General features: G+C 52.0%; 4 protein-coding genes and 1 non-coding gene across 8 annotated transcripts; 3 read left to right on the top strand and 2 right to left on the bottom strand.

The window, feature by feature from the left end:
- Positions 1 to 210: 210 nt before the first annotated feature.
- On the bottom strand, positions 211 to 22212 carry Spatc1 (spermatogenesis and centriole associated 1). The gene is made up of 6 exons (XM_038343302.1): positions 22008 to 22212; positions 7081 to 7272; positions 6645 to 6972; positions 6000 to 6562; positions 5732 to 5871; positions 211 to 540 (listed from the first exon to the last, which is right to left on the bottom strand). Exons 1-6 carry the CDS (start codon positions 22210 to 22212, stop codon positions 211 to 213), a joined length of 1758 nt encoding a protein of 585 aa, XP_038199230.1.
- A 19990-nt stretch (positions 22213 to 42202) lies between these two features.
- On the bottom strand, positions 42203 to 45376 carry Grina (glutamate ionotropic receptor NMDA type subunit associated protein 1). Its single transcript, XM_038343381.2, has 7 exons — positions 45222 to 45376; positions 43919 to 44269; positions 43730 to 43839; positions 43449 to 43649; positions 43201 to 43329; positions 42977 to 43120; positions 42203 to 42891 (listed from the first exon to the last, which is right to left on the bottom strand). The coding sequence occupies exons 2-7, from the start codon at positions 44244 to 44246 to the stop codon at positions 42742 to 42744; spliced, it is 1062 nt and encodes a 353-aa protein (XP_038199309.1). The 5' UTR covers positions 44247 to 44269; positions 45222 to 45376; the 3' UTR covers positions 42203 to 42741.
- Positions 45377 to 48868: 3492 nt separating this feature from the next.
- On the top strand, positions 48869 to 57739 carry Parp10 (poly(ADP-ribose) polymerase family member 10). Its single transcript, XM_038343378.2, has 11 exons — positions 48869 to 48911; positions 49014 to 49192; positions 49268 to 49522; positions 49601 to 49837; positions 49919 to 50643; positions 50743 to 50964; positions 51047 to 51119; positions 51360 to 52001; positions 52098 to 52231; positions 56877 to 57051; positions 57135 to 57739. The coding sequence occupies exons 2-11, from the start codon at positions 49021 to 49023 to the stop codon at positions 57437 to 57439; spliced, it is 2940 nt and encodes a 979-aa protein (XP_038199306.1). The 5' UTR covers positions 48869 to 48911; positions 49014 to 49020; the 3' UTR covers positions 57440 to 57739.
- Positions 57740 to 59358: 1619 nt separating this feature from the next.
- On the top strand, positions 59359 to 118478 carry Plec (plectin). 4 transcript variants are annotated; one of them, XM_038342989.1, is made up of 32 exons: positions 59359 to 59563; positions 94688 to 94749; positions 95072 to 95161; positions 95954 to 96031; positions 96135 to 96227; positions 97182 to 97348; positions 97998 to 98113; positions 98189 to 98295; positions 98385 to 98504; positions 98578 to 98673; positions 98800 to 98927; positions 99204 to 99297; positions 99980 to 100134; positions 100215 to 100524; positions 100605 to 100682; positions 100758 to 100919; positions 101107 to 101211; positions 101303 to 101398; positions 101596 to 101721; positions 102541 to 102693; positions 102791 to 102945; positions 103035 to 103161; positions 103265 to 103448; positions 103533 to 103690; positions 103813 to 103991; positions 105389 to 105527; positions 105617 to 105973; positions 106055 to 106138; positions 106329 to 106433; positions 106528 to 106626; positions 107598 to 110978; positions 111103 to 118478. In XM_038342989.1, the coding sequence occupies exons 1-32, from the start codon at positions 59365 to 59367 to the stop codon at positions 117319 to 117321; spliced, it is 13722 nt and encodes a 4573-aa protein (XP_038198917.1). In that variant the 5' UTR covers positions 59359 to 59364; the 3' UTR covers positions 117322 to 118478. The 4 variants fall into 4 exon arrangements, with proteins under 4 accessions (XP_038198917.1, XP_038198921.1, XP_038198919.1 ...); XM_038342993.1 differs by lacking the exon at positions 59359 to 59563 and adding an exon at positions 61328 to 61461; XM_038342991.1 differs by lacking the exon at positions 59359 to 59563 and adding an exon at positions 89310 to 89539.
- Positions 75975 to 76078, top strand: LOC119824091. Its single transcript, XR_005287027.1, has one exon. It is a non-coding gene; the product is annotated as a U6 spliceosomal RNA (small nuclear RNA).
- Positions 118479 to 120457: the final 1979 nt, after the last annotated feature.

The raw sequence follows: 120457 nt of genomic DNA, 5'->3' as shown, positions 1-120457 counted from the left end.
CAGCATCTGAGCCTTGATCTGAGCAATCTCTCCAGGTGCCTGTAATGTGAAAGTGGCCCTCCAGGACCGACAAAACTGAATGTACTTAGGTACCCCACAGGAGCAGGTAGGTGTGGCATGGGCCCAGTGACTTGTGTCTGTGGGAAACTTTAATGGCCATGCACGACGGCCTGCAGGGCCAAGTGAGCCTGGGCCAGCCGGGCACCAGTGTTACCAGATGAACATGGGTTTGCCGTCGTCATGGGCCAGCTGGTTAAGGCAGGAGAGCAGCAGGAGCGCATCGGTGAGCATGCTGGGGTGCACGGTTTCCACCAGTACACGCTGCAAGAAGTCCACAGTGTAGGAGCCACCTTCAGACGCTGCCAGCTCAGGCCGCTCGCGCAAGATGCCATACGCATTCACCAGCTGCTCTGTCAGCGCTGGATGCACCCGTCCATTGTAGCCCAGGCTCTGCAGCCTATTCATGATGCTCACATAACGCTGTGTGAGGGTCTGGCAGAGGTCCTCATCCAGCTTGTGGTTACTGGGGTTTAGGGAGGCCTGTTGGGAGAGTGGCCATCAGGAACCTCCCACAGCACTCTGGATCACAGGCAGGCAGGAAGAACAGGGATGCCAAGGGAGGAGAGAGAAGCTGTGGCACCCAAAACCCAGCTCAGGCAGGCCCAGCGACTTCCCAAAGCTTCCAGAGATGCCCATCCCATTGTCTATTCCTTACCAGATATATGAGACTAGGGGAAAGCCACCAGGGATGGGGGACAGGGAGTATGACCTCCAATATGGAGGTATAGTGAGTGTTTCATATTCCCAGTCTGCCTGACCCCAGAGTTTGTAGGCCTTCCCAAGAGTTAATGGAAAGCTCTTAACCTGGAGTGACAGACACTGTTCTAAGGGCACAGGAAGGTCTTCCTGAACACCGCCTTTCCCGACACCCCCTGCAGTCAAGGTACCTATGTTTTTATCAACCAAGTGGATGCAGACAGACAGGTGGGACTCCATGTGGGAAGAGGTGCTTTGCATGGAAAGGACTGGCCTCCAAGGGAGTACCATGGATATGGGACTGGTTCTCCAGGGACAGCTGGGCTCAACTGGGGACACCTGGCTAGGTATCTATATGCTATCTTGGGACTGGTGCCCATGGTGTGTCCACTAGGAAAGTCCCTTGGTATGTTAGCATTTTTTCTGTGCGGTATAGCAAACAAACCCAATTGTGTGTCCTCCCTGTAGCTGAGGACCTTAATATTTCAATAAATCCATATCTGCTTGCATCAGTTGTTGCTTGTAACCGAGACCACTGGGTGGTTTGTCTAAGAAAGAGAATCTTTCAGGTAGGCAGGAGTTCACTGAGGAGACTGGTATTTCTGTCGGATAGATCAAGGAAAGGCTGCTTGTGTGATCTACTGCTTTATATAATTTGAAAAAGATGTAGCCAATGTAATCCATGATAAGGAGAGAATTGAGATTTGGTAGAATGTTGGCCTTCACACAAGACCCTGGGTTTGACATGAAGCGCACGCGCACTGCGCGCACACACACAGAGGAAAAAATGAACCTGAGTTTGGTTCCCAGCACTCATGTCAGGGTGACTCATAACATCCAATTCTATCTAGCTCTCAGGGAATCTGACACCTCTGATCTTAAGGGTGCCTGCACAAACACACACACACACACACACACACACACACACACACACACACACACACTGAGAGAGAGAGAGGAAAGAAAGAAAGAAGCTATACATAATTGAAAATACAAAAAATCTTTAACAAAAGAAAACTGAAAAATCTGAGTAGCGGTAGGTGTGTAACCTGATTCCACAGCGTGTGTGCACGTGCGCCATCATATGGCATCCCATTAAGAGTGATGAGTTCATGTTTTGTTCTTGATTTTTCTCTTTATCTTTTTCTTCATTTTGAGATAGATTCTTGTGTGGCCTAGGCTGACCTTGATCTTGTCAGGTAGTTAAGTATGACCCTGAGTTCCTGATCCTCCTGTTTCTGCATCCCATGTTCTGGGAGTGAAGGCATGTAACAACCACATCTGGTCTAGGTAGCAGGGCTAGGCAAGCACCCTACCAGATGAGCTGCCTGTAAAGTCCTGTTTTCATGTCTTTATGTATCAGTTTTGTATGTTAATATTGAATTTTTATTTACTTAAAAATTAATAAAAACATGTTCATTATTTTTAATTATATGTATGTGTCAGTATGTGAGTAGGTGCACATGAATGAAGGGGCCCACACAGGCCAAGGGTTTTGAAAGCCCTAGGAGCTGGAGTTATATAGGTGGTTGTGAGTCATCAGACATGGATTCTGGGATTTGAACTTAGGTCCTCTGGAAGAGCAGTACATGTGCTTGACTATGGAGCCATCTCTCCAACCCAACATTTTAAGAGTTAAAGGAATAGATGGGCCTGGTGGTTCATGCCTGTAACTATAGCACTCTAGAGACTGAGACAGGGACACTGACTCAGGCTCAAGGTTGGTCTGAGCTACACAGTGTGAGCACAACTAGGGATACACACACATCAAGGCTTTGTCTCAACAAGTAAATAAGTAAATAAATATTCATGCACTCATTGTCTGGGCACAATGGCTCATACTTCTCATCCGACCTCTCAGGTGGAAGAGGAAGGAGTAGCACAGCAAGGTTTGTGGTCCAGGCCAGCTGGGCTACTTAACAAGGCCTGTCTCAACAATCCAAATACACAAAATTAAATAACATAGTATCTGGGCATTCTCAGGAGGTTGAGGTAGGAGGAGTAGGAGGACCATAGGTTTGAAGCCTACTTGGGTTACATGTCAAGATATATATCACATACATACATATATATACACACATATATATACACACATATACACACACATATATATACATACATACATATATATACACATATATACACACATATACATATATACACACATATACAATATACATACATACATATATATACATATATACACACACACATATATATGCGCCTAGAGAAACAATATGATTGTTACCAAGTAAAATCCAGATGTTATACAGGTTATTAGAACACCTAGGAGGGCTTGGATACTTAAGGTGGTTTGGATACCAAATCAGTATGTGAAAATGAGATCATTCTTGGGAGACCAAGGGTTAGTCAAGGTGCCACTTGCACCCTTGAATGGCCCTAGTCACTCTCACATGGACACTGTCAGACTCAGGGTCCCTAGGATAAGGGTGCCAAGAGGAAAGATACTTCAAACATCTTCCACAAAGTTCTTCACAACTGGAGGAAGGCAAAAAGGTGACTCTTTGTAACCACTTTTGGGTGGGTTAAAAAGACAGCGTAACTGGGCTGGAGAGATGGCTCAGCCATCAAAACCTGCGCTGTTCTAGCTGAGGACCAGTTCGACTGCCGGCACCCACGTCGGGCAGTGGTTCACGACCACCTGTAACTCCAGCTCAAGGGGACCAAATACCTCTGGTACATACATAGATCGTGCGGTGGTGGCACATGCCTTTAATCCCAGCACTTGGGAGGCAGAAGCAGGCAGATCTCTGTGAGTTCGAGACCAGCCTGGTCTACAAAGAGCTAGTTCCAGGACAGGCACCAAAGCAACAGAGAAACCTTGTCTCAAAAAACAAAAAACAAAACAAAAAGGGAAAGAAAAGAAAAGAAGTCCAGTATCTCATAATCATATCAGATATGGTGGAACACACCTCTAATCCCAGGATTTGGAAGTAGAGGCAGGAATCTCAGAAGTTTAAGGTCATCCTTGGCTATAAAATGAATTCAAGGCCAGCCTGGGCTACACGAGACCCTGTTTCAAAAAAAAAAAGTGTAATCTAGAAATTATCTGTTTAATCCATCCATAAACTAACTCAAAATTTGGGCCAGTTTTCTGGAACTTGACGAACAGATTCTAAAACAAGCAGAAAAGAAAAGAGCTAAGATAATGAGAGAACAAGGAGGAGCCTGGCTCAGGGCTGGAATAAAATCCAGGGCTTAAGTCCTTGCTAGATCTTTCCACATGCTAGCCAAGCACTCCTCCTCCGCCGGAGCAATCTCCCAAGCCCCTCGTTTCTGGCTGATGACCGTCCACCGGCATCCAGGAACACTGCTGTCCTGCCATAGTATTAATGAACAGGGAACCTGGTGCCCAGACAGAGCAGAGAACCCTCGTGGATGCAAAGCTGAGAGGGATACTGACAGGCACTGGGCATCCTTCCTCCCTGGCAGCTTTGAGAGTCCTCACTGACTGCCCCTTTGGTGAACTCCTGTGAGACAGATCTCCACAGAGAGGCTCCCTCCAAAGAAAAGTGATCATTTTCTGCCGCCATCGTGGCCACACGGCCCTCTGTCCCCCTGTTATTTTTCTCTCTTCCTTCAGTCCCAAGGCCTGCCCTCCAGTCCTGAAGTCATCCTAATGCTTTGGCACTCTTTGTCTTGGTGTTCTTTGGAGTTAGTCAGGGGTTCTCACGCTTGGGAGAGGACGTGCCCTACCTCATTCTTCTACCATGATCACTTATGGAAGAGCCAAAGATTCAAAGCAAACACACACACACACACACACACACACACACACACACACGAACAACCCCAAACTTTAGGGGCGAGAGAGATGGTTCTGCCTTTGCCTCCTGAGTGCTGGGATTAAAGTCGTGCACCACCACTGCCCCTCTAGGGAAAGATTTCTTAGCTGAGACAGTGCAAACAACACTGACAGTTCTGAGCATATTAAAATTAAGCATCTAAAAACAATTAAGCATCTAAACCAGGCAAAACAGCGCATGTCTTTAATCCCAGCACTCAGGAAGCAGAGGTAGGCAGAGTTCCGTGAGTTCAAGGCCAACTTGGCCTACAGAGTTACAAAGTTAGTTCCAGACCGTTCATGGTTGCACACTGAGACCCTGTTTCAATCTCTCCAACCACCCCCTCCCCCAATAAAGCATCTAAATCAAAGGACACTTTAGCCAAGGAAAAGTTCAGAATCAGCCTGTGCAATCGTGGACTCAAAAGTCATCCCTACCCAGAGGGCAGGTGCTTACACAAAGGTAGTAAGAGAGCAAGCAACTGGCAACACGGGAAGCCAGGGATAGGGATCCCACCATCGTTGTCTCCCATGGCACAAACTTCTCCTGGGTATCCAGCCAAGTGCAAACTGACATCCCTAGTCTTACCCACTTGCCAGTGCCATCTACGCCTGTAAGACACAGGGGTACAAAAGTTTTTTGTTTCTTAGTTTTTTGTTTGTTTGTTTTGGTTGGGGGGTTGTTTTTTGTTTGTTGTTTGTTTTTAAACATCTATCTACTTTTTTCAATGGGAGGAGGCTTTGCGGCCATTTCTGAGGACACATTAGCATGAGAATCAGCCCTTCTGGCAACATTGCTGGCCACCTACTCAGTGGACTCTAAACTCTGTCTTCCTAGTGATCCCCAGAGAGCATTGGGGATGCTGAAGGAGAAGGCCGTAGAATTCTTTAGGTTACTGGCTTAGTCCCTGTGGTTAGAGCTGCCTGCCCAACCAAAGGTCATTTTGGAGGCACTAGAGGAATGCTACCTGCCCATCTGAGGAAACTTCCCCTGCCCTTTCCTCATGGATTCCTATGACCAGATGCTTTGGACCCTTGCCAGCTTTTTGTACTGAGCCCTGGATTCCCTCCATTTCAGAGTCCCCTTAAATGCCAGGCCCCTCAGTACTGAGCTCACTTCCACATCTGTAAAGGCCCTTCTGGCAATGTAGGAGATGGATAGCCACACACCTGAATGATTTTCTCGGGAATGTTGGAGACAGTGAAGCCGTAGAGACGCACACGCTCTGGGAAGATGCTGGATAGGATTCTTCGATCTAATTGGAAGGCGATCTCCCCCACTAGCCTCTCCCAGGCTAGTTGCTTTGAGTCTGGGGATGGCAAAGGGTCTCAGCTGAGCAATAAGCGAAGGGAGTGGCAGGGCCATTGGTTAGCAGTCCAGGTGTGTGATAGGGGAGTTGGCATGAGACTCATGTTGAGCCCCTGTGGTGTTACTGACCTCGGGGAGTGTCAAGGAGCTTGCTAGACTTGCGATGGGACATCTTCCTCTCCATCTCCACCACACTCTTCCGAGACTGTTCCACGGTGCGTGTACCCCGGGTGTCATTGACTGAAGCCGGAGAAGATGAGGTGCGGGGCGGGGAGTGGGGGTTGCGTGGAGGAGAATGGGGATTGGGCACAGGCCGGGTAGGAGATTGGTGCACCCTGGTGGTGGAGTTGGAGTGGGAGTTTCTTGAAGGGGAATAGTTTCCAGTACCTTGGGGGGCAGGTGTCAGGATAGAACTGGGGACTGTGCAAGTAGGAGAGCCTGTTGGGGAGTTTGGGAGAGAAGCAAGGGTCATTTGTCCCTGGAGAACACCCGTCTGGGTCCGAGTATCCGAGGTGGCATAAAAATTTGTTGTGGTACTGGATGTGGCCATGGTGCTCATGGGGGTGGAGGTCTGGAGGGGCGCACCCACAAACATCATGTTGAGGGGCTCTGAATCCTGGGTCGGCTGGGGGTGCTCACTGGTGACTGGTGATGTGGAAATGAGAGGGGGGGTTAGAGTGAGGCAGGATGGGAGCAGGAATCGGATTATCCAGGGTGCCCTGCTGCCCCACCCTGTACCAATTACCTTTGGAGATGGTGGCTGGTCCTGCACCGGCTGAGGCTCCTGAGAGGCTTCCTCGAGTTGGCTCCGCCAACCGCACCCTTGGGGCCTCTGACAGCCCTAGGTTGTTTATGGGGTTGGGCAGTATGTTCTGAGAAACACCTAGAGGGGCAGTGGTGGGGGAGAGCAGGGGGCTGCTCAAAGAAACTGCCACTGTGCCTGCCAGGGGAGCCATGAGGGGGCTGCTCTGAGATACAGCCAGTGGGCCTGCCAGCCGGCTGCTAGTTGTCAGGGAGCCAGTTGAAGTCAGACCCAGCGAGCTGGCCAGAGTGGTCCCAGGGGGTACAGCCATGGGACTGGTCAAGTGACCGCTCAAAGGTCCTGTCGTGGGTAAACCCAGAGAATTGGTCAAGGTGGCCCCTGGGGAAACTGCAATGGGATTGGTCAGGTGGCTGCCCAGGGGGCATGGCACAAGACTGGCAAACTGACTGTTCGGGGCCAGGGGCATTTGGCCGGAGAGCAGGGGGTTAATGGGGGCCCCCAGGGGGCTTATAAGGGAGCCTGCTGCAGGACTGAGCTGTGGGCTGTTCAGCATATCAGTCAGAGGGCCCAGGGCCACCATTCCCATGTCTTCCATGCCTGGCTCCTTTGCTGCTGCTGGGGATGGGGGCAGGAAAACACCTGTGGATACAGAGAGAGCAGGTAAGCCCCTCTAGAAGAAAGTGGGAGACACTCGTGGGAATACCTGGCCAAAACTGTCTGTCTCTGCTGAGTTGGTGGGTTTGACCTGCCTTCATGGAGCATGGTTCTTTAGGTGGGCTGGATGACGTCCTTGCCTGAGGAGATGTGTGGGATGCCAGAGGGCATTCTGCGCCACCTTAAGAAAGTCTTGGATGTGGGTCTGATCTCTTTTCTCTCAGTCCCCGAGGCTTGATATTCAGCCCCAACTCTCCAGTCAGAACTACTAGGCTCTTAACAGACCAACTGCCCTTCAAGCCACAGAACATTCTAGTGTCTCCTTCACCAGCACCCACTGCACAGAGCTTCAACCCCACACACAGAGGACAGCGACTCCTAGTGTTTGGCCTCCCAGGCAGCTAACCTGGCCCTCTGCTCTGCTTGTGCCTGGGAGGAGTGAGTCTGATCTCAACTTTGTAGAGAGACGTGCGCCCACTGGATAGGACCTCCAACGGCCACAGTGTTCATCAGAGCCTCATGTAGCCTAGGGCCACATATAGTCTAGGCGCGTAGGGGTGCGGGCTCTCGATGGCCAGCTGGACACAGCCGCGAGCTGGAGAGGCCCAGAATAGTTGCGGGCTGTCCTTGCACTCCTGGAGGGGGTGGTGCTGAGATCTTATTCTTCTAGACTTCTGGAGTTGTTTTCCCTTAATGACAACTTTTGGGAGGGAAATCCCCTGGGGACATAGTTGTTACAAGGGGCAGCAGGCAGGAGAGTTTTTGTAGCTGTGCAATGTAATTAAAAAAAAAAAACTTTGATTTTCCCAGGCTGAAGAGGTGGCTCAGTGGTTAAGACCACTGCTCTTCCAGAGGACCTGGGTTCAATTCCCAGCTCACAACTGCCTGTAACTCCAGTTCCTGGGGATACTATGTCTCCTTCTGGATTCTGTGGGCATTAAGTACATGTGATGCACAGACATACATGTAGGCAGAGCACTCATACATATAAAAAATAAATAAACCTTTAAAAAAAACCCTGACTCATAAAAAAAAGCTACTTTAGAATCTACTCCTTTAGACACGGTCAACAAGACAAAACGACAACCTACAAAATGGGAAAAGATCTTCACTAACCCCACATCAGATAGAGGTTTGGTCTCCAAAATATACAAAGAATTAAAGAAATTGGACACCAAAAGATCACATAATCCAATAAAAAAATGTAGCACAGACCTAAACAGAGAACTCTCAACAGAGGAATCTAAAATAGCTGAAAGACACTTAAGGAAATGTTCAACATCCTTAGTCATCAGAGAAATGCAAATCAAAACAACTCCCGAGATTCCATCTTACACCTGTAAGAGTGGCCAAGATCAAAAACACTGATGACAACTTATGCTGGAGAGGTTGTGGGGAAAAGGGAACACTTCTGCATTGCTGATGGGAATGCAAGCTGGTACAACCCATTTGAATGTCAGTGTGGCGATTTCTCAGAAAATTAGGAAACAACCTTCCTCAAGACCCAATAATACCACTTTTGGGTATCTATCCAAAGGATGCGCAATCGTGCCACAAGGACATGTGTTCAACTATGTTCATAGCAGCTTTGTTTGTCATACCCAGAACCTGGAAACAACCTAAATGCCCCTCGACCGAAGAATGGATAAGAAAAATGTGATACATTTACACAATGGAGTACTACACAGCAGAAAAAAATAAGGACAGCTTGAATTTTGCAGGAAAATGGATGGAGCTAGAAAACATTATTTTGAGTGAGATAATCCAGACACAGAAAGACAATTATCACATGTACTCACTTATGGGTGGTTTTCAAACATAAAGCAAAGAAAGCCAGCCTACAAATCACAATCCCAGAGAATTTAGACAACATTGTGGACACTAAGAGAGACTTACATAGATCTAATCTACATGGGAAGTAGAAAGTAGAAAAAGACAAGATCTCCTGAGTAAATTGGGAGCATGGGGACCTTGGGGGAGGATTGAAGGGAGGAGGGGAGCAGAGAGAGAGAAAAAAAGAATCTATTCCTTTAAAAAGATTTTCAGCTGGATGTGGTGGTGCATGCCTTTGATCCCAGCACTCTGGAGGCAGAGGCAGGTGGATCTCTGTGAGTTCGAGGCCAGCCTGGTCTACAGAGTGAGTTCTAGGACAGCCAGGGCTACCCAGAGAAACCCTGTCTCAAAAAAACCAACAAAAATTTTATTTTTATTCTTTTTCATACTTTTAAAAAAATCTATTTTATGTGCATTGGTGTTTTGCCTGCATGTGTGTCTGTCTGTGGGAGGCTGTCAGATCTTGGAATCACAGGCAACTGTTAGATGCCGTGTGAGTTCTGAGAATTGAAGCTGAGTCCTCTGGAAGAGTGGTCAGTGCCCTTAACCACTGAGCAGTATCTCCAGCCCTTTATTTTTATTCTTTCATGTGTGTGTGAGAGAGAGTGTTTGTGTGCACATGTGCACAGGTGTCCATGGATACCAGAGGCTTCAGATCCCCGGAGCTGGAATTACAGGTGGTTGTCAGTTGCTTGATGTGGGTGCTAAGAGCCAAACTTACATTCTCTGCCAGAGCAGTAGCAGATCGTAACCTCTGAGCCATCTTTTTATCCTTGAATATGCCCTTAAATCTTTTTTTTTTATGGTTCTGGGGATTGAACTCAAGATGTCATGCTGTATGGTAAATATTCTATTACTGAGCTACACAGCCAGCTTTTGAGAAACTCCATTTTATTATTATTATAAAGCAGTACATGATTATTATTGTCAGGAAAGAAAGATACAGAGAAGTAAAAAGTATGAGCGGCTAGTAATCTAGTCTCATGGTCTAAAGCGCTCACTACCGTGGAGGCAGTCTCTGTCTGTGTCGAGTCATGGCTTGGCAAGAACTTCTTGAAAGGGGCCAAACCACGTGGCCCCTGTCGTGTTAGTGCAAAAGCAACCAAGAAACACTCAGAAGCTAGGCTGTCTCTGTGGCTAAACTGGAGGTCCCAGCAGAGGCAGCCTCACTGGGCAGAACGGCTGCCAAGCGGCAGAGGTGAGCGTGAGAAGTGTTTGGGAAAGCGGCCGGAATAGAACCGTGCCCCCAACAAAACCTGAGCACGTATTACTGCTGTACCACACCAGGTCATGAGCACATGGTCAGACTGCTATAAGGTCTCGGGGTCTCTATGAAGGCTATTTAAAAGACACTGTGGTGGTTTCAGTGAGAACGGCCTCTGTAGGCTCACATATTTGAACATTTGGTTTCCAGTTGGTGTAAGTTTTGGGAGGGATTGGGTATGGCCTTGTTGGAGGAGGGGCGTCACTGGGGACAAAGACTTGCATAGCCTTTCCCAGTGAGCTCTCTGCTCCTGCTTGCTGTTTGCTGCCATGCCCGTGCTTTTGCTCCACCATCAAGGACTTTCTAACCCTCTTTTTAAAAAATATTTATTGATTGATTATGTATACAATATTCTGTCTGTGTGTGTCTGCAGACCAGCAGAGGGCACCAGACCTCATTACAAATGGTTGTGAGCCACCATGTGGTTGCCAGGAATTGAACTCAGGACCTTTGGAAGAACAGGCAATGCTCTTAACCACTGAGCCATCTCTCCAGCCCTCTAATCCTCTTGATCTGCAAGACCAATTAAACAATTTCTTTTCTTTCTTTTTTTTCTTTCTTCTTCTTTCTTTCTTTTCTTCTTTTTCTTTTTCTCTTTGGCTTTTCGAGACAGGGCTTCTCTGTGTACCTTTGGAGCCTGTCCTGGAACTCCCTTTGTAGACCAGGCTGGTCTCAGGCTCCGCCTACCTCTGCCTCCCAAGTGCTGGGATCAAAGGTGTGCGCCACCAATGCCTTTTTTTTTTTTTTTAAGACAAGATCTATATATAGTTCTGGCTATCCTGGAACTTACTATGTGGACCAGACTGGTCTTGAATTCACATAGATCTGCCTACGTCTGCCTCCCGAGTGCTGGTTCTAAAGACGTGAGCTAAAATTCAAGGGCTCTTTGATAATCACTTTCTATGTAGACTTCCTAAAAGAACAGCTGACAGAGAAAGCAGAAGAAGGTATCAATACCTATTCAAACAAGGAGAAGAATGGGAAAGGATGCAATGGATGGCAAAAATAAAATAAAATAATGAATAAAACTGGACTTTGATGAAATAAGTGAATTAGCAATACATATTATCTGCACTTTTTGTGTGTATTCTCACTGTTTTCTTTTTTTAATTCTTGTTTATAAGTGCATTGGTGGTTTGCATGCATGTTTATCTCTTTGATGGTGTCAGCTATCCTGGAAATGGAGTTACAGACAGCTGTAATCCTGCTCACTATATTCAATACACAAATTTTAATTTATCTTTCCCTCATAATTATTATGACATGAATAAAACAGCTTAAGAATTCATCTCTTGGGTTGGAGAGATGGCTCAGTGGCTAAGAGCACTGACTGCTCTTCCAGAGGACCCAGGTTCAATTCCCAGCACCCACATAGCAGGTAACAACTGTCTGTAACTCCAAGATCTGACACTCTCACACAGAGATACATGCTGGCAAAATATCATTGTACATAAAATAAAAACAAATTATTTTTAAAAAAGAATTCATCTCTTAGGGCTAGAGAGATGGCTCAGTGGTTAAGAGCAGGTAAGGCTCTTAGCCATCCTACTCTTCCAGAGGATCTGGGTTCAATTCCCAGCACCCACATGACAGCTTCAGCTTCAGGGGATCCAACACCCTCACATGATAGACATGCAGGCAAAATGCTAATGCACATAAAACAAAACTAAATCAGTAAACAACAATCTGCAGGCTAGCCTGGGCTACTAGAGACCTTGCTTTAAAACAACGAAACAAAAATTCACCTCTTAGCTTGGCAGTGGTGGCACACACCTTTAATTCCAGCACTCAGGAGGCAGAGACAGGCGGGTCTCTGTGAGTTCGAGGCCAGTCTGGTCTACAGAACAAGTTCCAGGATACACAGGGCTACACCAAGAAACATTGTCTTGAAAAACAAAACAAAACAAAACAAACAAACAAACAAAAAAAAAAACAAAAAAAAATCTAAAAACCCCAACAACCAAAAAAAAAAAAAGCTTTTCTTTGTAGACTGGCAAGATAGTTCAGCTAGTGAAGGTGGCTGCTACCAAGCTAGGTAAACTGAGTTTGTTCTCTGGGACCCATGTGGTAGGAGAGAACCAACTCCTGCAAGCTGTGCTCTAACCTCCATGTGCATGCCATGGCAGTGTGTGCCCTCTCCTGAACTAACACTTAAAAAAAAAAAAGAAAAAAGGAATATAACTAATAAAGAGTAACGGAGATAAAATTATATTTAAAAAATAGTTGGTCTTTTTGCATTTAAACAAGAAAAGGTTAATTAATACACTCTCTGGGAACAAAATGCCTGATGCTCCCATCTGAGTTCCAAGAAATAAAGTCTCAAGGCTGGAGAGATGGTTCAGCGATTGGAAGCATTCGCTGCTCTTGCAGATTCCAAGCACCCGCATGGTGGCTCACAGCCACGTCGGGGATCTGACGCCCTCTTCTGATTTCCAAGGGCACCAGGGATGCCTGTGGTAAACATACGTGCATGTAGACAAGACATTCATACACATAAATAAATAGATAAATACAATTAAGAAATAGTCTCTAGTTGGGTGGTGATGGCACACGCCTTTAATCCCAGCACTTGGGAGGCAGAGGCAGGCGGATCTCTGTGAGTTCGAGGCCAGCCTGGTCTACAAGAGCTAGTTCCAGGACAGTCAGGGCTGTTACACAGAGAGACTCTGTTTCAAAAAAAAAGTCTCAAGAGACTCCAGAGCAAAATAAAGTACATAAAGGGGTTGGAGATGTTTGTTAGCTATTTATTTCAAAATGCCCACTAGAGAAATTTATTTTCAGGGCCAACAAGATGGCTCAGGTCGATTTCCAGTCGAGCACTCTGATCTGAGTTCAGTCCCTGGAGCTCACGAGAGGTGCGAGAAGTGACGTTCACAATCGTTCCCTGTCCTGGAACTCGCTCTGTAGCCCAGGCTGGCCTCGAACTCACAGAGATCCGCCTGTCTCTGTCTCCCCAGTGCTGGGATTAAAGGCATGCGCCACCACCACCCGGTAAGAAATCTGTTTTTAAATGCATTTTATACATGGAGCCAGGGATATAACTTGCCTATTATGCTTGATACCCTGGATTCAATTTCCAGTGCTCCCCTCCACCACACCCCCCCAACATGTATACAAATGCTGTGGAAGCATTATTTACAAAAGCTTAAAAGAAGAAGTAACTCCAAATATATCTGCAAACTGGAGAATAAGCAAAATATCAGTCATTAACCCCATAACGCGGACAAGCCTTGAAAACGCTACTGAGTGAAAGGAGCCAGCTGTGGACACCACAGAGGGACATACGATCCGTTTATACAGAATGTCTAGAGTAGGTGACCTCACCAAACAGATGGTAGATTCATGAGCACTCAGGAAGGGCATGAAAGGCAGTGTGCCCTGGCTAAAGGGCCCAAGTTGCTTTTTAGGGATGAGAGTGTTCTAAAATGTTTGTGCTGGTGTTTGTACATATATATGAATATACTTAAAGTTATTAAATTGTGTACTTTAAAGGGGTGAACTGGGTGGTTAGTGAAATATCTACCTCTATCGATCATCTATCTATCTATCTATCTATCTATCTATCTATCTATCTATCTATCAATCTTTTATTTTTCAAGACAGGGGAGGAGAATCCCAAGGGGAAGAGAGACCTCAGGCAAGGAGGGACCTGAGGGGAAGAGACACCTGGGGGGAGAAGAGACCTGAGGGGAGGATGGTCAAGAAAAGGGGAGTCTCTGAGTGAGAGAAGAGTCCTGAGGGGGAGGTTATTCCTAGAGGAGGATTCTGAGGCATAGTCTTGAGGGAGAAGGGTCTTTGGGGAGAGTCTTAAAGGGCAGAAGTCTTGAGGACAGTAGGGTCTCTAGAGTTGGGTCCTGGGTCAGGGGTAATATGTGGGAACGTGTTTTGTGTGGGACGTCTAAGTACTGAGAGAGCAGAGTGAGGAGGAGGGACTGGTTTGTGATCCGAGAACAGGCTCCTAAAAATGCGTCTCAGGGCAGAGACAGGTCTCGTGACTAGGTTAAAGTTCTGAGATGGTGAAGGAAGTGCTTGGTTGGGTGGTGGTGCCAAGTGGGCACTCTGTAGGTTCTCTCCTGGGTGAAAAAAAAGGTGGGGGCAGTGTTCGGCTGCCCCCTGCTGGAGGAAACATCCACTAGCGTAGGCAGCTGAGGAAGTTGGCACAAAGGTAAGCTTGGAAAGGCAGAGAAGAGCATGAAGTAGCGGGGAGCAGTGCTGGGTGACAGTAACAGCACAGACTTCTTAGCCATTCTATGCTACCGTCTGTCCCATGCTGGCCATTGTTTGTGCTTCCCAGCCTATGCCACTTTGGACACCTGTCATTTTTTTTTTTTTTTTTTTTTTTTTTTTTGGCTTCTGTCTCTTTGAAAGCGAATCTTGCTGTGTAGCCCAATCTGGTCTAGCATTTGTGATCTTCCGGCCTCCCTGTTATTTTGTGTTGGGAATAGGCCACTACCATCATGCTAGGCCCTGTGTCTTTTCTTCTGTGTGGAGAGGCTAGATCTGACCTCTGGGAAAAGGGGCCACTATCAGTCCCTGTTTCTGAGTCTTGGACTCAGCGCTCTTTTTCCCCTCTCTCCTCTGCTACTCCCACAGCCCTGCACCCATTTGTCTCCGTCTCCCAATGATGTCCCAGTGCAAGCATCTGAGCAAATCCTGGAGTTCTCAGGAGAAAGAGGGCCCTCAGACTGAACGCTGTCCTGGTCCTATTTCCATTCCCTATGGCTGAGCTAAGGTCTGTAAGCTCTTGGCAGCTGTCTTCCTGGGAAAGCTGTTTTCTCTCTGGTAGTCTTCCTAGTTGACCCCTTCTCCCAGCCAGTACAGTCAGTCTATCATGAGACTCCACTTTTGCTTCTAAACCACCGCAGTGGAATACGGGCCTGCCCTCGGGGTTACAGAATACGGCAAGAAGAGGTGTAAGGTTTATGCACCAGGAGACCTTACAGATGGCTGGTACCACTTAGCTCACTATGTGGTCAAACGGAATCTCCAGGTTCCTTTCTCAGTTCCTACTCAGGTCTTTATTTCGGGGCTCCTCTTCCCCACCCTTGTTCTTGAGACAGTGTCTTACTGTGCAGTCTTGGTTGGCGTGGCAGTCCCTCTGTAGCTTGAGAATCTACAGAGACCCTCCTGCACCTGCCTCCAGAGTGCTGGGATTAAAGGTGTGTACCGCCATGCCTGACTCTACCCTTGCTCTTGAAAATCTTTTGCAGAGGAAATTGAGTCCCCACACTCAGCTTCACGGTTACCATGCTCCCCCTCCTTCCCTTCAGCCGAAGACACTTCCCAGAAAGGTCCTTTTTCACTCTGGGCAGTTTCAGTCTCCCCTAGATCCTTCCAAATGTAAACAAATTCAGGTCGTTGTCATCTTGAAAAGAAACTCTGGACTCTTGCCTCTCCCCAGTTACCGCACTGTCTGCCCAGCTACCGCACTGCCTACCTAGCTCCCACACCCTCCGTGAGGTTAATTTCTGTGGTCAACTTGATAGGATTAAGAAACACCTAGGGCATCCTAGAGGACATGGTGTCTCATATCAGTAACCCTAGCACTTGGGAAGTGGGGGCAGGGTGTCAGAAGTTAAACCATCCTCAGCTAGCCAGCAAATCTGACACCGGCTTGGAATACACGAGTAACTGTCTCAATACAACACAAAACAGACAACAAAAGACAACTTAACTTTCAGTTTGTCTGTGAGGGCCTTTCCAAAGGTGATTAACTGAATATATAAACCCTGACTTGACTGTGGGTCGCACTATCCCAGACGGAACCCAAAGGAGAAAGCTAGTTCCGCATCAGCGTTCTTCTCGCTGTGCAGATACAGGAGATGGACCTACCCACACCCTCACCCTGCCATGACAGGCGAGGCTCTCAGGCTGTAAATGGAACTTGATTGGTCCTTTCCTCAGGTTGGTCTTGCCAGAGCAGCGAGAAAAGTGATGGAATCTCGAAGTCAAGCTTCTCGAACTAAGATTCCATGGCTGTCTGTTCTTTCCATTTTCTTTTGAAAGTGTTTTTACACTTACTTACATGCGTGTACACACGCATGCACTCACACCACAGCATGTGTGGAAGTCAAAGGACAGCTTGTGGGAGTCAGTTCTCTCCTTTCACAGTGTGGCACCTGGGGATTGAACTCAGGTCGTCAGGCTTGGCAGCAAGCCCCCTTTCCCACAGAGGCACCCCACCAGCCCTGTTCTTGCCGTCTCCTTATTTGATGCTCCACCTCACTCTGGTCAGCCTTTCTCAGTGAGGCAGAAATCACTTTTATTAAAGCCATGGATACAACGTCACTGTTCAGTAAAGGCTGTGAAATGTCGGGCACTTTCCTTGCTCAACCGCTGGGCAAGTCTTTACCTTGCTGGTGCCCTTTCCTTTGCGATTGTCTCCTGGCCTCCAAGACATTAAACTTTTGACATTTCCTTTGTGCCTTGGGATGCTCCTCTGCCAACTTCTCTACCTGTTCTTACTCGGCACTCGCCACTCAGCCTCTTCCCGCTGCGCACTCTCCCCACCGGGTGCTTTTCGTTTGTTTGTTTTCTTGAAGCAGGGTTTCTCTTTAGCTTTGGAGCCTGTCCTGGAACTAGTTCTTGTAGACCAGGCTGACCTCAAACTCACATAGATCTGCCTGCCTCTGCCGCATGAGTGCTGGGATTAAAGGGGTGCGCCACCTCTGCCCGGCCCCCCCAGATGTTCTTAACCCCCCCCCCTTCGTGGCTTCAATTATCAATGGCTTTCAAATCTTTTTCTATCTAGCTCTGACCTCCTCCTCTGAGCTTTGGGATTTGTGTGGCCACTCTCTCCAGAGCCCTCTCTGTGGCTACCTTACAGTTTATCCAAATTTCAACTCTTTGCCTGTTTTCTTTATCCACGCTCACCTCTAACATTCACAGGGCTGTAGGCAGGAACACAAATGGAAGCCCACACACTTTGTGTCAGAGAGGTTGAAAACTATTATTCAAGCCAACTCTTAGATAATGCTGTTCTTTCTCACTCTGACAAACCTTTGTAAATGACCCAGAATAGTAAATTTAAATTTAGGATTATTGTACTTGCTGGAGTGCTGGCCTGGGATGTGGTCCCCGTGGTAGAACTGCTGACCCCTTGGTCCGAGCGCCATCCATCCAACACCCATTCTTTCACCATTTGGCCTTGTCTGCACTGCAGTGGGCATGGGATACATGATTTTGAGTACCTACAGCCAATGTGTTCAAGATCTGTTCATCTCTCCCCAGCTATCTTTCCTTCTGTGTTCCTCCTGAATTTGGTTGTACCAGAGCCCTGAACCAGAGCTTAAAGGAACAAGGTGGTCCTAGGGAGAGAAATTAAAGCCTGTGTTCATGAGCGCAAATAAAGAGCCTGACCTCACGGAGGAGGCCATTCACAGAGTTAGACTGTAGAGTCCAGAGCCTGACCTCACGGAGGAGGCCATTCACAGAGTTAGACTGTAGAGTCTAGGTGCGGTGGCCCAGTCCTGTTATTCCAGTACTGGGAGGCAGAGGCGGGGGATCAGGAACTCAAAGTTAGCCTGGTCTACATGAAACTCTCTACCCAAAGCCAAAAATTAAAAAAGGAAGAGAAATAGGTTGTTGTCACAAGCAAGGAGAGAGGGCAGTGAGCAGAGTCACTGAGGTCACTAAAGGGTCCTTGACTGGGCCTGATGATGGCAAACTGCGCAGGAAGTGGCACCATCGGCCAGCTGCTGAGTCCCTTCAGTCAGACATACTCTGGGTGCTCCATTATCAACTCCTTATTTTATTTATCTTTGCTTTTTTCAAGACAGGGTTTCTCCTGTGTAACAGTCTTGGCTGTCCTGGAACTCACTCTGTAGACCAGGCAGGCTGGTCTTGAACTCAAGAGATCTGCCTGCCTCTGCCTCCCGAGTGCTGGGATTAAAGGAGTGAGCCACCACTGCTGACTACTTCTCACCTCTTACATCTGACAGTTAGGATTTCCCTTTCTTACTAAACTTGATGGATTCCTGTCCACTTGTAGTTCCTGCTGTGGTTTCCCATCTGAGTGCCTGAAAGCTTCTTCGTAACCCCTCTCCCCGCCTCGCTCATGCTTCCCCCTGCAGTTGTTCTGGGCACAGCTATGACTACTTCCTGTTTCTGCTCATTGCTTTTGGGAACAAGTCCTTAGCATGTCATTTGCTCTTCCCAGTCAGTTGTGATCTGACCCTTACTGAACTCTCTAGCTGACTGTTCACTTCTCACTGGCCCCTAGCAAGAGCATCCACAAACAGTGCCGTACACACACAAACAACATACATAATCAGGGATGTAGTATAAATACAAACTCCCACACCACACACGTTCATGCATAACACAGCAACTCACTTATTCTAACAGTCATATGGAAATAACTACTCACACACGACATATCCTCAAAGCACACGCGTTCCATACGTTCTCACATGCCTATGCATTACTTGATGTACTTCAGTTTCACACGCCAACACCATGTACTCCACACCCGCTCATCACTTCACAGACTTACGTACCACACACTCTCTTACACACATCATGTTCATCTACTCCACACTCCTGTAACACTAGGAGCAGGTCTTTGTCCACACTGTATTTTCTCCTAGAATGTTGCTCTCTGCCTTCATCACCAGCTGTTTGGACTCCTCCATAAAGATCTATCTGTGAACTCTGGGATTCGAACTCAGGTCCTCTGCAAGAGCGCAATGCTCTTAACTATTGAGACATTTCTCCAGCCCCAAGTGTTGTGGGATATTTAATCACACTGCAAACCCATTAAGAGAGTCATAGGTGTCTGCAAGATGATAGGTGTACAGGTGGTAGTAGGGAGGGGCTTAGTATAGCATAGGTTCTTTTGTTTTGGCAGAGTGGAAGGACTTTTTTTCAGAGATGTCAGCAAAGGGAGAAGGTCAGCTAATTGCTACTCAACTTCTCTGAGCTAGCAAGTTTTCACCCCAGCCTTGGGCTCCCGAGTCTCATTGATAAACAGAAGGATAGAGAGTTAATTAGAAGCTATATTAGATGGCAGCAATAAAGCCAATGCCTGTGGGAACAGAATTCCCACCAGGCCACAGTCTGAGTGATTGGGCTGCAGCCAGAGAAGGAGGCCAGTAACTATGGAGCCACATGTGCTGACTAATATAACAGTAGATTAAAGTTCAGCCTCTGTGCTGCTGGAAAAACAACACCCATGGATTTAAGATTTAAACCTAAAAGCTAGGTATGGTTGTGTGCACCTGTAATACCAGCACTCTAGGGGCTGAAGTAGGGAGATAACCACTTTGAGGCCAACCTGGGCTGCATATTGAGTTCAAGACCAGCCTAGACTATAGAGCGAGATCTTGTACCAAAATCACAAGGGCCAGGGAGTTGGCTCCATAGATAAAAGCATGAAGACACAATTTGGATCACCAGAACCTGTGTAAAAGCTGGACATGGTGGACATATGTCCACTGTACAGATTCCCATGATGAGACCAGAGGCAGAAACTGGAGAATCCCCCATAAGCTCATGGGCTGGGTGGCCTAGAGTATACACTACAGTGGCAGAAATAAGAGGAACCCTGACTCAAAGAAGATGAAAGATGAGAACCAGCGCCTGTCTCTGACCTCCACACATGTGCCATGGCATGCGCATGCACGTCCTCACATACAAGCCCATACACAAAGACATGTTTAAAAGATGACTTTAGAAAGCAATAAAACCTAAGGCTTGAAGTAGGAAGCCTGAATCCAGCTTCTTAGACTGTGGAACTTCTTAAACTTTGTCCTTCCTCTATGCATACTTTTGTCATTTTGCCTGTTATCTCAGTATTAAGTGACAGGACATTTAAAACTGGAGGTGTGTGTGTGCTTGTGACCACTACCAAGGAAATAAAGAGTGTCCACTACAGCCAGGCTCGATGGTAAGAAGCCCAGGGGGTAAGGAGCTGGGGAGGAAGACCTAAGGGAATTGAGTACAGTCCAAAAGACTTCAACCGTTTAGTATGAAGGTCTGAGTTCTATACCAGAACTTTCTTTCTGAGACAGTGTCATGTGTAATCCAGGCTGGCCTCGACATCACTGTGTAGCTGAGAATGACTTTCAACTTCTGGTTTTCTGGTTACTGGCCTGTGTCGTCATACCTAGTTCCGGGCAGGGAGCAAACCCAGGGCTCCAGGCATGCTCAGTAGGCATTCTACCACCTGCGCTACATCCCCACCCCCTGGTGAGACTATTTCCAGGGATTAATTAGGCCTTCAGGAACCTCTGAAGCTAGCTTCCCTTGTAGTTGGGTGCTGTAGGTGGATTGGCTGAGGGTGGAGGGGCAGGGCTTGAAGCCTGAGCCTGGGAGTTGTAGCGATTAACGTGAGTCAGGATGTAGATAACTGACTTGGCTTGGGAACTCAGGAAGAGAGACTCAGCAAAGGGTTATTATTCCCAAATGCCGTGCAGAGGTGGAGAAGGCACTTGGGTGGCACTTAGGATGTTACTCATAACCTTTCCAGAACAGCCTTGTTGGCGTCCATTGCCAGGCTGTAGAGGTCCAAACAGGCAGAGCAAAGCCCTGCTCCCTCAACGAGAGAGGATTCATGCTTGATCATGACCAGAGGAAGCAGGGGCGGTAAGATGAAGGCCTGTGACAGAGAGCAGCTCACCGTGGGGTGGGGGTGGGGTAAACTGTAAGCACACACCTAAAATCATGGGCAGAAAATCACAAAGCCTAGGAAGGACTGTGTAGGGAGGGAGATGGATAATAACTACCAGTGTTTCCTTGGCAACCTGTATCAGCCATGGCGTCTATAGCGTCTGAATGCCACCTCCCTCTAGCCCCCATCCCTAAACCTGGGCTTAGCATGGGCCATTGGTTCGACTGCATTTCCGTGAATACTCGTTACTTCTTGGCTTTCTCCTCTCTCACCCTGCTCTGGATATGTCTAGCCCCACAGCTTTGATCACGCACTAAGAAATCCCGAATCTCAACTTTCAGGCCTGGTTTCTCTCCTCAGCTTCTGGATATGAGTCTCCTTCTGGCTATCTCTAACTGGAGAGAAATACAGAAATAGATTGTGGGCTAATGGTGAGGGTTGGGAAAAGTTGAAGGCAAGAGAAGACAGGGATCTAGAGGAAGAGGGTTGGTAGCATATTGGACTCCATAGGGAAGAACATTTGGGTCCCAGAACTGGGCAGTTCCTTGGAAGTTAGGTTGAGAGGAAGAATGCGGTGAAGGATTCCGAACAGGGGGCTGGAGAGATGGCTCAGAGGTTAAGAGCACTGCCTGCTCTTCCAAAGGTCCTGAGTTCAATTCCCAGCAACCACCTGGTGGCTCACAACCATCTGTAATGGGGTCTGGTGCCCTCTTCTGGCCTCCAGGCATACATGCAGACAGAATATTGTATACATAATAAATAAATAAATTTAAAAAAATAATAAAAAAGAATTCCGATCAGGTGAGCAGGAAATGGGGCCTGGTTTTGTCCTTTCTTCCTGGGGTCCTATGCATTCATCCAGCCTCCATCTGCTGAGGCCGAAGTCCTCTGTGCTTGCTACTATCTAAACCCTCCCTCCTCAGTTTCATCAGACCAGGGAACACTAGCTCTTCCTCCCTCCGCACAGTCCCCTCACCTCCCCATTGTCCTTCTACCCAGGCCTCTTATAGTTACCCTGGTGTTGGGAAGGGCCTGTGGCTGCCTCACCAAGCCCGCTGGTGAACCCGTTGATGCAGAGGCCACCTGCCTGAGTCTTGATCGCAGACTTGAGCTCGTGATTCTCCCGAATGAGCCGTACCAGCTTCTTCAGTTCCTCGTTTTCCCGCACCAACCTCTCTATCTGATGCCGAAGCCCCTCATAATTTGTAAGTAGAGACATGCCCTAGGGCAGTAGAGAGGGTGCGGCCCAAAGGAGGGCACTGCACGTGGAGGCTGCCCAGGGCCCCGGGCCTTGCCCGGGTTGGAAAAGGGCGTCAGAGTCTGCAAAGCTAGCCCAGTGGGCACTGGGTATTATGAGGTCAGAGACTGTATCCTCCTCCTTGCCCTCTACTTTCACAGGTTCAGCTCTCTGTGCCTCCAGACCTGAGCCTTGCCTTCCTTCAGACTGAAATGTCCTGGCCAGGTCTGGCCAATTTTGATTTCAAGTTTGCCTCTTTTGCAAGGTTTCTTTGCTTCAAGCTAATTGCTGGCCCTGGCTTCCCTGGCAGATGTGTCCTGTGTCATGTCACTTACCTTGTGCCTGGGAGATGAACCCTCACTGCTTTCCGCTGGATACACAGTGCCAGTGCTGTACTTCCTGAGGGTGCTCAGAACACCTCAGGGGGCGCATCTTGGTACAGGCATTTGTTGACTATTGGTTTTTGTTTGTTTGTTTGTTTTTTTCGAGATAGGGTTTCACTGTAGTTTTGGAGCCTGTCCTGGAACTAACTCTCACAGACCAGGCTGGCCTCGAACTCACAGAGATCCGCCTGCCTCTGCCTCCCCAAGTGCTGGGATTAAAGGTGTGCACCACCACCGCCCAACCTTGTTGACTATTTGTTGATGAATGCTCATTATTCTGCCTTCCTAGGCAGGGTGCCCTTTCCTTTTGATATAGGGCATGCTTGGGTTTTGTCTGTCAGCTAGCTCCTGAGGAATCTCTGTCTTGGATGCCAGGACATTGACCCATAATTTCTTCTGGCCACAAGTGCTCCATTCCTTCCCTGGCTCTTGGCCCAGGGTCTCTTTTATCCAAGCAGAGGCTCCCCACAGCTTAAGGGTTTCCATTCCTGACACGGGTCCCCTCACTCCCACCTGTCATGGTGCTTCTTTTGCACCCAGATTTCTGTTTCTCAGGTCCTTAAATCTTCCCAAGTTTCATTCCTTCAAGAATCTAAAATAAGATGTGATGGTGGCCCGGCAGTACACTTTGTTACTCCATGATCGCCAGGGTTGACACGGCTGACGTGGCTGGTAGTCCAGTAGGATGCTCTATTACTCCATGATTGCCAGGGTTGATGTGGCTGACGTGGCTGGCGGTCCAGCAGTACCCTCTGTTATTTCATGATCACCAGGGTTGACGTGGCTGACGTGGCTGGCTAGGTGAGTATCTCATTCCTCCCTCACTGCTCCACGTGTGCCCCGCCAGAAGCTGTCCACTTGGTTGAAGCCAACTTTCTCTTAGGGGAGAACCAGTTTTCTGTCAAAGATATACAAGTAGCCACACTCCTCTGCTAGGACTTCCAAACAAGAACCCAAGACAGTCTTCCTCGACCGGTCTCAAGAGACTGAGTCCTCTTGGCACTCCCTTCTCTTCGTGCTTTCTGTAAAGAACTCCATGGACCTAATCTTGGAAGTCAACGGAGGCTGATCCTCAGGACCTCCACTGGCTCTGTGATCATCTTCTCCCAATCCTCTCTATGGGTTAGGTCAGGAAGAGGAGGGTAAAGTCCAGTTCTGGTCCAGATTCCAGTGGGCAAACTCTGGTAGAGAGTAAAGATGGGGAAGAGGAGATGAGCTAGGGCTGGGATCAGCATGAGTTGAGTATTCCATCTGGACCTCACAATGGGGGGGCCTGCCCCCCGGCCTCTGACACTCCATGCTGTAATCCTGAGTCACTCTGGCCTCAAGGACAAGAGAGCCTGAGGACCACGGATGAGTTCTCTTTGCTATTCCTTCTAACTTTATAGATGACGTCTGCTGGACGTCCCTCCGGCGTGTGACAATAAGCTCATCATGGTCTTGTCTTTGAGCTGATGTCATCTGTGACAGTTACATTTGATGCGTCGGTTTGAGTGTGGTGCTCGTGTCTCCGGCCAGAAGCTGGTAGAGACATCGCTGTCAGGTGTTTTGTAGGTATGGCTAACATTTACAAACTGTTCGCTTTAAGGAGATCACCTCCAATCCTAGCAGTGGGCCTCATCCAGTCAGCTGATGGACTTGCTAGCCAAAAACTGCATCATTAAAAAAAAAGGCAAAGACCATCCTTACTTCTTTCTGTCCCAGTGCCTCTTTCCTCCATCTGGGCAGGCATTGTGTTAGGAACTGGAGATGCAGTGCCAGTCATAAGCAGCCACTATGAACTGAAGGATCATAAGGAACACATAAAAATATTGAGTTATCCCTGTGATAAATGCTAGGAGGTGGTGTCGTGGGTGGGTTAGGTACAATTGGATCAGGGCAGCCTTCCCTGAGGAAGTGACACTTGGACTAATGAATATCAAATGTGGGAAGAGATTTCTAGTAGAAGGGACAGCCCATGGGAGAGTACCCTATGAGGAAGGCAGACCTACGGATGAGAAGAGAGGGCTTATGTGTGCTAGAGAAGGCTAGAGGGCCCAGGCCATGATGGACTGATGTGGACTTGGAAGAGCTTTCAAACAGGGAGTGTGGAAGGCACCAAAGGGGAAAGAACAGCTGGGTGGGGTGCAGGAAGGAGGTCACGTCAGCCATCCAAACGAACAATGAGGGTAGTTTGGAGGTGGGGGTAAAGAAAGTGGTCAGGGCTGGAGACAGAAGTATCAAAGGGAGTGGGCTTAGGGATGGTGGCAAGGTTGGGGGCAGGGATGGCCTTGGAGCTTCTGGCATGGGTGGTGGAATAGTTACTGGTTATACAACCCAACAGAGAGGAAGGTCAAGTTTAGAGAGGAAATTCCAGGTTGAGTGTAGATGGGCTACAAGATCCTAAGGATGTGTTGAGAGAGGTGGGAGTCTCTGTTTTGAATCTCAGAGTAGAACATGCTGCATGGGCTGGAAAGATAGATTTTAGAGTCGTCAGCTTCTGGAGTGGCGAGCGCAGGCGTGTGAGGGGATGAGCTCAGCTAGGAATTGGTAATGAATGGGAGGCCCACTGTGCCTCAAAGAACTAGGGCAAGTCTGCAAAGACAGAGGGGTGAAACCGTAGGGGTGGGTGGAATACTCAAGGAGGCAGGGATGGATGGATAAGCCACATCACAAGGGGACATCTCAAGGCCATGGAGCAGCAACATTATCTAAGGCTTCTGGGAGGTCAGATGAGACAAGATGGGAAAGTGTATCAGTTCTGACACGGAAGCCATTATGCAGAAGGCTGCTTGCTTGGGTGGAGCTGTTTGCCTCACTCCAGATTCACGAGTCTGGCAAGGGAGTGGAAAGAGCAAAGAGATGGGAGAACTTGTAGCTTTCCTCAGGCTTTGGCTGCATGAAGGAGCCTGGGTAGAGCGGACTTCCTCCTCTTTGCTGCTGTGTGTCAGGATCGACTGTGGCCCTTTGCTCTTAGGCTCCAGCCTCTCAGCAGAGCTGGAGCTGAGATGCAGGGAGGGAATTGTCCTCAAAGGACACCCAGACTTTCCTAGGGCATGGATCTACTTCCTCCACTTCATTTTCTACTTATGCCTACCTGCTTTTTTCTATTCTTTTTTGGGGGAGGGGGCTCAAGGCAGGGTTTCTCTGCATGGCTTTGGAGCCTGTTCTGGAACTCGCTCTGTAAACTAAACTAGCCTCGAACTCACAGAGATCTGCCTGCCTCTGTCTCCTGAGTGCTGGGATTAAAGGCGAGTGTCATCACCACCAATTTATTCTTTTTTTAAAAGATTTTTAAAATCATGCATGTGTGTTCATGTGCATGCATGCGTGTGCGCATGCGTGTGCACATGTGTGTGCACATGTGAGTGCAGGCAGAGTTGGTGCCCGAAGACATTGGAGGCAGCTCACCTGGAGCTGGAGTCACAAGCAGTTGTGCTGGAATGCAAACTCAGATGCTCTGCAAGAGTTGAGTTCTCTCTCTAGCCCTGCCCTGCTCTTTCTGTTCTTATCCTCTTCATTACAGTTTTCTCTTTTCTATTTACTTATTTTTATTATATGTACATTGGTGTTTTGCCTGCATGTATATCTGTGTGAGGGTGTTGAATCCCCTGGAACTGGAACTACAGACAGTTGCGAGCTGCCGTGTGGGTGCTGGGAATTGAACCCTGGTCCTCCAGAAGAGCAGTCAGTGCTCTTCCCACGGAGCCATCTTTCCAGCCCCTCATTTCATTGTTCTGATCATTAGCTTTATTCTGTAGTGTTTACAAAGTGTCCTTTGGTATACCTATTAGTCAGGTTGGAAGTCTGGAGAATAGGATTTATCTAAAATCTACTTCCATCCACTTGGCTCTTATATTCAGGAAGTGAGGTCTGGGGAGCAGGGGTGATGATTGTCCCTGTGCTATCTTTGGTCTAGCCTGGCTGGGCTCCTGGGCAGTGCCATCTGCAAACAGGTCGGGGTTGTTGGCTGCAGGCAGCTGGAGATCCAGCAGGAATCTTCCAACATCCACTCAAATATTTCATTCCTCGCAGGCTTCTTAGGAGCTCCCTGGGAACAAATCTTAGGGTTGTCCCTTCTTGAACGCTGAGTCATATCCCCTCACTCTGGTTTCCGGTCACTGGGTTTGCACAGTTTGTCCCCATTGAATTTTGTCTTGTTAGATTCAGTTCAGCGTTCCAGCTTGGCGATCCTTCAGGGAGCTCTGCACCCTGCCTTGGCTTGGAATTTTTGCAGCTTCATCAAGCTTGGTAAACCGATTTTCTTTTTCTTTCTTTCAAAATACAAAGTTGCTAATGACCTGGGGTCTGTCTTGGAGGCTGTCCATACCCCTCTTACCTTTGGCTTCCCCTTTTCCCCACACGGATGGACTATGATATGCTGAGAGGCCTCCCCTGGGAAGCTGCCATATACTGCACATGGTCAACACAACACTAGCAATGCTGGCCGTGTGACCACTTTGATCCTGAAGTAATTGCTTTTAAATCTGCGGTCTGCCAGCCTGTGTTCGCATCCCGTGGATAGAAGTCGTTCCTGGGAGGAATTCGCCTGTTCTCCACTCAGTTTGCCTACCACCTCCACGTTTCGGTTTTGGTTGTTTTTTGAAACAGGGTCTCATTTTGAAGCCTTGGCTGACCTGGAACTCAATCTGTAAACCAGGCTGACCACAAGCTCACAGATATCCACCCACCTCTGTCCCCACAGTGCTGGGATCAAAGCCGTGCGCCACCATGCCCTGCTTTCAGGTGGCCTTTGCCGCTGTGCTCCTCAATGTTGTAGGTACCCGTATCTTATGCTTCAGATGATGAAGGGGCTATGGGGTGGCAGTTATTGAGTGCTACACGCATGCCAGGCCCAGTTGTGGCAGTTGGTGAGGCTGGGTGCCCCATGAGCTGGGTGCGCAGAGTGCTGGGGCTCACCCAGTTCTCTACTCTTCAGCATCTTCGCAGCTGTCTGGGTCAGGGCTTGCTGCAAGCACCGCCCCTAGTCTCTGGCCTGCTGGAAGTTTCACCTCCAGCACCCTCTTCCACTGCAGCTTTTCTTTGTACAGCTGCCAACAGGGGGCACCCTGATAGCCCCATCAGAACCAGGCCAGAGGAGAGGTTTAGAAAGACATTCCAGAAGAAAAGAATCACACCGTCCCTGTGCTTTGTGTTCCAGAGCCCAGCAAAGGCCTTGCTGGCACATAGAAGGGGCTAAAAAAAAAGTATGAATAAATTGTTATTCTTTTTTTCCCTAAGAGAACACTATCATAAAGAACTAAAACTCTCTCTCTCTCTCTCTCTCTCTCTCTCTCTCTCTCTCTCTCTCTCTCTCTCTCTCTCTTTCTCTGCAATCAATAGGAACTTTATGTTTAAAAAACCCAAATGTTAGTTGGGTGTGGTGGTGCATACCTTTAATTCCAGCACTTAAGAGTCAGAGACAGATGGATCTCTGGGAGTTTGAGACCAGCCTGGTCTACAGAGTGAGCAGTAGAAAAATCCAACAGGCACAACGGCAGCATGCGTTTAATCCCAGTACTTGGGAGGCAAAGGCATGCAGATCTTTCTGAGTTCAAGACTAGCCAGGCGGCGTCTCCATTGGGAGGGGAGCAAAGCCTCACACTGGCCTGGAATTTGCCAAGTAGGCAGGGCAGAACTGACCGGAAAGTCCTAGGGATCTGCCTGTGCCAACCTTTTCAGCTCCGGGATTGTAAATTTGTGCCACCACGTCTGGTTTCTTTTTTAAAAAGTCTGGGTTTTGTCAGCATGTGGTGGCACACACATTTAACCCCAGCACTCGGGAGGCAGAGGCAGATGGATATCTGTAAGTTCGAGGCCAGCCTGGTCTACAAGAGCTAGTTCCAGGACAGGCTCCAAAGCTACCAAAAACCAAAAACCAACCAAACAAACAAAAAAACTGTGTTTTCGGGATTCAACTCAGGTTCCTATGCCTGCAAAGCAAACACTTTTGTACCAGGCCTTTTCTTTTGGGCCACCAACCAGCTCCCAAATCATGACCCAGAGACTTAATATTAATTATGAATGCTCGGCCTAGCTTAGGCTCATTTCTGACTAGCTCTTTTAAATTAATCTGTTTCTCTTCATCTACCTTTTGCCTTGGGGCTTTTTATCTTACTTTCTGTATGTCTGCTTTCACTGTTACTCCTGTCTGGCTGGCTGGTGGCTGCCTGACTTCTTGCCACAGGCATGTCCCTGTCTTTCTCCTCATTCTTGTCTCTCTCCTTCTCCTTTGATTTTTCTTCCTTTCTTCCTTTCTTTCTCTTCCTCTCTTTCTCTTTCTTTCTTTCTTTCTTTCTTTCTTTCTTTCTTTCTTTCTTTCTTTCTTTCTTTTTTTGAGACAGGGTTTCTCTATAGCTTTGGAGCCTGTCCTGGAACTCGCTCTGTAGACCAGGCTGGCTTCAAACTCACGGAGATCCGCCTGCCTCTGCCTCTGCCTCTGCCTCCTGGGTGCTGGGATTAAAGGCGGGTGCCACCACCGCCCAGCAGCCATCGTCTGTCTAGCTGGAGGATTCAATGTTTTTAGTCCTCCCACCACGCAATGATGGGATTAAAGGTGTGCGCCACCATCTCCCACCCAGCCTCCTCCTTCCTTTAGAGCCTAGATTTTTTTCCTACTTATTCTCTCTGCCCACCAGTCTGGCCTATCCTTTCTCTGCCTAACTATTGACCGTTCAGCTCATTATTAGACCAATCAGGTGTCTTAGGCAGGCAAGGTGAAACAAATGCAACACATCTTTACATCATTAAACAAATGCAGCATAAACAAAGGTAACACACTTTTACACTGTTGAAGTAATATTCTGCAGCATAAGCAAATGTAACACATCTTTGCTCAGTTAAGATAATATTTCACAACACACTTTCTTGACTTAGAGCACTTTGTCCCCAGCCTTTGCTTTGTTTGTTTGTTTGACACAGGCTCTCATGCAGCCCCAGACTAGTCTCAAGTTTACTGTGTAGCCAAGGAAGACTTTTAACTCCTGATCTTCCTCCTCCATCTCCCAAGTTCTAGGATTACAGGAGTGTGCCACCATAACCCCGCCTTACTGGACTCTATACCACATTCTCTACATGCGTGGTGTGCTGCCTGGGTGGAGCTCTTATGGCATAATTGCTTTACATTGGCATGGATACCGTACAGGTTGGTTATTTTTAAAAACACCAGCCAGAACAGCCTCACTTGCCACCTGCAAAATATCAGTAGCCACGCTCTGGAAAGCACAGATCTCTTTTGAAGTCCTGACCAGTTTTCCTACATGAGATACTGACGGGGAAGTTGGCAGCTCAGATGTTCAGGGGACTTCTGGCATGGAGTGCCACAGTACCAGGTCTGTAACAAAGCGGGTTCTTCACCTCTCTAGGACACATTCTTGCCAGTAGCTTCGCTTGCTGTTGTTGTTGTTTTATTTTATTTTCCTGACATAGGGTTTCTCTCTGAAGTCCTGGCCTGAACTTATTCTGTGCATTAAGCTGGCCTCAAACTCCCAGAGATCCCTCTGCTTCTGCCTCCCAAAAGCGGGCTCTGTGCCAGTGGCTTTGTAACCGGTTGTTTCCTGAGTGCTTTACAACAGGGGATATGCTCTGTATGAGCCGTGCTCCAGAGACTTCCTTACTTACCCTCTTTGGCTGGAGGTTGGCAAGCTAGAGGAGAGACTGGCATGCAAGAATGACAGCAGCTGCTGGGGAGGACCGTGTGTCGACTGGCAGAATAAACAAAGCTTTAACTAAATGTTCTTCTCCTTTTTATTTTTTAACAGCAGTGCCTTTTCCTGTAGCCCTGGCTGGCTTGGAACTCACTATGTAGTCCAGAATGGCAACAGACCCAAAGCAATCCTCCTGCCTCAGCCTCCTGAGTGCTGGCGTGGTAAGTGTGTGTCATCAAGCCCAGCTTTAGTGTCCTTTTATAAAGACATAGTCCTTACATTAGGTCTGTGTCTCAAGACTTAATTGCCTCCCTATATCATTACTTTGGGGGCTCGGATTTTAACATATGAGTTTTGAGGGTACACGAACTGTTGGTCCATAGCAAACTCCAGGGTGCCAGCCTCAGACCCACACTGTCCTCCTCTGTCTTTCTGTAACTACTCCTTCACAGCTCAGCCTGTGTACTGCTTCTCTAAATCGGTTGGTTTCCATCAGACCAGTTCCTCTCCCTTCAGCGTCAGTGCTCGGAGCTGCATGCGATTCCTGTCTATGTGCTGTGGGTCTGGGCAGGTCCCCAACCTCTCTAGGCCTCCAACTCTTCACGTTAGTGTAGGGATAATAACGTCCTTCCTCTTGTTGTCCTTGGGCACACTAGATAAGGTAATGGGAGGGAAGCAGGAAGCACTCTCTGCTGTAAACACATTTTCTCATTAAACTGTAGATCTGGAACCTGCCAGCTGCCAGGCCCATGGTGTGTCAGTGAGCAGCCAGGCCTGTGAAGAGCCTCGTTCTCCCTCTGATTCTGTTTGTATTGCAGGAACAGATTAGGGAGCCACACCGGAAGCTGATGGGGGTGTTTGAACATTCCCTGTCTGTCTGGGCAGGAGCGACAGAAAAGCACAGACAGACAGGCCTGATGTCTTTTCTATTTAACTCGTGTGTGTGTGTGTGTGTGTGTGTGTGTGCGCGCGCACGCGCGCGCATGTGCTCATGTAGAGAAGAGAGAAGGCTGAAGAACAGAGTAAGATTTTGAGTGTGCTTCTCTCTCCCTTAGTCACTTGAGACAGGGTGTCTCACCGTGTCACCTATTTTCATAACTTAACACAAGCTATAATCACTTGGGAAAAGAGAACATCAGTTGAGAGAATATTCCTACCAGATTTGCTAGTGGGCAGCCCTGGGGTACGTTTTACTGATTAGTGATCAATGGGGAGGTGCCACCCCAGGGTAAATGGTCCCAGGGGAATATAACAAAGCAGTCTGAGCAAGTCATGAAGATCAAGCCAGTAAGCAGCACTCCTTCATGGCTTCTGCATCAATTCCTAGATCCAAGATGTTTAGGTGGAAGCTCTGCCTCAGTACCCACCCCTCCCTCTCTAAGCCCCACTCCTCAGAAACCAAGGGGTGGCTCCTCCCCCTGAGATGCTCAAGATCATGGCTACAGGGTGTTTAAGATCCAGATCTGCCATGTGATTTCTCTCCTGTTTTTCCAAGAGTCACCCAGGAGTTGCTTTGCTCTGTTAATTACAACCTGAAATTGGGAGCTGGAGAGATGGCTCAGTGGTTAAGAACACTGTCTGCTCTTCCAGGGGATTCTGGGTTCAATTCCCAGCACCCACATAGCAGCTCATAACTATCTCATGACTCCAGTTTCAGCGGTACTGCCACCCGCACACAGACATACATATAGCCAAAACACAAATGCACATGAAATAAAAATTATTATTATTATTTTTTTAAAAAAATAACTGGCCTTATTAATTCAGCTTATTGCATTGATGGAGAAACCCACAACTGGAGATTTTCAAAATACTTACCACAGGTTCCTGTGTTGAGTTCCTGCCCTGACTTCCCTGGACGTGGACTACGAAGTAGGAGCTAAGACAAACCCTTTCCTCTCCAAGTTGCCTTTTTGTTTGTAGTGCTTTATCACAGCAATGGAAACCCTAGCGAGACACTCACTGCCCCTGCGCCCCAGCGATCCTCCTGGCTCTGCTCCAAACAGACCTGTGTGGAACCATGTCTTGCTTTCTGTGTGGATTCTCAGAATTTGAACTCAGGTCCCCAAGCTTGCATGGCAAGCTTTCTACCCATGGGGCCTCCTCTCCAGTCCATGGTCTGAGATCTAAAAGCTACTTATGGCTGAGTAACTGTGACCGATGTGACCCTGTCCATGCCACAGCGTATTCCTCTAAAGCAGGCAGTAGTGCTGTTCTGTAGCTATGGAGAGGATGATCCTTAGGTGACTCTCCACAGCAGGCTTCGGGAGCCATCTCCTTCAGTACAGTGAGCACAGCAGAGCCTCTGTGCTGCACGGAGGCAGTCTTCTAACAGAAGGAAGGATGACGGTCAGAACAAGGGGTGACTAGCCGGGCAGTGGTGGCGCACGCCTTTAACCTCAGCACTTGGGAGGCAGAGGCAGGTGGATCCAGGACAGGCCTCAAAGCTCCACAGAGAAACCTTGTCTTGAAAAACAAAACAAAAAGAAGGAGAAGGAGAAGGAGAGGAGGAGGAGGAGGAGGAAGGAGGGAGGAGGAGGGAGAAGGAAGAGGAGGGAGAAGGAAGAGGAGAAAGGAATAAGGGATTGTAGGGATTGTTCTGTTGGAAGTTCCACCCCAGCCCCTGGCATCCATATACCCAGAGTCTGGAATAGTCTGGTAAAAGCTCTACCTCAATCTCCCCTCCCCATCCCTTCCTTCCCCAAACCCTGCCTCATCTCCAAAAGCCCACCGAATGATGACCTGTCCCCCAGAGAAGCTCAAGACACTCCCTCAGGAGTTTTCTGCCCACCAGAAAACAGACACATAGTTTTCGGGTCTCTTCTTTTTCCCTTTCCTCTCTGGGGGGCTGGGAAATCATCTGGGAACGTTGTATCCATTAAACCTGGGCTTTTTCTAATTTGGTTTGATTTGGTCTGATTTGGATTGCTGCGTCGGTGGGGAGGCTGTCGGGGTACAGAAACTTTTCAGAAATAACTGTGTATATGTGGCAGGTGGGATGATGTTTCACAAGTAGAGAGGAAACCAGATAAAGGGATCCCAGGACAGATGGCTACTGGGACAGAGCTTAGGGAAAGGCTTCTCTAAGAATGGAGTGCGTGACTGGAGACCTGGAGGTAGGAACTGAGAAAAGACAAAGCTGCCTCGGTGAGATGGAAGTCTCAGTCAGTCACAGCGCCTCCCACCATGCCTGACTATCTGCATTAGCTCTCAGGACTCACATGGTGAAAAGAGAGGACCCATTCCTGCAGACGTCCTCTGACATCCACGTGTGTGCCGTGGCACCCATGGATTACCCCAAATAGAAAATACGTGAAATGAGATTTTTTAAAAAAGAGGCTGGGTGTGGTGGTGGCACACCTTTGATTCCAGCACTCTGGAAGCAGAAACAGAAGAACTCTGTGAGTTTGAGGCCAGCCTGGTCTACATAGAGAGTTCCAGCCTAGCCAGGGTTACACAATGAGAACCAGCCTATATATAACAACTCTGTAAACACAGTATACATATAAACAAATAACATTTAAAAATAGACAAAAACATTTCACACTAAGGGAGTAACAGTGCAAGGCCCTGGGGTTGGCGTGTGGTTGAGTTCTTCAAGGACACCCGTGAGAGGAAGTAGGAGTAGCCTCAGGAAGAGGGAAAGCAATTCCGGGAAGCGGATCACGGGATTACGTGTCTGTGGCTGAGATAAGAACTTTGTATTTTACACACAGGTGTAAGGGCCAGAGAATTTGGAGCACTCTATGACTGGAGGCATCGGGGTGCACAAGAGTCACTTGGTTGGGTCTTGAATTAATTACTGTCCCTTCCGAAAGTTCTTGGTGAGTCCATGGAGTATCAAATGGACGTTGCCTTGCCTAAGCACTGTCTTTGCTCCTAGCTCCAGAGTGAAGTCCAGAACTCTGGAAATTTCACCTTTGGGTGCTAGTCCCTTCCCTGAATGTCCTCACTGCTCCTCACCCTGTTCCTTTGACTGGGGTAGTGTGTCCTCCCCAAATCACACGATCTTTCCTCCCCTAAGTTTGCTCCTCCCCAACTCTGGGACATTTGGCTGGGTCTGGCATCTCAGACACACCTCTCTGAACCCATGATGCCTAGACAGATGTGCAGGGTGCTTTTGGGATAAGCTGCTCCTGAGGGAACTGACCCTACCCCTAACTCTCAGCTCAGCCCAGTTGTAACGAATCCTTCAAAAGCAGCTTTCACCAGGAACCTCTGTAAACACAAAAGGGGATTGGCAGGTGACTGTGGTGGTTTGACTAAAAATGGCCCCATAGGCTTTTATATTTGAATGCTTAGTCATCAAGGAGTGGCACTACTTGAAAAGGATTAGGAGGTGTGGCCTTGTTGGAGGAAGCATCATTGGGGTGGGCTTTGAGGTTTTCAAAAGCCTAAGCCAGGCCCAGCGGCTCTCTTCCTGCTGTCAGTGAATCTGAATGTAGAACTCTCAGCTTCTTCTCCAGCACCGTGTTTGCCTGCATGCTGCCATGTTCCCCACCATGAAGATAATGGACTAGACCTCTGAAACTGTAGGCCAGTCCCGATTAAATGTTTTAAGAGTTGCAGCGGTCTCGGTGTCCCCTCACAGCAATAGAACACTGATGAAGAGAGATAGTCTGAGGAGTGGTGTCCATACAGCCCAGCATTTTCCTGGCCATGTAGATATGGGAGTGTGAGGTTACCTCAAACTGGTTCCCTCTCTGAGAGTGGAATTCATAGCACCTACACTTGGCTATCTAAAGCCCAGCTAAAAATGGTGAGTGTAAATAAGCCCCAGTAATGAATATGGACTCCTGAGACTCAGCTTCTTCACCCGCCTCCCTGGGGTGGTGGGGCAGGACTGCTGAGATGCTCTGAAAATGCAGAATCCATGCTAGTTTATTCCCATCCAGGCCAGTGAAGACAGGCACAGGGTCGGAGTCCACCCTGTGGGTACAGCCAACCTGCTCTGCACCCTATGGGTACTGCCCAGCTTACTCTGCACCCTGTGAGTACTGCCCAGCTTACTCTGCACCCTGTGGGTACTGCCCAGCTTACTCTGCACCCTGTGGGTACAGCCAGCCTGCTCTGCACCCTGTGGGCACTGCCAGCCTGCTCTGCCCATGATCTTAGGCTGGAGGCAGCCTTTCCAGGTCATGTGTCCCTAGCTGGGCTGCAGCCAGGTCCCAGCGGCAGATGTTGCCCTGAAGAAGCCTGGCTTCTTGCAGGACTCTTGGGCCAGCCTGGCCTGGCAATGAATCCCAGCTGGGTTTCAGCAAGGTCAAAAAGACCTTCCCAGAACCACTGCCTAGAACTCTGGGAGGAGCTTGGGACTCTGACAAACACTTTAAGCTCTTTGGTAGGTAATGTTGGATATCTGCTTTAACCAGTCAGTTCCCAAACTGTGCTCTGGTCCCTTCTTGGCCCCTCCCGCTAAGGGTAGCTGGCCTTCTACCACTCAGATAAGGGTTGAAACCTCAGTCTGTCTGTTAGTTCCTTGGAGCAGTTTTGCTACACTTTTATGGCAAGGATGAATACAAGTGTCCTTGACTGGTACATTTGGAACTGTTGAGTTTTTGGAAAAGCTGATTAAAGGAATAAGTAACAGTAAATGATGTTGCTGTTATGCTTGAAATGCAAACCAGTTTCAGCCCTATTGATTTCTTTGGGAACAAATGGAGCTTGAAGTAAATTTTGTGTTTAAGTTTTCCCACCAGAAGAAACATTATGTGAAGGACTGTAGCAACAGCTGGGCAGTTAAGAGCCCTGTCTGCTTTTGCCGAACCCCAGTTCAGCATCTGCATGCTGGCTTACAACGGTCTGTAACTCCAGTTCCAGAGGATCTGACATCCTCTTCTGACCTCCATGGGTACCACACACATGTGGTGTACACACACACACATGTAGGTGCAACATTCATATACATAAAATACAAATAAATCCTTTAAAAATTATGTGACAACAGAAAGCATCTTGTGAGCAAACCACAGCCCCAGAGGGACACACAGAACGGATACACCCCGGGTGTCTACCAGATGCCTAGGTCTGCTGAGACTTCCACACCTAGTTTGATCTTTCCACCTGACTTCCGGTAACTCACTTCACAAAAGCCCACTTCCTCAATCAAACTTCAGGTTTTTTTCTATGGTTATAATTGTTAAAATGTTATAATTTTAGTACCGTTTATGTATTTCTTTACCATTTAACATATAAAATAGCTCCCAGTTGTGTTAGGTTCTTACCACTTGACACTTTGTTATTATAGTCTGTAACTAGGTCATATGGTCATCCTGGTTTTAGTTATTCTAGAAACTGCTATCCTGTTTTCTCCAGCACTGTACCTTTTTTTTGTTTGGTTGTTTTTTTTTTTTTTTTTTTTTTTGAGACAGGCTTTCTCTGTGCAGCAACTCTAGCTGTCCTGGAACTAGCTCTGTAGACCAGGCTGGCCTTGAACTCACAGAAATCTGTCTGCCTCTGCCTCCCGAGTGCTGAGATCTAAGGTGTGTGGCACCACCACCCCACTGTACCATTTTTAGGTTTTGTGCACAAGGACTCCAGTTTCTCCACATCCTCACCAAATCATTAGTTTCTGTTTTCTCATTTTTTACTTTGTGTGCACAGGGTCTCACACCCAGGGCCTGAAACACACTAAGCAAGAGTTTTACTATTGCCCTGTACTCCAAGCCCCTTTTTGGTTTCTTTAAAAAATTTTATTTTATGTGTATGAGTGTTTTGTCTGACTGTATGTGTATGTATATTCGCATACCTGGTGCTTGTGGATACCAGAGGAGGGCATTGATTTCCCGGAGCTGGAGTTACTGATGGGTGTGAGCTGTTGTGGGGGTGCTGGGAACTGAACACAGGTCCTCTGCAAGAGCAACAAATACTCTTAGCCTCTGAGCCTGTTGTCCCATCCCCCTGAGACTGTACCTTAAAAAAATTTAAAGCTAAATTTGGTTCTTGTTATTGTTTTTTTTCTTGTTTTGTTTTTTGAGAAGGGGTTTCTCTGTGTAACCAGGCTGGACTCAAGCTCACATAGGTCCACTTACCTCTGCTGCCTGAGTGCTGGGTTTAAAAGCGTGGGCCACCACACTCACCTGATTCTTGTTATTGTTATATAATCTAATTCTTGATGGAATTTTTCATATTCGTTCTACTCTCTTCTGCTTCCACTTGTGTTTTTCCTTAATAATCATGTCTGAACTAAAGACCTTGTTGTTTTCTCTCCATTTCTGAAATGAAATCACCTTGAGGTCTGTTTCTTTTGTTTGACTTTCTCTTTTGGTTGTTAGACAGTCTTATATTTTGAAATACTTAGTAACTTTAACAAAATTACAGATAATGTGTTCTAGGCGTTATCTTCTTTTAGAAGGAATTCACTTTACCCATTGCCAGACACAGGGTGAGAACTGACTTCCAATAAGCACTGGAGCAGAGATGGGTAGAGCCTGGGTTGTGGTTTTGGCTACTTCACACCTGCTTCTAGTAGGAACCCTCCAGGTTTCTAGATAAGAGCCTATGTCTTACTAGGGCTTTCTTCCCCTGAGATTCCCAAGTGGGAATTCTTGTCAACTCAGGCAACTTCTGACAATCATACAGATGCACCTGTTCCCTCCCAGCTGAGAGGTCTCTCTTTGCATGTGCTTTGTGCATTCTTGCTGCACCATGCATGTTTACATGGTTACAGCTGTTTTACAGCATTTGGAGTGGCAGTTGGGCTCAGATCAGTTTATTCTCCATATTTGTGAGGGCGCTGAAGGGATTTAAGTGGGTAATAATTATCTGGCCATTCTTCAGATTTCTCAGCCGTGTAAGGATAGACTGGAGGCTGCCGTGGTGACAATCACATGACGTGAGAGAAGGGCCATCTCAGAGACATATTCAAAAGACAGAACTTAACTCCCCCGAAGTCCTGGTGACAGTTGGGATCAAGAAGCGGGTTTGACCCTGATGTTAGAGTTATCTCAGGAAGTTGCTGGATGAGAGTGAACAGCTAGCCAGAGTGGGTTGAGAGAGAACAGATGCCCAAGAGCCTTGAGGTTAGACGTGGCAGTGGTGAGGATGGAGATGTGGCTGATGAAGCAGATCCAGAGGGAATGATGCCTTCAGGGAGAAGCATCATTCTGATTTTGAAGAGATGGGGGTTGAGAAGTTGGAGTTGGGGGAAGGTTCTGTGCATTTGGGCCATTCAGAAAGGTCTCAATGTCCTGTGAAGCCTGCAGCACCTGTGGAGTGACTGGGTGCCTGAACAGGCACCTGGGACCTAGGAAAGTAGCATCTGGACCCCAGTAGAGAAGGGGCCAATTTGGGAGCCTGCAGGGCCGATGCCTTATTTCCACCAAGTCTCTTTACTTCTAATCTGCTCCTGTCCCTGAGTGCAAGTCCTCCTCGCCCACATCACTTCTTGGTCCTTACCAGTTTTTCTGCCTCTGCTCAAACCATTTTAGAGCCATTGCTGCTTGCACAATATACTTCAGACTTTGGGGCTTCCGGTCTACGGTAGGTTACCTCAACTTTGACTCCCTTGCTCAATCTGTTCCTCTCCCGCACATCCTCTCCTTGCTCCACGTGCTTTCTACATACGTGACTCTGTGCAACTCACCATGGCCTTTGGTATTACTCCCCTCACTCCTGAGACACCACCCACTGATGCTGATGGTCGGTCACTTGTCCCATGGCAGGCTAATGCTGTGTTAACTTACTCATTCAATCCATGGTTGACACTGTGGTGTACTAGGTTCTATACTACATGCTGGGTTATGTGTAAAATTCAGACCTGCTCTGAAGGTGCTTCCAACCAAGAGATGCAGAGCAGTAGCCCTGGTGGGCCAGAGGCAGTGCATGGGAGACCTGAGCTGGCCTCAAGGAGCTGGAGTTTAGAGCTAAGCCCTTACTGTGTTTTGCAACTGGTACCAATGATAATGTTGCTCTGAGGGTCAGGCATAGAATGAAGAGATGAACATTTTTCCCCCACAAATGCTGGTGTTGTTTAATCTTAAAAACAAGAAGATTTAATTATTACTTATGAAATTAAGTATTTTTGATTGAAAGTTACTTCCTTTGGCCCTAGTACAGTTAACCTTGTCATGCTTTCCCATATAATCCCCTTGGGCACATATATGGGCTGATCAAGTTGGATTACTCTCTATGGGGGCATGGGCAATTCTTGGAGACACAGAGAAGAGCATGACTTGGTCCTTCTTATAGCTTGAACAATGCCTGTGTTTTTCCTGTGTTTAAATAAGAGGGGTCTTGGTTTTTCTTGACCCATTATGGTGACAGACTGGCCTGGTCTGCTGCCAGTGTTTTGTGAAATTGTTTAAGCAGAACATCAAGGCTTCTATCTGTGAGGGCCAGACCGGCTCCTAGCAACCCCCATGTCTCTATCTGGGAGTGCCAGGACAGCTCCTAGTGGCACTGAAACCTTGCAGATAGGACAGGCCAGATCCCAGGTGTTGGAAAATGCTTCTCTTTTTCAACCATGGTGATCTCACAGTTACGATCCCACTTAACTACATGTACCAACTTGAGAACTTTCTAAAAAATATTTCATGTGCTGTGTGTGTTTATGTGCAGGCATGTCCATGCCATGTTGTGTGTATGAAGGTCAAGGGACAAACTTGGGTGTCAGTCTTTATCTTGGGTCTCTTTGTTAGCTGCTCCGCACTCCAGGCTAGCTGGCCCGCAAGCTTATACAGATTCTCATCTCTGTTTCCTATCTCAGTGTAGCGGGACTAGAAATACAGATGCACGCTACCATGCCCAACTTTACTCAGGTCCCGGGGCATGTACCATGCATAGCAAGCCTTTTCCCTACTGAGCTATCTTTACAGCCCAATATGAACACTTCTGCTTGCTCAAGTGCGTAGGTTACCATCAGGAGCTCGGTTCTGTTTTGCTTTCATTTCCCTGTGGGTAGAAACCTCTGCTCTTCTGGCCCTTACACTCAGCCCCATACGTTTGAGACACTATTTGCTCATAGTACCTCAATAGCTCCCTTGTGCTCTTGCTGAGCCCCTCCCCTCTCTCTGTGGGGCGGGGTTTGAGACAAAGAGTCTGGAACTTGTTTGTAGACCTGGCCTCATAATTGCACCTCACAAGAGCTGAGATTAAAGGCATTTGCCATCACTGCCCAGTGAGTACCCTCAACTACAGGACACTTTTAAACCTGCGTTTGGCCTTTACCCCCAGGCCGTAGCTGTTCCCAGAAAGCTCCTTCCCCAACTAAGTTTTCCTGGGATTTTGAGGCAACACTGCCCTTGCTTTGCTTGTGATGATCCCTGGGGCTACTCTCATCTTGCTGGATGTTTTAACAATGTGAATGGTCTCTTTTCTCTGGATCTGTGAGCTGGTATCAAGAGTAGGGCTTTGTTATTGTGGTGCTGGGGATCCAAGCCCTTGTACCCATTAAGCAAGTTCTTACTGGGCAAGTTCTCAGCCATTAAGTGATAACCCCAGGGCTTCCGTTGGTTCCCTCTAGCCAGCATGTTTACAGGACTTGCCACGGTGCTCTAGATGAGGAACTGGGTCTGCTCGAAGGAATGGCAGAAGTGGTCTTGTCACTTTGGTGTGTACCAAATGACTAAGGTTAAGAGTTAAAGTAAGGGGGCTGGAGAGATGGCTCAGAGGTTAAGAGCATTGCCTGCTCTTCCAAAGGTCCTGAGTTCAATTCCCAGCAACCACATGGTGGCTCACAACCATCTGTAATGGGGTCTGGTGCCCTCTTCTGGCCTGCAGGCATACACACAGACAGAATACTGTATACGTAATAAACAAATACTTTAAAAAAAAAGTTAAAGGCAGACTTCAGGACGGGTTCTTAGCAGCAACGTCTCTACCCCCAGCAGAAGGGCTATAAAAACTGCCCATTGAGGAGAAAGTTCAGTTTGTCTGAGGTCAGGGCTAGCAGTAAGAGTAGCAAGGCAGCTGGGACAGCCAGTGGCAGTTGGCAGAGCCTGGGTGCCAGGATGAGGAATACTGGCTTCACCCTGATGGGACCAGGTAGAGGGGTCTTAGGTAGGTGGGCTGTGGGATCCACGGCTCACATCTAGCAGTCTGGTTTGTAGACATAATAAGGTCTAGATGATGCCAAGGAGGCTGGGTGGGGGAAGAATGAGACAGAACAGAAGAGAGGATAGCCACTTCTGGCCTGAGGAGATAATACAGAAGCCTCATGTTTTGGGGAGGGTGCTTGTGGCTTGGCATAGGCCACAGCCGAGGTACCTGTGGGCCCTGGGTGGCATGTGGAATACTAGTCCCCACATACACATGAGGAATAATGCCAGTTAACTAAGCACATCCATAAACTACCAGGAAGCACTGGCCCAGGCTGGCTCTCGTGCCAATCAGGATGCAGACTCCTAGGAAAGGTACTTAGAAGGATCAAAGCTGCCCTGACCTTGGGGTTTCAGGAGGCCAGGGGCTTGGACTGAGTTGACAGCTAGTTGTCAGGGAGCCTTCTGTGGGGAGAGAGGGCTCATTCTGCTTGTGTACAGCCGGATTCCAGGGACTTGGATAGATGAGAGCTCCAAAGATAAGTGGCAAGAAGAGCAAGGGAGGGAAGAACAGGCAGGCCCGAGGAACCGGCACCAAAAGGCAGTGCCATGGTACCAGAGGCCAAGGAGTGACCTAGGCTGCTGGCGCTGGGACAGAGACATAAGGTGCTCACAGAGCCACTGCTGCAGTGTGCCATCCTCAGACAGTAGAGTGGCATGCACAGCCAGTGCACTCCAAATCCTGTGACCTGGCACTATCCTGCATGCCTCAGGAACCCTGTCCTCAGCTCAGATTCCAGTACACCTTAAAATGAGGCTGGCGAGATGGCAGGGGGAGGAAGGGTGATGTATCAAGGGTTAGGTCCTGTCATTACCCTCTGTGGTCAGTGCCTGCATCAAACTCATCACCAGTCAGGGCGGGGCAGTGCTGAAGCCCCTCTATAGCCCACAAAAGAAGCGGCAGAGAGAAGAGACAAGGAGAAGCAGAGAGGAGGAGGTACCCTTTATTGGATTTTAATGATGGCAGCTTGAGAGAAGGGCTCCTCCCTGAAACATGCCATCCTTTCTGCTCCCAGGGCTCAGCACGAGAATGAAACCCCACCCTGCATGGCCCTCAGAAGGCAAGGTGTGGAGGGTATGGGGGTACTCTATGCCAGGGGAGCTGGGACAGGAGGAAAGACGTGCACCCTCACCTCTTAGAGTGATCCTTCTCCCCTGGGACCTGGTATTGATCCCAGACCCTAGGATGGACTGGCAGACAGGGCTCATGCAACAATGAATGGACAGAAGGTGGCACAGAAACGCAGCCCCGTCACCCCTTGATAAGGGTAAGAGGGCTAAAAAGGGCCATGCTGTGGCCACACAGGGTCCGTACGTTAAGTATTTGCAGTGTACATACACGAGGGTGAGGGGGGCTCCCTCTGCTTCAGGCTGTGCCTGGGGAATCAGAGAGAGGGAAGCACAGATGGCGTTATCATGCCAGGGGCATGGGTCTCAGCCAACCATGCCACTTGAGCTGGGCTTCTACTACTCCTTGGCACGGCCAATGATGGTGAGAATGTATAGGAAGATGTTGATGATGTCCGTGTACAGGTTCAGAGCCGCAAACACATACTCCTCTGGGCTCAGTGAAAGCTGCTTGTTCCCCAGGAGCAGTTGAGTGTCCACTGCCAAGAACTAGGGGGTAAAGACATAGTTGGTATTAAACCGCATAATTACTCACTCAGTAGCCCCGTGAAAGCCTCCCAGCACCCCCACTTACGCAGGTGAAGAGCAGAGCACCCAGAGAGGCATACACAATCTCCAGGATGCGGTTCCGGATGAAGATGCAGAGTATGGCAAAGATGAAGAGCACCACCACACTTACCAGGAGCACACCCATGCACGAGGTAAAGTCATAGCGGGTCTAGAAGGGAGGGCAGGAGGTGAGAGACTGTGGGTGCGGAGGGCCCCCGAGGCTACAGTCCTGTCTTAGGTGCCCCTTACCTGCATGGAGAAGATGACCACCGTGAAGCAGACAGCCGTGGTGATGCCCACTGCCATGATGACTGCCTCTGTGTTGTAAAAGCTGGCTATCATGCCCACCATGTAGGACAAGCTGACGGTCAGGATTGACTGCAGAAGAGGGTCACAGGGGGTGGTGGGTGTGTGGAGATGTTCCTGGTCCAACCCCTGTGCACCTCCCTTTCCTGTTCCACAGGCCTAGGGGTACTGGGCTCAGGTGTGGGAGTTACCAGAGCAACAAGATTCCAGGGATGCTTTCGCCGGAAGTCCCCACAACAGCTGAGGACAATGAGGGAGATGAAGAAGATGGCGTAGGAGACATAATAGGTCCAGACATTCTCTCGGACAAAGCCCTTCACCTCCCCAACAAAAGTGAAAACGGCCACGGTCGACAGGGTCACGGACAGCTGCAGGGTCAGCACCAGAAACACCTGTGGAGGGAGCAAGTCAGAGCCCTACCTCAGCAGCCTCCCCGTGACGCCTCCCAGCCCACACACCGGCCAGGCGCAACCTTTCTGATGAAGGCCTGCCGAATGTTCTTGTCCCAGTTGACAGCGGAGAAGTCCTGGTTGTCATAGTAGGATGGAGGTCCTTCTTCCTGATAGTTCCCGTGCTGTGGAGCTAGGGGCACAGAGGCTGGGTCAGAGTCCCACGAGGGTAGCTGAGTTCCCGCCCCTGCCCCACTTTTCCCTACACTTACAGGCAGGGTCCTGGAAGGGTGGTGGCTGTCCATAGGGGTTAGGGGGGAAGGGGCTCTGTGGGTATGGCCCCTGTGGGTATGGCCCCTGTGGGTAGCCTCCTTGAGGGTAGGGTCCCTGAGGGTAGCCACCTTGTGGGTAGGGACTGGGCCCATGGGGATACCCTGGCTGACCATAGGGAGAGGGCTGGAAAGGAGGCTGTGGGTATGGGGCCCCAGGGTAGGGAGGCTGAACATAGGGAGACATAGGGGGTTGGGGCCCCACAGGATATCCAGGGTTTGGGGGAGGATAGCTGTCCCCAGATACCAAGAAACTCTTTTCATGGGACATGGCCTCGGGTTCTGCGGCTGCCCCTAGAGGAGAAAAAAGGAACAGTTACCTCTGGGAGACTGGAACCACTGACAGCCCCACCTGCTCAAAACCCAGGAAGAAAAAAAAAAGAAGCTGGACCATGACCTTTGTACGAGGCTTTAGGAAGCCTCAGAACAAGGAGGCGGGGAGCGTTGGGTGGGGCTTGGGGGAGACCGATGTGGACCCTGTAGAAGGGGCTGCTCTAGACCGATCTAGGGGTGGGGGATGGGAGAAAGAGTGATGGCTGTCAGCCTCGGCTTGGAGCTTGGGAGATGCCTTCTGACCGCTGCGAGTCTTTCGGGTTAGAGCTCAGCAACTAAGGGTCTGGGGTGCGGCGCAGTGGCTAGAGAGGCGTGGGGGTGTGCCCTGGCCCTCCCTCTCCTATCCCGCCTATTAAGCAGCTTGAAGGGGCCAGCGCAAGCGGCTATTTCTATCCCAGGAAATCCCCAGGCCATCTGTGACCAGCCGGAACCCTGACCCTCCTCCTAAGCACAGGGCCGAATGTCCCTAGCTCCCGGAGCTCAGTGCAGGCCTGTATAGGCTGCTAAGGTGTCTGCTAGTAGGGTACGCCAGGAACAGCGGGGTGCGGGGGTGTGTGGGGGATGGAAGCGACCAGAGGGCGTTCAAGGGAACAAAGCGGGGAATGGGGACGACGGGGGAGGGGGCGGTGGCCACAGAACGCGTCCGGAGGGCCGGTGGGCCCTCCCACTGGGTTGGGGGGGTCGCTGGCCCTCGAGTCTGGGCGGCTGCAGAGTGCCACCCCCTCCCTCCTGCTCAGGGCCGCCGTAGCTCCCCACCCCCAATGATGCCACCAGTCTGGGCAAGCGGGCAGCGAGTCCTGGCCGAACCAACTGACCCGAGGCGGCCGCACTCAGTAACAACGCAGGGAGGGGATGGCCGACTGGCAGGGGGCTACGGCGGTGACAAGCTCTTGGGTTTGGTTGGGGGACTCACCGCTGCCGGGGAGCCAGAGGCCGGTGCTTACGGTGCCCGCTGCGCAGTCGCGCGCGGTGATGGCCGGTGCGTCCGCACCTGCACCCGCTGGGCGGCCGGATTACTTGGGCCTGCGCCTGCGGCTGGGGAGACGCAGAGGAGCCTTGTGACTGGGCGGGCCTTGTGATGGGGCGGGGCCTTGTGACGGGGAGGGGCGGGGCCTTGTGATAGGGCGGATGTTGTGACCGGTCAGGGTGCATTTACGCCCACCTAAACTGCTCTGCCCAGCCTGACTAGCAGTTTACCGTTGTCCATAGTCCAGGTCAGAGCCCTGCACCCTGCGCTTTCTGACCGGGGTTGGAGTCTGGTGTGGGGAACTAACGACTTCCAGAGGCATGGTTCTGCTATGGCATATGTGGTTCTCTGTTCAGGGAGTTAATTCCCAAACGCAGGATTTACTGAAGCTTCCAAGGACTCCGGCGATCCCTTCTTGGCTTTGCTGTTTTGAGACAAGGTCTCTGTAACCACAGCTGGCTTTGAACTCACTATGTAACAGGCTGGCCTCAAACTTGTGGCAATCCTCCTGCCTCAGCCTTCCTACTAGTGTGATTACAGGCATGATTCACTACACCCAGACCATTATTCGCTTTAAAACACAGAATTCACTTTCCCTTTCAGTCCACACCTATTCCAGACTAAGAGACATAACCATTTAATTGTTCCATTCTTTCCATACCCAGCCTCTGGTCACTTGTCTCATATCCTCAAAAGGAGCTTGTCAGGCCAGGAGGTGGTGGCACATGCCTGTAAACCCGGCTTTCTGGAAACAGAGGCAGAGGATCTCTGTGAGTTTGAGGCCAGCCTGGTCTATGGAGTGAGCTGCAGGACAGCCAGGGCTACACAGAAAAACCCAGTCTTGAAAAAAACCAGAAAATAATAAACTTATCCAGGGGCTGGAGAGATGGCTCAGAGGTTAAAAGCATTGACTGCTCTTCCAGAGGTCATGAGTTCAACTCCCAGCAACCACATGGTGCCTCACAACCATCTGTAATGAGATCTGGTGCCCTCTTCTGGCATTCAGGCAAACATGTAGACAGAACACTATATATAATAAATTAAATTAAAAAAATAACTTATCAGAACTCTGGTGCGTGGGGGGGGGGTTCTGAAAAAAAATCCCACTAGGTGGCCCCCTGGTCCTCTGTGGCTTAGGACATTCTATGCTTCTTTGGTTCTTATTTTCTGGTCTTTCTGAGGCTTTTCGGTGAGATTGGGGATGGGTTCTCCCCTGTGTCCAGAGAGCACTAACAGCTGGATCTAGTGAAGATAAGCCCTGTGCTTTTTCACATCCTCCAGATAAACACGCTCACCGTTGTTGATTACAAATTCTAGTTGCATTCCGTTGCTGTGAACACCGGGACAGAAAGTGGCACAGGGGAGGAATGGCTCATCAGGCTCACAATTGCAGGTCACAGCCCATCATTTCGCCTAAGTCAACACAGGAATGGAAGCTACAAGTCTCTTCATGTGTACAGCCAAGAGCAGAAAACTATGCTGCTTGCTTGCTTGCTCTCGGTTAACTTTCTTATACTGTTCAGAGAAATGGTGGTTGTTTTACCCTCAATTAACAAGAAAATCCCTCATAGACATACCCACTGGCCAACCCATTCTAGATAATTCCACTCCAAGCCTTTCTTCCCAGATCTTTCTAGATTAGATTAAGTTGGCAGTTAACAGTAACCAGCACACGAGACATTATCATTTTACCATCCAATTCCCAGACATTCCTGAAGATTTAACAATGGCAGTAATATGAGCTGTTTGAGGGCGCCCTGCCTGACAGGCCTTCTGTAGCCGGCATTTATCTACAGTGTGCTGGGAGGTGGTGAAGACCCATAATAAGAGAGCACAGAGTAGGCGGGACAGGCTTTTATAGAAATAGAATCTCATATAATTTGCAGGACCTCAGAGGAAAATAAAATGACAAACACAAAATTGACTCTAGGGACGCAGAGGAGCCTGGACCACTCAGAGGCCCTTTGAGTTTTTAGCTCCAAGTTTTATCTGCCACTAAGGGCTGGGTAAGGGAAATCATGGAGAAGGGATGGCCACGAGGCTCTGTGAGGGAAGTTTAGGTCACGCAGAGGAAAGCCAGCCCAGGGGTACTGGTTTGGTAAGAGTTGAGGGTAGGGAGGGTCACAGAGCCCACTAAGCATCAGCGTGTCCAGGTATGGGAAGGAATTAGAGGAACAGGAACTGGGGCCAATTGGACTTTAGTTTTTACTGTCATTGGCCTTGGGGTTTGTAGCTGTCATCAGTACCTGCCAGTTTCATGGGGGAACCACAGTGGGAGTGGCAGAGAAGAAGAGAGGGTAGCGTGGTCCTTTGAGAAGTTCTGAAGGGTCTTAATTGTGGGGAGAAGAAGGTAGTGGAGAGGCAAGGACTACAGGTTCGATGCATAGATTGGGCAAAAACCATGATCTTCCAGAAGAATGGCAGAGCTAGGGCTGGCATGACTAGAAGGAGTGGGTAGAGAGTAACAGTAGTCACAGCTTTGGGGTCAATAGAGCAAATGGGATACGAGGGTGGGCACGGTTGGTGGTGGGTAGGATCTGGGCATGGTTGTACATGCCTACAGCTCCAGCTTTCAGAAGAGTGAGACAGAGAATCACTTCTAGTTCAAGACAAACCTGGCTTGCATAGTGAGTTCCTGACAGTCTGGGCTACAAAGGGATAGTCTGTTTCAAAAATAAACAATAAAGGCATGTCTTCGGTGGGAGGCCTGGCCCTCTGGATCCTATCTGTACCTCCAGTTCCCCTTCTGTGGTAAGGATCCATGGCTGAAAGACTGTCAGCATAGTGTCCACATCTGGGGTGATGGTGATGGCCGAGATGGTGCAGACGGAAGGACTAGGCAGATGTGGGTTCAAGGGCACAGGCAAGGAGCTGTGCTGTGAGCTTTACATTTTTAAAATACTTATTTTGTGTGTATACATATATATGTACTGCATATATATATGTGTGTGTGTGTGTGTGTGAGAGAGAGAGAGAGAGAGAGAGAGAGAGAGAGTTGTGGTGTGGCACACATGTGGAAGTCAGGCAATATGCAAGAATCAGCCCTCTCCCTCCATCTTGTGGGACCCAGGAATCAGAACTCAGTTTGACAGGCTTGGCAGCAAGGGCTTTTGCTTGCCTCAGGGTATGTACTTTTAGGGGGCCAAGGGCGGAATTGCTCACCTCCAGCACTTAGAAGCAAGGCTAATTACCCTCTGGGAATGAAAGACCTGTTTGGGAAGGTTTCTAAGAGCCAGCTTCAGACAGGGGTTCCGCCTACAGAATGGGTGCTGCTCAGGTCTAGGACACAGAGATCAGAAGCCGGGAGACTCTTAGGGGGGTGTACCATGAGGGGCAGACAGCAACCCAGGTATCCTGTGGCGAGGGTGATTAGTCACAAAGGGAAGCCAAGAAAGTGGAGAAAGTCTAGGAGACATGTGTTCCACTCTGCCGGTCAGAGGCTAGCGGACGTGCTGCGGAAGGGCCCTTAGAAGTTCTTTGGGGACTGAGGCTAGGGCTTCACCAGGACAGGAAGCGCCTGAGCGACAGCCACTGGCCTAGCTCCTCCCTCCTTTCTTTCTCCCCTTGGTTTCACTTTTGCTTTGCTATTTCAGGCCTTCTGCCCCGCAAGGACTTCAGGCCTGACTGCCCGGCAGGGTGAGTGTAAATAATGAAGCTCTTGGGGAACAGCTAGAGGCCTGGGAGAGAGAACCAAACAGGTGGAGCGGGCCTCTTCCCTTCCCACGTATTGCATCCCAGGATTCTGATGGCAGAGGTGGAGGCCGGGGCAGCCGTGGAGCTCCGGGGACTGTCCCCTGAAGTGCCCGATGAACTGCTCACCCTCTACTTTGAGAACTACCGTCGCTCAGGTGGAGGGCCTCTGTTGAGCTGGCAGAGACTGGGCTGTGGGGGCATCCTCATCTTTCAAGATCCCGCAGGTGAGGAGGCTGAGTCCAGGGGCTGCCTAGGTGCCCTGAACTTTGAGGTCTCTGACACCTTGCCTCTGCTTACAGACGCGAAGAGAGTCTTAACCCGGGTGGAGCACCAGCTAGCTGGTGCGAGGCTGAGCCTGAGGCCAGCACCCCCACGGGCCCCTGAACGTGTGCTTCTGCACCAACTGCCGCCGGGCACTTCACCCCTGAGCCTGGAGCAACATGTTCAGGCCCTGCTGCGTGCCATGGGGCACCCAGCACAGGCTTGCCATGTTCTCGCCAGTCCTCGGCAGGACTGTGCTCTGGTCCAGTTATCCATGCCCCTTTCTGAGGCAGGTAAGAGAGGCAGGAGGGTTGGGCATAGCTTCTGAAAGTTAAGGAAGGTGCCTGAGCCGACTTCCATACTGCCCACAGATGTCTGTGCCCTGGAGGAGCAGGCCCGGAATCTGCCTCTGAATGGGGTCACAGTATCCTTGGCCTGGGTGCCCCAGACCCGAGCAGTACGCGTGATAGACAGTGCCACCCCAGTGGACCCGTTGCTACTGGAACTCTACCTGGAGAATGAGCGTCGCAGTGGTGGAGGACCCTTGGAGGGTCTGCGGAGTCTGCCCAGGCAACTGGGCACTGTCGTCAACTTTCAGCAGTGGCAGGGTGCGTGAGGTTATGAAACTACATTAAGGGGACACTCACTCTGTGCTAGAAACCTAATGGGCTTTCTCTCTTCTCCTCCAGTGGCTGAACGGGTACTGGAGCGGAAACACTGGCTGCAGGGCTCTGAGTTGAGCCTTGTCCCCCACTACGATGTATTGGAGCCAGAGGAGCTCGCTGACGGTGCCAGTGGAGGGGATCACCTAAGCGTGCCAGAATCTGGAGCCACTGAGCATGCTCTCTTAGATCCTGGAGGGCTGGCTGAGACCCTGACTATGACTGTGGGCTCTGGGGAGGCACCAGGACAATTAGGAGCCTCTCTAAGGACAGGTCCTGTGGGGACTGCAGAACAAGCCATGCCAGTTGATTCAGGGCCTGTGAGGTCTCTGGAGCAAGAGGAGCCTATAAACCAGGGAGCTATGGGATCTCCAGAGCAAGCTGGTTTCACAAGCGAGGAGATCATGGAGTCTGCAAGCCCAGTATATCCAGTAGGAGGCTTTATAGGGCTCTCAGGGCACGGAGGATCTATGGCCTCATACTCTGTGGGAGTTCAGAGGCCGGAGGGCCTGGGGGAAGTGGCCACTGGCTCATCAGAGCAGGAGGGACTAATGGCCACAGAGTCTCCAGAGAGCGAGCTGGAGAGCCCTGGGTGTGAGGAGCTGCAGAGGCAAGAGGGACCGGTGGAGATAGTAATGTCAATGGATCCAGGGGCCGTGCGCTTCCTGCAGCTGTACCATGAGGACCTTCTTGCCAGCCTGGAAGATGTCGCCCTTTTCCCACTTGAAGGAGTAGATGTGACTGGCTTTCGGGTGAGTGACCCTCAGAATCTCCTCGCTTTGCCTCTTCTTTTAGGTCCAGGTGTCTTTCCTGTACTCTAACCTGTAGGCTGTCCTCTTACGGTCTCGCAGCTTTGTGGACCTAGGGCCCCATGCCAGGCAGCCCAAGAGTTGCTGCAGAGTCTGCTGGGCAGCATTAGCTGCCACACGCTGAACATGAAGCACCCAGGCAGTGCCCGGTTCCTGCTGACTCTGGAGGGGCAGTACCTTCTTCACGGATTGGAGGCTCAGTTCCAGTGTGTCTTTGGGACAGAACATCTGGCCAGCGCCACCCTGGACCTAGATCCTGAAAGGGTAAGATGGAGTTCTGTTCTTTTTCTCACAGCCCAGACCTAGATACCTCCTCTGCTTTGACTCTGACATCCTCCTCCCACAGACGGATCCCACTGAGACCCTCCAAGACCTCTATGGCCACAATACAGGCAGCCATCAGGAGACCATGAGACTGGGTAGGGCATGCTCTCCTAGACACTGGAGGGCTTCCCAAGAGCCCTACGATGTCCTGTGGTCTTTTCTTGACCACCCTCTCCCTTCTCTGCACTATCACTGGTTTAGTGACCATTTTGTGGTATACTCTGTACCCACAGATACAATCTCTATCTTTTAGCCATTACGACTCATCCTATTGTTTATTATCAGCCCCTTGGCTGGACTTGACTCCTGACCTAGTGGTCTCTTTCTGCTCTTAGAGGAAGTCAAAGAGCTGCTGGCTACCCTGGAAGACCTTCATGGGGAGAACTGGCTGCCTATGGAGATGCGGAGGGAGAAACCTGGAGAGCAGCCAGAGGAGACCACCCTTGAGCAGGAGGAGGAAAAGTCCACACTTGAGGCTAGGAAAGAGCCTGTGGCCCTCAGCACTGGGACACCTGGACAGTTAGAAGAAGAGGCCACCCTGCAGCTGGCTATCCACCGGTCCTTGGAGTCTCAAGGCCAAGTGGTTGAGCAGCAGGAGGCTAGCGCACTAAGGCGAGCCATGGCCCTCTCCCTGTTAGAAGCAGAAGAGCCCCTGGGTGAGGGCAGTGGAAGCAGGGCGCAGCTGGTGGTACACACTTCCTTTGAGCAGGATGTGGATGAATTGGATCGGGCATTGTCTGCTGCCTTGGAGGTGCACCTTCAGGAGGAGACAGTGAGTCTTCAGGGCTATGTGCTGCCCTCAGAGCTCGGGGCTCGCCTGGAGAGGTGCCATGATGTGAGTGTTACCCTGCATGGAGACCGTGTCATCATCCGTGGTTTTGGGGTTCAGCCTGCCCGTGCAGCTCGCCATTTGGCTGCTCTGCTTGTTAGACCCTACGACCAGAATTCGACCTTTCCCTTGGAGGCATCAAACAACTGTGAGTCTGTACCTTGGACTTGGGAGGGTGGAACTGAATTGCTTCTGGCCTAGTGCTTGAGATAAGAGACTAATGTGCTTTCTTCCCGTGTGTCAGTGTCAGAGCAGAGCCTGAAAGAACCGTTGGGCAGGCTGGAGGCCCTGGAGGAGAATTCCAAGGAGTTCCAGGATGTGGTGCAGGCCTTTTATGACTCCTTGGATGTTGCCCACAGCAGGATCAGAATTGTTCGAGTGAGTTCATGTCCTGTGCTGCTGGCCTTGTGTGTACACTTCTCTGTGTGTTAGGGTCAGTTAATCAAAGCTGCTCAAAATGGATATGCTGAAGGCTGATAGAATGGCTGGCTGCATCTGTGCATGGCTCCAGGGACTTGGATCTGACTGAGGGCATTGAGGGAATGAAGAAAAGACAAACACACAGACACATAGAAAGTTGGGATGGGCTCTGGGCTCTTAGATGGGGAAATTGCAGCACTGCAGATGCTGGTTGTCTTTATTTTATGGAGTTGAGCAGGAGGAGGAATTAAGTTACTGCATACAGCTGGGCAAGGAGCAGTCTCTGTTGGGAGCAGTCTTCAGGCAGTACATATCCCGGGGGAGAAAGCTATGATGGACATTTTCTGTGCACACCATCAGTACCCATATTTGGACCAGAAGAAGGCTTTGCCAAGGTTCTGCGGTCCTTGACATGACTGGCTTATGTCACCAACATACATTCACTTGGGACTTCACTCACTCAGGCTTTCTCTGCTCCCTAACAATAGATAAATATCCCTTCTTTTCACAGAGAACATTTAGAGTCTGAGGAAGATACCCAGAAGGGCACAGGGGTTAGGGATCTGCCAGGCCTCCGAGTGATGCTTTCTACCAGGGCTAGATGGGGAAACTAGATGACTATGTCACAATTCCTTTGTCTGGAGCGTGGAGTGGCGATACCATCTGGTGGCCAATGTGAGGATCACTCTTCCTGGTCCGTTGTGGTAGCTGGGGGTGTTCTGTCTCTGACAGAGAGAGGCCTGTTGTTAGTCTTACCTTCTTTATGTGTAAATAAAACAATATACGTTTTTTTATGGGGCTGGGGATATAGGTTAGTGGAAGAAAAAATGCATAGATATATGTATTGTATACATTTAAAAATAGAGGCTGCTCATTGCTCAATTTGGCAGCTATGAGCATGGACAAGAAATAAGCTAGTACCAAGTAGTAGGGGGTCAGAATGAAGCCCCGGGACTAGAACTAGGTACTGTCCAAGCAGATGAGAAAAGAAGAACAGAGGCAGGGGGATCTCTGTGAGTTTAAGGCCATTCTGGTCTACCAAGCGAGTTCCAGTCCAGTCAGAATTATATTGTGAGACTCAGTCTCAAAAACACAAATAAGGAACTAAATGAAGGAGTGAGGGGGAGGGACTGCCAGGCTAGTTCGCTACACGCCATGAGGGAACAGAGAGTATGCAGGCAGTAACGAGAGGGACCACTCTGGAAATGCGCTAAGGAGATGGAGAGTGAGCCAGAAGAGAATGTGCGACGAACCACAGCTTTCTTGCCCGGAAGACTGAATGTACTCATGGATAAGGCCAGAGAGGGACAGCGGTCAATCATTAGAAAGGACAGATGAGTTGCCACCTTGTGGTAATACTGGGCAAGGTGCTTTCCAGTCTTGGTGCTAAAAGTTATGGGTAGGGCTGGCAGCTTCTGTCTTCATATAGATCATTTACTTGATTTTCGAGGGTTTATAACTTATAATGGCACAGGTTTTTTTCCCTGTTATTAGAAATACCTTTTTATTTGCTTGTCTAGCTATACAAAGAAGAATAGAATGGCTCTTCTTTCTTTTTCTGCCACCTCTTCTTTGCCCCATCTAGTAATTCAGTCATTTCCAGTGTTTATGCTATGTAGTTAGGGTGCATAAATATATTGTAGTCTGCATGCTTTGGCTCTATGTTGATAATAAAAAAAAAACCTACCCTTGCATCACAACCAGGTATATGTAACCAGACTTGTTAAAATGTGGGAGCTAGCCGGGCAGTAGTGGCACACACTTTTTGTCCCAGCACACAGGAGTCAGAGGCAGGCAGATTTCCATGAGTTTGAGGCCAGCCTGGTCTACAGAATGAGTCCAAGGACATCCAGAGCTACACAAAGAAATCCTGTCTCAAAAAAACCAAGAAAACAAAACAAACTAACTAACAAATCTGCAGGACCTGGGTTCCTAGCAACCACATGGTGGCTCAGAACCATCAGTAGCTCCATTTCCAGGGAACCTGGTGCCCTCTTCTAAACTCTGCTGGCACTAGCATGTATGTCGTGCACAGACATACATGCAGGCAAAACACACACATTAACACAATATATTTGTAGCACATATTTTTTTTCAATTTTTATTTATTTTATTTTATGTACACGAGTGTTTTGCCTGCATCTGTGTCTGTACCATGTGTGTGCCTGGTACCCAGGGATGCCAGAAGAGTGCCCCATGTGGGTGATGGATACTGAACCCATGTTCTTCAGAAGACCAACCAGTGCTTTTGACTACAGAGCCGTCTCTCCAGCCCCTAAAAATAATCTATTTTTTTAAGGAAAAAATAAAAACAGTGTGGAGGCTGGAGAGATGACTCAGTGCTTAAGACTGCTTGCTGCACTTTCAGAGGGCCGTAATTTAAGTTTCCGTACCCGTGTTAGGCAGCTCATAACTGCCTGTCACTCCAACTCGAGGAGACCACTGAGGCCTTTTGGCCCCTGAGTGAATGTACAAACACATATACAGAAACAAACAAACAAATTTTAGCCAGGCTTTGGTGGTGCATTCCTTTAATACCAGCAGTTGGAAGGCAGAGGCAGGCGAATCTCTGAGTTTGAGGCCAGCCTGGTCTACAGAGTGAGTTTCAGGACAGCCAAGGCTATAAAGAGAAACCCAATCTTGATAAACCGAGTATGTGAATTAAAGGCATGATCCACTACACTTGGCTCTAATTTGATATAGATGTAAACTTTCCATGGTCTTTCATTTGCTAATATGTCCTTATTTGTCTTCATTATTATCTTGATCGAGATATAGTGTTTAGACTAAAAATATTTTTTTCTCAGATATTTGAAGACATTGCTCTCCTTCCATCTTTGTGTGGGTGAGTTCTGGAGCCTGAATTCAAGTTCTAGGCTCACACAGCAAGGGCCTTTACCTATTGGCTCATATCCACCCTCCTCAAAGCTAGTACAATTGATTTCTTTTTTTAATTTATTTATATTTTATGTATGCGTGCTCTGCATGTATACCTACATGCCAGAAGAGGACATCAGATCCTATTATAGATGAAGATGATTGTGGTTACTGAGATTTGAACTCAGGACCTCTGGAAGAGCAGTCAGTGCTCTAAACCACTGAGCCATCTCTCAGCCTGATTTATTTTTGAAAGATTAAAAAGAATTGTGTTGTGTGGTGGAGGTATACAAGAGTGGGAGATTATGTGTACATGAGTGCAGGTGATCTCTCTGGAGCTGGAACTATGGGTGGTTATGAGCCATCTGACATGGGTGCTGGGAATCACACTTGGGTCCTCTGCAAGAGCATTATACACTCTCCAGCCCCATGCTGGACGATTTACTAACGTCCAATATTAGTGTTGAGAAACCCAGTGTGGGATTTTTTTTCCATTTGTATTTGTATACTGACCTTGGTGTGTATGTATATTCTTGCAAAGTTTTCTTCAAATGCTATGGTTTTCTGTTAGGTGCCGGGGGCATGTCTTTCCCAGTGTCCTTGGCATTTCACGGTTCTCTCCATCTGGTGACATGGCCTCCAGCTCAGGGAATCATCTTCCACTGTGTCCCCAGGTGCACCACCTGCATCTCTCAGCCGTATGGAGTTCCTTTGAAGCAGAGCTCAGACCCCCTGCTGCTTCATGCTCTTGCCTGCCCTCTCATGGTTCCTTTCTCCTTTCAGCTCTGTTCTCAGAACCAGTTCCTTAAATCCATCTGGAGTACCATGTAGTTGAATCTTTAGCTTTAACCATTTCATTTTCTAGCGCATTCACAGAGTTAGCTCTGGAGCCCTTTTCTCCTCCTTCTCCTCCTCCTCTTCTCCCACCCTCCATTCCTCCTCCTTTCCCCTCCCTTTCCTTTTTATCCTGGGGAATCTAACCCGCTTGCTAAGCAAGCAGTCTGCTCTGGCACTGCATCCCCAGCCTTGCAATCCCATCCTAAACGTCCTGTTTCTGATGTGCAGACTCTTTCAGAGAGGCTAGTTTTGTTTCATGGATGATGTGCTAGTCTGCGTTCTTCTCCCAAAGGCCAATTAGAATTTCTTTAAAAGTGCTGCGAATCGCTGAGTTGACTTGGTTAGCTGAGGCCTCCTCTACAGTCTGAGTCTTTTTTTTTCTTTCTTTTTCGAGACAGGGTTTCTCTATGTAGTCCTGGCTGTCCTGGAACTCACTCTGTAGGCCAGGCTGGCCTCAAACTCAGAGAGGTCTGCTTGCTACTGCCTTCCAAGTGCTGGCATGAAAAGCATGGGCTACCACCACCTGGCTACTGTTTCAGTCTTAACAGCACTGAGAGGCAATATAGGCTCCTGTCTGGGATTTTGACTGCTGAACCTGATTGTTGGTCCTAAGTGAATGGGTGGGGTCTACCCACCTGCAGGGCTCCCTGGAGGAGACAGACTTCCCTGGAGGGGCTTTCCTGGAAGTCAGTTTTCCAATACCACTTGTCCCATAGAAGTGGTTAGTGTATTCCTCTGGACAGAGTATGATGGGAGACTTAAAGTTTTCATTCAAATCCTAAATTCTTCCTTCCCCCAGAGAGCTGGTGATTGCTGAGTTCAACTCTTTTCTGGCCAATGTAGGGATAGATACCAAATAACTTCACCCCAACTACCATGCATTTGGCAGGTGGAACGTGTGTCACACCCACTGCTGCAGCAACAGTACCAACTGCATCGGGAACGCCTGATGCAATGCTGCCAGCAACGCCCCGTGGAGCAGGTCCTCTACCACGGCACATCGGAGTCTGCGGTGCTTGACATCTGTGCCCACGGTTTCAACCGCAGCTTTTGTGGCCGAAACGGTAAGGCCTGTGTAGGGCAGGGACACGGGCCATGCTGACTCTGATGACCCTCACCTTGGTGGCTCACCTGTCTTGTCCTGTAGGCACACTCTACGGACAGGGCGTCTACTTCGCCAAGCGTGCCTCCATGTCGGTACTGGATCGCTACTCACCTCCCAACAGTGAAGGCCACAAGGCAGTGTTTGTGGCACGGGTGCTGACCGGTGACTATGGACAGGGCTCCCGCGGTCTGAAGGCGCCTCCTTTGAGGGCCTCGGATCAGGTCCTTCGCTACGACAGCGCGGTGGACTGCCTCCAACAGCCCAATATCTTTGTCATCTTTCACGACACTCAAGCCCTGCCTACTCATCTAATCACCTGCAAGAACATACTCCGGAGTACCCCCTGATAACTCCCTTGGTCTTTTGAATCTCTTTCGTGGACATTTGACCTAAGAAGCTAGTGTCTGGTTCCCTGCCTAAGCGACAGAGCTTTCCCCTGGGGGTGCTTCTGCCTCTGGCTGGAAAGCCAAGATTACAGTGGACTAGGGAGGGCAGACCTAACCGGTTCCTTGTCCTGCACGACCGCCAGGGGTCAGCAGAACACGGCAGGAGGGTGCACTGCCAGGCACGCCCGTCTTGGTTGGACCGCGCCCTAGTCCAGCTCTGTCTTTGAATAAACCTGTACTTGAAAACCAGTTAGATATAAAGACTGGCTGGAACTCCGAATCCGACCCATGTTTGGGGCGTGGGGGCCACCCACGTGGCTAGGGGCCAGGTCAGCTGTTCACGGAGGGGTGGGGGCGGCTGTGGGCCCTCGACCCAGGCGTTTGGACGCGGTGCACTCCTACGACCTCACGCTCGCTAGCAGCATCTTGCTCTCCTCGCGCACCGTCCGCCAAGGTGTGCGCACTTGGTGGGTTCCGCATGATCTAATCTTATCGTGGGCTCTGGTTCTGCCATCCCCCGGACCAGGACTCCTGGCACGTAGCTGGGTCACGCGTAAAACGTTTGCTAGCTCTCGGAGGTGCCCAGGCTGCGCAGCTCTCGGTGGGACCGGGGCGGGGCTCTGGGTACGCCCCGCCTGCGCTGCCTCCGCGGTTCTCCTGGCCCCAGGAGTCCGGCTGCAGCGGCTGAGAGGAGGCAAGCGGAACCACCAGGAGCGTAGAACTGGGAGGGTATGGAGAGGCTCGAGATGTCCGGGAGTTTGGGGAGCGGATGGGGGGAGTGGAATGGTCTCAGACCACCCGGAACTAGGTGCTGCCTCGCAGCCCCTCTCGCTCTATGCAGAGAACAACACCTCCCTGGGATCAGGAAATTGCGGAACTGGACAGGAGGTGCTTGAGTGTGGGTAGAAAATGCAGCGGTGAAGGCAGGCTCAGTCGGGGGCTGGAGCAGAGCAACCCACCAAGGGGCCCCGCGGTGGAGCGGGGTCGGGAGAGGCACTAGCTCAAGGACGGTTGACTCTTTCCCAGCCCTTGGCCTGAGGGCGGAGGCACAGAGCCCACATTGTGCCCCCACGCTACACCACCCCCGCCGAGACAGAGCCCCATTCACCTCTTCGCACGCCAGTGCTCTTGGGGAAAGGAGCTGGGGAGTGTGCACGCGTGGGTATGCGTGCGCTTTAGCTGCTCCTGCAGTAAGCTGGTGGTGGGTTGCTAGAGCGGCTGCTGGGCTCCTCCGGGCCTTGCCGCATCCGAGTTCCCGCAACCCACGCCGCTGCGGCTCCAGCTATTTATAGGCCTTTGCTGCAGAGATCACATCGATGGAGGTGGGACTGTGCGGACTGGAGGTGGGGTTGAGTGATGGGGAATTCTGAAGGCTGAGGCTGGAGGTAGAAGGTAGTGACCGCGGACTGGGGTTGGGGTCCTTTTCTGAAGAGTGGGACATTAGGGACACAGGCAGTGTTTGTTGATGGCCTCATTGCCAGTCTATAGGAGGGTCAGAGGAGAGGGAATCCAAGATTGAAACACAGGCGGTAGCTCTAGTTGTCACAGTGACAGGGTCCTATCAATGTGTACTTGATGGTACTGCCCTCTTCCCCTCCGGTTTGACAGGTGGAGGGTGGAGTCAGAGTCCTGTGTTGGGAATGGGGAGGGGACTAGTCAGCGTTTGGGTAACTAAGAGACTGTGCGTGCTGGAGGAGGTGAGGATAGATGGTAACTGGGGAGAGCATGTCAATTCTGGGCTGAGCACCGGAGGGTCAGTGTATGGGCAAGATAGGGCCTAGGAGGAGTGTCAATGTTTAGGTTAAGGAGGTGGTGGGTCGATGTACTGTATCAACTTCACCGGCAGGTGAGAATGTAAATCCCTCTTACTCTTCCTCCAGGAGGCCATGTCAGGGGAGGACTCCGAGGTACGGCCGGTGGCAGTGCCTGAAGGTAGTTCCAATGGAAGCAGTGGCTCACCCAGCCCCGGGGACACACTGCCCTGGAATCTTGGGAAAACACAGAGAAGCCGGCGGAGCGGAGGTGGTTCTGTGGGCAATGGGAGCGTCCTGGATCCTGCAGAGCGGGCAGTCATCCGCATCGCAGGTAATGGGGAAGGGTCTGGTCTGCTCGCCCTCATTAGCACAGGCGTTGAACCTGTTTTATGTGCTGCGTGTAGAAAGATGTTGGACTGGATGGGAGGCTGGCGACAGTCAGCTATGAGGGCAGGCTTACCCTGTCCTGGCACGGACAGGCAGCATAGCTCCACCTGCTGGCTCTACGTTGGTAGCTGCAAAAGGTTGGAGGTCTTGAGGTCTGGCTTCCTGCTGCAGCTGCTAATCTGTGATCTCATGGAAAACGGTCAGGATGCCCATTTCCAATGGGAATAATTTCTTGGGCTCTTAAGGTCAAACTGCTTCTCCTAGTCTTGACTGCCACCTGAGGGTTGGGAGCACCTTGCCGCCTAAAAGCTGAAGGGGTTTGATCTGCGAGAGTCCTAGACCCAAGAGCCAGGGTCCAGCTGTGCATTTCCAGAGCCGGCCAGAATGAGGATGGCAAAGGCCTTGGTGAAAGTCACTATGGGAAGCAGCGGGCAGTTGGAGGGTAGTTAGCTGGAAGTCAGCCTATTCCTTTGGGAAATGGGTCACCTAAGGCTGGAGGCCATTGGGTGGGATGTCCTGGGAAAGGGAGTACTGACCCCATTCCACCAGCAGGGCCCCCTAGGGGATGATGAGGCCTTTGAAATGCAGAATGGGACCTTGTGGGAGGTGGGAAGGGTCAGACGGTGGTGCTACATCCAGGAACTTGGTTGGTGAAAACATAGCAGCAGCTTGTGGAGATGGGAAGGCACAGATAATGGACCTGCTCCCCACCCTGCCTCGAGGACTATTCATGATCCACACGCGCGCATGCGCGCATGCACACACACACACACACACACACACACGCACACACACGCGCACACACACATGCACACACACGCACACACACACACACTGCCATAAGGAGTTTATAAAAGGGGTTATTTTCCCACTTGGATTTATGAATACCTTTCTTCACCTCAGACCCTTAAAGACAGGCATATGGGTAGAGATGGGGACCCTAGTAGCCCTTTTGCTGATTGGCTGGTTTCTGTGTTCACTGTCCTTCAGGCCGTAGGCAGTCCCACCTGTTACCGTCTTTCACTTCTCTGGTAATTTTCTAAGGACTGATTTCTAGAAGCAGAACTTCTCGTGGTATGTGCAGTGTTTAAGGTTTCTAGGAACAGGAACAGCGCAGTGTCCGTTGGAAAAGGAGGGAGTGTCAGTGCTGGGGGACAGGTCTGTGTCAGACAGATGAATAGGAGGGAACTTTTTTAAAAAAAAACTACTAAGGTATTTTCTTTTGTAAATTGTGTACTCTGTTTCTCATATGTGAGACCGTTTCCTGTGTCCTAAGGGCTTCTTAAATTTCGGAGATGCCAACTCTATCTCCACTGTTACGACTGAGGAGAGTTGTGACCGCGAAAGGAGGGAGCCAGGCAGGAAGGGCCTCACCCAGGTAGCCAGGTGAAGTTGTCAGGGGCTAAGGAGTTGGAGAAGTCGCGGCTGACCTAGGGAAATGGCCACCTAGGGCTGAGTTCTGGGTGAGGAGGGCTAGCCTGTCAGTCAGCCGCATCTGGTTCCTGAGTGGGCAGGAAGTGTTTGCAACTGGATCTGTGTGAGATCAAGGCTCGGATTCCCGCGAAGGGGAGCTGGGCAGCGGCTACAGCTACCGGCCAGGTCCCCGGCTGGCCGGCCCCGCCCCGCCCGTGGGGCATCCTGGGTGCGGGGCGGGGCGGGGGAGGCCTCTTTAAGCCGCGCGCGCGGAGGCGGCGGGGGCAGAGCGGCTGCCAGGGCTGGCCTTGCGCAGCTGCCCGTTGCGTTCTGCTCCCGCCGGCATGGCCGATCTGCTGACATCTGGCCCACCACCCGACGAACAGGACTTCATCCAGGCCTACGAGGAGGTGCGGGAGAAGTACAAAGGTATGGAGCCTCTGGCCCCTGTTCCGCCCTCCGAGCGCTCAGGCCCCTTTAGGTCAGGTTAACCAGCCTGACAGTCGACCATGTCCCCAGCTGCTGTCCCCGACCGTTGTCCCAACAGAGTCCAATCAATCGCCGCAAGTTTCACAGCCTCGTTCGCCCCCTGTAGCCTTTGGGGCCCAGGGAAGAGATGGATGCGCTCCACTGAACCCCCGCGTCTATGACCTTAATAGGACATCTTGAGGCACTGGTGGGTGGGGTGGGCCCTGGTGGGGGCGGGTGTGTGTGTGTCTATGAAGCCGGGCTTGTCAGGGTCCGGCAGTCTAAACCAGTGTCCGGTGTCTTTGCCCAGCAGACACGTGGGTGAAGGCTACACCATCCCCTGCCTCCCCTCTGAGGCAACTGCCTATGTGGGGTGGGGGTGGCTGCTGTTGGCCTGGCAGTGAATGGCATAGCTGCTGCCTCTCCTCACCACCCCAAACTGGCCAGGACAGCCACACCCTCCCTTGGCAGGGAACTCCATTGCACCCTGACTTTGTCCTCTGGAAATAGCCCCTTCTTCTTGTCTAGAGGGACTTTACAGTGTCCTACCAGCTCAGTCGGTGGCTTTGGCAGTCCTTCTTACTTGCTCCATGCGCTCCTGGAGCCTCGGACCTGCCCTGAGACTGTCAGCCACTCAAGGCCCACGTGTCTGGCTCTGAGTTGGGGTCTTTTAAATTCTGGGTCCCTCTGTACCTCCCAGCTCTCCAAGACTTAGCGGTCTGGGTATGTGCCCCTGGAAAGGTTCATATGGAGGCCCCAGGCAGAGCCCAGTAAAGCAGGTTCCAGCTCCACATGGCTGGTTTTTCTGGCTCTGCCCCCAAGGGCAGCTCAGGGAGAGAAGTCCTGCCGCTGCTTTGCCTGGAACCTGTGGTGCCACTCCAGCCCACACCTCACCCAGGCAGGGTAGGTTTCACAGTGCTGTGGGCACAGTGGGTGTGTTGTGTGGGCATCTGCTAGTTCTGTGGCTGGCCAGTTTGCACATGAGGTTCGGGTGGTGAGGTTCCTTGGACAGGAGGCTCCTGAGCCTGACCACTGGACCCCTAGAGAATCACTAGGCGCACCGGCCTGATGTTCAGCCCTAGAGGGTCTACCTGGAAAGATGCAGGGCAAGGAAATAGCAATCTCCCCGGGCCACAACCTTCCTGACAACCCCGAGGGCAGTACTGTGTAAACGAGTATTGATTATGTAGAGTAGCGCCCTCTCAAACCTTTGTCTGGTTGAGTTGCTGGGCAATAGGGTCCATTGCCAAAGCCTGTGTAAGCATCCCACTAAAGCCGTCCTGACCTCTTCTTCCTGAGGTGGGGGTTTCCTGCTCATCCAGGAGTGTACTGACAGGTCCCCTGAGGTTCCTAGGACCGAGCTCTGTGCCCTTCCCTAGCTTAGTTCCACGGGCGGCAGAGGTTCCTATTGGGCCCACTGGGCGGTACCTCGTCTGTCTTCTGGCCTGGCCTTGGCTGGTAAGAAGACGGTGGGCGCAGGCGTGCTGCCTGGGGTGGAACTGTCACATGACAGTGCAGCTGCCTATGCCTGTGTGTCTCACCAGCCTCAGAGTAGCTGAGTCTCTAAGCAGGATAGCAGGTGCTGGGGGCTCCTGGAGCAGTGACTGAGGATCAAGAATGCTCTAGAGGCACGCCAAGACACCGGAGTCTACTTGACTCTGACTCATACGGGGGATAGTTGAGGGCTGGAACTCTCTCTCTTTCTCTCTCTCTCTTAAGACAGGGTTTCTCCGTAGCTTTGGAGCATGCCCTGGAACTAGCTTTTGTAGACCAGGCTGGTCTCGAACTCACAGAGATCCTCCTGCCTCTGCCTTCTGAGTGCTGGGATTAAAGGCGTGCGCCACGACCACCCAGCTATCCTGCTTCTTTTTGAGGTCTGACCCTCGTGATATCATTGAGATCTGCCCCATTGGGCTACTGAGGTTCCTGGATTGCAAGGACATGTCCCTGGCAAGCTAGGCAGAGGACCTAGTACCTAATATTAGTCAGCAAGGGCCTTGAAGGTGATTATGCCTCTCTTCTAAGTCCAGCTCACCGCTGACCTTTTCTACGGAAGGCAGGGGAAGCTTACCTGCCCTCGGAAGTTCCACCTCACACATCTGAGCTGAGGAAAGGTTCTAGCCTTTTAAAGAGATGCTAGCTTCTCCTTTTGACTCATCCTACTGACCTTCACTCTTATTTACAATCTCCCAGACCTCTTCCCTGGAGTCATTTCTGGCTGCTCTTCTTTGGAAATTCCCAGTCTTCCCCACAGGGCAATGCTTTTCCTAAGAACTTTCTAAACTTCCGGTCTACTTGAGCCTCCTCTGTCTCCCTGATCGACCCTGCCTTCTATCCTTGGAGAGTCCTGCAGAGCTGAAACGTGCTGGGGCTTGCGGCTGGAGAGCTCTGGGTGCCCAACCAGGACGGAACCACCCTTGTTATGGTGCGGTAGACTGATGAACTTACTGCCATCTGGCCCACCTGTGAGAGGCATCCTGACCCCTGGTTCCCACAGAGAGCTGTGCATCACTGCTGTGGGAGCTTGTGGCCATGAGGGAGGCGGGGAAGGCTTCTAAGGGGGATGAGATTATTTAGGTGTATGGAGATGGGATGTTTGGTCAAGAGGAAAATGCCTGACTCCCCCAAAGCATGAATCAGGGCCACCTTCAAGGCTATCCTATCAGTCACGGGAGCCATATAGCAATAGGAAGCAAGGTTGGCAGGGTGGGGCTTGGGAGTGCTGACCAGTCTGCCAGGTCACCTGGGCAAAGGCTATAAGAAACAAGGCAAGAGTGAGTATTATTGACGAGTGGGTGAGGACTGGAGGTTGGGAATCGGCAAGAAGAGTCTACGCAGGAGACTCACACATGGGTTGGGGAAACGGTAGACTGGAAAAAGGCTGGAAGCTGTGTCAGTCTGTCTACAGCAAGACCTGTTTGGGGGCGGCTCAAACCCCTTTGAAGACTGCGGCCTACCTGGTACTGTTATGGGTCGTACCCGCTCCCGCGTTCCTGTCCTTTTCCACACTGGACTCTGAGCTCTGTTATTTGTGTCCCTGGCACCAGCACCCCCTCCCCCTAGCTAGCCTTTGCAGGGTGTTTACATGGATGAATGGTGACTGAGCAGGGATCCTCTGCAGTGGGGCTCAGCTGGCAGTCGTCTGGGGCTCTTCGGAGAGGACTTACAGGCTCTTTACTGTGGAAAGCAAAGCATGCCTAAAAAACAGTCGGACAGAATGGAACTACCTTAAGGAAAGTAGTAAAAGGTGTGTGTGGGGGGAGCTACTCACTCACAGACTGTGATGACCTCTGGAGCTGATGACCTCTGGAGCCACTGGCTTTTCTTTCCAGCCCCCATTCTATTGACCTCATGCTTATTATTGCTCGGATGTACTTCACATGCCATAACACGACTCACTTGTTTAAAGTGTACAATTTGCCAGGTGGTGGTGGCGCTTGCTTTTAAATCCCAGCAACTTGAGAGGCAGAGGCAGGCTGATCTCTGTGAGTTCAAGGCCAGCCTGGTCTACAGAACGAGTTTCAGGGCTACACAGAGAAACCCTGTTTTTAAAAAACAACAAAAAGTGTACAATCTAATGGTCTTTTAAAGAATATTGACAGAGCCATACATCCATCACAGTTAATTCCAGGACATTTTTGTTGCTCGGTCCCCGCTGTCACTGATCCGCTTTCAGCCCTTATGGGTTCTGAATGGGACATTCCGTCTGAATGGACTCCAGCAATTCGAGCTTGCCTTCTTCTACACATACCAGTATTTTATCTACCTCACTTTTATTCCGACCCTCTTTTTTTGTGACAGGAGCATAGCCCGAACTGCTCTTGAATTTGCAATACTCTTTCTTTTGCCTCATGGGTGATGAGTTTGCAGACATATGCCACCATGATAGAAAGTTTCGTTTTATGGCTATAGCAATGTTCGTTTGTATATTTATCAGCTGATAAATGTTTGAATTATTATGACTAATGGTACTGTTAGCATTTGCATCCACGTGTATGTGTGGACTTGTACCTTTCTCTTGGGTAGATGACTAGGAGTGGAGTTGCTAGGTCATGAGCTAATTCTATATTTAACCATTTGAGGAACTGCCAGATGGTTTTCCATAGTAGCCGAAGTATTCTACTTTCCCAATATCGCTGTGTGAAGTTTTTAATTTCTTCACTCCCTTTAATTCCCCCTTCTCTCCCTTCTCCATCTATAAATTTTCTTCTTTAGTTTTTTCCTTTTGTGGAGAGGGGAATGGACCCCAGGACCTTCAGTATGCTAGCTGCCTTTCTAATTTCTTGAAGTATATTTTGAAATATTTAAGTGTTTTAAAAAATACTTTTAATTTAAAAAATTTACACTAGCCTAATTATTGGGTGGGGCGAGCATTAGCCATGGTATGTGGAGGTTAAAGGACAGTTTGTGGCATTTACTTCTTTCCTTCTGCCTGGGTATCAGGGATTGAACCCAGGTCTCCAGCCATGGTGGTAAGTGCCTTACCTGCTGAGTCATCTCCCCAGCTTACAAAGGATATTAAGTTTTCATTGGTATATGCTGATTTATTTATTTTATTCACATGTCATATCAAATAAATCATTTTTTTTTAAAAAGAAACCATTGCTTAAACCAAAACTACAAAGATGTGTGCTTGTGTCTTTTTCTTCTTCTTCTTTTCTTATGGTGCTGGGATTGAACCCAGGGCTTCATACATGAAAGCTGAATGATCACCACTGAGCTACACTTCTAGGTATTTAGCTCATTAAAAAAATTTGCATTAAATTTCTGGGTATAGTGCCTGCTTGCATGTATACCGTGTGTGTGTGCAGTGTCTGTAGAGGACAGAAGAGGGCGTCAGATGCCCCAAGACTGGGGTTACAGATGGTTGTGAGCTGCCTTGTAGGTACTAGGAACTGAACCACATCATCTGAAAGGGGAGCCAGTGTTCTTCACGGCCGATCTGTATCTCTAGCCCCTATTCTTAGCTCTTATGTTGAGATCTTTGGTCTGTTTTGAGTTCATTTTGTGCTTGGCGTGAAGTAGATGTCCACATTTGCGTCTGAATATCCTGTGTCCCAGCATAGTCTATTGCGGAGATTCTCTCCCCACTGACGCTATTAACTGTCTCGTGTCTTTAAATGATTACAGAATACCCCGCTACCTGGAGGCATCGCTGTTTGTTTACTTGATCCGTTCAGATGGACATTGGACTCATTTTAAAAAGGTCATAGGGGCTGGAGAGGTAACGTGGCAGTTAAGAGTGCTTATTCCTCTCCCAGAAGACCTGTGTTCTAGTCCCAGAGCTCACTCTTGTTGCCTTATTTCTATCATTCAGCTCCAGAGGGCCCTATAGCCTCTTCTGGCTTCCACAGGCACCTGCACTCATGTGGCGCGCGCACACACACACACACACACACACACACACAAATATAAGTTACATATAAGTACACATAAATAAAAACATAGTAAAAATAAATATTTTTATGGTTTTTCAAGATAGGGTTTCTCTGTGCATCCCTGGCTGTCCTGGAACTCACTCTGTAGACCAGGCTGGCCTTGAATTCTCAGAGATCCTCCTGCCTCTGCCTTCCGAGTGCTGAGATTAAAGGCATGTACCACCACCTGACCTAAAAAAAAATCTTAAAAAATAAAATAAAAAATAAAACAGTTGTATTTCGAGGGCCAGTGAGCTGGCTCAGTGGTTCAAAAACACTTGCTGTGTGGGCTTGATACCGAGTTCTATCCCCAGAGCCCATGGAGGAAGGGGAGAACAAATTCTGAAAGCTGGTCTCTGGCGTCCACAAGCACTCCTGGAACACATGTGCACACTCATGTGTGTAAGCACACACACACATAAAAATTAAAAATGTTGTATTTCTAGATTGTTCTCCAGTTGAGATGAATCCTTCAGGTGTGACACAGAACTTTTTACAGTCTTGGTGAGAAAATTCTAATTTGAGCTGAACCAGTGGTGGCTCACGCCCTTAAACCCAGGACCCGGGAGGCAGAGGCAGGCGTATCTCTGAGTTCCAGGACAGCCAGGGCTACACAGAGAAACCCTATCTTGAAATAACCCCTCCTCCCGAAAAAAGAAAATTCTACTCTGATTTACTCTGTATTGTTTGATTATTAATAAAGACCAGCATCTGTTTCATGGAGTTAGCATTTATCCACATTTCTAAATTATGTTTTGCATATTTTGGGTGTGTGTGTGTGTGTTGTGGCGGGTGGGGAGGGAGAGGTGGGGAAACATAGCTATCATACATACGTTACAGTGTGCATGTGGAAGTCAGGGGACAACTTTCTGGTGTTCTCTGCTGCTTCCACCTTGTAGGCTCTGGGAACTGAACTTGGGTTATCAGGCTTGGTGGCAAAGACCTTTACTGCTAAGCCATCTCACGGTCATTGGCTTGCTTTCTCTTTCTCTCTTTCTTCCTTCCTTCCTTCCTTCCTTCCTTCCTTCCTTTCTCTCCTTCTTTCCTTCCCTCTTTCTTTCTTTCTTTCTTTCTTTCTTTCTTTCTTTCTTTCTTTCTTTCTTTCTTTCTTTCTTTCTTTCTTTTGAATTACCTGTTTAAAAGTGTTGTTCATTTTGACATGAGTTGTTCCTTTGTCTGGCCGTGTGTGTATGTGTTAAGGTGTGTGTGAGTACACCTATATGTGCATGTATGTGTAGGTCAGAGAACAACCTCTTTCCTGATCGATGTCCTTTATTGTTGCTGTCTGAGACACGGTCTCTCACTGGGCTGGAATAAGGAGGAGAGGCTGGCAGGCCAGGGACTCCCACGGGTCTGTCTATCTCTGCTTCCCCAGATCTGGATTATAAATGTTTGCTTTTACACCTGGCTTTTTTCTTTATGTGTACGAGCATTTTCCTGTACACGTCTGTGCACCATGTGTGTGCCTGTGGAGGCAAGAAAAGACTCAGCTCTTCAGGAGCTATCAGATCCCCAGGAACTAGAGTTACAGACAGCTGTAAGCCTCCATGTAGGTGTTGGGAATTGAACCCAGGACCTCTGGAAGAATAGCAAGTGCTCTTAACAACGGAGCCATCTCCCCAGCCCCACACCTGGCTTTTAACGTGGCCGTGAGGATTCTAACTCAGTTCCTCATGCCTGGGTGACAACCATTTTACTGACCAAGCTAGCGTTCCATTTTTTAAAACTTCTTTTTCATTTGTGAGTGCTCTTTAAATGTTTATATCTTTAAACATTATGTAAATTTAATGTTCTCTGGTTATTCTGTAAGCAAGTGAAGGTTTTATTGAATTATAGCCTTTCTATAGAAAAATGTACACATTCTACACATATAGCTTTAATTTCAAGGTTGCCTTGTGATCACTCAGACCATGAGACAACATTTTTGACTCTTTTGTATTCCAGTTGCTGAATCTGACATCATCAATGTCTTTTTTCTTTTTTGAATTTTGGAATCAGGGTTTCTTTTCTGTGTAACCCTGGCTGTCCTGGACCTCACTCTGTAGACCAAGCTGCCTCAAACTCAGAGATCCACCTACCTCTGCCTCTCAGCTATCCGTCTGTCTATCTTTATTTGAGTCTGTTGATAGCAATTTTGGGCAAATTGGTTTTGACTATTTAATTTAATAATAAAAATAATTATTATTGGAGCCTGGAGTGGTGGCTCACACCTTTAATCCCAGGGCTGGTGAGGCAGAAGCAGACAGATCTCTGTGAGTTCGAGACCAGCTGGTCTACAGAGTGAGTTCCAGGTTGGTCTCAAACTCCTGTGCCCAAATGATCCGCTTCAACTGAAGCTATGTGCAGCACAGTTCCTGGCCAGAACTGTCTTACAAATTTGCCAGCTTCATTCTGTGACCTTTGGATTTTATACTGTGGTTTGAATGGCTTTCTTTTATTAAAAAACAAAGCCATGGGCTGAAGGCATGACTCACTGTCAAGAGCCCTTACTACTTTTCTAGAGGAGCCAAGTTTGGTTTGCAGCCCCCACATCTGGAGGCTCACAGTATTAGCCTGTAGCTCCAGCTCCAGCAAACCCCAGAGTCCTCTTCTGGCACCTGTGCTCCTGCACACATGTGTACATACACACAGCGACACACACATACACAGATGTGCACGTGTGTACACACACACAGGAAGAAAATAAAAGCGAAAATAAAACTGCATACATCTATTTATTTTGTACCTTTAACCTGTCTGTAATTTTGGGGGTCCCTGAAATACAGAAGAGGCTTCAGGATCTGGATGTGTGTTCACAGGCAACAAGGAGTATCTTCAATGTCTTTTCTCCCATCAAACTCGGCTTCCTGAGAGCAGGGTCCATGACTTGCTGAATCTCTGCATCCCTGAGCCAAGCTCCACTCACTCCCCAGTTTCTGGGTGGGGCAGGTGGACTCTGAGCTGGACCCCACAGCACCCCAACTTCTGCCATGACTCCTTAGTTCTCTGAGAAGCTGCTGAGGTGGCAGTGGAGATAGAGAGCGACTGGGTGGGGGTGCCCCGTCCATGCTAGAGAAAAGTAAAATGGTAGGTAGGTTGGCATTGGGCGTCTACAGCTGGCTCTGAGATGGGGATGTGGCTGAGGAATACTGTCTTGGGCATGGCTGGGGACAGACCTGCTCCCTAAGACCCTCCAAGCCTAGGGACTGGAAGAATGCAGAGCACTAGAGTAGGAGGAGAGGGCTGCCTGGGCATGAGGGGTGTGTGTGTGTGTGTGTGTGTGTGTGTGTGTGCGCGTGTGTGTGAGCACGCGCGTGTGTGTGTGTGCGTGTGTGTGTACATGTGTGTGCACGCGCGCACGCGCGTGTGTGTGCGTGTGCGTGTGCGTGTGCGTGCGTGTGTGTGTGTTTTGTTTTGTTTTTGGATGCAAGGTCTCTATGTAACCATGGCTAGCCTGGAGTTCCTTTATGTAGATTAGGCTGGCCTGCCTGTCTTTGCCTCCCTAGTGCTTGAAATAAAAGCCTGTGCCACCACATCCAGTTTGAGTACAAAGTCCCGAGAGCAAACAGAATCGGAAAGAATGCCTGGGAGCAATGGATGAGGGACTATAGAGACCTCAGCCAGATTCTTTTTAGGGGTAAAGTCAGTTTCCTGGCACCAAGAGATGTGTGGGAAGCTGGTGGAAGATGACAGTGCTCCCTTGGGATACAGGCCTTTAGGGCTCTTCATGTCTGACCTCTCTGTAGGGCTTGGGCCCTAGTTGAGCTATGGGAGGGTCTTCTAAGTTGGGCCAGTTGGCTATTGAAAGGGACATTTATTGTTTTCCCAAGGTAAAGGAGACCCTGATCCAGGAAGAAAGAGGAGGCCATTTTTTTGTTCCTTCCTCCCTCCCTCCCTCCCTCCCTCCCTCCCTCCCTCTTTCCCTTCCTTCTTTTTTTTTCTTTTGTTTTTCTTTTGGTTTTTCAAGGCAGTGTTTCTCTGTGTATCTCTGGCTGTCCTGGAACTTGCTCTGTAGATCAGGTTGGCCTCAAACTCAGAGATCACTCTGCCTCTGCCTCCCGAGTGCTGGGATTAAACGCATGCACCATCACCACCCAGCTGCTGCCTTTCTCTGACTGGGTTTACCACCCTGTTCCTGCTCATAGCATCTTGGAAGTCTAGCCCTTCTGTTTCCTTCTGTCTTTGTCTCTTTAGACCAGGCTGGCAGGGTTGCTACGGCACAGCATTTTCATAAATCTGTGTCTTCCTCCCTCTGTGTCACAGAGAGCCAGGCCACTAACCAAGAGTGCCAGCCGCAGGGCTTTTCTAGATAATCTCTCTCCTCCTGACTCTGCAGAGGTAGTTGAATGGACTCATGAGTCACACGTAGGCAAAAGGCTATCTAGTCACACATGTGGCTTTCTTTCCAGAGCATCCTGTCCAGACAGTTACACTCCCAATGTTGGCATCTTTTTGCCAACTGAGTAGTCTGTTAATTTCCCAAATCACCAATGCTGGTTTCTTTTTGCTCAACAGTTCCTTCCTCAATTTCTTTTTCTTCCTGACTTTTAAGATGAGCCACAAGAAGAAGTTGGGTTATAGCTGCTTGGAAATTGTTTCAGCTAAAAAATTCTTGTTCATTGCTTACAAATTCTGGACCCAGCAGTAGAACATAACCTGGTCAACTTTGGCTCCTTCAAGACAAGGATAACCTCACTTCGAGTATCTGAGAATATGTTTTTCTCATTTATTTATTCTTCCTTCTCCTCCTCATCCTCTCCTCCCTCCCCCTCCCTCCCTCCCTCCCTCCCTCTCTCTCTCTCTCTCTCTCGTTTGTTTGTTTAGACAGGGTTTCTCTGTATAACCTTGGTTGTCCTGGACCTGGCTCTATAGAACAGGATAGCTTTGAACTCGAAGGTCTACCTGCCTCTTTCTCCTTCTTCTTGACAGGATCTTTTTTTTTAAAAGATTTATTTATTTATTAAGCATACAATGTACTGCTGGCAAGGAAGGCACCAGGTCTCACAGATGATTGTGAGCCACCATGTGGTTGCTGGGAATTGAACTCGGGACCTCTGGAAGAGCAGCCAGTGCTCTTACCCTCTGAGCCATCTCTCCAACCCCTTGACAGGATCTTACTGTGTATCCCTTGCAGGCCTGGTATTTACTATATAGATCAGCATGGCCTTGAACTCATAGAGATCTATCTGCCTCTTCCTTCCTCCCTCCTTTCCTCCCTTCCTTCCTTCCTTTCTGTCATAGTTATTGTTCTGTTACTGTGAATAGACACCACAACAAGGCAACTTAGGGCTTGCTTACAGTTTCAGAGGGTTAGAGTCTATGACCATTATGACAGGGAGCATGGTGACAGGCAGGCATGTCACTGGATCAGTAGCTAAGTGCTTAGATTGGGCCTATCGTGGCCTTCAGAAACCTCAAAACCCACCCCCAGTGATTTAACACTCCAATGAGGCCACACCCTCTAATCCTTCCCAAACAGTTCCACTAACTGGGGAGTTAGCATACAAATGTGTGAGCCTTTAGGGGCCATTCTCATTCAAACCTCCACATTTTTCTTTTCATGTTTTTTGAGGAGGGGTCTCCTGTATCTCAGACTTAACTTCAGCTCACCATGTAGCCAGAGATGACTTTGTACTTTTGATCCCCCTGCCTCCAACTCCCCAGTGGTGGACTGCAGTCATGTGCCATCACTGCCACTGTGCCTAGTTTCTGAGATGTTGGGGGTCAAACCCTGGGTTTTGTGCATGCTGGGCAGGCACTCTTCCAACTCACATGGTTTCACAGCAACGTCTTTAAGCTTCCTATTACTCCCTCCTCCCCTTTTTCTTAAATGTCTATTTCATATTGAGGATAGCTCAAGCCTTCAGAATAGCTGGGATGGGGCCATACCATGGGTACTACACCCTCTCTTGTCCTCCATGTTTCCAGCAGCAACCAGGTAAGGCAGTCCTAGGCTTTTTCTCTCACATGCCTCAAAATTTTCCAGTTTATGTCTGTTACCTAATTTTAACAGGTTTTGCTTTTGTTTTGTTGTTGTTGTTGTTGAGACAGGGTCTGTTGCTGACCTGGAACTAGCTATGTAGACTGGGCTGGCCTCAAACTCAGAGATATGTTTGCCTCTGCTTCCTAAGTGCTGGGTTCAAAGATATGCACCACCTTTCCACATTTTCAGATATCTGTGACACAGCACCCCGTACCTTGAAATAATATCTGCATTAATTTCTTTGGTCATTTTGGACCACAGCAGGCCAGAAGTCCACATCCTCTGGAGGAGGCCCTTGGGAAAATCCTGCCCTCCCTTGGATCATACTTCCAGCCTCTGACTCTCTGTTTTTTCTCCCTGTGTCTCCTGAGGACACTGTCCTTAGACCTAGGACCACCTGGATAATCCAAGACGACCTCAGTTTTGGGTCTTAGTTAGATCTGTCTCCAAGTCAGTTCATAGTTATGAATTTTTGGGACTTAGATGTATGTGTTGGGGGTCTGCTGTTTCATTCCCACTTCAAATTATCCTCTAGTGTTTGATTGATGTAAAACTTAGATCTATGTATCTATGTATCTATCTATCTATCTATCCATCCATCCATCCATCCATCCATCCATCCATCCATCTATCTATCTATCTATCTATCTATCTATCTATCTATCTATCTATCTATCATCTATTGTGTTTTGAGACATGGTTTTTCTATGTAGCTCTAGCCCTCCTGGAACTTTGTAGACCAAGGTAGCCTAAAACTCAGAGATCTACCTGCCTCTGACTCCTGGCTTTTCTTTGCTTTTTTTTAAAGATCCTCCCCCCAGATTATTTTATGTTTATGAGTGTTTTGCTCGCACATATGAATGTGTACCCCCTGGAATTGGAGTTACAGGTGGTTGTGAGCAACCATGAGGGTTCTGGGACCTGAATTTGGGTTCTATGCAAGAGCAACACGTGCTTTTAACTGCTGAGCCATCTCTCCAGCACTGACCTTTGTAACTTTCTTTTCCCTTTTCTTTTTCTTTTTCTTTTTCTTTTTCTTTTCTTTTCTTTCTTTTGTTTTGAGACAGGGGTCTCTCTGTGTAACCCTGGCTGTCCTGGAACTCATTGTGTAGAGATTTGCCTGCCTCTGTCTCCCAAGAGCTGGTATTAAAGACATAAGCTACTATACCTGACTGGTGTACTCCTGGCTAACCTTTGTAACTTTTTTTTTTCGAGATTTCTCTATAACTTTAGTTTTTTTTTTTGTTTTGTTTTTTTGTTTTTTTTCGAGACAGGGTTTCTCTGCAGCTTTAGAGCCTGTCCTGGAGCTAGCTCTTGTAGACCAGGCTGGTCTTGAACTTACAGAGATCTGCCTGCCTCTGCCTCCCGAGTGCTGGGATTAAAGGCGTGCACCACCACCGCCCGGCTTCTCTATAACTTTAGAACCTGTCCTGGTGTCCTGGAACTAACTCTTGTAGACCAGGCTGGCCTCAAACTCACAGAGATCCGCCTGCCTCTGCCTCCTGAGTGCTGGGATTAAGGGTGTGTGCCACCACTGCCTGGCTCCTTTGTAACGTTTTAATGCTAGAATATGAATAGATTTCTGTGACGTTAATTACATTGTCATATTCCTGTCTATGGTTACATCATAGGTTCGTTCTACATTGCTAACAAAATATGTGAAAATGAGTATTTTACACATTATCTTAGCCAAAAGACTTAGAAGTAATTGAGAGTGGATTATTTATTTATTTATTTATTTATGGCCTTTTCGAGACAGAGTTTCTCTGTTCAGCCCTGACTGTCCTGGGACTTGCTCTGTAGACCAGACTGGCCTCGAACTCAGAGATCTGCCTGCCTCTGTCTCCCGATGCCTGGTGAGACTGAATATTTTAATAAAGATAAGAGGCTTATTTAGCTTGAGGTGTTGGAGAGTGAAAGTCTATAATCAGAGGGCTCCATCTGCTTGGCCCCTCGTGAGGCTGCAGCAGAGTGAATGGCCTCATGTGGGAGAGCTGAAATCCTGGAAGGTCCAGGCTCGTTGAGAGCAATCTGCTCTGGCAAGCGCTAATCTCGTCCCTGGAGAGACAGCACCCCTGTGAGACAGCATTAATCTTTCTTAAACAGCTAATTATTTCTCTTAAGGTTTGCTGCTTCAATCCCTTTACCTTGAGGAGTTAAGCCTCAGATGAATTTTGGTGGGGAACGATCACATTCAGACCATAGCCGTGGACATGTCCGAGTGAACCTCTTCCTTCTCCTAGAACCTTGAGGTTATTATTAGTTTGTTTTTTTTTTTAATTATAAACTGCTATAGGTGGAATGGTTCCGATGGTAAAGGTGATGACCTGAGTTTGTCCCCAGGACCCACGTGGTAGGAGGAGAGAACTGACTTCCCTACATTGTCCTCTGCCTTCCATTGCGCTGCTGCACACATATGATAAACAAACAAACAAACCAATAAGTAAGTATTAAAACTTCTGATTTTCAAAATTTAGACTTTATTTACACCAAATTGCAATTATATTGATAAAAATCCAAAAGTCTTGACTTCTGAGACTTGTTGATTAGAAAATGGCAAACGGATGAGGGGAAGTGTCTATCAGAAATAATAGACATACCAGCAGGAAGGAGGAGCTGCCCTCCTGTGTGCCCATTTAGGTAGCAAGGGTGATGATGGGGTTGATGGAAGAGCCAGGGTTGAAGCATGTCCGTCGAATGTCAGCTTTTATGTTAGAAGAAGGAAAGTCGAGACCATTTTAGGATTTACTTGGTTATTTTCCATAAGGAAACTGGAGGAACAAGCAGGAAGAGATTGTATTTACGCTGTGTTTGGGATTGTGAAGGGACAGGATGGGTTATGTGACCCCTCCCCGCCAATTTCCTTTTTTTGTGTGTGTGCTGTGACAGTGGCTCTAGCCCAGGCTGGCCTCAAACTCTCCAGGTAACTGGGGATGACCTTGAACTTCTGACTGTTCAACATTATTTTTGTTTTTTAAACACCCTCCTTTCCTTCCAACCTCCAGTGCTGCGAATCGAATCCAGCCAGGGTCTGTGTGTGCTGGGCAGATATTCCACCATTGAGCTGTATTTCTTTCCAAACAAGTTTTAGCGGCTTGTTCAGGCAGCACATATACTGAAGCTGGAACCATACAGAGAATATTAACATGACCCCTGCACGCATATGATAACTCAGATTCAGAAAGTGTTCCATAGTTACAAAAATAAACAAATTTTAAAATAGTTTCTAAGATGTTTGCAGGTATTGCAATCGATTCTTCCTACGAGTACCAAGGAGAGTGAACTTTTACCTCTGCAACATCCAGTGTTACAGTTTGATGGACATAATACATCCTTACCGTTACATAGGTGAGCAGGCGAGGGACATGTTAGCGAGTCTTCTCCCTGCGCCAGCAGCTGGGTTGACCAGAACCACAGTTAGTGTTTACGCCAAAGTCAACTTCCCGAGCAAAGTATCTGGGAAGTTGGGCAGCTGCGGTCTGTATGGGGCCTACTGACTCAGACTTAGCTGGATGTGGTGGCACACAGAGGCAGGTGGATCTCTGTGAGTTCCTGGCCAGTCGAAGATACACAGGGAGACATAGTTAGATATCTTGGGTCTTTTTCTTTTTCGTTTTTGAGACAGAATCTCAGGCTGCCTCAAACTCATCATGTAGCTGTGCATGACCTTAAATTCTGACCCCTGACTGCCAGGATTATATAGGCATGAGTCACTACACCAGATTCTTGGGTATTTTGAAAATGTATTTAAAGTCCAGTGAACTCTGACTTGCTTTGGCCAGTGATAGGCTGAGTTTGTTTGGGTGGTAAGGGGAGCAATAGATGATACAGGGAATTTTGCTGGGTCCTGATGCTAGGGCGACAGCCACACTTGTCTCTCTCCATTTGTTTTCTCATGCTCTTTCCCACAGCCTCCCCTAGTCATTGCCAGTGGGGACATCTGGGACCATCTCTGTGATCTCAAAGGAACTTTATCCTCATATCGACAGTGTGCGTCTTTCCTGGTTTCCTGGTCCCACATCTCTGCTCCTTTTTTAAGTCTCAAGATGCAGTCAGGCTGGACTCAGACTCACAATCCCCTTACATCAACCTGTGGGGGCTAGGATTTGGGTTACCATGCCTAGATTGGACCATGTATAGTGATGGTGATGTGTGTGTGTGTATACATGTGAGTGAGTGTGTGTGCAGGCCAGAGTTCAAATCACAGTGTCTTCCTCTGTTGATTGCATGCTACCTTATTATTCTTGAGACAGTGTTTCTTACTTATCAGGAGCTTGCCGCTTAGACCAGTCTGTCTGGCCAGTGAGCCCTGGCATTTCCCTTTGTCCACTACCCAGTGCTCCGGTTATAGATGGGTCATAGAGCCTGGCTCACCTGTTGTTGTTGTTGTTGTTTGTTTATTATTTCAAGATAGGGTCTCTCTGTGTAGCCCCGGCAGTCTTGGACCTAGCTCTGTAGACCAGGCTGATCTTGAACTCAGAGATCCATCAGCTTCTGCCTCTCTAGTGCTGGGATTAAAGGTGTGTGCCATCACCTCCCACCCTAAAAAAATGATAATTTTTAATCAAATGAGCTGTTAGAGGAGTGTGTGGTAGCTCAGTGGTAGAGCTCTTGGCCAGCATGCATGAGGCCCTGGCTTCTGTCAGCTCTCAACGGAAGCAAGCCAGCAGACAGATGAGCTGATGGTGCTTTAGAGATATGTGGACTTTTATAAAAAATTAAAAATTTAATTTTGTTTTGCCACGCTGTGGTGGCACACATCTTTAATCCTAGCACTGAGGAGTCAGAGGCTGGCAGATCTCTGTGAGTTTGAGGCCAGCCTGGCCTACAGAGCAAGTTCCAGGACAGCCAGGGCTACACGTGTCTGTAATCCACAGTTGATTGCCAGGGGCCTAGAATCATGGAACGTGGGCAGTGAGGCGGGAAAAAAGCTGAGCACTGTGGCAAGGGACCAGACGTTGCTTCTCATCAAACAAAGATGGAGAAACGGGCATCCTGATTTTTGTGCCACCACCCTGCTTCCTCCCCAAGGACGTCTCTCTTTCCCCCAGACCTTTCTCCACTTTCAACCTTGATATTTGCCAGTTCTTGGGGCTGGAGGGATGGCTCAAAAGTTAAGAACACTTTGGATGTCAGTACGGCAATTTCTCAGAAAATTAGGAAACAACCTTCCTCAAGACCCAGTAATACCACTTCTGGGTATATATCCAAAGGATGCTCAATCGTGCCACAAGGACATGTGCTCAACTATATTCATAGAAGCTTTGTTTGTCATAGCCAGAACCTGGAAACAACCTAAATGCCCCTCGATTGAAGAATGGATAAGAAAAATGTAGTACATTTACACAATGGAGTACTACACAGCAGAAAAAAATAACAACAGCTTGAATTTTGCAGGAAAATGGAAGGAGCTAGAAAACATAATTTTGAGTGAGGTAACCCAGACCCAGAAAGACAGTTATCACATGTACTCATTCATAGGTGGTTTTTAAACATAAAGCAAAGAAAGCCAGCCTACAAACCACAATCCCAGAGAACTTAGACAACAATGCAGACACTAAGAGAGACTTACATCTAATCTACATGGGAAGTAGAAAGTAGAAAACGACAAGATCTCCTGAGTAAATTGGGAGCATGGGGACCTTGGGAGAGGATGAAGGATGGAGGGGAGAAGCAGGGAGGGGAGCAGAGAAAAATGTAGAGCTCAATAAATATCAATAAAAAAAGAACACTTGTTCTTGCAGAAAACCTGGGTTCAAAACAAGGTGGACAGTGGCTGAAGAACACGACCTGAGTTTGCCTCTCGTCTGCATACACTCCACACACACATGTGTGTGCACAGACACAGAAACACGCAGACACACAGCTTGTCCAGGTGCAATTTAGTAAAAAGTAGAAATTTAAGTGGGGGTATTTAGAAAATTGTGGGGATCTTTTTTTCTTGAAGTCAGGGTTTCTCTCTGTGGTCTGTGTAGCCCTGGCTGTCCTGGAACTGTCTTTGTAGACCAGGCTGGCCTTGAATTCACAGAGATCTGCCTGCTTCTGCCTCCTGAGTGCTGGTATTAAAGGCGTGTGCATGACAAAAATCATGTTGTAATTCTTTACTGATTTCCCCAAGTCTGGAAACTAGTAGACTGACTGAGTCCCCAAGATGGCAAGAATGGGGGCTGAAGGGTTCAAGAGTCAAATGAAACTGATACCTGGATTCTCAGGCTATGTCTAGGGGTGTTGCCAGCATTATTCCTGTGCCGTTTTCATGGCCTCCCTGGCTCTGACTTGACCCATGCAGTAGGCCTGTCTGCAAAAGGATGGGTACTCTGAATCTGAGAAACCAACAGAGGGTTTTGGGAGAGGACCAGAGTGTAGGCTTGAGTATGACAGGAGACGGAGGGAGGCTGAAAACATCCTGTGGAGGTCACCTCTGTCCCTCATTGTTTATCCAGCACAGAGGATCAGGGGTCCACATGTTCTCTGGTGACTTTTGTGGGACACAGAAGGAGGTAGAACTGATCTGCTGGCATGGACATCCTGTCTAGGATGCAGGCAGTTAGCAACAGTGCGCTGCTGACCTCTGTCCTGGTTGGAGCAGATCGGCTATGGCCTGCTTCTTGGTAGTAGTACAGGACCAAAGGACTGGACCCTGCTACGAATTCCATGTCATTCTGGGTGGCCGTAAAAGTAGTAACAAGGGCAGAGTCAGAAAACTTTGGGGAGCTGGCTGTGAGGGGTAGTGACCCCAAAGTTGACAGAGGTTGGTAGAGAGTGGGATGCCGGTGGCTGATACCACAGCTGGACAGGTAGGGCATGGCAGAAACAGTCTGACTGGAGAGGAATGGCTGGGACATGGAAGCATCTTGAACCTAGGATGGTGCAGTGACCAAGTATCACACTTGAAGAGATTGAATGGGACAGGACCTAGGGAAGGGGCACGCTGCTGGTTGCCTTCCAGTTCCATCTGTGGGACAAAGCTGGTGGTCCAGACTGTGTGTGCCCTGTAAGAAGTGGATAGGTGACTGAGGTTTCAATGTGAGTGACAGGCCCTGTGCAGGTGCAACCTGCAGGCCATTCATAGGACTCTCAGGTGGCAAGGGGCCCCGGACTGTGGAGCTGGCTGTGCACACATACTTGGCTGTTGTCTGTTGTCTGGGTAGTCTGGCTGGACTTTATTGGTTAGGAAGCTCATGGCTGTGTAGAAGGGGAGGGGCAGTGTGGTGCATGGCCTGGAGCATGCGCTTTGGTCAGAAGTGTCCTGAGCATTGATCAGCAGAAGCCCCGCCCCTGGCTAGCAAGCCCTGCCCCACACCTCCCAGCTCCTCCTCCAAGCTGCAGTGCTGGCCTTGGACGGTGCGGTGCGGTGCAGTCCTGCACAGTGGCTGCAGCACACCGTCCTCAGCCCCTAAGTGAAGACATGGACCCCTCGAGAGCTATCCAGCATGAGATCAGCTCCCTCAAAGGTACAGTCTTGAGGAGCCTGGCTCTCGGACACTCAGTGAGCTCTGTCTGGGTGCAACATCTCACGGGTGAGCGTTAGGGTCAGCTGTCTTCCTGGTAGCATTGAAAGGTGCTGAGCTGCAGATGGAGGAGCCTAGGCTCTGCTCTTCCAGATTTCCTCCTAGGACTGGGTGAGAGGAGCTCCTGCAGCAGCCCCGCAGCCCTGCAGTGAGTACTGGATTGGGCAGGGCTGAGTGCAGCAGCAGTACCAGTGGGAGGGTGCGAGCTTGGCCCCTGAGCAATCAGCCTGCACTCCCCGCCTTGGCCAGATGCCTCACAGATTGGGGTTTGAGCGGGCAGTGTAGGCTTGTAGGGACCTTCATGCCCAAGGCACTAGGCGCCAGACGGGCTGGCCCTGGGAAAGGCCACACTGTGGCTCTTTTGTCCGGGGTTGGGGGGCTAGGGACTGCCCAAGGGTGCTGTCTGGTTGCTCTGGAAACCTAAAGGGGCTGGCCAGTTAGTGTGGCTGTCTCTTTCAGTGCTGAATCAGCAGCTTCTCGGGGTTTCCGTAAGATAGGATAGGGCACAGGGAGTTCTCCTGAGCCCAGGGACCCTGGAGACAAGCAGACCCAGACCAGGGCTGTGTGTATGCCTGTGCACGTGGGAGCAGATGTGGGAGGACATGTTGTTCTAGGCTCCTCCCTGCAGTCTCAGGCCTGCAGGTGCTGGGGCTGGCGGGAGGGAGGAGAGATTCCCTAACCCATTGCTCTGGTGCTGGGAACTACTGCCCTCTCCTGCCTAGGGGTGGGATGGGGTTGGTGGTGGGGTTGAGTTAGCCACTGGAAGAGCACCCACGTGGGTCTGGACAGAAGAGATTTCAGGTCCAAGGGCTCAGAGGACTTTAGATGTGGCTGGAGATCCTTTGGCAATGGTGGTGAGATATGTATTGGCTTGGTGGGTGTGGGGTTGGAGATTAGATGGAATTAGGTTAGGAAATCATGTCAGGAAGATGGGGGGGGAATGTTGAGTGGGGATGGGTTAAGTATAGGGTAGTGGGGAGAGGTGTCTGAGGGACAAGCCAAGCAAGTAGGAACTTGTTTGAACTGTTTGCACTGTTCCCAAAGCTAAAACACTGGTGTGGAGAATCCTTAGGTCCTGCAGGGATGGGCTGTATAGGATGGGCTGTATAGCGGCTATATATTCTTGGTCTTGCAGACCTGACTTAGTGCTGCCCCGCCCTCCCAGGGCTGGGCTCTGAGGGCCTGGCCCCCTTCCTGCCTTGGCCAGGCTAGGGGCGTGGTACAGGGAGAGCCCTGCCGCAGTGAGCTGGCTGAGTTGGCCTCAGGGAGGGCTTTGGGAACTGTTGGCTGAGCCTTCAGAGTTTCCACCCGCCACCAGCCCTGTGTCTGTATGTTTGGAGTCTGCTGGGGCGCCATGGTGACAGCCCATAAACCCGCCCCACGCACTGCTTTGTTGGCTGCCTGCCTGCCGCTGGCCAGCACCTCCCACCGCAGGATCCCCCACCCCCGCCCTATTTATAATCAGTTCCTGGGTTTGCAGTGCTTGGTGGGAATGGGTGTGTCCGCTTAGGGAGAGCCTTAGTGGCATGGGGGTTTGGTGGGGACACAACATGGAGAGTTGGGGTATTGGGTGGCATCCAGCACAGACTCTAACCATGCTGGACCCTAGGTTATGAAGACCTGGCAGTATTGACAGCTGTGCCAGGCAGTCCTTCGGGCATGTGATAGTTCCTCTTCCTTTCACGTCGGTCCCTGATGGTGTCCTCGTGTCCTCTCCCCAGCACCTGCCCCTCTGGCCACAAGTGGACACTCAGGCTGCTGGGGGATAGGGAATTTTTAGATGGCAGGGCCACCAAGCCTGGGGCGTCAGGGACGTGGTGACTTTGATTTCCTGCGGCAGCTGGGAGTCCCTGGTCTCCAACAGCTGCGCTGGAGATGTGGGTGGGTGGAGGCCTCGCCCAGATCACTCCGCCCTGAGCTCTCTGCAGAGCCCCTGGGCTCGAAAGCGGCTTTGTTCCTGGCCTGGCATGGGAGTGTTAACTTCTGTGGGCATTTGGAGATAGGGGCACTGTCCCTTTCTTTTTCCGATGACAGCAGCAGTGGCGCCTAGAGCCAGCTGTCTGTGTGTTCTGGCTGCTGCCCCTGCTCTTCTTCAGGTCTCTGCCCCGGTGTCTCCCCGCAAACCCCAAATTCCTCTCCAGGCCCTAATCTTCCTTTGGACTCTTCCAGTTTTTCAATTCAGGCAGCCCCTCCTTTCAGATAACCGTGAACTGATGACTCTGAGATCACAATTTTGTGTGTGTGGGGTGTTCTTACAATGAGGACCCTCCTGCTCTCTGCTCTCCTCTTTCTGTCCGTTCTGTCATCTTTTGGGGATGATTCTTGATCCATGTTAGACCCCACCTTGTCCTTCACAGTACTGTGAACCTTGAAGAAGTATTTTAGAAACTGATGTAATTTCTAACATTGGAGCTATATGTGGCCCGGGAAGGGAGGAGCAGCTTATTGGTGCCCCCCACTCTTCAAGGGGCCCTGTCAGTAGTGGGAGGGGCCGGCCCTGCTGCTGAGTCAGAGGGGGCCGGCCTAGGCGTCCTGGAGGGCGGGCAGGCAGGAGGCTCAGACAGGCAGCCTTGCCGGCAGGAATTCACGGAGCCAGGCGCTGGAGCCACACTCCCCTTGAGCCTGCGCCCTTGTGCTTAGAAACGGAGCCTGCTTGCCTACTTGCCAGTAGCCCCTGCCACATCCTTTGCCAAAGGAGCCTCATCAGCCTTCTGGCTGTGCCCCACCTGCTGCCCTCACACTGTGCTGACCGGCAGGCATCCAGCAGCCATGGTGGCAGGCATGCTCATGCCGTTGGACCAGCTCCGGGCCATCTATGAGGTGCTCTTTCGTGAGGGGGTTATGGTGGCCAAGAAGGATCGGCGGCCCCGCAGCCTGCATCCCCATGTGCCTGGCGTCACCAATCTACAGGTCATGCGTGCCATGGCCTCACTGCGAGCTCGGGGCCTGGTGCGGGAGACCTTTGCCTGGCGTCACTTCTACTGGTACCTGACCAACGAGGGCATTGACCACCTGCGCCAGTACCTACACCTGCCACCAGAGATCGTGCCTGCCTCTCTGCAGCGTGTGCGCCGCCCTGTCGCCATGGTGATGCCTGCACGTCGTCGCTCCCCTCATGTGCAGGCCATACAAGGTCCCCTGAGCTGCCCACCAAAGCGGGGTCCTCTGCCAGCTGAGGACCCTGTTCGTGAGGAGCGGAAGGTCTATCGCAGGAAGGAGCCTGAGGAGGGGGCACTTGAAACCCCTGTGGTGTCTGCCACCACCGTGGGGACCCTAGCCAGGCCAGGCCCGGAGCCTGCCCCAGCCACAGGTCAGCTGCATTCTGGCTCCAGGCCGAGAGGGGTGGGAAGGGACTGTGGGTGTTTTGGGTGTCTGGGCTTAAGTCTGGTGGGCTCTGGTGGGCAGCACAGGTTGTGTGTATGGGCTCTGTTCATATCAGCAGGTGGCGCCCTTTCTGCCTGAGGGTACTGGATATTCTAGCCATTGAACCCACGTGGCTTGTATGCCTCCAGGCAAATCCTGGTGGGGGCGGGGCCTGCAGGCCCTAAAACTGGCAGGACCAGCTGTTGGCATAGCCCTGTTTGTACCCCTTTCCAGCACTGTTCTTGCCCTCGCCCCCACCTCCTCCTCTCTCCGCCCCAGTGGCCTTTGGAGGCCCCTCTTTTCAGAAGTGGGCGTGTGTAGAAGAGCCGCTGGCATGGGACTGACCCAGGCGAACCACTTGTCCATTGAGGCTTGAGTCTGTCTTCTATGGCCAAGTGGCTCACAGTCTGCATTATATGACTAGTACAGAGGGTCCCATGACTGGGTCTCCTGCTTGGAGTTGGCCATGGTCTGGCGGTAGAGTGACTGTAGGTGAGGTGGGAAGAAGGGCAGAGAAGGCCAGAGGCCAGAGCATGGGGTGTTAGCTTAGCCTGTGGTCTAGGTGAGGGTTTTGTTTGTTTGTTTGTTTGTTTTCCATTTGGGAACCAGATCTTAGAGGATGGGACAAGACCCCATTAGCCAGGAGCTACCAGAAACCACTATCTATCCTTACGCCCTTCTACCATCAGGACATGGATGGGCTTCCATGCTTGTGCAGGCTCTCCTGAGGCATATTGTCCTTTGTGCCCACTGAGGGCATCACAGAACCCCCAGCATTATCCATGTAATGCAGGCAGGTACCAGAACAGCCTGGCGCCCACCTCCCTCTTTGTGGCTTAGAGTGTGGGGAGGAGCTTGTTCTCCAGGAGTGGAGAAGGGAATCTAGAGTGAGGGTGCACTCTACATTGGGTGCACAGCTGCCTGAGCAGAAGCCTCGGTTCTGGCCTTTCGGGGTTAGATTTCTTTGGCTTGTTGGAGCAATAAGCGTACCTGGAAGGGCCAGGGAAGTTGAAGGCTGAGAATGGCCTCTGGGCTCTCTCCATGGTCTTAGGCATGTTGGTGGCCTCTCCAGCTTCACTGTAACCATGACTATGTCTCAGCCCTTTCCTTTTGGGTGTGGTGAGTGGGAGGGGAGCCTTCCCCTGCTTTTCTTGCCTTGCTTCCTTGTCCTTGTGTGGACTGGGCCAGCAGCTGGCAGCAGGACTAGGAGGGGGTTTTGGGTGTGGCTGTAGTGGGCAAAGAGGGGGGCAACTCTCCCTCCCCTGTCTCTGATGGAGGTGACTCAGTCTTCCCAGCCACAACCGCCTGTGGCAATTCAGAGTTTCCAACAGGAAATAAGGTCCAACTTCAGACTGAGTCAGGGCCCCGGGCGTATTCTCCCCACACCCTCAGGACTGAGCTTGGGGCCTTAGGTGCTAGGTGTGGCTGGTGGCTGAGGCATTATAGCTCCGCTTACAGGCTGGGACAGATCTGATGCCATCTAAAACCATTAGCTTCTTAGGGTTAAAAATGAGCAAGCAGTGAGCCACAAAGGCTGTCACTTTCTAAAGCACGGCCCCTTCAGTGGGTTATATAGTAAGTCTATGGTCACCAGCCTGGCCTCAGTTAGATGGCCTACCTCTGTCCATATAGCCCTGGTCAGGGAGCCAGAGACAGGGCAGGGTGAACTAGGAGTGCCCCCCAATCTCTCACGAGCACATTCATGTGGAGGGTGTCACTATTTTGTGGTTTCACATGAAGCCCCTGCGCCCCAGCCCCCACCCCCATACTAGGTGAGGAGACTGTGGTGTGACTTTAGGAGCAATCGGAGAGCTAAACCTGGCAGGTGAGGGGGTTGGTCAGCTAAGAGAGTTGCTGTGAGGTGGGAGGCAGCCAGAGATTTCCAAGTTGCTGGAGTGGTTTGTGTGTGGGAATTTCATTTTAACTCCAAAAGCCTGGCTCAGAATTCACAGTTGATCCAGAAGTGTTTGGAGAAAAGTTGCCTGGGCACTTTGAGGCTTTCAGAGAGGTCGCATAACAATCCCCATGTGGACCAGTTCCCCTCTTTGCATGCCTCCACGTGACTAATGCACCCAGCCCTTCCCTGTGATCCTCCACTGGGTGTGGCATGCATGGGGCTGCTGCCCTGCCTTCCTCACAGCTACATAGCCCCTGCTCAGATGGGCTGTGACTCTTGGCAGGTGCTAGTTGGTACCAGGATGCAGGAAGGAATCTGAAGAACTCTGGGAGGTTTTTACAGGTTGTGGACACACCAGGTTTGCATTTCCCTGGTTATAGACAGACGGTGGAAGGAAGTGGGGACCGTCACGAGATGTCATATCTGCTCAGACTAGGGGACTGAGCTAGTTGTGGGGGATTTGGGCAAGGGAAAGGACCAGATTTGGGGTCTGAGGGAACGTGAATGTCAAGGAGGAATAGAGAGGGGACAGAAAGATGGCTCAGCAAATAAAGATGCTTGCTGATAAGTCTGATGGCCTGAATTTGATCCCTGGACCTACAAGGTGGAGAAAGGGAACTGGCTCCTCAGTTATCCTCTGATCTCTGCATTCTTGCTGTGGCGCCTGTATGCAAACACACACTATATGTATATAACTAAAAGAAAAAAGTTGAGTGGAGAAATTTAGCTTGCGCAGAGTGGTGGGTACTGAGTGTGACCCCTAATACCATCAAAATGGTGTGTGCGCATGTATACAGGGCTCTGCATCCCTCATATCTGCATGGAATATGCCTCTTAGCATATGAATGTTTGAAATGTGGGTGGGTGGGGTGGCAGGGCTCAACTGGCAGAGGGAGGGGATATGGAGGGAATTAGAGGCCATGGGGTGAATTGAACTTTGCCTGGCAAAGGCAGTAGCGAAGGCCAGTGAACAGGGACCCCAAAGTTTAGGGACAAAGGCAGGTCTTTAGTCTGTATTTTCTGTTGGTCTGCCTAGGCTACCCACTGGTACCGGTCCCCATGCTTGGGCTCTGTTGGTCTGGCTGACTATGGGGACCCTTTAGTCAGCCATGAGGAGGAGCCTATTGCTGGGTGTGGAGGCCGGGGCATGAGCAAGCCCTCGATTTGCTTCCCACCCCTCCCCTCCTTCCTGCCTTCCCTTCCTCTCTGCTGGCTCCGAGAACAGCAGCTATGGATAGGTACAGCATGGAGGAGCTGATCCAGCTGGGCCAAGGTAGGGGACAGCAGTAGTGGAGGCTCAGGTAGAGGATAGACAGTGAGGGACCGAAGTCTCTAGATGAGGTTGGGCTCTCCATGGCAGGGGGCAGGTCCCTGGGTGGGGTGGGGGTGGGGTGGTGTCCCCTACTGGTAGTTCTCATGACCTCAGGTACGACTTAGGGATGGCATGACTCCTCACGGCTAGCCCAGGGTTTGTGGAATATGGGGCAGAGTGCCCAGGGCAGACTGAGTGGTAGATGGGCTGTCCAGAGCCAGGGGCTAACTTTGGGGGTTGTCACTGAGGCTGTGGAGACACAGGCTCTGTGGAGGCTTCTGAGCTCCTTCAGAACCCTGCCTGCCTCTCTCTGTCCCTGTTCACTACTAGCCAGGAGGGGTCTCTTTAGAGGCTCGCCCTTGGGACTTCCAGGGGTCCTACCCAGAGCTGGCCACCACAGGGCAGGTTTCTTCAGAAATAAGTTTCTGGCATGTGGTACAGAGGAGCAGGAGGCTGTGGTAGGCCCAGCCTTCTCATGCACTCATTGCCCAGAGTGAGCAGAGGGCCCCACCACAGCAGTCAGGGTCCAAGGCTGGCTGGCTATGCTGAGTTGATGGAGAGTCACTTGACCCTGTGGAACCTCAGGCCAGCTCATCACTGTGTCCATGCCTCAGTTTCCTCATCTGACTAGTGTTCTCATTGCCCAAGACTTTATAGGATGTCCTCAAGATTATAATAGAGCGGTGCTCGACACAGGAAGCGTTACAGAATGGAGGACAGACTAGTTCCTCAGCCGTTTGTCAGTCAGGGCCCAGTGTGCTCAGGCTCCCGAGAGGAAAGAGATGGGGTTGTGTCTCCCCTCCAAGCAGATGCATGCACACATGCTGCTTGTTTCTCAGGAAGCACTGGGGTCCAGGTCAGTATTGCATATGGCGGATGTATTCTGGGCCTGCTTGCTGACCTGTGGGGACACTGTGTCTCCACAGACCTCCAACGCTGGGACTCTGAGGGGTACCAGAAGGAGAGGCCTGGGGTGGGAGGTGCAGCCTGATGGGGCAGGTGAGTGAATGTTCGTGTGACTTAGGCCCCAGTTTTGGGCTGCCTGACTTGTAGTGTGACCTTGGAGAAGCAGTCCTGTCTGCCCTGGGGCCAGGTGTTGTGTTGAGTGACTTGAAGCACAGAGCTCTCTGGGAGCAAAGGGGCTGTGTCTCTTTGGCCCATGTGGCATTTCCCAAGAGCACCCTATAAATTGGGCAGGACATGGGCAGCACCCTCTCCCAAGGGAACATGAGCCTGAGTCCACTTCTGCCCCCATCTATGGTAGATCCTGGTGCCAGGGACCTCCTTATTATAGTATCATCCATGGGGGTGCTGGGGAGGGGAGGGCAATGAGGTGGGGGAGCTACGTGTTGTGGGGCCACTGAGCCAGATGGGACTCCAGTGAGCCTGGGCTCCATACGTCATGTACTAAGTCTGGACAAGTGACGGGCGTTGCTTGCTCTCCTTGGATATTTATATCCCCCTGGGCCCCCTGCCCATAGCTCCTCTCCCCTCCCCCAACTTCTGCTGACAGGGCTGGAAAGCTGTGCCCTCCTCCAGCCTCAGCACTGCCGCTGCAGGCTTCTGCCTCAGAGGGGCCTGTGACCCTCCCCACGCCCCTTGCCCGCTCCCTGTTCGCCCCGTGGGCTCCTGTCGCTGTCCCCAATGAAGATCGTGCCCGGTAGGTGGGGCAATCCTTCAGAGTCTTTTGGGAACCCCGCTAGGCTAGAGGCCATGGCTTCTGTCTCCCTCTGTATACACCCGGCTGCCTAGCCTCACTGACCTCTCCCTCAGACCCTGTCCAAGATCGCACATGGGAGCGTGGGGCTTGTGAGGAGCCCACCCGTCTTTCAGCATGGTGGGGGTCAGCTGTAGGCCTGGGGAAGGGCAGTGAGGGACTGGGCACTGACATCCATTCACCCTCTGTGCTTGGTGGCTGTTCCCAGAGGGCACCCTTGGAAGCAGACTAAGAGTTTGGGTCCTCCTCCTGATGGGGACGAGGAGTGCTGGTTAGGCTTGACTTGGGAGAGAAGATCAGTGTTGAGTCTGCCCAGGCTAGGCTAGGGGGCTGAGGCTCGGGAAGAAGAGCTGCAGGCCCCTCCTCCTGGCGGGTGTGGCTGCGGGTAGGCAAGAGTTAAGGCTCCGGTTAACCTTGAGTGTCGGTGGCTCTGCGCAGAGACAGCTGAGCTGGGCCCTGTGGGGAGTGCGGGTGGGGAGCGGCCAAGAGCCGAAGGAGGGAGGAGGCTGGGAGGAGGCTGGGTAAGAGCGCTCGCAGTTGGTGCCGCCGAGGGGACTGTACATTGTCCCCCGGCTGAGTGCAGATAGTACGTACAGTAGGGCCGCCTCGGAAGGCAGGTCAGCAGCAGACAGGCTGGGCTCTGGACCTGGGGGACCCCTTTGCCCACCCTCCATGCAGGGAGGTGTTGTCTGACTTCGCAGCAGCTGGTCCCTGGTGAGGACGGCTCTGCCCATTCAGTGTGGCAGCCATGGAGCCGTCGGGCAGCCTGTTTCCCTCCCTGGTAGTCGTGGGGCATGTTGTCACTTTGGCTGCCGTATGGCACTGGCGCAAAGGGCATCGGCAGGCACAGGATGAGCAAGGTAAGCACCCTTGCCTCTGCCACTGTCATGGGGCCACTGCCCCTGCCAGGAGACTGGGGCGGGGCAGGGGGTGGAGGGTCCGCCTTCCTCCCGCCCCCTTGCCTTCTCTGAACCCTCCTCTTCCTGCTCCTGAGTGAAATACCCGTGTTTGTGAAAGCGGGTTGCCTACCCTGTGCCCACTCTGCATTGAAGATCCTTCCACTTCCTGGGGTGTGCTGGGGGGAGAGCTTTGTGCCTGTCTAACCTGCAGCAGGTCCTGGGTAGGTGAATGGAATGAGGCTGGGGGTGAGCTCTGGTTTGAAGGCGCAGGCCTGTGGGAATGCCTGCCTTTTAAAGAAAGGCCACTCTCCTTTGCCACAGCAGTGAGAAACCAGAGTGACAGGTTCACAGGCTGATCTGGTCAGGACACAATGCCTGCCTAGTGGCCTTCCTGCCCACAGAGTGTAGGCTGAATTGCACAAAGGCAGTTTGTCTGAGTGTCCTCCAACATGGCATAGGACCCAGGACCAGTTGTGGGGCAAGCAGTTAGGCTCTGTTCTGCCCTCTCCTCAAAGTCACCAGCTCTTGGGCTATGGTCCGAGGTGGCCATGCTCACCGCAGAACGGGGTGGGGCTGAAGTGAATGGAGCCTGGGACAGTCCCTGGGGATTGGCAGTTCTGCACCAGGGCTTCGGGCCAGAGAGGGACTGCCCTCCTGAGATGCACCTCAGGCCGGGACTGATGGGAGTGCGTTTGTGGTCTCTTGCCCCCTAGCGGGCCTGCTAGGTCTTAGCGTCCAGTGGAAGAGCGCCAGGATGTGGGTCTTAGAACGGGTTTTCCAGTCGTGGCTCTAGTGTTCCCAGAAGCGGGTGAGTCAGCTGTAAACAGTGGCATCCAACAGAATGCACAGGCTCAGGTCCAAGGGCTTATTTCCCTCTGAGAACGCTGGGCCCTCCTCCCTGAGCTAACTCAGTTTTGTTTCTTGTCACCACAAGAGGGAAGGGGCTCCCTGTGTCCCCCCCCCCCCTCCCTTGGTTCACTTGATGCTTTGTAGTGCAAAGTGTGGGCGTGGTCGCCCGAAGTTCTGTACTCTGCCCGTCGCCTCAGCTGATCCGGCCTCTTGGAGCGGGTGACACTTGCACACCCTGCTAGGAGTGACTCTCCCACAGTGGCCAGACGTCTGAGAGTTACCATGGGCGGGGGAGGAGAGTTCCCAGACTCTTTTGACCTAGAGGGTACCTGCACCTCTGTTCCCTCGAGTTCCGGCGAGCTAGTGTGCTCCCTATGGGTTGGGGCGCGGCTTCCTGGCCCACACTGGGCGGGGCGGGGCGCTTGCAGCAGGGGCAGGTTCTCCGGGTCTGGGCATTGCGTCCGGTGGGCGGGGGCGAACGTGGAAAGCCAAGCCAGGGCCTTCAGCCTTGAACACAAGCAGGGAGCACGGCTCTCGTGTCTCTTTGAGCAACCCGGGGCACCCGGGGTTCCTGGCCATGGCAGGGACGTGGGCGTGGGCGGCGAAGGGCGTCTTCACTTCGCAGAGGGAGGTCCTGCTGGAGCCTCCCTGCTGGCTGGATGGAGGCTGCGAGCAGGTCCGCCGGGGCTACCTCTACGGGCAACTGTGTTGCGTAGGTGGGTGCGACCGCTCAGGTTGGTGGGCAGGTCCTGAGTTTGTGATGGGGGTGGTACTTGGCCCAGGTACAGCCCCGCCTCCAAGGTCCGGAAACACCTGGGGTGGAAGGCAGGGTTGTCTCGCTTAGGGATAGGTTTTCCTCTGGAGGAGGGGGATGGTAAGTGGGCGGGCCAGAGGGTTTCCGGGCCCCGTGCTTTAGCTGTTGGGAAGATCCCCGAGCGGAGCTGGCGTTGAGGGTGGGACTCTGGGCCGTCCCACTTGTGCTGTCGCTGGCCTTGGAGGTTCTCTTCCAGTGTGCGTGTGCATAGTGTGTCTGTGTGTGAGCGTCTTAGATGGGGAGGGATTCTTTAGCTATTTTGTTACCACTTCGCTGGAAGCAGGAAAAGACATTCTTTGTAGTACCATAATTACCTCCCTTCCTAAGGAGACTGACTTGCTGCAGAGGGTCAGCTGCGTTTTACACATGTGCAATACAGTATTGGGGTGAGGGGTGTCCCTGGGGTTGATTGGATAGCCCATGGGGAGAGCCCCATGAGGTGTGCAGCAGCATTTGAGGGCATGGCTGGGTTCTGGTCAGGTGGGAGCTGGGCAGCTTGGGAACCTGTGAGTTTGAGAGTCTGCGTAGGATGAGCAGGGAAGGGGACATCTCCGGCAAGGGGCAAGGCAGAGCTGGGAGAGGTGAGGGCAAGTGTAAGCTCTGAGACCCCGAAAGACTTTTAAGGAGGCCCCTAGAAATAGACTGATGTTCAGGGAAAGGGGTGCTCAGAGGTCACTTGACGAGGTGGAAACCGCTACCTGGAGCGGAATCCACTTTCCAGGCAGCATCCTTGGGACACCATAGTGGCAAAGACGAAGACGCTGGAAAAGCAGTTTGGCTGGAGGTTGGGTTAGGGTCAGTGTATATCTTAGATGTCAGATCCTGTCTCCCCCTTCCCACTCTCCCCCCCCCATGTCCTAGTGGTTTGTTGGGTTCCTGCGCTGGATCACTGTCCCCTTTCCAGGAGCCTGAGCTCTCAGCAGAGCGACGGTTCACATCTGCAGCACATCTGCAGCGCAGCCACCGATCCAGTTATTTATATATACACGACCATCAGAGAGAAGAGGGCACCAGACCCCGTTAGAAATGGCTGTGAGCCACCTTGTGGTAGCTGGGAATTGAACTCAGGACCTCTGGAAGTGCAGCCAGTGCTCTTAGCCACGGAGCCATCTCTCCAGCTCTAGCACACCTCCACTTCTCTGAAGTCAGATTTGAGATTCAGAAGACCTCTGGGGTGGGAGTCATCATCTCTGGTGGGTTGTGGTGGTTGTCAGGGTAGAGGAGAAAGAGGTAGATGGTCTTGTATTGGAGGCCGAAGAGAACCCTCATAGGCGGGGTAGTGTGTGACACTCAGCAGAGCCTCGTGCGCTGGGTTATTCGCAGGCCTAACTCAGGCACTGGCTCCTACTCCGCCCTACAGAGTTTTGATGCCCTCTTGTGGCCATAAGGGCAGCAGCAAGGGCAGCATAGGGCAAACCTTTCCTGGAATGGTGAGGCCTGGGACACTGGGAAGGGGGCTGGTCTTTAGCAACTCACAGCTGGATCACATCAAGGCTGATGCCTGGGCTGGAAAATTCTTGTGGTTTGGGTGGTACATTTTTTTCCTAGAGTGGGTCGGGTAGGTTGGGCAGTTCCAGTTGCTGGCCATAGGTGGCTCCATCTCCTGACCCAAGGGAGCCAGAGGCTACAATAGACAGGTCTAGTCACAGGGGCCCCTGTGCCCTTTGCCCGGGTCCTCCACCTTTACAGCACGTAACAGCTGTTATCTGCCTGCCCTACCCTGCTGCAAACAGCCCCATCCTGTCCCAAGGTACAGCTTCTTTTCTAGTGAGTCACAGCACCCAGACCCCCTCCTCAGGTCTGACTCACTGGCTGTACCCCTTTGGTGTGCTGCCTGCTGCCCCAGAAGCCCTTTCTCCCACCCCAACTGGGGAGGTGTCCCTGCAGCTTGGGCTGGTCTGCCCTGCTGGGATGAGTCACCGCTGAGCTATGAGCTGTTCTTGCCTGAGGTGTGCTTGGGCTGGCTTGGGCTGGACTACTGGGATCCTGTGGGAGACCCTGCCCAAGCCAGGAAGTCCTTCAGTAGAGTCTGGAAACCTAGCAGTTGTGGGGGCTACTTGGATAGGGCATAGTCCCTGCTCAGTGCAGGCTTGAGGAGGTATGCTTTAGGGGAATTTCCAGAAGTAGACAGGCAGCTGGTCCCCACCCTAGGAGTTTTTTCTGCAGTCACTCTACAGGGAAATAACCTGTTACATCTCCACAATAACACCCATGAATGGCAGGGAGCCTCTGCTCACCGCGTGTAATACAAGATCCTTCTGGATGGCCATGGGGATAGTATGTGTTCCCTTGTGATCCTGGGGCCAGTCCTCCCTCCCCCATCTCTGTACCCAGGTTCTACTGCTGTGGGTAGGGTGGGTGAGGAAACCCGGGTTTCCTGTTTCTGGTGGGCTGAGGGTGTGGCCATGGGGGAGGGGCTGCCTTCCTCCTTTCCCGCAGGGACACTCCCCTCTGGGGGGCGGGCAAGGCGGGGTTAGGCTCCTGGGGTGGGACGGCCTTGCTGGGAGTACAGCAGGCAAGGGAGTGGCCGCCAGGACTCCAGTCTGAGCCGAGCCTCCATTGAGTTAGTGTCCAGAGCAGCTCGCGGCAGCCTTCAGCAGCCTGTGTGCCACACGAGGCTGCCTAGACGGAGCACAGGGTGACGAAGGGGCGGGGGCAGCGCCATGTCTCAGCACCGGCTCCGTGTGCCTGAGCCTGAGGGCCTGGGTAGCAAGAGAACCAGCTCAGAGGACAACCTCTACCTGGCTGTACTCAGGGCCTCCGAGGGCAAGAAAGGTAGTTGGCATTCCTTCTGGGCAGGGAATTCCTTCTTGGTGACAGGAAGGGTCCTTCCTGTACCAGGAAGCCTTGGCACATAGTGGGGGTGGTGGGGCCTTGTTATAAGGGTATGGATTTCGGGCACAGGCTCCAAGATGGGGGCCAGTGATCCATGCCCATCAGTGATTGGTCCTTGAGCTTTAAGCCAGGGACCAGGGTGTCTAGGGCTCTCTGTGTCTCTGGGAAGGCCTGCTGTCCTGTCAGGGACACTTGACTTTCCCTCCAAAAGCCATGCTGGTCCCATGCTCTTGCTCTTGCTCAGCCTGGGAGGAGGCATGTGGGGTGGGGCAGGCTGGGACTTGTATGCTGTGGGCTCTGGGTGCAGTGGCTCTAGACCTCCTCTCTTTCAGAAACAAAGGAAGTTTTGAATAGCACCACCCTGCTAGGACGGGTCCCATTTGTGGACTAGGGCAGGGTAGACCTGGCTGCCTTGATCTCTGGTGTCTGTGTGGGGAGGTTTCTTGGGGGACCTGAGCCTTTTTGATCTGGGAAAGGCGTGGGGTTGCCCGGGTGGAACCTTGTCAGGCAAGATTTGGCCTAGCAGGCCGCTGTGTCTGCCCGATGCTCACCTCTGGGGGCCTTTCTAGGCTTCTCTCAGGCTCAAGGTAAATGGGTTTTGTCTCCTCCAGATGAACGGGACCGCGTGCAGAAGAAAACCTTCACCAAGTGGGTCAACAAACATCTTATCAAGGTTAGTGGGGTCTGCTTGTGAGTTGGGAGGGTTCCCCAGCCCACACCCCCTAGGGTGTTCTCACACTTCCTAAGCTCCCCTTTCATCTCTGAAACCTGTTATTTTCTGTCCTTTCCTCCCACACTCACTCCTGTCTCTTTCTTCCTCTTCTTTCTGGTCTCTCATGGTCTCTGCTGTAGCACTGGAGGGCAGAGGTAGGTGCCTGCATGGGGCAGGGGTGTGCTCCACGCCCCTGCTTCTTCACACCCAGTGCAGTGCCCAGTCCCTGAGTGGCTATGGGGATTCTCATCTGTGGCCATCTTGGTCCCTGCTGTTTTCACAGGCTCAGAGGCACATCAGTGACCTGTATGAAGACCTCCGCGATGGCCACAACCTCATTTCCCTGCTGGAAGTCCTCTCAGGGGACAGCCTGGTATGTGTGTCCCTGACTGCCTGCCTTCCTTGGGGCCTTTTCCTACTGCCCACTCAGTGTCCAGCTTGGTCTCTCACCTTCTCCAGCCTCCTCCAACCCCAACGGCTCCCCCTGGCCAGGGTGTTGGCATTACAACCAAAGGCCAGGCCAGTGAATGGCCATGGCCCCCCGCTGTTCTCTGCCTTTGAGCTCTAACACAGTAACCTCATGCTCTGCTCTGCTTTGGTTTCTCTGCTGCTTGGACTCTGAATCTTGACCTCTGCCCTTTACCCTTTGCCCTGCTCTGGCTGGGCAGCCGAGGGAGCGGGACGTAATCAGGAGTTTGCGCCTGGTGAGTGGTTGTGCCTGCTGGCATGGCGGCACCTGGGCTTCCCAAGACGGTGGAGCCCACTCAACTCACCTGGGGATGGCAGCCACTCCAGCCTGGCCCACATCTGGCTCCTGGGCGGGCTGATGGCTGTGTGTCAAGCTGCCTGCTGCCCTCCCTGCTGCCTGCCCGGGGCTGGGCCAGAGACTCACCAGAAGCTACAGTGGGCACCACTGAGGACCCCCCTTCAATGCCACTGCCCTCCGCCTGTGGCTTCCTGGCTATTGTCTCCTCCCCACTCCCTTCCTTCCTTCCCACAGCTGGGGTTGCTGGCTCTCCGAGCCTGCCCCTGGACTGGTGGTCATCCAGCTGAGATGACCTGGGATGATGGAGGGGCTGCTGCTGCTTTGGGGGTGGCTAAAGGGTGGGGGGCCTTGACGTGACTGTTGCCCTGTGGACTGTAACTGTGTCTTGCCTCCTCTCAGCCCCGAGAGAAGGGGAGGATGCGCTTCCACAAGCTGCAGAATGTTCAGATTGCCCTGGACTATCTCCGACATCGCCAGGTAAGTAAGCCTTCTTTCTACCTATCCCCAGGCTCTAGGTCATAAACCCCAAACCCGGCCACCTCGCTCTGCTGTGGGTTGTGACTGAACCATTTGTTCTCAGGTGAAGTTGGTGAACATCAGAAATGATGATATTGCTGACGGCAACCCCAAGCTGACCCTTGGCCTGATCTGGACCATCATCCTGCACTTCCAGGTAGGTGGCTACCCACCTACCATCCACCTTCCCCTCGGAATTTGGTGGGTTCCATGGCTAGTTGGCTGGCCCTATTTCTGGCTAGGGTGTGGCCCAGGAGGTGGTGCCTTTGAGCCTTCCTGCCAGTCTGAACATATGCTTGCTAGCTCTGTGGCTCCAGGGTGTAATCCTCTCTCGCCAAGATCTGCCTATTCTGTGCCCTCGGGCCCTGGCTAGATAGGGCTGGTAGAACCTCCTTGTAGAGGAATGCATTTTCTGCTGGCTGCCTAGAGAAGTTTCTGGAGCTGCAGGGATACCCTGGGTGACTCATCTATTGCCTGTGCTAGCCTCACAGGAAGCCACAAATCTAAGATCTTGGTCCTAATAGCCAGACTGGCATGGTAGCTGAGTCACATGGGCTGGGCAGCAAACATACAGCTGGGGGACAGGCTGGCATGCACACTGTCGACCCGCCATTGGACTTAGGGTCAGGATGCCAGCCCCACACATCATGTCTAGTTTCCAGACACTCCTCCCTCCACCTGGGCCTGCAACTAGAGAGGTGCCTTGACCCGCCCCGTCACCCCATTAGCTGGACTGACTTTGAGGGTTGCCCTTCTTGTGTCCATTACCCTTCATCTGTGTTGCTTGCTAGCCTCTGGGGGTTCAGGGTATACTCCAGCCTCCCCCAGCTAAGGGGAGCCCAAAAGCATCAATCATTTTTGACAGTAGACATTACTCCATTGTCTTCTGTGGAAGCTGCCTTTTGGAGTGGCCTGGTCTTGAGATAAGTGTGGTAGGCTTTAACCCCAGGAACCTTAAAGTGCCCCAGGTAGCCTGGGAGCCAGGGTATTACAGTTGCATGCTGAGCTGCTCTGCTTCCATGCGGGCAGTTAAAGCATCCGGTGGTGTGGGTGGTGAGGCCGGCCAGATGGCCAGGACTGAACTCCTGCCTCTGTCTGCTGTGTGTGGCAGATCTCAGACATTCAGGTGAGCGGGCAGTCGGAGGACATGACCGCGAAGGAAAAGCTGCTGCTGTGGTCACAGCGGATGGTAGAGGGCTACCAAGGCCTGCGTTGTGACAACTTCACCACCAGCTGGCGTGATGGCCGTCTCTTCAATGCTATCATCCACCGGCACAAGTATGTGTTCTCGTGGAGCAGAGGAAGGCTGGAGGTGTGGGAGCACTTCAAGCGGTGACTTCCAAACACGTCAGGGCCGAGAGGCAGCCGGAGGAGTTATCTTCCACTATTGGGACCTGGTGCCTGCAGGGTGTACTGAATTCCTGAAACTTCCTCTGCTGTCTCCACCAGGGCCTTTCCCAAACACCTCTGTTCTTCCGATCTGGTCATGTCCACATGGACTCTCTGAAGGAACTTGCTGGGTAGGGAGACTGTAGGAGCCCAAGTTGATGATATCTAGCCAGTGTACTGCTCCTATACTGGTGCCCAGAAGAGGCTTCTTGGGCCCCGTTGTTGGGTGTAATGGTGCATGCCTTTAATGCCAGCGCGCTGGCGGAGACACAGAGACAGGAGGTTCTGTGAATCTGCTCTACTTAGGAGTTACATACCAGTCAGCCAGGGTTACACAGTAAGACCTGCCTCAAAACAACAACAACCCACCAACCCCAAACAAGAATCATCTTCCCCATTGTAGATTGCAGCTATTAGTAAAGCAGGTGGTGTGGCTTTAAGAGGGTATGGAGCTGGGCTCTGTTTGCTAGGATGTCTGAAGGAATGTGTCTATTGTAGCCTTGTCCCCACCTTTTCCCTTGTCCCACCTTGTCCGCAGGCCCATGCTCATTGATATGAATAAAGTGTATCGTCAGACCAACCTGGAGAACCTAGACCAGGCCTTCTCCGTGGCAGAGCGGGACCTGGGAGTTACAAGACTCCTGGACCCAGAAGGTATGAACCACTCACTGGCTTTCCCCATCTTCACCCTTGTGGCTCGGGCCCCACTGAACCAGCCTTCCCCTGCAGATGTGGATGTCCCTCAGCCTGATGAGAAGTCTATCATCACCTATGTTTCGTCCCTGTATGACGCCATGCCCCGCGTGCCCGGCGCACAGGATGGAGTGAGGGCCAATGTGAGTGGGTAGCCCACGATGGGTGAAAGGTGGGCCTCAGCCCAGAACCCGAGACCCTAATGCCTGCTTGCTCACCCCCTTGCTCACAGGAGCTGCAGCTTCGCTGGCAGGAGTACCGGGAGCTTGTGCTGCTGCTTCTACAGTGGATCCGACACCACACTGCTGCCTTTGAGGAACGCAAGTTCCCCTCCAGCTTTGAAGAGATCGAGGTGGGCCTGCCTACTTGGGCTGGTGTCCTGTGGTTGTCTTGGTGTAGCTGCTGACACCCCCTCGTGTTCGTAGATTCTGTGGTGCCAGTTTCTGAAGTTCAAGGAGACGGAGCTTCCTGCCAAGGAGGCAGACAAGAACCGGTCCAAAGGCATCTATCAGTCCTTGGAGGTAAAGTGAGACGTGCCTGAGGGAGGTGAACGGGGTGTCTCCTGGCTTGTGGGCTAGCCGGGGGTAGAGATGAGCATCCAGGAGGCCTTATGTCCGGTTCAGGCCTGATCTTGTCCTTGTTCACAGGGGGCAGTACAAGCAGGCCAGCTCAAGATTCCTCCCGGTTACCACCCACTAGACGTGGAAAAGGAATGGGGCAAGCTGCATGTGGCCATTCTGGAGAGGGAGAAGCAACTCCGGAGCGAGTTTGAGAGGTGGGCCTTGCGGAGTGTGGCGGGCAGTGTGGGAGGCAGCAGGCACGGGTGGGGCCCTGCGGTGGCAGGGGAGCCACCCCAGGGTGAGTCATTGCCTGAGGAGGAAATCCCCCCCCTTAGGGTGGGAAACCCAACCAAGCTCCCTTACTCAGGGCCAGTAGGGCAGTACACCCCAGGCAGGCAGTGAGGCCAGAGCAGAGGGGAGCCACTCTCTGGCCCCGGAGTGTGGTGGGCCCAGCGACTCACTGTGGGCCTCTGGGGTCATCTGGTTCATAGGCTGGAGTGTCTTCAGCGCATCGTGAGCAAACTGCAGATGGAGGCTGGGCTGTGTGAGGAGCAGCTGAACCAGGCAGACTCCCTGCTGCAGTCGGTGAGGGGGAGAGGAGAGGCGGGATGAGGGGGCGGGGTGGCAGGCTAAGGGTGGAGTGGGCACCCCTCCAGGCCTGAGGGAGGTGGGAGGAGCCCTGAGCTGCTTACTCTGCAGCCAGGGCTGTGGCCTGCTGGGCTACAGGAGCAGGGTGTGGCACTAGGGCGGGAAAACCAGGCCCTTCTGGTTTGCTGCCAACTCTGACCTCCTTTTGAGAGCAGAACTGGCTTCTGGCCACTAGGCAGGACTCTCAGCCTCCTTGACTCATTCCAGAATAGCCCTCTTCCCTTCATCTCCTCCCTTTTCAGGAAATAGAAAGGGAGACCCCAGCTTCATTGCTGGATAAGTGCCATGGGACCCAGAAGGCCCAGGCTGTGTGGGCCTGGGAGGGAGCAGTTGTGCAGTAGATGACAGAGGGTGAAGCAGGGGGACTGTGTGGACAGAGCTGTGCCGGTCTCTGTCCTTGGGCCTAGCGGGAATCTTTTGGGCGGATCCTGATTCCCCAGAGAAGAGTTGATAGAGATTTGTCTAGAAGCATATTAGGAAGATACGCGGGATCTGGTTGCCGTGAGCCAGACAGGACCTTGATCGTCGGCTGGAGAAGCGGGTGAAGGGGCAGCCTTGAGAACCTTAGGCAGTGAGTAGCAGGGTCAGCCAAACCAGTTCACACAGGACCGTCTTGCAGGACATTCGGCTGCTGGCCTCAGGCAAGGCGGCTCAGCGGGCCGGGGAGGTGGAGCGAGACCTGGACAAGGCTGATGGCATGATCCGGCTGCTCTTCAATGATGTGCAGACCCTTAAAGATGGGCGGCACCCACAGGGCGAACAGATGTACCGGAGGTACGTGCCGTACCTAGGAAGGGTGGGTTAGGCGGCCTGAGACACACCTGACCCTCTTGCCAACTCGCATGCCTTCTCAGGGTGTATCGTCTGCACGAGCGCCTGGTAGCCATCCGCACCGAGTACAACCTCCGGCTGAAGGCAGGAGTGGCTGCCCCTGTGACCCAAGTGACCCTGCAGAGTACACAGAGGCGCCCAGATCTAGAGGACTCTACACTACGCTACCTGCAAGACCTGCTGGCGTGGGTAGAGGAGAACCAGCGTCGAATAGACAGTGCTGAGTGGGGCGTGGACTTGCCTAGTGTAGAGGCCCAGCTGGGAAGCCACAGAGGCATGCATCAGTCTATTGAGGAATTCCGGGCCAAGATCGAGCGGGCACGGAATGATGAGGTAAGCAGGACACTTGGGGTAGGCGATGGTTATGGGCTAGGCCCGGGCCATTGCAGACCTTACGCTCCTCTCTTTTGCAGAGCCAGCTCTCCCCTGCCACCCGGGGTGCCTACCGAGACTGCCTGGGTCGCCTGGACCTGCAGTATGCAAAGCTGCTGGTGAGTGGTGGGACTGCAGGTGGCTGGGAAGGGTGGGCAGCAGCAGTCAGCTGACTCATTCCTTCCTACTTAAAGAACTCCTCCAAGGCCCGCCTCCGGTCCCTGGAGAGCCTGCACGGGTTTGTGGCAGCAGCTACCAAGGAGCTGATGTGGCTGAATGAGAAGGAAGAGGAGGAAGTGGGCTTTGACTGGAGTGACCGCAACACCAACATGGCTGCCAAGAAGGAGAGTTACTCGGTGAGGCAGCTTTTTCTTCACAGTACTGCTGTATCCACCTCTCCCTTCTCACTCACATCCCTATTGTCTCCCACGGTCGGGAGCCCCTAGAGTTCAGCTTCAGGGCTCTGTGGAGACGGGCGTGGGACTTGCCTTACATTTACAGCCTTCCTGAAATTGTCCCTGAGACTCTTTCCTTTTTTGTCAGGCCCTGATGCGTGAACTGGAAATGAAGGAAAAGAAAATCAAGGAGATCCAGAATACTGGGGACCGGCTGCTGCGGGAGGACCATCCTGCCCGGCCCACAGTGGAGGTGGGGGCACGGCTGCAAGGCTTATGAGCTTCGGTAGGGGTGATGGGACTGATGGCGTGGGGGTGGTGTCTAAGGACCGTGTTGTCTCCAGTCCTTCCAGGCTGCCCTGCAGACCCAGTGGAGCTGGATGCTACAGCTGTGTTGCTGCATTGAAGCACACTTGAAAGAGAACACAGCGTACTTCCAGGTGAGGGCCAGAGCGCCTCTGTCTCCTGTGGCTCAGCTGCAGTACCCTGGAAGAGCCCCCATAGCCCCCTGACATATGTGTAGCCCTGACTGCTAGTCCTCCTTGGGGGATTCCAATACCTCGTCCCTGGCTTCTTGGCCTTTGCTTGCCTGGGGTTTGGGCTTGTCAGCTTTGTGTGACCCTTCCTGCTGCCCTAGTTCTTCTCGGACGTACGGGAGGCAGAGGAACAGTTGCAGAAACTACAGGAGACATTGCGCAGGAAGTACACCTGTGACCGCTCCATCACCGTCACCAGGCTGGAGGACCTGTTGCAGGATGCCCAGGTGAGGCAGATGTGAACAAGAAACAGAGGGACAGACTAGATGGAATGTGGGCTCTGTGGGTACCTGTGGATGGGGTGGAAGGCCAGCAAGACCAAGGAGACACACAGGGGTGCAGCTGTGCAGCAAACAGAAAGATGAGTGCCAGGCTGGTGGGCTGGCATGGACCACTCCCCTCTACCTGAGTAGAGCTGTCAGCAGCTCTGTGGTGGATAGGCATCAATGATTGGAGCAGGCATAGCTGCAGTGCTGTGAGGGGCAGCTGGGCAGCTGGCCGTGGTGCCCATATACACTAGGGCATGGTTGGGGGTATCTCCAATAGTCTCAGTACTCTGGATAGGGAGTCCTAGAGGCAGAGGGGAGAGGAGGAAGCTGGTTCTATGATCTGCAGAGACTGGACCAGCTACAGTACTTACCTGAGAGGATGGGAGAACTTGGTGAGGTTTCTTCTTCCTCTGCTCCCTTCAGGTTAGATGGGGGAGGAGGATGACCTTCTTTTACAGTTAGAAGGGGAGAGAGCAAGGACGAGGTCATTGCGGGGGCTGGTTTGTAAGTAGACCAGCTTCCTTCTTTAGAGGATGCAGGAGTGGCCTTGGGTAGGGTAGGGGTGGGGTACCTAGTCTTGGTTGGAAGAAAGGAGGTCAGTGGAATCAACCTGTGGAAGCCTGTACCCTCTTGCAACTGTACCTGCCTTTAAGTGCCCTCATTCCTAGCATCAAAAGCCTCCCTAGACAGGGTACTGGGGGTGTCTGCTGCTTTCTGAGTCAGGTATCTCTGCATCTGAAGCGAGATGGATTAACCCTGAGCCTCCCCTCCCTACAGGATGAGAAGGAGCAGCTGAATGAATACAAGGGGCACCTCTCAGGCCTGGCTAAGCGGGCCAAGGCCATTGTGCAGTTGAAGCCACGTAATCCTGCCTACCCCGTGCGGGGCCACGTGCCTCTGCTGGCTGTGTGTGACTACAAGCAGGTGGAGGTAAGAGCTGGGCTGGGCTGTGCACAAGCCAGATGGGATGGCTTGGCCAGGGCATAGTTTACTTTGCTTATGTTCTTTACTACTCTGACTCTCCCAGGTGACTGTGCACAAGGGTGACCAATGCCAGCTGGTGGGTCCTGCCCAGCCATCCCACTGGAAGGTACTCAGCAGTCCCAGTAGTGAGGCTGCTGTGCCTTCAGTGTGCTTTCTTGTTCCACCACCAAACCAGGAGGCCCAAGAAGCTGTCACTAGGTGGGTAACCTCAGGGTTCATGGCTGTAGGCAGGTTGTTTGCCGTGAGGAGGGTTCTGGACGCTCCTGAACATGGTCCCTGTCTCCTAGACTGGAGGCCCAGCATCAGGCCCTGGTCACACTCTGGCACCAGCTGCACGTGGACATGAAGAGCCTTCTGGCGTGGCAGAGCCTCAGTCGTGACATACAGCTCATCCGCTCCTGGTCACTCGTCACGGTAGGACTGCACACTGGCCACGGGTACCAGGGAGGATGGATGATAGTGTTTTGTGGGCACCATTTGGCCTGGCACCATTCCCAACGACGTGTGCCACCTCCAGTTCCGTACACTGAAGCCGGAGGAGCAGCGCCAAGCTCTGCGCAGCCTGGAGTCGCACTACCAGGCCTTCCTTCGAGACAGCCAGGATGCTGGTGGCTTCGGGCCCGAGGACCGGCTGGTGGCAGAACGCGAGTATGGATCTTGCAGCCGCCACTACCAGCAGCTACTACAAAGCCTAGAGCAGGGTATGTGATGGGCAAGGCCTTGTGGGGCGGCAGGGAGGCGGGCTGTAGGCAGGCCATTTCTGATTAACCTGGTTGCTTCCCCAGGCGAGCAAGAGGAGTCTCGCTGTCAGCGTTGCATCTCGGAGCTCAAGGACATTCGGCTGCAACTGGAGGCCTGTGAGACCCGGACCGTGCACCGTCTGCGGCTACCACTGGACAAAGAACCTGCACGGGAGTGTGCCCAGCGCATCGCTGAGCAACAGGCAGGCGCAGTCCCCATTTATATCTCACTTCCTTCCTCCCAACCCCCCGCAACCTCACCCTCAAGGGAAAGCTGGTTGTTAGACTCTGCTGGTCAGTGTGCTCCTATCTGTTCTCTCTGCAGAAAGCCCAGGCTGAGGTGGAGGGGCTGGGCAAGGGAGTCGCCCGCCTCTCTGCTGAGGCTGAGAAAGTTCTAGCCTTGCCAGAGCCGTCACCTGCTGCTCCCACCCTGCGCTCGGAGTTGGAACTGACCCTGGGCAAGCTGGAACAGGTCCGGAGCTTATCTGCCATCTACTTGGAGAAGTGAGTGTCCCTGTGCAGGTTTTGGGGTCCAGACGGCCTCCTCCCATGAGGGCAGTGACTGCAGACACGTTCTGAGTAGAGGAAAGATGAGGGTGGGGGTGTAAAGCGGCAGCGAGGGCCGTTGGACAGTCTGGCTAGGGGATAGGGGGCGTGGGTTTGTAACCGCACAGCAGCTTGAGGTGGTAAGGAATGCTCAGAGCCCGATGCAGTTTGAAGATCATAGCCATAGATCTTCTTGATGATGGGATGTGAGGTGTGGGAGCCAGCTCAGTGAATAGTGAGGGGAGAGGATGGGTTGGAGCAGAGGTTGCTCCACGTTGTGAGTAGAAGGGAGTACAGATGGGAGGGAGGAGGGAAGGAGAGAGGGAGGAAGGAAGAAGGGAGGGAGGAAGGAAGGAGGGAGGAGGGAGGGAGAGATGCCATGAGGTGTGGCCGGGCTGGTGGGCTCACGAGGAAGGACCAGTCTGCTATGAGGAAGGAGGGCATCTGTGAGTTTGAACGTTGGATGAGCTTCTTGGTGGAGAAACATGGAGACCTAAGAGGAGCATCATTAAGATATTAGAGGGGCAGGGCAGCAAGATGCTCCTCAGGCCTCTTGACCTCATCCCTTTAGGATCGTTCCTTGCTTGAGCTCTTGGTGGCACGAGAGCCTTTCTGGAGCCCAGCCCCTTCTGCCTATCCTCCTGTGCCTACCTGCAGAGTTTCTGCGCTTTTTTTTTCTGTTATTTTTTTTTCCCAGCATATTTTGATTCAGAGGCACAGTAGATACATCCATAGGGCCTGGCTTTCAGAAGCCTTGTGCCCTCAGCATTTACTTCCAGCATGCATTGCTTCCTGTATTACATAGTGCATCCAGCCTTTACTTTTATTTTTAGATAATTTATTTTTATTTTATGTGCATTGGTATTTTACCTGCATTATGGTATTATGCCTGTATGAGGGTTTCAGATCCCCTGGAACTGGAATTACAGAGAGGTGTGAGCTGTCACGTGGGTGCTGAGAATTGAACCCCGGTCCTCTGGAAGAGCATTCAGTCTCCTAACCACTGAGCCATCTCTCCAGGCCCTGAATCCACTCCTCATTAACAAATGCTAATGCAGTGCTAGGATAGGCTCTGGGCTCTGTTCTACTTCCTGTGTGCTCAGCCAGTCTTGAGCTGGAGGTTGAGGACTGTGCTGCAGGTGCTATCACCTGCTCCAGGACTGAAGAATCTGCTGCTCCTAACTGGAGCATCCTCCCTCCGGGTCAGCTAGCTTATGTGACCACTGCTCTGTCTGGCCAGGTAGGGTATGGGCATAGCAGGAAGTACTGAGCGGCTCCAGTTCCTTTGTCTAGGGTGTGTTGCTTGAACACTCGTCTATTTCCTGACTGAGTCTCTCTCTCTCTCTCCTACCTAGACTTAAGACCATCAGCTTGGTAATCCGCAGTACCCAGGGGGCCGAGGAGGTGCTTAAAGCCCATGAGGAGCAGCTCAAGGAGGCCCAGGCTGTGCCTGCCACGCTCCAAGAGCTTGAAGCCACCAAGGCCTCACTGAAGGTAGCATTGGAAACTTGTGCTTCACTGGGGACAGGTTCAGTAGGAGTCTGTGTTAAAATAAGTGATACCCACCCTGCCTTACCCAATAGAAACTGCGGGCCCAGGCAGAAGCACAGCAGCCTGTATTCAACACCCTAAGAGATGAGTTGCGGGGGGCCCAGGAAGTTGGTGAACGGCTACAGCAGCGGCACGGGGAACGGGATGTGGAAGTGGAACGTTGGAGAGAGCGCGTCACTCAGTTGCTGGAGCGCTGGCAGGCTGTGCTAGCCCAGACTGATGTGCGACAGCGGGAGCTTGAACAGCTGGGCCGCCAACTCCGCTACTACCGTGAGAGCGCAGACCCACTGAGCTCCTGGCTGCAGGATGCCAAGAAGCGGCAAGAACAGATCCAGGCCGTGCCAATACCCAACAGCCAGGCTGCCCGAGAACAACTGCGCCAGGAGAAGGTAGGACCCCCGATAGGCGTGGCATGTTGCAGGGTGCAGCCTGTAGCTCGACGCTAACCCCTCCCTCCCTCTCTCCCTCAGGCCCTGCTTGAGGAGATCGAGCGGCACGGCGAGAAGGTGGAGGAGTGTCAGCGGTTCGCCAAGCAGTACATCAATGCAATCAAGGTGAGGCCTCCCCGCTGCAGGCTCCAAAACTCAAACCCGGGGCCCACTTGCGAGTTGAGCAGGCACTGGACTCTTGAGTGGCCCTCACAAGCCTGGACTGTGCCAGAGAAAGCTTGTGAGACAACCTGGGGATCCAGGCGCAGGCAACCAGACTGTAGAGCTGGCAGCTGACTGCCTTGTGTGTCTGTAGGACTATGAACTCCAGCTGGTAACCTACAAGGCGCAGCTTGAGCCCGTGGCTTCCCCAGCTAAGAAGCCCAAGGTTCAGTCTGGATCGGAGAGTGTCATCCAAGAGGTAGGATGGAGGTGGGCCAGGCCTCAGCTGAGCAGGGGGCTACAGGGGGCTCAGGGGGCTCTCAGTTATTGATGGGCATTCTCCTCTCTCCCAGTATGTGGATCTGCGTACACGCTACAGTGAGCTGACCACACTCACAAGTCAGTACATCAAGTTCATCAGTGAGACGCTGCGCCGCATGGAAGAGGAAGAGGTATGTATGCCTCGGGCCGTGTGGGCAGGGTGGGGGAAGTCCCTTTTCCTGACTGCAAATGCAGTCCCTAGGCACCTGTCTGAGACCACTTGTTACAGTTCACTCCAAGCCCCATGCCCAGGGCTGCCCAGTACCCCATCCCAGCACGGCTCCCCAGGTCGCCCTTCCTTTAGGCCCCCACTTGATCCGGCTCGGCTCTGCTCTCGCCTGGTGGCTAGTGCGCCCTTTCTTTTTGTTTCTACATGCATCCCTCTGGCTCACATACATGCTCTTCCTGGGGATTCTGTGTTGATGTCACTGGGGCTCTTGCCCTAGGAAGAGTTGGTGTATGCTGTTGTGGGGTTTGGAGAGGGGCGTCTCAGAGTAACTTGGCCAGGCATGGTGCCATCTGTCTAGTTCCCTACGTCCCAGGTGGCCTTGTGGGCCTGCTTATAGCCCTACCTACTCTTTGCTCCTGGTTTGCCGGCTTAAAAGGCCTTCTGTGCTGGATCTGGTCTGCACGGCTGTCCCTACTTTGGCTGCCTCACCATGTCCCCGCCCCACTGGGCTTTGGGAACAACCCCGCTCCCTGTGAGGGGAGAGGTCCTTTTGTGGGAACCAGGTCTGAGAGGGTCTGGTAGGATTCAGGCAGGACTGTGGTGTGGTGGGTATGGCTTGCAGGCTCTGCAAGCCTCCTGCTTTGCTCTCTTTCTCTCCCCCTGTCCATCTGTCTCCGTCGCCTGTCTGCGGGAAGAGGGGAGGACGCCTGGGCCTCCTTCCCCAGGCTGGTGAGCATGGTGGGGCCGCTATGCTCGCTGCCCAAGTACCCTGGGCGGGTGCACGCTGTCTCCTTGGCTGGGTTGGAACCTCTGTCCTCCCTCTTCCCCCCAAATCGTGCTGTCCAAGTGAACTGTGGTGGTACCTTCCGTGTAATGTGAGCGCCTGGCACCCTCCCTACACTCACGCTCTTCCTCTCTCTGCTGCTGCCGCAGAGGCTGGCTGAGCAACAGCGGGCAGAGGAACGAGAGCGACTGGCTGAGGTAGAGGCTGCGCTGGAGAAGCAGCGACAGCTAGCTGAGGCACATGCCAAGGCTAAGGCACAGGCGGAGCTGGAAGCACAAGAACTGCAGCGGCGCATGCAGGAGGAGGTGGCGCGACGTGAGGAGGCAGCGGTGGACGCACAGCAGCAGAAGCGCAGCATCCAAGAGGAGCTGCAGCATCTTCGGCAGAGCTCAGAGGCAGAGATCCAGGCCAAGGCCCAACAGGTGGAGGCTGCAGAACGCAGCCGGATGCGCATTGAGGAAGAGATCCGTGTAGTGCGCCTGCAGCTGGAGACAACCGAGCGCCAGCGTGGGGGGGCAGAGGGTGAGCTACAGGCTCTGCGAGCACGAGCCGAGGAGGCCGAAGCACAGAAACGGCAGGCTCAGGAGGAAGCTGAGCGCTTGCGAAGACAGGTGCAAGATGAGAGCCAGCGCAAAAGGCAAGCAGAGGCAGAGCTTGCCCTGCGTGTGAAGGCTGAAGCTGAGGCAGCTCGAGAGAAGCAGCGGGCCCTGCAGGCCCTGGAAGAACTGCGACTGCAGGCCGAGGAGGCTGAACGGCGGCTGCGCCAAGCTGAGGCAGAGAGGGCACGCCAAGTGCAGGTGGCTCTGGAGACGGCACAGCGCAGTGCAGAGGCGGAACTGCAGAGCAAGCGTGCATCCTTTGCAGAGAAGACAGCACAGCTAGAGCGCACCCTGCAGGAGGAGCATGTGACCGTGACACAGCTGCGGGAGGAGGCTGAACGGCGGGCACAGCAACAAGCTGAGGCCGAACGAGCCCGGGAGGAGGCTGAGCGGGAACTGGAGCGCTGGCAGCTGAAGGCCAATGAAGCGCTGAGGCTGCGGCTACAGGCGGAAGAGGTGGCTCAGCAGAAGAGCCTGGCACAGGCCGATGCAGAGAAGCAGAAAGAAGAGGCAGAGCGCGAAGCACGGCGACGTGGCAAGGCAGAGGAACAGGCTGTGCGGCAGCGAGAGCTGGCCGAACAGGAGCTGGAGAAGCAGCGACAGCTGGCGGAGGGCACTGCGCAGCAGCGCCTGGCTGCAGAGCAGGAGCTGATCCGCCTGCGGGCTGAGACAGAGCAGGGTGAACAGCAGCGGCAGCTGCTAGAAGAGGAGCTGGCCCGGCTACAGCGGGAAGCAACTGCTGCCACACAGAAGCGCCAGGAACTGGAGGCCGAGTTGGCCAAGGTGCGGGCAGAGATGGAGGTGCTGCTGGCCAGCAAGGCACGAGCCGAGGAAGAGTCTCGTTCTACCAATGAGAAGTCTAAGCAGAGGCTAGAGGCCGAGGCGGACAGGTTTCGAGAGCTGGCCGAGGAGGCTGCTCGTCTGCGTGCCCTGGCTGAGGAGGCCAAGCGGCAGAGGCAGCTGGCCGAGGAGGATGCAACTCGCCAGCGGGCTGAGGCAGAGCGAGTACTTACTGAGAAACTGGCTGCCATCAGTGAGGCCACCAGGCTCAAGACCGAGGCAGAGATTGCCCTCAAAGAGAAGGAGGCCGAGAATGAGCGCCTGCGGCGCCTGGCTGAAGATGAGGCCTTCCAGCGGCGGCGTCTGGAGGAGCAGGCTGCACAGCACAAGGCTGACATAGAGGAGCGCTTGGCCCAGCTGCGCAAGGCATCAGAGAGTGAGCTAGAGAGGCAAAAGGGGTTGGTGGAGGACACGCTGCGGCAGCGGCGACAAGTGGAGGAGGAGATCATGGCGCTGAAGGTGAGCTTTGAGAAAGCTGCCGCTGGCAAGGCGGAGCTGGAGCTGGAGCTAGGCCGCATTCGTAGCAATGCTGAGGACACAATGCGCAGCAAGGAACAGGCAGAGCAGGAGGCAGCTAGGCAGCGGCAGTTGGCAGCTGAGGAGGAGCAGAAGCGCCGGGAGGCTGAGGAACGTGTGCAGAAGAGCCTGGCAGCTGAGGAGGAAGCTGCACGCCAGCGCAAGGTTGCGCTGGAGGAAGTCGAGCGGCTCAAGGCCAAGGTGGAAGAAGCCCGGCGCCTGCGAGAACGAGCAGAGCAGGAGTCAGCAAGGCAACTGCAGCTGGCCCAGGAGGCTGCCCAGAAACGACTGCAGGCAGAGGAGAAGGCACATGCCTTTGTGGTGCAACAGCGAGAAGAGGAACTGCAGCAGACACTTCAGCAAGAGCAGAACATGCTGGAGCGGCTGCGGAGTGAGGCAGAGGCAGCCCGGCGAGCTGCTGAAGAGGCGGAGGAGGCCCGGGAGCAGGCAGAACGGGAGGCTGCACAGTCACGGAAGCAAGTAGAAGAGGCAGAGCGGTTGAAACAGTCAGCGGAGGAGCAGGCACAGGCCCGGGCTCAGGCACAGGCAGCCGCAGAGAAGCTGCGCAAGGAAGCCGAGCAGGAGGCAGCACGTCGGGCGCAGGCAGAGCAGGCGGCATTGAAACAGAAGCAAGCAGCTGACGCAGAGATGGAGAAACATAAGAAGTTTGCGGAGCAGACCCTGCGGCAGAAGGCCCAGGTTGAGCAGGAGCTGACGACTCTGAGACTGCAGCTAGAGGAAACGGACCACCAGAAGAGCATCCTGGACGAGGAGCTGCAGCGGCTAAAGGCCGAGGTAACAGAGGCAGCGCGGCAGCGGAGCCAGGTAGAGGAGGAGCTCTTCTCTGTCCGCGTGCAGATGGAGGAGCTGGGCAAGCTCAAGGCTCGCATCGAGGCTGAAAACCGGGCACTCATCCTGCGCGACAAGGACAACACCCAGCGCTTCCTGGAGGAAGAGGCTGAGAAGATGAAACAGGTGGCGGAGGAGGCCGCCCGGCTGAGTGTGGCTGCCCAGGAGGCAGCACGGCTGCGGCAGCTAGCGGAGGAGGACCTGGCGCAGCAGCGGGCCCTGGCAGAGAAAATGCTCAAGGAAAAGATGCAGGCAGTGCAGGAAGCCACGAGGCTGAAGGCTGAGGCCGAGCTGCTACAGCAGCAGAAGGAGCTTGCGCAGGAGCAGGCCCGGCGGCTGCAGGAGGACAAGGAGCAGATGGCGCAGCAGTTGGTAGAGGAGACGCAGGGTTTCCAGCGGACTCTGGAGGCAGAGCGGCAGCGGCAGCTGGAAATGAGTGCAGAGGCTGAGCGCCTCAAGCTGCGCATGGCTGAGATGAGCCGAGCTCAGGCCCGGGCAGAGGAGGATGCCCAGCGCTTCCGGAAGCAGGCTGAAGAGATTGGGGAAAAGCTGCACCGCACTGAGCTAGCTACACAGGAGAAGGTGACATTGGTGCAGACGCTGGAGATCCAGCGACAGCAGAGTGATCATGATGCCGAGCGTCTGAGGGAGGCCATTGCTGAGCTGGAGCGTGAGAAAGAAAAGCTCAAGCAAGAGGCCAAGTTGCTGCAGCTCAAGTCTGAGGAGGTACCGCCCTCCCTCCTCACAGGCGGAAGGGCGGGCTGGGTGGCAGGGAGGGTCTACCCTTGGCGGTGAGTGCTTCTGGGTCTCCATCCTCCCTGAGAGCTGACCCTTTTCCCATCCCCAACAGATGCAGACGGTGCAGCAGGAGCAGATACTGCAGGAGACACAGGCCCTGCAGAAGAGCTTTCTCTCCGAGAAAGATAGCCTGTTGCAACGGGAACGCTTCATCGAGCAGGAGAAGGCCAAGCTGGAACAGCTTTTCCAGGATGAGGTGGCAAAAGCAAAACAGCTCCGTGAGGAGCAGCAGCGGCAGCAGCGGCAGATGGAGCAGGAGAAACAGGAGTTGGTGGCCAGCATGGAGGAAGCCAGGAGGCGGCAGCGCGAGGCAGAGGATGGTGTGCGGCGTAAGCAAGAGGAGCTGCAACATTTGGAGCAGCAGCGGCAGCAGCAGGAGAAGCTGCTGGCTGAGGAGAACCAGAGGCTGCGTGAACGGCTGCAGCGCCTAGAGGAAGAGCACCGAGCTGCACTGGCACACTCTGAGGAGATCGCCACCACTCAGGCTGCTGCTGCAAAAGCCCTGCCCAATGGCCGTGATGCCCTCGACGGTCCATCCGTGGAGGTGGAACCTGAGCACACCTTTGAGGGATTACGTCAGAAGGTGCCAGCTCAGCAGCTACAGGAAGCAGGCATTCTCAGCATGGAGGAACTGCAGCGGTTAGTGCAGGGCCACACCACAGTGACTGAGCTCATGCAGCGGGAAGATGTGCGCCAGTACCTGAGGGGCCGCAGCAGCATTGCAGGACTGCTGCTGAAGCCCACCAATGAGAAACTGAGTGTCTACACAGCCCTGCAGAGGCAGCTGCTTAGCCCTGGAACAGCTCTTATCCTTCTGGAGGCCCAGGCGGCTTCAGGCTTCCTGCTGGACCCTGTTCGGAACCGGCGGCTGACTGTCAATGAGGCTGTGAAGGAGGGGGTTGTGGGTCCTGAACTGCACCACAAGCTCCTGTCGGCCGAGCGTGCTGTCACCGGCTACAAGGACCCCTACACGGGTGAGCAGATCTCCCTCTTTCAGGCCATGAAGAAGGACCTCATCGTCAGGGACCATGGCATCCGCCTGCTGGAGGCTCAGATTGCTACAGGTGGCATCATCGACCCTGTACACAGCCATCGCGTGCCCGTGGACGTGGCCTACCAGCGTGGCTACTTCGATGAAGAGATGAACCGCATCTTGGCTGACCCGAATGACGATACCAAGGGCTTCTTCGACCCCAACACGCATGAGAACCTCACCTACCTGCAGCTGCTAGAGCGCTGTGTGGAAGACCCTGAGACTGGCCTGCGTCTCCTGCCGCTCACAGATAAGGCTGCCAAAGGCGGCGAGCTGGTGTACACTGATACAGAGGCCCGTGACGTCTTTGAGAAGGCCACTGTGTCTGCACCGTTTGGCAAGTTCCAGGGTAAGACTGTGACCATCTGGGAGATCATCAACTCTGAGTACTTTACCGCGGAGCAGCGGCGAGACCTGCTGCGGCAGTTCCGTACAGGCCGCATCACAGTGGAGAAGATTATCAAGATTGTCATCACGGTGGTGGAGGAACACGAGCGGAAGAGCCAGCTCTGCTTCGAGGGGCTCCGTGCCCTCGTGCCTGCTGCGGAGCTCCTGGACAGTGGGGTCATCAACCAAGAACTCTACCAGCAGCTGCAACGGGGTGAGCGTTCTGTGCGGGAGGTGGCCGAGGCAGACAGCGTGAGGCGGGCCCTGCGGGGTACCAATGTCATTGCCGGTGTGTGGCTGGAAGAAGCAGGGCAGAAACTGAGCATCTACGAGGCCTTGAAGAAAGACTTGCTGCAGCCAGATGTGGCTGTGGCCTTGCTGGAGGCCCAGGCTGGCACTGGGCACATCATCGACCCTGCCACTAGTGCCCGGCTGACTGTGGATGAGGCGGTGCGCGCTGGCCTAGTGGGTCCTGAGCTGCATGAGAAGCTCTTGTCGGCTGAGAAGGCTGTGACGGGCTATAGGGATCCCTACTCAGGACAGAGTGTCTCACTGTTCCAGGCCCTGAAGAAGGGTCTCATCCCCCGGGAACAGGGACTGCGCCTGCTAGATGCCCAGTTATCCACTGGTGGCATTGTAGACCCAAGCAAGAGCCATCGTGTGCCACTGGATGTTGCCTACACCCGGGGCTACCTGGACAAAGAGACCAACAAGGCCCTGCTGTCACCCAGGGATGATGCCAGAGTCTACCTTGACCCCAGTACTCGGGAGCCAGTAACCTACAGCCAGCTCCAGCAGCGGTGCCAGTCTGACCAGCTGACCGGGTTGAGCCTGCTGCCACTCTCAGAGAATGCTGTCCGGGCCCGGCAGGAGGAGGTCTACTCTGAGCTCCAGGCCCGTGAGACACTGGAGAAGGCCACAGTTGAGGTTCCCGTGGGCAGCTTCAAGGGCAGAACAATGACAGTGTGGGAACTCATAAGCTCTGAGTACTTCACCGAGGAGCAGCGGCAGGAGCTGCTCCGGCAGTTCCGCACAGGCAAGGTCACCGTCGAGAAGGTCATCAAAATTCTTATCACTATTGTGGAGGAGGTGGAGACCCAGCGGCAGGAGCGATTGTCCTTCAGTGGCCTCCGTGCCCCTGTGCCAGCCAGTGAGCTCCTGGCTGCCAAGATCCTCAACAGAGCTCAGTTTGACCAGCTCAAGGATGGCAAGACGACAGTCAAAGATCTGTCCGAGGTGGACTCTGTGCGGACCCTGCTGCAAGGCAGCGGCTGCCTGGCTGGCATCTACCTGGAGGACTCGAAGGAGAAAGTCACCATCTATGAGGCTATGCGCCGTGGTCTCCTCACAGCCAGCACAGCCACACTCCTGCTCGAGGCCCAGGCAGCCACTGGCTTTCTAGTGGACCCTGTGCGGAACCAACGTCTGTACGTCCATGAGGCTGTCAAGGCGGGAGTCGTGGGCCCCGAGCTCCATGAGAAGCTACTGTCAGCTGAGAAGGCGGTCACTGGCTATAAGGATCCTTACTCAGGCACCACCATCTCACTGTTCCAGGCTATGAAGAAGGGCTTGGTCCTCAGGGAACACGCCATCCGCCTGCTGGAGGCTCAGATCGCCACAGGTGGCATCATTGACCCTGTGCACAGCCACCGCCTGCCCGTGGACGTGGCCTACCAGCGTGGCTACTTGGATGAGGAGATGAACCGTGTGCTGGCAGATCCAAGTGACGACACCAAGGGCTTCTTCGACCCCAACACGCATGAGAACCTCACCTACCTGCAGCTGCTGAAGCGCTGTGTGGAGGACCCCGAGACAGGCCTGCGCCTCCTGCCACTCAGAGGGGCCGAGAAGACCGAGGTGGTGGAGACCACACAGGTGTATACGGAGGAGGAGACTAGGAGGGCGTTCGAGGAGACACAGATAGACATCCCTGGTGGTGGCAGCCATGGTGGCTCCTCCATGTCCTTGTGGGAGGTAATGCAGTCCGACATGATCCCAGAGGATCAGCGAACCCGGCTCATGGCTGACTTTCAGGCTGGCCGGGTGACCAAAGAGCGCATGATCATCATCATCATTGAAATCATCGAGAAGACTGAGATCATCCGCCAGCAGAACCTTGCCTCCTACGACTACGTGCGCCGCCGCCTCACTGCCGAAGACCTGTACGAGGCCCGGATCATCTCCCTCGAGACCTACAACCTCTTCCGGGAGGGCACCAAGAGCCTCCGTGAGGTTCTGGAGATGGAATCTGCCTGGCGCTACCTTTATGGCACAGGCTCCGTGGCCGGTGTCTACCTTCCTGGCTCCAGGCAGACCCTAACCATCTACCAGGCCCTTAAGAAGGGGCTGCTGAGTGCTGAGGTGGCCCGCTTGTTGCTTGAAGCACAGGCAGCCACGGGCTTCCTGCTGGACCCTGTGAAGGGTGAGCGGCTGACTGTGGATGAGGCCGTGCGGAAGGGTCTGGTAGGCCCAGAGCTGCATGATCGGCTGCTGTCCGCAGAGCGGGCTGTTACTGGCTACCGTGACCCCTATACCGAACAGACCATCTCGCTCTTCCAGGCCATGAAGAAGGAGCTGATCCCTGCTGAGGAGGCTTTGAGGCTGCTGGATGCCCAGCTAGCCACAGGAGGTATTGTGGACCCCCGTCTGGGTTTCCACCTCCCTCTGGAGGTGGCTTACCAGCGTGGCTACCTCAATAAGGACACGCATGACCAGCTGTCGGAGCCCAGTGAGGTGCGCAGCTATGTGGATCCCTCCACGGATGAGCGCCTCAGCTACACACAGCTGCTCAAGCGGTGCCGCCGCGATGACAACAGTGGCCAGATGCTCCTGCCACTCTCTGATGCCCGCAAGCTGACCTTCCGTGGCCTGCGCAAGCAGATCACCGTGGAGGAGCTGGTGCGGTCCCAGGTCATGGACGAGGCCACAGCACTACAGCTGCAAGAAGGCCTCACCTCCATTGAGGAGGTCACCAAGAACCTGCAGAAGTTCCTTGAGGGTACCAGCTGCATTGCCGGAGTCTTTGTTGATGCTACCAAGGAGCGGCTCTCAGTGTACCAGGCCATGAAGAAGGGCATTATTCGCCCGGGTACAGCCTTTGAGCTCCTGGAAGCACAGGCAGCCACTGGCTATGTCATTGACCCTATCAAGGGACTCAAGTTGACTGTGGAGGAGGCTGTGCGTATGGGCATTGTGGGTCCCGAGTTCAAAGACAAGCTGCTGTCAGCTGAGCGTGCCGTCACTGGCTACAAGGATCCTTACTCTGGAAAACTCATCTCCCTCTTCCAGGCCATGAAGAAGGGCCTCATCCTGAAGGACCATGGCATCCGTCTGCTAGAGGCTCAGATTGCCACCGGTGGCATCATCGACCCCGAGGAGAGCCACCGGCTACCTGTGGAGGTGGCCTATAAGCGTGGCCTCTTCGATGAGGAGATGAATGAGATCCTGACCGATCCCTCAGATGACACCAAGGGTTTCTTTGACCCCAACACGGAGGAGAACCTCACCTACCTGCAGCTGATGGAGCGCTGCATCACTGACCCCCAGACTGGCCTGTGTCTCCTGCCACTGAAGGAGAAGAAGCGCGAGCGGAAGACATCCTCCAAGTCTTCAGTGCGCAAGCGCCGTGTGGTGATCGTGGACCCTGAGACAGGCAAGGAGATGTCAGTGTATGAGGCCTACCGCAAGGGCCTCATTGATCACCAGACATACCTGGAGCTGTCAGAGCAGGAATGCGAATGGGAAGAAATCACCATTTCCTCCTCAGACGGCGTGGTCAAATCTATGATCATTGACCGACGCTCGGGCCGACAGTATGACATCGACGATGCCATCACCAAGAACTTCATTGACCGCTCAGCACTGGACCAGTACCGTGCTGGTACACTTTCCATCACTGAGTTTGCTGACATGCTCTCCGGCAATGCTGGTGGCTTCCGCTCCCGCTCCTCGTCTGTGGGCTCATCTTCCTCCTATCCCATCAGCCCTGCCGTCTCTAGGACCCAGTTAGCCTCCTGGTCTGATCCTACCGAGGAGACTGGCCCAGTGGCTGGCATCCTGGACACAGAGACTCTGGAGAAGGTGTCCATCACGGAGGCCATGCACCGCAACCTGGTCGACAACATCACTGGTCAGCGGCTCCTAGAGGCACAGGCCTGCACTGGGGGCATCATTGACCCCAGCACTGGTGAGCGCTTCCCAGTCACCGAGGCTGTCAACAAGGGCCTTGTGGACAAGATCATGGTAGACCGCATCAATCTGGCCCAGAAGGCCTTCTGTGGGTTTGAGGACCCACGCACCAAGACCAAGATGTCAGCTGCCCAGGCCCTGAAGAAGGGCTGGCTGTACTACGAGGCTGGCCAGCGCTTCCTGGAAGTCCAGTACCTAACAGGTGGTCTGATTGAGCCTGACACCCCTGGCCGCGTGCCCCTCGATGAGGCCCTGCAACGTGGCACGGTGGATGCCCGCACTGCCCAGAAGCTGCGTGATGTCAGTGCCTACTCCAAGTACCTCACGTGCCCCAAGACCAAGCTCAAGATCTCCTACAAGGATGCTCTGGACCGCAGCATGGTGGAGGAGGGCACAGGGCTGAGGCTGTTGGAAGCCGCGGCACAGTCCAGCAAGGGCTACTATAGCCCCTACAGCGTCAGCGGCTCTGGCTCCACCACGGGCTCACGCACTGGTTCCCGCACTGGCTCCCGGGCTGGTTCCCGCCGCGGCAGCTTTGATGCCACTGGCTCCGGTTTCTCCATGACCTTCTCTTCTTCCTCTTACTCTTCCTCCAGTTATGGCCGCCGCTATGCCTCAGGGCCTTCAGTCTCTCTAGGGGGTCCTGAGTCTGCCGTGGCCTGACCCCTTGCCTGCACCCTGCCCTCCAGCTCTGCATGTGGCCAGGCTCCCTGTGGAGGCGCTGGGGTCTTTAACACGTAAAGGTGTCTTCCTCCCAAGCGGTGCCTAAAGTTTAACCAAAAAGACCAGACTAACACATTAATATATATGTATATATTATCTGATGTCCAGACAGCCCGTGTCTCGGGAAATGGGACTGGCCCAGTCTCTTCGGGCCTCTCTAATCCTTTCTACCTGCCACTCACCACAGCTAGGTGCCTTGGAGAATCCAGAGCTGGACACTCAGCCTACCACTCCTGTCTCTCCTGGGAGGATTCTATCTGGGAAAGGCCCCCAGACTTCTAAGCCCACCCTACTGGATGTCTACCTGCTGGTCCTAGCTGCTGAGGGGAGCCGGGGACGATCCTATGAGCAGACAGCTCTCGGGCCTCTTGAGGCCTCTGTCCCAAGCCAGCTGCCTCTCCCCAGTGTGTGTCTGAATTGTCTGAATTACCTGCCTATTCAGTGGGTCTTGCTGGCAAAGGAAAGGTCCCAGGCCAGCCATCTCTTCCAGCCTGCCCAGAGAAGCCCCTTCCCCATGGGAAGATAAGGGCCTGGACATGGCCCCAGCCTCTCGCCTGGCTCCTGCAGCTGCCATTGGAGCTACTATGCTTTGTAGCTCACCCACCCATACTTATTCCCCACCCCGAGACCTGAGCCTCTGCTTCAGCCTCCCGGCCTCAGCTCCCCTTGTAAGTGCCTTCTGTGTCCTTCTTGTACCCAGGCCCTACAGACCCAGACACAGGGTAGGAGATTGCACTTTCTGGCTGGGCAGGCTGAAGGGTTCTTCTACCCCAGAGGCCCAGTGACTCCTCAACCTGTGGAAACCCTCTCTGGGTGCTGCTGCCCACTCCTGTCCTAGGGAGTCCTGGCTCCTCCATGGCCCAGAGACACTGGCTGGCCCATCTGTGCTGTAAGCACCTGGCCAGTGCCACCCTCTTCCTGTCCAGCCAGCCCCTGGCCTTGGTGGCGCCTGCCCCTGCCTCCACCCTCTGAGTGAGCTTTTGCATGTTTCACTAACCTTGAGCTGGTGGCAGGTGGAGATGCCAGGCAGAACACTAACCTGACCATGGGCGGGGCCTTGCGGTGTCCGCCCCTCAATAAAAGCAATTCCAACCTTCCTCTGGGTCTCGCCTTGTCCTTTGGTCCTAGGCCAGCTGTGTATCCGTGGGAGGGTGGAGGCTGTGGTCCCAGGCTCTGGGCCCAGCAAATGTGTCCTGGTCAGGGTAGAGACACGAACGAGGCTGAGGCCTGACCTCACAGCCAAGAAAACCCACATGGTAGCTAGGCTGCCGTGTACGGAAGGCATAGTGGCCCATCTCATCCGGGTGGTGACCTGTCACTTGGCCCACCCTGTGACAGCCTGGAACACCCCATTCAGAGAGGTTAGTCTCCACGGTCCTGTACTGGCTTTGGAGCAGAACTCAGCGTAAGTCTGTGTCATGTGATCTGGAGGTCTCGCTCCCAATTCGGGCTTCTCAGATAAAACCCAGGCTTTCTAGTACAATCCCTCAATCCAGGACGATCACACACATGAAAGCACACGTTGAGAACAAGTCGGAAAAGCAGATGCAGAAACCAAGGGTTTAAGAAGCAGTAGGACCTGGGGAGAGGCCACGTGTGAGTCTGATGGTCTGAATTCGATCCCCCACACCCATAAAAACCCCAGTGCCCCGGTGTGCATCTCATCACAGCACTCGTACAGGGAGATCAGAGGTGGAGACGTGAACCAGCCCGAAGCTGATGTGATACACATCTCGGCTGCAGACACAGGAGAGACCCTGCCTTGAAGCAAGGTGGGCAGAGTGAGCTTCATATACACTAATAGACAATACACACACACACACATATACGTGTATAAGATAAGCTCACACACATACATATTTATCATGTGTGTGTATCTATAAAATTCTGCCTAGCCACTTATCAGCCTGGATTTTATTTCCTGGCCCCTGACTCCACTGCTCCAGGAGAAGTGAGCTTTCTCTCCAGATGGGTCCCCTTGTCCTGTTGCAGAATGTTCAAGATACCAACCCTAGTGTCCTCCTTCTGCCCTCCCCTCCCCTATGCCTCCTTCTGCCCCTGGCATCCATCCTATGAATCAGCTGACTCCTGGTACGGTAGGATCGACGTCACACAGACAGTGGAGATGTTACAGTAAATATAAGCACACCGGCTACTGTAGCCCACGTCTGCAATCGCAGTACCTGGGAAGTAGAGGCAGGAAGATCAGGAGCTCAGAACCAAACCACCACAGAGTGAGGTCAGCCTGAGCTACAGGGTTCTTGCTCTGGGTTTATAGTGACTGCAGAAAGCACATAGAACACCTGTCTCAAAAAACCAACCAAATATAAAATGCTAGGGGAGAATGGGAAGACGGCACAGGGGTAAGAGCACTTCCTAGGACAGCAAGAGAATCCAGGCTCAAATCTCTGGTGCCCACATAAACAGGTGTGGTTAAGTGTGTCACCTATCATCGAGAAGTGGAGACAGGTGGATCCCTTGGAGCTTAATGATCAGCCAGTAAACCAAATGAAACCTTTTTTTTTGCATTTAAAACAATGCTTCAGGAAGCCAGACATAAGCCAAAAGCAATATAACTTTAAGAGGAAATAGAACACAGCTAAGTGGAAGGTTTCCACACCCTTCAGTTACCGATACACAGAGCTAAAAGTGTATCTCTTTAATCCCAGCACTCGGGAGTCAAAGGCAGTGAGTCTCTGAGTGGGAAGCCAGCAGCCTGGTCTCCACAGAGAGTTCCTAATAGTGCAACCCTATCTTAAAAGCCAAAACCCAGGAGAGATGTCAAAGTCTTCAGTGTTTGCTGTGGATTTTTTTCCTTCTTTCCCCCGAGGCAGGGTTTCTCTGTGTAACAGAGCTGGCTGGTCTGGAACTCACAGAGATCCACATGTCTGTGCCTCCCAAGTGCTGGGATGAAAGGCATGCGCCACCACCGCCTGGCTTGCTGTGGATTCTTGTTCTGGGTTTACAGTGGCTGCAGAATATACTACATGAAAGCTCACAGAACACCTCCTAAGCCAGGCCAGAGTCCAAGCTATAAAATAAGTCTCAGCAACTTTAAAAGATGCAGGCCACAAAA

The sequence above is a fragment of the Arvicola amphibius genome, chromosome 9 (genome assembly GCF_903992535.2).
Source record: "Arvicola amphibius chromosome 9, mArvAmp1.2, whole genome shotgun sequence".
NCBI lineage: Eukaryota > Metazoa > Chordata > Mammalia > Rodentia > Cricetidae > Arvicola > Arvicola amphibius.
This window is presented reverse-complemented; position numbering and strand designations above follow the sequence as displayed.

Bases quoted from the DNA above. Each gene is read 5' to 3' on its own strand.
- Plec (XM_038342989.1), top strand. From the start codon at position 59,365: ATGTCAGGGGAGGACTCCGAGGTACGGCCGGTGGCAGTGCCTGAAGGT. The intron at 101,399-101,595 runs GTGAGGGCCAGA...CTGCTGCCCTAG, and splicing joins AGAACACAGCGTACTTCCAG to TTCTTCTCGGACGTACGGGA. The intron at 105,528-105,616 runs GTAGCATTGGAA...CTTACCCAATAG, and splicing joins CCACCAAGGCCTCACTGAAG to AAACTGCGGGCCCAGGCAGA.
- Spatc1 (XM_038343302.1), bottom strand. From the start codon at position 22,212: ATGTCTCTACTTACAAATTATGAGGGGCTTCGGCATCAGATAGAGAGG. The intron at 6,973-7,080 runs GTCAGTTTGCCA...TACCCACGACAG, and splicing joins AATGCCCCTGGCCCCGAACA to GACCTTTGAGCGGTCACTTG. The intron at 6,563-6,644 runs CGGTGCAGGACC...CCGATTCCTGCT, and splicing joins AGCCTCTCAGGAGCCTCAGC to CCCATCCTGCCTCACTCTAA.
- Grina (XM_038343381.2), bottom strand. From the start codon at position 44,246: ATGTCCCATGAAAAGAGTTTCTTGGTATCTGGGGACAGCTATCCTCCC. The intron at 43,840-43,918 runs GTAAGTGTAGGG...CTGTGCCCCTAG, and splicing joins ACCCTTCCAGGACCCTGCCT to CTCCACAGCACGGGAACTAT. The intron at 43,121-43,200 runs GTAAGGGGCACC...CCTCCCTTCTAG, and splicing joins TGGTCATCTTCTCCATGCAG to ACCCGCTATGACTTTACCTC.
- Parp10 (XM_038343378.2), top strand. From the start codon at position 49,021: ATGGCAGAGGTGGAGGCCGGGGCAGCCGTGGAGCTCCGGGGACTGTCC. The intron at 49,193-49,267 runs GTGAGGAGGCTG...CTCTGCTTACAG, and splicing joins CATCTTTCAAGATCCCGCAG to ACGCGAAGAGAGTCTTAACC. The intron at 49,523-49,600 runs GTAAGAGAGGCA...TACTGCCCACAG, and splicing joins CATGCCCCTTTCTGAGGCAG to ATGTCTGTGCCCTGGAGGAG.